This window comes from Perca fluviatilis, chromosome 17 (genome assembly GCF_010015445.1).
Source record: "Perca fluviatilis chromosome 17, GENO_Pfluv_1.0, whole genome shotgun sequence".
Taxonomy (NCBI): domain Eukaryota; kingdom Metazoa; phylum Chordata; class Actinopteri; order Perciformes; family Percidae; genus Perca; species Perca fluviatilis.
Genome location: NC_053128.1, coordinates 1,222,121 through 1,353,884, shown reverse-complemented (window position 1 = coordinate 1,353,884; position 131,764 = coordinate 1,222,121). Strand labels below are relative to the sequence as shown.

Here is a 131,764-nt window from a genome sequence, read left to right as displayed (position 1 = left end):
ACTGGATTGTAGATATCTGAAATTGGAGTTCCTCCTTGTAAGAATACAATTGCAGACATCTAGAATATTGATTCTGGATAGGAAGCATGCCATTGTGGATGTCTGAAATTGAAAGCCCAATACACATGAATGGCATAAGTTATGTCATTTGTCAATTTAATTCGTCATTTTTATTGATAGTGTCACATCACAGTCTTGTCCACTGATGGGCAGTAACGCATTAGAAGTGATGTGTTACTGTAATACAATTACTTTTTTCAAGTAATGAGTAAAGTAAGGGATTACAATTGCAAAAACAGTAATTAGATTACTGTTACTTCCCCGTAAGCAGGCTGTGTTACTGCGTTAACTTAACCGTGATTTTGTTTTGTGAAACTGTCTCGTGAGTGACAATGATGTATGAGTGCCGCAACGTCAGTGGTAAACACCGACATGTGTAGTGTTGAACAAGAGACAACATGGGGCGCGGGAGAGAGCAGGACCATGCAGCGTTTAATGCTTGGAAGTACCGACAGCACTTTGTGTACAGTAGTTTGAGTCGGTTAAAGGTGACAAAAACATCAGCGTCCGCTGTACACTCTGCGTGGGAAGAAAACTTTTATCTACAGCGAAAAATTCCACCTCAAATCTGAGCAAGCACCTAGCAAGCCGGCACAGGAATGTGAAACTCACTGAAAAAAACCTGAACCCCCAACTGACATGACCGCTGCGGCGAGGGCCCCTGTCCTGCTTAAAAAAGGTGAAAATAGACTTAAAAGTGACAGGACTTAGTGCCGCTGAACTGAAGAAGCTTGTCGCTGGCTATATTGTCGAGGACATGCTGCCAATTTCCACTGTTGACTCTGAATCGTTGCGACGCATGTTTTTGAAAAGTAACTTAGTAAAGTAACTGGATTACTTTCTTGGAGAAGTAATCAGTAACTAATTACTATTTCAATTCAATTCAATTCAATTTTATTTATAGTATCAAATCATAACAAAAGTTATCTCGAGACACTTTACAGATAGAGTAGGTCTAGACCACACTATAATTTCCAAAACCCCAACAATTACAGTAATTCCCTCAAGAGCAAGCATTAGCAGTGGCTATCGCGACAGTGGCAAGGAAAAACTCCCTTTTAGGAAGAAACCTCGGCAGACCCAGACTCTTGGTAGGCGGTGTCTGACGGGGCCGGTTGGGGGTGTGATGAACAGTGGCGATAATAGTCACATTAAAGGTCACAGTGACTTCGAAGGGTATCGTGGAAGTTCATGTCATAGCAGGGCACATCGTGTCATACTGAGTAGTGCAGTCCCCTATACCGGATCCAGACTACTCTGTGCATAGGAACATCACAGCAGGGCGTTGCGGGATGTAGCGTGGCGCTGCAGAGCATGGGTGGATGCGGCGGATGCAGCAGGACGCAGCAGGATGCGGCCGGGAATTGCAGAAGAAGAAACATAAGGACTCCGGGGAGTAAACTCCCCAGAGCTAGATTAGTAACAAGCAATTCTGGGACAGGATGCATACAGAAGTAACAAGTAGAGAAGAGAGAGCAGCTCAGTGTGTCATAGGAAGGAAACAGCCTCCCCTGCAGTCTAGAATTGTAATAGCATAACTAAGAGAGGCAGGTTAAAGAGAGGTGCCTGGTCGGGCTAGAACTCTCCCCAACCGGATCGGGCTGTACTGGCCTGCCTCCCTCTACTCTTGCTATATTATTAATTATACAGTATATAAAACTGATGACTACGAGGAGAAGCAAGTGGGCCGGGTTAGGTGGACGCTGCAACTCCTCACTCCCTAACTATAAGCTTTGTCAAAGAGGAGGGTTTTCAGTTTACTCTTAAATGTGGCGACGGTGTCTGCCCCTCGAACCCAGACTGGAAGCTGGTTCCACAGAAGCGGAGCCTGATAGCTGAAGGCCCTGGCCCCCAGTCTACTTTTAGAGACTCTAGGAACCACAAGTAGCCCCGCATTCCGGGAGCGCAGTGCCCTAGTGGGACAATAAGGTACTAAGAGCTCTTCTAGGTATGATGGTGCTTGACCATTTAGAGCTTTGTAAGTCAGGAGGAGGATTTTAAATTCGATCCTAGATTTCACAGGAAGCCAATGCAGAGAAGCTAATACAGGAGAAATATGATCTCTTCTCTTAGTTCTCATCAGAACACGTGCTGCAGCATTCTGGATCAGCTGGAGAGTCTTAAGGGACTTATTTGGGCAACCTGATAATAAGGAATTGCAGTAATCTAGTCTAGAAGTAACGAATGCATGGACTAGTTTTTCAGCATCGTTTTGAGACAGGATATTCCTAATTTTGGCAATGTTACGAAGATGGAAAAAGGCTATTCTTGAGGTTTGTTTTAAGTGGGCGTTGAAGGATATATCCTGATAAAAAATAACTCCCAAATTTCTGACAGCAGTGCTGGAGGCCAGGGCAATACCATCCAGAGTAGCTATATCTTTCGAAAACGAAGTTCGGCAGTGTGTTGGTCCTATCACAATAACTTCCGTTTTGTCTGAGTTTAACATCAGGAAGATGTGGGTCATCCAGGATTTTATATCCTCAATACACGTTTGAAGTCTTGCTAACTGACCACTTTCATCTGGCTTAATTGACAGATATAATTGGGTATCGTCTGCGTAACAGTGATAGTTAATTGAGTGTTTCCTAATAATATGACCTAGATGAAGCATATATAAGGAAAATAGAATTGGTCCAAGCACTGAGCCTTGAGGAACGCCATGGCTAACTTTGGCGTGCTTGGAGGGTTTATCGTTAATGTTAACAAATTGGGATCGCTCAGAGAAATAAGACTTAAACCAGCTTAGTGCAATTCCTTTAATTCCGACTAAGTGTTCTAATCTCTGTAACAGGATTGTATGGTCAATAGTGTCAAATGCAGCACTAAGATCTAGTAAAACAAGAATGGAGACAAGTCCTTTGTCTGTTAGAAGGTCGTTAGTAATTTTCACCAGTGCCGTCTCTGTGCTATGATTCTTTCTAAATCCTGATTGAAAATCATCAAATAAACTGTTGCTATGTAGAAAATCACATAACTGATTAGCAACCACCTTCTCAAGGATCTTGGATAGAAAGGGAAGGTTAGATATAGGTCTATAGTTTGCTAAGACCTCAGGATCTAGGGTGGGTTTTTTCAGAAGAGGTTTTATCACAGCTATTTTAAATGACTGCGGTACATAACCTGTTAATAAGGACATATTGATCATATCTAGTAGTGAAGTGATTACCACGGGTAACGCTTCTTTGAGTAGCCTCGTTGGGATGGGGTCCAAGAGACAGGTAGATGGCTTAGCTGAGGATATCTTTAACATTAATTGTTGAAGGTCTATAGGATAAAAGCAGTCTAAGTATATGTCGGGACTAGTCGTTCGTTCTAGCGGTCCTGTATTTAAAGATGAACTGTTAGAAGTTAAGGGCAAAAGGTGATTAATTTTGTCTCTAATTGTTATAATTTTATCATTAAAGAAGCTCATGAAGTCATCACTACTCAGTGCTAGAGGAATAGATGGCTCAGTAGAGCTGTGACTGTCTGTCAGCCTGGCTACAGTGCTGAAAAGAAACCTTGGGTTGTTCTTATTTTCTTCTATTAGTGATGAGTAATAGTCTGATCTGGCCTTTCTTAGGGCCTTCCTATAGGTTTTGAGACTTTCTTGCCAATCCAAACGGGATTCTTCCACTTTGGTGGAGCGCCACTTACTTTCGAGGTTTCGCGAGATTTGTTTTAATTTGCGAGTTATACCAAGGAGCTGTTTTCCTTTGCTTTATCGTCTTCTTTTTGAGAGGAGCGACAGAGTCTAAAGTTAGTCCGTTAGGCAAGTCGTAGCACCGTCTACAAATGTATCAATTTGAGAGGGACTGAGGTTAACATACAGGTCCTCTGTTATGTTAAGGCATGACATAGAGTCAAATGCTGTTGTAATATCTTCCTTAAATTTCGCTATAGCACTGTCAGATAGGCATCTAGTGTAGAAGCTATTATCTAGTTTAGTATGGTCAGGTAGCAAGAATTCAAAAGTAATTAAAAAATGATCTGATAATACCAAATTCTGCGGAAATATTATTAAATCCTCAATTTCAATACCATATGCCAGCACAAGGTCGAGGGTGTGGTTAAAACAGTGCGTCGCCTTGTGCACACTCTGACTGAAACCGATTGAATCCAGTAATGAGTTGAAAGCAGTAGTAAGGCTATTGCTGTCAACGTCCACATGGATATTAAAATCACCTACAATAAGTACTTTGTCTGATTTAAGGACTACACATGATAAAAACTCTGAGAATTCAGATAAAAATTCAGAATACGGACCTGGAGCTCGGTAGACAACAACAAATATAATTGGCTGTTCTGATTTCCGTGTTGGATGTTGAAGATTAAGAACAAGGCTTTCAAAAGAGGTATAATTTCGTTTATGTCTAGGATTAATTAACAGGCTTGAATCAAATATGGCTGCAACTCCCCCTCCTCGGCCGGAGCCTCTAGGAATTTGAGTATTAATATGACTGGGAGGAGTCGCTTCATTTAGACTAACATATTCTTCATGGACCAGCCAGGTTTCAGTAAGACAGAATAGATCAATTTGATTATCAGATATCAATTCATTTACTAGTACTGCTTTAGAAGACAGAGATCTAATTTTCCTATCCTTTTCTATCAATGCAGTGGTAGTTTTAATTCCAATTAGGTTGTTAAGTATTGCCCCTCTATTCACCACTTTGTGTGGTCTGTTGTTGATTATAATTGGAATAGTACTAGTACTACATGTTACTGGAATAGTACTAGTACTACACGTTACTGGAATAATACTAGTACTACATGTTATCCTGCAGAAAACATTTTCAGATTCATCCACTTGTATAGTGCTATCAGGATCAATACCTGGGGGACATGAATCTGTGATATTTTCAACATAATGTCAATACTTGCCTTTCAGTGTGGTCGTTATGTTGTCAGATAGCATCCTGGCTCCGTGTCGGTTTGGGTGGAGACCATCATGCTTCAGCAGGTTGGGCATCTCCCAGAACAGGTTGAAGTTGTCGACATAGGGAATGCTCAGGGAAGTGCAGAGTGGTTCCAGCCAGGTGTGGAGCCAGAACAGTCTGGACCATCTCTCCGCACCCTTCCTGTAGGTAGGTAGAGGCCCAGAGATGACAATCCGCTTACCTGTACCCATCAGGGTGGAGAGGAGAGTGGTGAAGTCTTCCTGGAGTGCTATCGACCGTCTCTCTCTGATGTCGTTTGTGCCCACATGCACGATGATGTTGTCGACCTTGGCGTGGCGGGCGAGGATGCCGGGAAGTTTGTGCTGGATATCACGGACCTTGGCACCGGGGAAGCAGTAGACCTTGGAGGGACCGCTAGGTAAAGGGGGAATGTGGAGGTCCCTTACCATGGAGCTTCCAATGACCAGCGTGGAGGTTGATGAGTCCGAGGGGGGAGAGTCTGCCCTCAGTGGGCGCGTCAACTGTGTGGATGGACCAGGATGAGCTGCGTGGGGACGTGGCAGAGAAGGGAACTCCTCGTCGTTCGTCAGAATGCTGTAGCGGTTTTCTAGTTGTAGGGGTTGGGCTGGGGCTGAGCGTTGTCCTGACCGCCTGCTCTGGTGCTTGCTTATACGCCATGGCTCAGGCTGGTGTGGAGTGGAGCTGGTCGGCAGAGCTGGGCTGGCGTCTCCGGCAAGCCGAGGAGAGACAACAGGGACAGAGGTTGTATTAGTGCGTGGTGGGGTGAGAGTATTGCAGGGCACAGTGGAATCAAGACATCCGACAGTGTGTGTGTGGGGGGAACTTCCAATGATAATGGAGTCGAGGAACTGTTCACTTGCCTTGATCTGGTGGAGAGTCGATATTCTGGCTTCAAGTTCCACTATCTTCTGGCTGAACAGGAGGCACGAGTTTTCCAAGTAACTTGACCAACACTGGTCTTGTCCTAGAAAGACTGACATTGTGGATATCTGAAATGTTCTTTTTGACTAGAGAGAATTGCATTAGAGATATCTGCAATAAATATCCAGTCTTGCTAATAAATGTTGTAAAACGGCTCTTGTATTTTATAACGGATTTGTTGTAAAATATATGAATAGCTTGAAAACGGTTGATGTTGCCACAAAAGTATTTAAAAAGTATTGCATATATTACATATACATATATATATATACATATACATATATATATATACATATACATATATACATATATATATATATATATACATATACATACATATATATATGTATATATATATATACATATATATATACATATATACATATATATATACATATATACATATATATACATATATATATATATATACATATATATATACATATATACATATATATATACATATATATATATATATATATATATATATATATATATATATATATATATATATATATATATATATATATATATATATATATATATATATATATATATATATATATATATATATATATATATATATATATATATATATATATATATGTATATATATATGTATATATATATATATTTATATATATATATATTTATATATATATAGATAGATAGATAGATAGATAGATGGGTGTGTGTTGGGCTTTGATCATACATCATAACATATCTTCAGCTTATCTTGACAACAAAGAATATGTAACTTATCTTAATATAACCATATGTTTGGGATATCAATGTCACCGTCAGTTCTGCAAATATACGGTATATAGTTATTGTTATTGTTTTGACTGAGGGACCTAGTGGCTGAAAATACACCTCCCACAGATGTTTTAAGTGACTGGGAAATAACTGAGCAGAACTTTAGACTTGGACTAACTAAAAATAACAACTTGGGACCCACAGTTGTCTGCTGTGAGAGCTCACTGTCTTGAGACTTGAATGTGTGACAAAATCAATATCAGCCAAAATACAATTAACAGATTTTTTTTTAACTCAAATAACAATATTAGTATCAGCCTCAAAACTGAAGTATCAGTCAGGTATACTGAGATTCAGATCATTTATAAAACAACAAAAGAAATACACAGAAAAGAATATACTTGATTCAGTGACAATACATTTATTATAAACAAAAACTCACCATTACAATAAATCTTGTATAAAGTGTTCAGATACATGTAGTTTGACTTCAGGATGCTGGGCAAATGGAGTTATCAATATCATCATCATCATCATCATCCAAACTATGACAACATATGCACACACCATTCTTCATCTAGGGTTGGCTGAAGTCAGCCGTTTGAAATTGATTACAGAGAATACCAGGAGGCATGATGTAATCCCCGCAAATGGGTATAAGAAATTAATAAATGCGCCATTTGATGAACCCCTGACAGATCTGGATTCCATAACCCCCTGTGGCCCCCCTAACTGTGGCAAATTCTTTCATACAGTTTTAACCCCACCTTTATCCCCAAAGAGAGGATATTATTCATGTGCAGTGATACAAAAAAATGTAGGTTAACACTGAATGAGTATTTTCGTGTTTATTGTTATATGTGTATCGTTAGTCTTTTTTAGTTAGTTGGTGGTATGTAATACTTGTGCTTTTATTTGGTACCCCTAAAATCACATGTGGCCCCAGCCTGGCCCCTCCATTTAAAATGGTCTAGAACTGCCACTGCCTTTTCTGGTTTAATACTGAGGTTACATTTACATCGCTACGTTTTGGTTTTTAAGTGGAGTTTGGAGCCCAAAGTGATCTCTGTGCTCCAAGTGTTTTTATCTCCAGTAGAAGAACTAATCTCTGTTTAAACTAACACGCCCAAATCTCATATCTCATCATTCTGGTATACTGGACATAAACAGGAGGCAGCATGGAGACTCCGCCCCCTGCTGGTAGTTGCCATGGTAACGTTAGTAGCTTAGTCTCCGAACGAGACGTGACCGATAAGACCCAATCAGGAGAAGAAATGTTGGCGTTGGTGTCAGTTAGGGGTGTGCAAAAAAAATCGATTCACATTCGTATCGCGATTCAAGCTCTACAGATTCAAAATCGATTCATAGAATTCCAAAAATCAATTCATATTTTCTTCTTTTTTTTTTTTTTTTTTTTTTTTTTTTAATAATGGCGTATATACTATGTCCTGAAATGAGTTTAGCTCGCCATTCCCATAGATGGTGCTATGATGCCATCAAATTCACACCGACGCTTGGGCACTTGTCATAATCAAAAGAAGAACCAACGCACTCTTTCAATGCTCTAAACTCCCACCGCACTCTGAATGAAAAGCTCTTTTTATTTAAGTTTTATTTTTTACTTGAATTAAATGTATTTGAAAGCTGGCTAAAGCTTGGCACTTTGCAGTTTTTAAGTTGCCAAAGTTTTTATTTTTGTATGAAGACATATAAAGTAATATCAAAATACATTTAATTTGTTGTTTCTTTTAAAAATTGTATGTCTACTGCAATCACATGGGAAAAGTAATTACATTTACATACTGTGAATCCTTTTTTTTTTGTTTTTTTGTTGTTGTTTTTTTAAATCGAAAATCAATTTTGAATCGAATCTTGAGCCTAAAAATCGATATTGAATTGTGCCATTTTCTGAATTGTGTACCCATAGTGTCGGTGTTGTCAAAGGTCTCCGTTTGCGGCCGTTGAGACTGAAACACAACCCCACAGATTCAGAACCAAAACGGGTCAGAAGTGTTTCCAAATATCTCCGCTTTAGGGGCTCGGAAACGCCAGAGCAGGGGGGAATGAGAGGGGGAACCCCAGAGCAGGGGGAATGAGGGGGAAACGCCAGAGCAGGGGAATGAGAGGGGAAACGCCAGGCAGCGGGGAATGAGAGGGGAAACGCCAGAGCAGGGGGAATGAGAGGGGAAACGCCAGAGCAGGGAGATGAAGAGGGGGAACCCCCAGGGGAAGGAGGGGGGGAAAGCAGAGCAGGGGGAATGAGAGGGCACGCGAGCAGGGGGAATGGAGAGGGGGAACCCCAGAGCAGGGGGAATGAGAGGGGGAAACGCCAGAGCAGGGGGAATGAGAGGGGAAACGCCAGAGCAGGGGGAATGAGAGGGGAAACACCAGAGCAGGGGGGAATGAGAAAACGCAGGGGGAATGAGAGGGGAAACGCCGGAGCAGGGGGAATGAGAGGGGAACCCCAGAGCAGGGGAAATGAGAGGCGGGGAGCAGGGAAATGAGGAGGAGAAACGAGAGCAGGGGAATGAGAGGGGAACACGCCAGAGCAGGGGGAATGAGAGGGGAAACACCAGAGCAGGGGGAATGAGAGGGGAAACGCAAGAGCAGGGGGAATGAGAGGGGAAACGCCAGAGCAGGGGGAATGAGAGGGGGAACCCCAGAGCAGGGGAATGAGAGGGGGAAACGCCAGAGCAGGGGGAATGAGAGGGGGAAACGTAGCAGAAGATATTCATTTTTTAAAACCAAAATGTAGCAATGGAAATGTAGCCTGAATGTCTGGAGACTCTTGATATACAAATGTTACTTTTCTAGAAGTTGCAAACACCTGAGGATAGAATGTATCTGAGCTTTATAAAACCATTCAGATCTAGTGGTGTCAGCTCCATCAGATGGTAATCACAATTCTCCAGTCAGTGTCACGCACAGTCTCAGTACAGTATAACCAGCAGACCGGAACGTTTGAATAATCAACAAAATTCCACCAAAAAAACAAAAAAGAAGCGATGGTTATTTGGCAAAGAGTGAACCCGTGCACCAGAGCCTATTTAAAAGTTATGCTGAACTTAGGTTAAAGCCAAAAATCTGGAACTTTCAGCATTTTAAAAAAGACAAAAGAGAACAGAAATGCTGTATTTTATGGTCCCGGTTCTTAGTTCCCTGAAAAGAACTATGTCATTAGATAATAATTATAGGGAAAATAGTGTGTCCTTAAAAAAATGCTCCATTTAAATTCAAGAAAAAGTTTGTTTGCCGTAGACAAATTCCATATTTGTACATGTTCAGCTGACCTGCTGTTCACTGACTAAAGTCTAGGTTCCATCAGCAGTTTAATTGAATTATAATTGGAAGAGTACCAATTAAACATCTTTATCCCCCCATAATAAGTACCAAATGACATCATTCCTTCCAGGAAATGTCTTCTTTAGAAATGACAAACCCATAAAATAAAGCACCACAGAACATTCCCTTTAAAGCAGACGTATGGACTGGAAACCTGTCACCACACCAACACACAAAATAGCATTACTACATCAGTTAAAAACAGATTTCAGCTTTAAAGCAAATAACGTCCAAACCTTTGGCAACATTTATCACACTGCCCCCAGCCGAAAACATGTGATGATGTTAATAACGGGGGCCTTTTCCTGCTCCACAAACACCAGAGCAACAGTGTTCAGTGAAAGTAGGTGGGACAGCAGTTATGAATCATTTGGTAAAATAAAAATAAAAGCTTCACACATATTAATATCCTACACATTAATGTCTATCACACATCATCAATTAACAATTTACTGTAAATTCTCCAACAGTGCCCAGAAATTCTTTGTTTAAATTCAGTATAATGTACAATTCATCACTTACCTAAGCAGAAAGAGAGTCCTGTCATACTCACCACTCTGCTGGTTTACTGTTTTCAATCACCAATTAATTCCAGTCGCTTTAGCTTTGAACTTTTGTTTTTCTATCCCTGAATAAGCTACTGTTAAAAGCACTTAGGCCTGCACAATTAATCACAATTTTATCAAAATCACAATATGGACTAGTGCAATATCCAGGGGTGTGCAAGATTTGTTTAAGGCAAAATATGTGTCAAAGCATTCTAAATTTAGTGACGTCCCAGCCTACAAATCCCTTCCTACAGAATGAAGAGAGAATCTGTTTGGTACAGATCCTCGCATCAATCACACTATGATCATTTTATATTTTGAAATTTTAATATTTTTCAATGAAAATGAGAATAAGGATACAAAAATGATCATTCCCTTCAATATCGTGAATCATAGCACAATCGCAATATCAGTCAAAATAATCGCAGGGAGTGTTAAGTTTCTCCTTACAGGGCCTAATCCTGACTTTTCCTGGTAGGCTTTCAATATAATATAGAACAGTAACGCACATCAAGGGTTGTGGTGAGGTGCAGAAGGTCGGAGGGCCGAAATGTCTTTTTTTCAAGGCTTTTAATATAAACAATTGCAGGAAGTGTTAAATTTCATTGCCCCTATGTTGAAAGTGGTTGAAGAAAAGCTGAAGTATGAGCCAATGGAATTAAACAGTGAATGAAAACAGTATTTGTGTTAGAGATGAGATACTCTAAGGAGCAGAGTGGTGAGAATGACACGTACTGATGGGATTACAGCTGTGGCTTTCGTGACATTGCTTAGAGCACCTTTAATGAATTTACCTTGTGAACTACACTACAGGTAATTCCACGCCTTCTCAATGTTTTTTAAATCAGCCTATACTAGCAAACAGCCTTTGCTCGTGCTCCAACAGCTATTATTTGAACACCTTCTATTTGAAAAGTTACGATAACTGAAACATTGTTTAACTCCAATATGAACCACACAATGCAACAGCAAATACAGTGGAAATGCAAAAAAACAAAACACAGAGGTCATGCAGAGGACCATCCTTGTGGTAATGACTCATGATGATGAGTGGGGCTTTTGGTTGACTCTATCACAGATTCTTGCTGTGCTGGGATCAGTCTTTTCAGAGAGGCCACTTTTGCAGATAGGCATGCAGGGCTTGGTCTTAGATACAAGTCCTCAGCATGCGAGTGCACATAGGAACGTTCTTTTACATCCACACCGCTTTTGTTTGAGACAGGGCTTGTGGTTAGTCTGCTACTCTGGCAGCCCTTCTGCGGGGTCTCTGTGCTGCTTTTATGACACTGCTCAGATGGCTGGCTCCAGTCCTGCATGTTGGTGACCTGTAATGACAAAGGGCACGGGGACAACTGGGTGCACTCTGAAGACTCCTGAGTGCTCCTGTAGCATCCCCCCTTGGAAATCCTGACGGGAGAGGAGGACCTTCCAGAAGACTCATATTCAGGGTCCATGGCCTCCACTTTAATCGGGATGGTTCTGGCTTTGATACGCAGTTTATGGGGCAATGCCGAAGAACTGGCATCTGGCACTTTGTGTGTTGAGACAATGACACTTCTTGGGTCAGCTGCAGACGGCATCAACCCTTTGGGGACCTGCTGCTCGTCCTCGCCATCTGAGGATTTGCTCACAGCGCCGTCGTCTGAGCTCCTGGGGGAGTCACTGGATGACCTGGTGAGCTGCAGGAAGGAGGCAGGCTGGGAGTAGACTCCAGACAAAGGGCTGGCCATGTAGTTTCTGTAGAGTTCGTAGGGACTACTACGCTCTTGTGCATAGCCGCCATTCTCGGCGGGTTCCTGCTTGACCTCTGCAGGCCTGCAGATATCAAAGCTGCCCTGAGCCGCAGTGCATGTCTCGAGCTTGTGGGGGGAATGCTTGATGACTGATATGCAGGTGCTGCGCAAGCGAAGAGGCTCCGAAACCCTGCCGGACGAACTTTGACTGGCGCTGGGTGGAACAAACTCCTGGTAGAGGTCGATGGCGGTAGAGCTGGATAAATTCTGCACTTCCTGGGTATATGCTGTCAAGCTCACCAGGCCAAACCTCAGCTTCAGCGACAGCAGCTCGGCCTTGAGGGAGGCGTTTTCCTCCCCGAGGGCCATCAGCTTGTTCTCGAGCACCATGTCGTTTATCCGCCGCTTCTCCCTGGAGCGCTTGGCCGCCTCGTTGTTTTTGCGACGCCTCTCCCAGTAAACCGTATCTTTTTTCTCCTCTGGGATAAACTCTCTTTTCCTGCGACAGGTACTTTTTGCTTTGAAAGGAATACCAGGGATTTTTTGGCCTATCACATCTCTGTTAGCCCCCTGTAAAGCCACAGCCAGGACCAGGGCATCCTCTCCACTGTAGGACTCACTGGAGTCCACCTCTTGCTTGATGGATTGCATATTATCACTGTTGGCTACTGTCAATAAGTTGACAGGTCTTTAACTGTGAACCATCATGCTTGAATGCAGCAATAGTAACTGCCACATTGGATTAATCCGCTTGAGTTGAGGAAATCTGTGGAATAACAGACAATGAGAGAGGTTCTAGATGTGAGTGTCAAGTTAACCATATTTTCTAAGTAATGCATTTCCATTAAGGTAGGTATGTCTCCCTCTCAGATGATACAATATGAATCTAGATGATGTGATTGATTGTAGATACATTTGTAGGGTTATGAGTTGATATTGATGTTTCATATTGATTCAGTTCAGGTTCAGTAAGATTTGATATTTGTGTTTAGGACTGCAACTAACGATTATTTTCATTATCGATTAATCTGCCGATTATTTTCTTGATTAATCGTGTGGTCTATAAAATGTCAGAAAATAGTGAAAAATGTCAATCCCAGTCCAAGTCCAAGATGATAGCTTGAAATGTCTTGTTTTGTCCAAAATCAAAAGATATTTAGTTTAAGATGATATAAAACAAAAAAGAGCAGGAAATCTCCGTATTTGAGAGGCTGAAAAAAAAAAGAGCATTTTCTGGCATTTTTGCATGAAAAATGACTTTAACGATTAACCAATTATTAATATAGTTGCAGATAATTTTTGTCGATCGACTAATCGATTAGTCGACTAATCGCTGCAGCCCTATTTGTGTTGCTTTTGAGCTACTAAATAAAAGAAACAATTCAATTTAAGAGTTTGAAATGCAACAACAACAAAAAAATGGCACACAAGTTTTGTATGCTTCTTGGATGCTATACACACACATCTCTCCGTTTCAGTGCCGCTGAGATTACAACTGGTAAAAAAAAAAAAAAAAAACATGACAGAATGAGTTCCATTTTTAAGCAAGCACATCCTTAAAAATCTTTTTTAGTCAAGGTTTTTATAATGTATCCTAAAAAAAAAAAATTTTAATTTTTGAAAGGGACACATTAACTTTGATCTGTTGCAGACAGAATGAGTGAATATTATTTTCTTAATTTTCATAACCCAGAACAATGACTAATTCCATTTTAAAAAGTGTATGTGTGTGTTTGTGTGTCTTTCTCCTCATCTGTCAGTCACTCCCTTTTAGGGACCGTTCGGTATTTATGGAATGGACCACCGGAGGAAAATAGGGGAGGGTCATGTCTTTTATTCTTTGTTGAGGGGAGGGTCACCCAAACATTTTTGTCTTGGGGGCGGTCTGACCCATGAGTTGCCCTCATGTATATATACGTCGGTGGCTGAAACAGGTAATTGCATTGTTTAAACAATTAGTGGAATAATTACGTCTGGCATGACCAGATATTTTATAAATATTTTAAATAACACAAAACAACTAAATGGTGGTAGGTAATACATCTGATTTCATATACTGCTTTAGTAAAAATCATATTACCTGGCTGATGATGGGAGCAGCAGGACGCAAAAAACAAAAATTACTGTTGCACTATGTCTGCAAATCTTGCCGTGCCAACGTTGCAATAAAGGTTTCCTAAATGCCATGTACAGTATATACATTTGATATCATCTTACTAATTGATTGCGGGTTTTGTGTAGATTTGGACTTTTATACGTTTATTCCACTTTGTTTAGGCCTAAACGGTGAAGTGGAGAGGTCTCGTTCAACTGTTTGGAGCTGGCTGGTGAATGTGAGGCGTATAGGCCTTGCTGGATACACCGTGAACCTTTTTGTGGATCTACTGATCGCTGTGGATTACTTTTTTTTCATGGCATTGGATTACAGCAAAATACGGATCTTTTTTTTTCTTAAAAAAGGAACACGCCGACTTATTGGGAATTTAGCTTATTCACCGTAACCCCCAGAGTTAGACAAGTCCATACATACCCTTCTCATCTCCGTGCGTGCTGTAAAGCTGTCTGACGGCTCCAGCGGCATCAGCCCATCACAGAACAGGCAGGTGAATGGTTCCAGTAATCCTACTGCTCCGAATAAGTGACAAAATAACGCCAACATGTTCCTATTTACATGTTGTGATTTGTAGAGTCACAGCGTGTACAAAAAACAACGTAACATGAGACACAGCCGTCTTCTAACCGTAAACAAACCGGGAACTATATTCTCAGGCGGAAGAATATAGTACTTGGGCGGAGTGATATGCTCGCAGCAAGCCTGTCTGAGAATATAGTTCCTGGTTTTTACGGTTAGAAGATGTCTTGTCTCATTGTTACGTTTCTGTGACTCTAGAAATCACAAAGAAATAGCGAAAAATGTTAGCGTTTATTCTGGTCACAAGGATAACTGGAACCAATCACCTGCAGGATCTGTGCTAGGCTAAGCTAATGCTGGAGCCGTCAGACAGCCTTTAGAGCGCGAAGGGTATCGACTAACTTTCGGGTTCGCGAATAAGCTCGCTAAATTCATGGCGTCGTTCTTTAACCGCTTTATGGTGTGACTGCGCTTGGTTCTGTGTTTGGAGAGGCATCTCAACAGACTGTAGGTCCATCACTGATTGGTCACTGTTACATTTTAGTTGAATTTAAGTGTCGGGGAATTCCGCCACCGTCTGTCTATTGCGTTCCAAGACAGCCGTGCTGCGATTGGATTTCATAAGGGCAAATTGTTAAATTGTCACAATGTAATTTAAAATCTGCTTTAAAAATAAACATGTATGTTTTAAATATAATGTTCAGCTTCGGCAGCTTTACCTATGTGCTAAAACATACAATTACTGAGGAAGCCTAGTGACGAGTCCATAGCAACCAGTTCATGTGTTGAGTGTTCATTGTTTGTTATTACCCAGTGTGCTTTGTTGGTCTCAATGTTTTATTTCATGTGAATACTAGTTTACTAGAGGAGTAACTTAGTATTTGAAGTAATGCAGTGGAGAAACAAGCTACAATGGAAGTTAATATGGCAATTATCCAGCCTGTATTTACCTTCACAAAAGTGCTTGTTTTGCCACTGACAGACTCAGATTAATATTCTGACAACATTATGGAAAGGATTTCTAAGGAGGTCGACCTTTCTGGTAAAGAGTAAGATTATTTATTTAAACATAAAAGGTCCGCGTAATTGCATTAGCTAAACCCACCAGACTCCATGTAAATAAACAGTACTTTTATCATAAAATACACTTCAGTCAAAGTTGACACAAACAAAACAAAACTATATAAATACGTTTTGGGTCGTCTTTCCACTTTTCCAACCATCACAACTCTAGTTTTGGTTAAAATAACACATAGTTTATAGATTTACATGTATAAATATGTTGGCTCTATACACGCTAAAAGTATTGTCTAAGTATAAGTCTGGTGGGTTTAGCATTAGCAACCTGTCAGAGCGGTTTCTGGTTAAACAGAAAGGTCTCAAAGAGGTTTTAAAAAGGTCTATCTCTGTAGGGATCCTTTCATAATGTTGTCAGAAACTTAATATTAATCGGAGTCTGTCAGCAGCAAAAACCGAACTTTAGTGGACGCAAATTAACAATTTACAAGTCATAATTCATTCTAGCCACTTATCACCTAAAGATGACATTTGCATACATACATTTTAAAGTGATCCCTACTCCTAGGTGCTGCTTAAAAAAAGGCAGTTTGGGCTTCCAAGCTCCCATACATCCAGAGGAGATAGAACAAAGGACTACAGACAGCTGGAATGGTAACACGTGGCCCTGCAGAATGTCACACACACACACACACACACACACACACACACACACATGCACACGCACACACAGTAACCTCAGGCCTACAGCACACACAGGCATCCTAACACACTGCCACACAACCAACTGGGACTGTTGCAGAAAGATGTTGGCTTATGGAAATAAAGTTAATAATAGAAATACAGGTTAGGGGTGTGGTTACATTTCCCCCAAAAAAATGTCTCTCCTAACTTTGTGTCCTCATTTGTCCTGTTGAGGGTCTACATTCAGGAATCATTAATTAAGGATTACACATTATTAATAAATGACAAGTAGACTAATGTATAGCCTGGTTCCTATAGAATGGACTTATTATGGTGTGGCCCTAATTACTTTTAATAACCAAACAAGCCCACTGTCGGTGCTTTGGAAGTCCACTAGACAACTTGCAATTCTGTGAAATAGTTTATGGCTGATGTTACCATATGCGACTGATACACTATTTGGATTGTTTTCTTCTTCTATTTTCTGAGATCAGAGGGGAAATATTACAGATGTGGCGATTTGATTTGGCACCGCACGGCTGGGCTTATTTATTTAGGGATGTGAGGATCTTTTCTAACGAGGCAATATGACATCAAGACTAAATTTGGATCACACGTGATAAAAATGGGTGGTTATATTACCGCAACGTGAGCTCGATTTGGGGGGCGCGGGAGTTCACCGTCGGTTCAGCCGCGACAGGCCGGCGGGTACATGCAGTGGGGGGTGGGGGGACAGGATCCGGGACGGGCCGGGCCGGGCCGCAGCGGACCGTCAACACATCCTATTGTCCCAGATTCCTTCATTGTGTCCATATGACACAATAAACTCTGCGCCCCCAGCCTCCGACTGCCAGCAGTTTCTATGGCTGCAGACATTATGCAATGTTTACCTGGGTGGCAGTATGCTGTTCTGCTCTGTATGTGTAAGTTAAAATAGGCCTATATCTTAATAAATACATACATAATGTGTCAGATATTTAACGCTGTATGTAACGCTGTAGGCTGTGCTGAGACAATGTGGGCATTCACTCTGTTGACATCATTGGGGTCTCTACGCCCAAAAAAAGTAAGCGGTTGTAATGTGCAGTAGTATAGGTTAATAAAGTTACAGAAGGGGTTGCTTTGTTAGCGTTACTTGGACCAATAACTCGCTGACTCCCAAGACAGCAGCCACAAGGCTTTGCCAACGTGTCTGACAGCCACCTCATATTCTGGGTTAGCCTGCAACACTGTCGCAATCCGTAAACTCCTGCTACTGTAACGGCAGGCCTACGTGCCCGAATACAACCCAGTACATGGCTCCGTTCTCCTGCTTCTAGCAGGCTACTAATACAGTAATGTTACAGTCAACTACTAACAGCCAAGATAATAACGTTACACGCTGCCTCGAACTTGAGCTTGGTTTCACCTTCAATGCGAATCTGAACATGGCTATTCAAATGTTAAAGTGGGCTGTACGCAAGAAAGCATGGAGGTTAGCGACATGACACAGTTCAAAGCTCTGCGCCGCCGGGATTCTGGGACGTTCTTCCGAACACGTAAACACAACACCATCCCGCACAAATCTCTAACACTACACTGGCTAAATGTTAACCTCAAATAAAAACGGTACCTTTTCTAGCACCTGGTTGGATGGTTGGTCTGGTTTTCCTCCGCGTATCAAGCACAGAGAAGAAGTTCGGGTTTGCCATCAGCTAATAAAGAAAGAGGTGTCGATGAAAATCCTACAAGTTGCGAAGTACCTGGCTCTCCTCCCTTGGCTTTTTCCTCTCAAGGTGGCTACTGACTCATGATCTGTGTTAGTAGGTCATGGGCTGGTTAAGTGTATTGGCAACGTGAGATGAAATGACAGCAACTGCAGCCAATAGGAACGCAGCATTTTCCAAAGTTTAGCCAATGTCTTTTGGCTTCAGCAGAGAGCTCAAATCTCATATAAAACGTATGTCGTCATGCACTGAGCGTGTGGTGCTTTTAGGTGCGTCAGTTCAAATTGAAAACAAATGCAGTTTTTGCAATGATGAACCAGAAGCTATAACATTTATTACAATTGTATACATTCAATTATTTTTGGGACTTGAATTATGCATTATAGGCCTATAAAGTATAAAACCAATCATAATATCAAAATTGAATGTAAAAATATCTTCTTCCTTTTTATTTTGAACATGAGAATTTGAAAGTTGAATTTATTGTCAATTTATTGGACTTTATCGGACACATTTTACAAAATGCAAAACAAATGTTACCCCCCAATTTCATTGCTTCTTAATGTGAATTCAAAGAATATATTAAGTCTCTCAAACTTATAGACACTATGGTTAACTTTTTGAAGAACAATGTTTATTATTTTTGTCTCTTATTGTAATAGTATGTTGTTTAATCATCTCCCTCTACATATTCTTTGTTATTGACACTGTTTTCTGTTTATTTAATATGTGTCTGAAATGTTGTATATTTGGATGTATTTTCTCAATAAAGTTGCGTTAGTTCAAAATACTGTATCAATAACAAGCTAAATGGTGCTTTACCAGCCAAAATGTTAAATAATAAGTAGTATTTGAGTAGTTAAAATGCAGTAGGAATAACAACACTCGGCAAGATACCATAACTAAACACCATTCACCAAGGCAAATTCCACATTAGTGTACTTACTGTTGCAATGAAAGCTTTTGTGTTTTGTGATTCTTGTACTGCCCGGCGCCTCTAGGGGTCCCTGTTGGATAGCCGGTGTGCACTGGTTCTGATTCTCCATCCATGGCTTGTACCTGGAGGTTCAGAGTTAAGATGGCTGCTCTGCTCAAATATGTGTTCCTGGATAGTTCACATGCCTGTTTGTAATGTGAGCACCGTCCATTGTATCACTGTATGGATTCAAGGCAATACCAAAGTTCTAACTTTGGTTTGAGAGTTTTTGAATCCCATTGCCTGCATTTCTACATACATTTAGGGAAATAATGAAGTTGATCATAATGATCAATTCTTCCAAAAGAGATTGTTACAGTACAATTTCTCTATTGTTCAAACAGGGGCTGATCACTGAGACTTATGAATAAAATAATAGCAAAGGAATTTGAAAGTGGGTGGACAGAAATGAGATTTGGGAAAGTGTGTGTGTGTGTGGGGGGGGGAGGGGCAGATCAAGTCATCATTACATGATGGATAATGAACAGTGGACACCCTCCTAACCATCATTTGCCCCACAAAGCTTTAAATGTGGCGAAACAAAGATGAAACACTGAATTACTGTATGACAAACACTGACCCGACACTTCACTGAGGCTCCAGGCCTCAAACATGAGATATCATATCATATAAATAAGGTTTACTGACCATGCATTCCAACAATAAGTCTAATACTAGTTGGAACAAATTGGTTAACGGTGGTAGTGGGGGAAAAAGTGTAAAAAAAGGGACAAAAACGTTATATACAGATATTACACACTTGTTTGTTAAACCTGGGATGTGAATCCAAGCTGATTCCTAAGTTCCTACGTTTCATGTCTAAACTAAAATATACATGAAATGAAGAAACCAGAGAGAAATGTGACCATGAGGACAGAGAGGAGTACAGAAAGACCTTGATGCATGCAGGAAATCCACGCACGCACACACACACACACAAAAGGTTTGGTTATAATAATAATAATAATAATAAATTGAATTTATATAGCGCTTTTCATGGACTCAAAGTCGCTTATGCATTACAAAAGTCCTCATTAGAAGAATGGCTCCTTTCAAAGTGTTATATTATTCTTTAAAGATTTTTTTTGGGGCAATTTTAGGCCTTTTTTGACAGGACAGCTGAAGACATGAAAGGAGAGAGAGAGGGGGGAATGACATGCAGCAAAGGGCCGCAGGTTGGAGTCAAACCCTGGCCCGCTGCGTCGAGAAGTAAACCTCTGCATATGGGCGCCTGTTCTACCAACTGAGCTAACCGGGCGCCCAAAAGTGTTATATTATTATAGAATATTATATTATGATGTTTCTTAGCCCTAACAGATGCACGTAGGAGTATTGTAACGTAGTTTAGTAATGTGGAGCCAATTTTAGATACTTTGCATACTACTGAGTATGTTAGTAGTATAGTACTGCATCATATCATTCACGTATGTAAAAAGTAACAATAAGTGTCAAAATGTACTGGAATAACAAGTACAATATTTTCTTCTGGCATTTCTTCTGAGGAGTAGAAGTAGGAAGTAGCAATGGCTGACTTAGAGCTGGGCGATATGGAGAAAATCAAATATCACAATATTGTTTAACCAAATACATCAATGTCGATGTTGTCGGGTTGACTTTTGTCAAATAATCATCGTCATGTGGATATAATGACTAAGTGGGTAAAGGCAAATAATAGAACATCTAGAACCGTCTGGTAGGTTCAGAAAATGATGTCACTTTACTGTAATGCAGCCTTTAAACCAGGAAAAGACAACACTTGTTTCATATCACGATATTACAATATCCAAAATCTAAGATGGTATCCAGTTTCATATATCAATGTCGATATAATATTGATACATTGCCCAGCCTTAGGCTGACTCCTCTGCGTTGAAAGGATCCAGCTGAGGTGGTTGGGACATCTGATAAGGAGGCCTCGGGGAAGACCCAGGACTAGGGGCAGAGATTATATCTCCACCCTGGCCTGGGAACGCCTATGAACCCCCAATCAGAGCTGGTTAATATGGCTCAGTAAAGGGAAGTTTGGGGTCCCCTGCTGGAGCTGCTGCGCCCAAGACCCCACCGCGGATAAGCGGGATTCTTTGCTGGGGAAGTCAACAAGCTGTGTGAAGTTTATCAGGGTGTTGGCGAGAGTCACGTAATTCAAATCTCCAGAGATCGCCACCAAGGCATTAAGGTGGTGTGTCTGGAGCTTGGCTGGGACAGAGTGGATGATGCAGTGTGCTTTAATACATGAAATAAAATGGAAGGGTATCTTTTCCGTGAGACGTCAAAAACCCTCTCTACGTGGATTGGCCGTAGCCTGCTTGTTTAAATGTTGTGGCTGTAAATAGAACTTCCGATTATATTAAAGCCAATATTCCCAAATAAGCACACAGCTATGTTTTCAGAAACGAAGACCTTCAATCAAAATGTTTATAATCACTTTAAAAGAATTATAGTACTTATTTGGTGCTATTTAATTCCATTAAAACTGTAAAAATCCTGTCCAGGGAAGAGTCCAGCTTGTTTGTGTCCACTCTTTAATTGGAGATATAATATTGATATATGTGGTCAGGACAGTTTAAATATGTTGGTCCCTAAAGTCTGTTTTTACACACTTGCAAATGTTCATACAGACTGCTTTGGCTGGTGGCAGATTGACCAGCTTTGATGGCTAGTTTCTCACTTGTTGGTGAGCTCCTGCGTTATTTTGCTTTTGGTAACGGACCTGTGATCTTTTGGGCCAAGGAGATCTCCTGTATCTTAATCCTTACTTCCCATTTACTGTGTAGCCTGACATACATCTGCAAAAAGGTGTCCATTAATGTGAGATGCAATTTTACAAACCGGTATATGACAAGTGGTCTGCTGTTTGAAGTAAAAATGATGAAACCATGGAGTAGTTCTGTCCTATCAGCTGAGCGTGCCCTGTTGTAGCTTAGCATTGTTGCTGACTAGGTGCTAAGTCACTTCATAGCCCGTCTTCTGGAGCATTAAAGTTCCTCCTTGACATCAGAAGTTTGACAAAATAATCTTAACTGATGGTCCAATTACTAGCTTGTTTCAGAGCTTTCAATCCCATCCAATGGCCTTCCTGAGTGAACTGGAATTGTATGTATGTATGTATTTATTTATTTATAGAGAGAGAGAATAAATGATTACAAACTGATTAAACTTTCACTACCTCTCCTGACATCTGGTACCAGTACACGGGCGATACTTTCACCAAACTGTACTGCTTAAGTATAGTGCAGGGTACTTAACTCAGTACTTTTTAGGCACCGACTGAGTTGCCTCTGAAGTATCGAGTATCGAAAAATGTCTTGTCATTCAAAACCCAATTTCAATACCTAATGAGTGAATCTCATCAGTGTCAGTGAGCCAATCAGAATGCAGCATGCTTCTACCAAGATCTAATAATGTCTGTGATTGGCTGTCTAACGTTACACGTCGTAGAGACACGCAGGAAAAACTCTGTTACACAGAGACGACTCACGTAGTCAGAGCTGATAAATCAATGAAAAGATTTGCACCGTATTGTGTAATGTGTAATTTATTTTGTTTAGGAATCAGTATCAAAGTCTTGGTATTTGTACCGGTATCAAAAAGATTTCAATGACACCCAGCCCTACTTCAGTATCATCCAACACATCATCAACCCGCACACCATTTTTCATGAGTGAACAGGAAGAGGATGGTATGCTGCTGTTTTTAGACACCAAGTCCATGTTTGAAGGGGGCAAAGTTACCATCTCTGCCTCCCGGGGTCAGAATGCCACGCTTTCATATGTAACAACTTAGCCAACCCTTTAAAGGACGAAGCCAACAACCACATTCGCGGATGACGACTATAATGTGTGGTTGAAAGGTCTGTTAAAAAGTAAGTGAACCTTGAGTTAAGTTTATTTTGTCAAACCCAGTGTTCTTGTTGTCAAATGGATACTTTCAGCAGGATGATGAGTCTCGTTTTTAGTCCCTTTTTACAGGGACCAACATTCATATGCTTGTTTAATTAAAGGGAAACATAATCCTAACAATATATAAAGTATTTGTAAATGAGAATGTGAACCCATACGGAAAAGGTACAGTATGTGATCTTTTAGATTATTTTATTAGTATCAGCGATACATGTTTTTTCTTCACTACAAAGCATATGTTTTGGCCTAATGTAACTTGACCGTGCAGTGTACCATATATTAGACGGTAATGACAGATGATAACAAAATATTATCAAGTGATAGAACATGACTTCCTTCTCTTACTGAGGGGAAAAACACCATTTTATTCATATGACTTTATTGGATACTCCATAGATGGATGTACACATTATATTGTAGGCAAAACACTTAAACACTTAAACTAAGCAAACATACGGTGGAAAGAATATTGTATTAACACCAGGTTATAGGAATCTTCACAAATAAAGAAAAACTATAAACAAATAAAATGTTGAAACCAAAGTACATACAAATGTGTGCAATTTGGTTACCAAAGTTGACGATGATTAAAGTATCAACCAAGGGGGAAATGAAGACGTGTGTTTGATGGAGGTAAGTTCCAAAATACATCTCAGTGAATATAATTATTAAGAAAGTTACCCCTATAGGATTTCCATTCATCATACATTCTATTAATCTATGATTATGGCTTTCACAAACCATAGAATAATAACGGCAAAAACAAAATATTGTCATATGGGGTGCACAAGTTACGTACAAGCAAAACGCCACCGCTACAAAAAACTCACAGGGAGCATCCTGGTAGCTCCCTGGAAGAGCGTGCGCTCCATATACAGAGGCTCAGTCCTTACTGCAGCGGCCAGGGTTCGAGTCTGAGCCGCGGCCCTTTGCTGCATGCCATCCCCCTTTCTCCCCCCTTTCCTGTCTTCAGCTGGCCTATCAAATAAAGGCCAAAAATGCCCCCAAAAAGTTCTGGGTTCTGGTAGCAATACCTCTGGCTTGGTTGTGTCCAATAAACACAACTGGCATAGTAAGTGGGTGGGAAGAGGGTGAGGGATCATCTGACTTTTTGCTGAGCTAGCAATTCCTTCTGGCAGTTCTGGTTGTGGGTAAGAAAAGGTTTTGTGTTGCACAGCAACAGCAACAGCATAAATTCCTCTGAATGGCAACATTATAAAAACAAGGTCTATAGAGGATTGCAGATTCCTTTTGCTTAATGACTTGCTTGACACAGGAGTTTGAGAGGTGCAAACATGAGACATACTTGACATTCAAAATGCGTCAGTACTATCTAAGAAACTCGTAAAAAACATTCAGTCACTGTTCCACAAAACTGTTCACGTCACTTTATGCTGCTTACTGAATTTTTGGCAAGCACAGCTCACAGAATATTTTGGTTCTACTGCAAACAGCTCGAATTTATTGAGATCCATCATCATTGGTCTTGGAGTCCTCGTTTAGTAAAGCTGCTCGCTCTGTGACAGAAGTGTTGGAGGGGGCAGTGGTGACATAGCCTGTAGATGTGGATCCACTGCCACTGTGGTGAGAACCAGCTTTGCTAACTATCTGTGGCGGGTGGTGCATCTGCTGGTGGGGCATGGGCATGGGTATCTGCATGGGGTAAAAGTTCTGTAGGTATTGGTAAGCCGGCATGGGGTGGTATCCATTGACAGGGATGTAGAGCTGCTGCGGCACCATCTGCCGGTGCATTTGACCCTTCATGGGCAGGAACTGGGGCTGATGGAATGGCAAGCTCTTTTTAGGGCTGGTGTAGCGCGACGCATTGGCTGTGCTCATGCTGATGTTGCTAACCGGGCTGGTGCTGAGAGAGCTGGTCTGGGTGGTGTTGCTGGTGCCAGATGTCTGAGCAGAGCTGTTATAGTTGGACAGGCTTTCCCAGGAGCGCAGGCGTGTGTGGATGTCCTTGAAGCGAGGCCTTCTTGCTTGGAACTCGCTCCAACACTCCAGCATGAGGGTGTAGATCCAGGATGGGCAGTCATCTGGACAAGGCAGGAGCTGGTGGCTGCGTACCATCTCGATCACGTCCTGGTTGGAGTAGCCACAGTATGGCTGCAGACCGTAGCTGAAAGTCTCCCACAGCAAGACCCCGTAAGACCAGATGTCCGAGTCGGTAGAGAACTTGCCATACATAATAGCTTCTGGGGACATCCAACGAATGGGGAAAGGGCTTGTGCCCATGAGGTTGTAGTAATCAGCAGAGTAGACGTCTCGGAACAGGCCCAGGTCCAGGATCTTGATGCTGAGTTTGTCAAAGACCAGAATGTTTCGGGCAGCAAGGTCTTTATGGACTACTTGCTGGCTGGAAAGGTACTCCATTCCGGCAGCAATCTGGGTGATAAGATGAAGGAAATCAGCCTGCTCCAGTGTGGATTTGACTGTCTTGCCATCATCTGAGCTGCCAACGTCTGAGTTAGGGGAGCGCATCACCAGATACTCGTGCAGGTCGCCAAGGCCGGAGTAGGTGAATATCATGCTCATTGGCTGCTCTTTAGTGACCGCACCCAGCAGACAGACAATATTTTGGTGTTGGATGTGAAAGCGGAGCATGGCTTCGTGGCGGAATTCCTCACAGAGAGTGGCATCCACTTTGTCCTTTAATGTTCTGATGGCCACCACTTGGGTCTGCTCGCCAGGTGCCGTGCCGTACATGTGGCCCTTGTAAACCTTGCCAAAGCGATCCTCGCCAAGCTCCTCCATAAAGCGTACTGCTGACATGTTAATCTCCCGCAGCTTGGCCTGTAGTCACAAAGCAATAAATACAATGACGTGTCATCAAAGTGTATGGCCAACAATAAAACCTAATGTATTGCTTTAGCACTGGAATGCAACAGTTTATAATCCAGTTGTACGGAGGTCACTTCCTCTTACATTTCTGGGTGTTCAGACCCTAAACCAACACTGCATTAAAAAAGAACTATAGCACTGCGTTGGTGGGGGTGTGCTGCTTCAGGTACAGATGAGATGATGAATAAGATCCTCAGATTAGAGTTTGAGTAATAGATCCATGGGTTTTAAGGTTTATCAGACACCAAAACACTGCACAGTAGTTTATAATACTATAAGAAAGGATTTTTACAACTCTGGTTCTCACACTAACAATCATTTTAAACTCTGCTCTCAGTAGAATCACCCCGTTGGTGTTACAAAGTAATACACCCAGAGTGACCACTAAAGTGCAAGGGTTCACCGTGTGCTTTGTAATAATGTAAACATTAGTTTGGTAACACTATGCACCACTTACAATGCAGAATAAACTGGTATTGAAGCCCCATCTTCTACCTTTACCCTTTATCACAGTGCAAAATCCTCAATGAATTTGGGCTTAATCATTTATTTTGCATTAAAATTAATAAGGGGGCTGTTGTCTAATGCAGTGCTCATGTTGGTGTGAACGCAGCCATACATCAGAAAGAATGTGATGAAGTAACCAATGAGACTGTCCTGTGTGTGTCTATGTGTGTGTGTCTATGTGTGTTGTGTGTGTGTGTGTGTGTGTGTGTGTGTGTGTGTGTGTGTGTGTGTGTGTGTGTGTGTGTGTGTGTGTGTGTGTGTGTGTATGTGTTACCTGCTGTTTCTGCTGACTGAGGAGAGACAGCTCCATGTCCGGGCTAGGTGAGCCGCTGAGCTGGCAGCGGAGTGGTGTGTCCGACGATTCCTTTTGCTTATTGCGACACATGCAAACCAGAAAGAAGAGGCAAGCAATGACCAACGGGATGGCGATCGCAGGGATTAGAATGAACAGGATCTCCTTCCTGGGGTTCTCTGGAGGCTCTGGACAGGGTAAGATAATAGATATAGTAGCGAGTTAAGTCCTCTTTGAATTTTATCTTTGAATACATAATGCGTGGTATTTAGACTACCCCGGTTCAAGAGCAATAGGAGTAAAAACTCCTTTGTTCCATGTTCAACAACTCAGCTTCATTTCCACATGTTATGTAGAACTTTAGACATTGCTCCTGTGGTGTTGTGTACAATTGTGTTGTATATATTGTACATACAGGAAACCTTTTTGTACTTTATGTCTTTGTATTGTTGTGTTTTTGTTTATTTGTACGTTGTTTGTATGTTTTTTTTATCTTGCACTCCTGACTGCAGATCAAGTTTGCCTTTTGGGTTAATAAAGTGACTGAACCGAACATACATACAACAATCCTACTGAAGGCTATGATGTGTCTAATAGACACCTGCTGTGCCTTTAACTGAGGTTTTAGTAATCTGCTCTAATCAGTCAACTGATAGTGACATCACTATGGATAATCCACGTTTAAAACTACATGCACCCTCACGGAGCAGGCACAGAATTCTCATCACCTGGTTTGGTCTTAGTGGAACAAATGGGTTCTGTCCCCTAAAAATGAAAGAATGAACAGAAAATCTACTGAGGGTCCAGTGAGACTTTAAGATCTCAGAACAAAAAGTAAAATAAAGGGACAAACTGAACTCATTACAGATGTACCATATAGCTGACACTGAGCTTAAAGGTCCCATATTGAAAAAAATGAGATTTCCATTTCTTGTTTGATTATAAAGCAGGTGGAGGTGCTAAAAGTATATATAAATACTATGAAAGTATGAAAATGCTCAATCCATAGAGAACTGCACACAGCCTGTATTCAGAAATTGTGCCTTTAAAGAGGCGTCAAGACTTCCTGTACGGTTGTGATGTCACAACTGTACTATACATAGGTAGAAAGTGGCGCTACAGTGCCGTTACAGTCATTCCCCAACTGCGATGACAGTGCAGAGACTCTGAAAGTGCAGATGCCGAAGACCCCGAAACGCTGACCGATCAGAGCAGACTGGGCTTTTTCAGGAGAGGGGCTTAAAGAGACAGGCACTAAAACAGAGCGTTTTAGACAGAGGGGAAATAGAATACAGGTATATTCAGACAGACAGTATGACAAATATGTTTTTTGAACATTAAAGCATGTAAACATGTTCTAGCAGAAACCCAAAACACAAGTATCAACCTGAAAATGAACATGCCATGGGACCTTTAAAGCATCTGGCTGACTGTTAAGATGAGAAGAAATCCCATGGCAATCAGTGGCAATATAGTGTACACAATAGCAGTGATGCCACGCCTGGTCCTCCAGAACCTGAGCCATGAATATTTTCTATCCCAAAAATATAAACTCTAGCAGCTTTCTAACTGAACTAGACCGATTATTACACCACCCGCAGCAACTGCACATGTGGGCCTCCTCTCACGCTTCTTTGAGCTTCTTTTTTGCCCGCCACTTTAAATAACTACACCATAGAAAGTTACAGTAATTAGAAATGGTGCACGGATAGACAGAAATAGTATGCCAGCAACATGCCAGTAACTGCCTTGAATAAAGAACTGTGCTTTTTTTTCCAAGTTGGAACTCCCACAGTTTGCAGGAAGAAATAAAACCACAGTTTATATGTTAGGTGGACCACTGTGTGACTTCATTAACTCAAAGCCACCTGCTTCCAACCAGTGGATCTAAGTAAGTACTTTGGCAGAGCAAAGGAGGGACTGGGATAAGACAGGCCAAGCGAGGGGAACGTTTTACGATTTCCAGAAGCTGAGTTCCTGTTGACCTTCAAAATGTCCCAGGACATTTTTCAGCAGTGGCTGGTAATAACCCTGTCTGCACTTTGATTGGGCCCTGTGGTCCACCTGACAGAGGAACTCTATATACACACACATCAACAACAGGGACATGTGAAGACTGTAGAGCCAATAGCATCTACAGCACATCATCATCCCCCAGGACTAATGGACAGCTAAAGATCTTGGCAAAACATGTAGAGCAAAGTGTAAAGCTTGTGGATGGCTTTCTTCATTACATTGCAGCATTCAGTTACAAATCAAGTGCTGACAGATCACTCACTGTGCTGTCTGGCACTGCAGACCGCATACAGCTACCAACAGTCCCTCAGATCAGTGGAAAGAATCTGGTAGACTAATCATGACAAAGATGATGTTTGAATTGTCTGTCACACATTCATTGAGAATGATAGAATACATTGCCTACAGTGTTCCAGGAGAGGCAGCACCATCTGTTGTTCACACAAGCAATGTACCAACCGGTAACACTAAACTGTTAGGGGCCGATCACACCGAGACAAACTTGGAAAGTTCCTTGTAACTAAACACAGCTAATATTAGTCTTATAGTCTCCAATCGCCATCTTTCCACCGTTAAAACATGAAGGAAGTGGTTCTACTTCTTCTTGAGTAAGAAAGTGGTAAAGTAGTAAAGCCCACCTCTTGCTTGATTTGATTGGCTCCCTGGGCCAGTGTGACATTGACGAGCGGTGTGGCTTTTATGCACGCCTAAAAACGGCTAGAAAAACACGACGCGCAGCGCAAGACAGAAGGGAGCGTTAAGCGTGCCGTTGTAATGGCGAAATTACATTTAAGCATAATTCCTTATATTTTTATGTTTTATTTCTACTTTAATTCTCTCACAAATGGGGAAAGGGAGTTTTTCTCATTTCCACATGTAGAAATCTGATTCACAAAGTCTGGAACATAATGTGAGCACTGTTTGTCTGAACAGATAGGGGCTACAAGGTCACCCTAAAACTATCTCTAGTTCTCCCATGCCAGTTAAGATGTAACTGGGGGAGTGAAAGTCGTACAGGGAGGAGGAGGTGAGGTGGCTCCGAGATGTCTCTTGTGTGTTTCCTGATTGTCTTCATGTGTATCAGATTGCCTGTAGAAATTGTAGCGTCATAATAAGCCAAGTGTGTGTGTGCTGTCACTCTGAAGATGCATATAAGCCTGGTGTTCTTGTTCATTCATTTGAGGGACTGACTCCACACTGGACTGCTGTGCCTTTTGTGAAATCATGTTGATCCTATATTTGCAAATATATATTTTTAATAAAATACAAAAACCTAACTTGGTTTAGTCTCTGACTCTCTGATCACTTTACTAAACTTTGAAAACTTTACCCCTGCTGCAAAGGAAATTTCCACTACACTGTCCAATTGTTAAACAATGGTTTTGCTGGCGACGCATTTCCAACGACCATTGTTGGTGTCCATGTCCATACATGTTGACAAAATATCATTCATGACAGCGTCCTGGGGTTGTGTGCGCCCACATTGGTAACGTGATACTTTGGCTCACACAACATGCCAGTTGAGGACTTAAAAGACCTTGTTCATTTGACCAATCAAAATGCACCACCTTTTAGATTTACCCTTCAGCTTTCTACATGATGCTGGGAAAATGCTGTTGAATTACCATCGATTGCCCGTGTGAAAACACTTCATCAGAATGACTGACCAAATTTTGAGGTACAAAGATTGTTGCAACCATACAGTTAGATATCCCTTGATGAATGCCTAAAATTAAGACTACATCTACACTGTTATGTTTTGGTTTAAAAAGGAATATCTTCTGCTACCTTCCCCCCTCTCATTCCCCCTGCTCTGGTGTTTCCCCTCTCATTCCTCCTGCTCTGTCGTTTCCCCCTCTCATTCCCCCTGCTCTGTTGTTCCCCCTCTCATTCCCCCTGCTCTGGTGTTTCCCCCTCTCATTCCTCCTGCTCTGTCGTTTCCCCCTCTCATTCCCCCTGCTCTGGTGTTTCCGAGCCCCTAAAGCGGAGACATTAGGAAACTCTTCTGACCGGGGTTGTGTTGACTTGTCACTGACGCCAATGTTTCTCCTCCTGAGTCTCGTTCTCTGAGACTAAAGCTACTAATGTTACCATGGTAACTACCAGCAGTGGGCGGAGTCTCCACACTGCCTCCTGTGTATTCAATTAAATTCAATTTTATTTATAGTATCAAATCAAAACAATAGTTATCTCAGGACATTTTACAGATATGTAAATGCCCAGTATACCAGAATGCTGATGAGATATGAGGTTTGGACGTGTTAGTTTTAAACAGAGATTAGTTCTTCTACTGGAGATAAAAACTCTTGGTGCACTGAGATCACTTTGGGCTCAAAACTCAAAAGTAAAAAAAAACAAATGTAGCAATGTAAATGTAGCCTAAGAAAAATGCCCCAAATTTCTAGCCACACTGGTCATGGATTAGAATACTATTTTAAAATCAAAGTACCATCAATGAATGTGTTACAGCACAAAAAGGTAACAGTGCCGAGACAGAAAAGTAGTATTGGTCTTGGTTCTTGGTCATATGCTGATTCTCCTTCCAGTGTAATGTCCCTGCTGTTCCACTGGCTTATGGCTGGTATTTAACAGCATGATACCACTCCCCACTGAAATACACTGATTCTTACTCACATATACCACTGCTGTTTATGATATGCCACCGCTGCCTTGTGCAACTTATAAATGAAATCTCACTCACTGGCAGATTCTACATTCCACCAACACGTTTGGTGGTGTATGCTGATTCTTAGTGGTTAACACTTTGACTACTGGTACGCCGCTGCTATTCTACTGGAGGAATGGCAAAATAGCTTGTCATCTGTATTCCACTGGCTGACAAACTGACTACCTACAGGCATATACCACTTGTTACTGGCAAAACATTTAAATAAAAAAATAAATGAATGAGACCCAAATTTGGGCTGAAATACCAATATTCAAGCCTTGGTTGTATTATATTCAAGTGGCAAGTTTCAAGTTTTATAGCAATGTCAGCATTTTGGTCGAATTTGACAAAAAGTCTATTGGATTAGAATCACAGAATCCACCTTTAAGCGAAACTAAGACATGCATTTCATCTCTCTGTGCACGTTTTACCCTGTGCTGCTGCTTGGGTTGCCTTTGGGCTAATGTGACAGCATTCAATATAGCCTTGAGCTGTGTTGTGTTGCAGAAACGTTTTAGGTCAGACTGCTGCTGTGACTTTTAGGTAAGAGGGACTCAGGTGCTTATTTAGACTGATTTATGAGACTGATTTGTAAAATTGCCATTACCTTTACATAAGAGGTTCATGTCTGAAAGGGGCTTTAATGCTACAACAAAAAGACGCTGTAGTGTCGGCATAATCCAGTGGAACACATGTGACATACATTGATGTGTTCTGGGCAAAAAAAAAAGAAGGTAAAACCGTTTAACACCACACCAACCTAGATTATTTTTAGATTTTTTGTCTTTTATTCACAGTGTTTCACCAAAAAATTCCTTTATCAAAACCTGTTATGTGTTAAGTGACTATATGTAACTTTTAGATGTTTGTGAAACTGTGTAATGTTCCATCTGATGATCATAAATGACCTGTAACAGCAAACGAGACTAACAGTGAGAAGATGGTAGTTTTATATAGTTTTTATTAATGCCTCTGCCCGGGTCTGATTTTTCTCGCGAAGTCACAAAATGATTTTTGGCAGGTAGACGGCGCTACAATCACACATTCTGTCGAGTCACAGATTTCAGTATAACAGGTAAAAGGTAGCAGGAGATGTATTTATATAGGCCTAATTGTATTTTAATGTTATTTTAGAAGTGATATGTTGTAGTTATGGATGATACTGTGGCAGGACCATCACAGGAAAGAATGAAATTAAAAGAAGAACTGAAAGCTAAAAGTGAGAGTGAAAGACGACCGGCGATAACGTGAGTCACACTCAGTCGGGCTTTCAACAGATGGGAGACAATTATGGGACTGTAAATGATTCAAAAATGTCCCCGAATGGCCCTCAGGTATGTAATATGTCTATTTCATTCATAAAAGAACTTTATGCTTGATGTGGTTGTATGTCAGTAGCAGACATTAAATCACGTCCCCCTTACATTTAGCACCTGTTTTTATTCCTTTTAGTCCGTGTTTGTGTTGGCCTACTATTTTCTTTTTGTCCCTCTGTAACGTTACTTGTGTAAAGCGTCCGTGGGTTTCATGAAATGTGCTATATGAATCTAAGTTATTATTATGTTGGTTGCTACAACAATCTCTTAATGCTCTGGCTCGTGACCCAGTGACAGTGATACCTGGTTTATCTCACTAGACATCCAAAGGAGGCTGAGTTACCGTAGCAACACTGGAAATGAAAGGATGCATCTGTAACATATTCTCTTATTGTAAATGAATGATTTTCTGTCTGAGCAAAACATTCATCACGACTATATGACCTCCTGGTAACACTAACTCAGTAATCTACAGTAGGTAATACAGCACCGTAAAGAAAAGAGCTTTAGGACAGCAGGTGGTAAAACACTACCGCTTTAGTCTAGGGCTGAAACGATTCCTCTAAGAACTCAAATAATTTGATTATAAAAAATCCTCGATGCAAAATGACTTGCCTCGAAGCTTCGTTCAATCAGTAGGCTCGTTCAAGATGAAGTGCGCCTCGCCTGTAAAGTAGACGAGAGCAGGCGGCAGCAGCAGGGGGCGGTGACAAAAGTCCGCTCTCAAATCAGACAGTTTTCCAGCTGATTCCAGCAGCTGACAGCAGCCTTCAGGCTCAACAGGAAGTGACACAAACACTGTGGTCCGAATTCCGATTTAATAAAATGTTACCAGACCCATATATCAGCTCCTACACAGTCTCCAGTTGATTTTATTATGACAGAGTAGCTGTCAGAATGCTCTACATGCGATCTGTTGCTGATTTTAATTAACAACAGACTGTAGATGATCCGTAACCTGAACAGATTTAGTCTCTCTGACTTCTAAACATCACTATCAGCCACACAACAGGTGTTCTGTACAGAATAAGCCTTTAAATCAGACAAATAGCAGTTAAAATCCCTCCGATTCAAAATCAATGAAAAGTTTATATAAAACGTCGTCATGTTGAGTCGATTCTGAACCAATCAGCTGTTTGATCAGCTGAGAGGCCGGCGTTTCCCAGCATGCACTGGGTCCACCTGCGTCCGCCTGGCTCTTGCAGTTGGTGAAAAGCAACTGCGCTACCTGCGTCTCAGAACTGCGGCCGCCTTGGTCTCGTGAGATTATCGTTGCCCACGTGTGCATGACGTCAGAGCAAGTCGGGATCAAGTCGGACACAAATCTAACCGGCATGCAACGGGCGGCGATCGCCGGTGATCGATTCTGCGCAGATCTGGCTCATCTTGAACGAGCCTAGTGTTACCAACGTTGTATCGCTGACGGACGGTGTTTCCGCACGGAGCATTATTACTGTCGCACACCAGACGCTGCTCAGTCTGCTGCTGGCGACACATGCTAGAGCGTAAATAGCGAGGGACTAAGGCCCCGTCCACACGTACCAAAACGATCTTTTTTTTACCCGTCTTCCCTGGATTCGTTTCAAGAAAAGTTGCGTCCAAACGAATCCACTTGTAAATGACTCAACACGCTACTTCATATTCCAGGCCTATAGGCGGCGCTGTTTCTGCTACAGAAATTCACCAAAAACGGAGAAGAAGAGCATAGTTAACTTCCACTTCCCATCATAACATGACTAGATTATAACGTTCTCTTAATACATCCGTGGACTATAATCACTTTCACCACTGCTCATTTTATAAAGGCTGCCGCAAGAAAACGTGTCTTTGTTTACATTGTATAATGTGCTGTTGGATTGCTTTTTATTTTGCATGATTGCAGCGCGCTAGTAGCGCGCTAACGTTAGCTAGCTCTAACATCGGCAGTCAAACAAACATCAATGATCCATGAATGTCTTTTTAATAATCTATACGTTTTTCTTGCAGTAGCCTTTCTACGATAAGCCGTGGTAAAAGTTACTATAATCCGTTCAAGGAGTTTATAAGCAGACAGATTAGCTAGCTAGTTGATAAATTGTCTACTTCCACTTTATAAACAGATAGCCATAGCAGCTAACGTTAACGTTACTTCGCTGCTGGAGCGGTCAGCTACTTTAGCGATGTTTAACGTTGGCTACATAACGTTAGCAATATGTCTTGTGTAGAATCCAGAGGGAAGGGTCAGGGAGCAGAGACACAGTATTTAGATGAAGTGAGCTGGTGTAACCATGGAGATGGGATGTGCTTGCTTAGCTTCAACGCAGTTGTGTGCGTCAGCGGCCGTGGGAGAGGGTGTAAAAGAGGGGTGAGGCGATGACATCATCAATACGGATTCGTATTCACCATCGATACGAAGCCAAACGAGAGCCGTTTTCGGATTTTTTCACCCTGAGACCAGGTTTCAAAAAAAGTGCGTTTTCAGGCAGTGCGTTTGCAGGATTCGTCTGGACGGTCGGCCCAAACGATGCAAAACATGTGCGTTTGCACAAAAAAACGTTTCCGTGTGCATGGCCCCTAACAGAAGAGACAGGCTGGAGAAAACAACAGAAAGTGTCCAACGTTTGGAATCAGTACAAACGTAATTAAAACTAAAACTGTGTGTCTACTGCAAAATCAAACTAGCTTAGCACGATAATAGCACGACGTCAGTGCTTCAGCATCTCAACAGAAAACATGGAGTCTAACTTAATCATCCATTCCACAAAGTGGACCCGACAAAAGTAAATCACAGAGTCGTATGGACGATGAAACTACACCAAACACAACAACTACCAAAATCAAAGACAAGAAAATACGTAGTGGTGACCACCTAAAGAGCTGACGCGTTGACTATCCCTTCGGAAAAACAGCTGATTGTTGCGCACCACTTTCTCTCTCCCTCTCCACGGAGAAACAGCTGATCAACGATCTACTAGCATAAGTGTAACAGAGTTGTGTAGCATTGCAATCAAATATATAAATGAAAATAGGTTTAGTATAACTAATATTTACATATAGGCCTATATACAGATCAGTCTCAGGTTGAAACTGAAAGTTAAGTTGCACAACTTAAAGGGGTGATAAAATAATTATATAGGGTATTTTACACTGTTCCTTAAGGTCTCCTAATGGGGTATGTAACATTGGTTGGGCTGAAAATTGCCCAAATGCTATTTTATTAGGCCCTTAACTACCCTGTTAATATGGCTCTATTTGGAACAAGAGCTTTTCTTCCAAATATGGTATGCTCATGAATATTTAGAATGAGCTGATTGGTTTGAGCAAACTACATAGAAACACATGGGAGATTCGACAGCAGGTCTCATATTTCAGACACTGCAAAGTTATACATTGTTTGTTGTGCTATTTCGTTATTAAATTCACTTCTGAGACTTTTTAAAGTGAGAAATCAACTATATAAAGCTCAAATATGGGCCGTTTTACGAAAATTGATGGCTAATTGCAAATTTGGTAAGACTGTGTGTCGGAGTTCAGCGGCCGGTGCTGCCTGTGTAGCTGCCTCGCTGCCCGGCCTGCCTTCCTTCACAGACCCCGGCCTGCTGTGAGGTACTTGGAGCTCCGTCACGGCTAGCAGCCCACAGCACTTCATACCCGCGCAAAGTCACCGCTGCCCTGACAGAGCCCCAGGGCCTGCAACTCCCCTCTCTTCCTGCTAGCTAAATGGCCCATGTGAGAGTGAGAGCGCGGTCAGCGTTGTTACACCAGCAATCTCTTACCACAGGTTTCAGTTAATCTTGGCTAGCTGCCAGCTGCTGGCATAACTAGAGTAGCTATATTTACAATTTGAATTTCATCACACCACTTATACAACATCTACCTAAATGTCTTATAAAGCTAACAACGGTGTCCGATTTCAAGTTAATGAATATTTGTGAACAGTGGGGGTTTCGTTAGCTGCGACTGTCCCGTCAATCCTAGCTATGTGTAGCTACAAATCACGGATTGTTAGCTTCATTTTCGGCGTAATTCGAGTATATTTACAGTTTGAATTTCGTCACGCCACTTACACAACATCTACCTAAATGTCTTATAAAGCTAACAACTGTGTCCGATTTCAAGTTAATGAATTTTTGTGAATTTCAGAGGAATTCTAAGAGGAGGCTAGTTAGCTCTCATTGATAGAGCTCCATCCAGCCGCAGGCTCTATCAATGAGACTCGCGGACAAGAGGCATTTATTTCCCCAATCGTTTGTTTAAATAACTCAACACATTATAATTACAAACATTTTAAGATTAACTGGAACTGTGGTAAGAGATTGCTGGCATAACAAGCTCGCTGACCACGCTCTCACTCACACACACGGGCCATTTAGCTAGCAGGAAGAGGGGAGTTGCAGGCCCTGGAGCCCTGTCAGAGCAGCAGCGTTTGGTTCACCCACAAAACGGTGACTTTGCGCGGGTATGGAGTGCTGTGGGCTGCCATGACATTTACCTCACAGCAGGCCGGGGTCTGTGAAGGAAGGCAGGCCAGGCGGCAAGGCAGCAACACAGGCAGCACCGGTCGCTGAACTCCTTGAGATCTGCGCGACTTATTCAGAAGACTAAGCTGACCTCAGATCAGTTGTGTAGCCTATGCAAATGTTGAGGCGTGACAAACATAGAGACTAGAGCCAAATGAGGAGGAGCTGCCGAGTTGACGTCAACTAGGTAGCTTGTTGAGATTTGCCTGTTTTCAGAGGCAGTTTCAAATTGTGAGATTTGCAGAGGAAAGGGTGTCATTGGGATTTAGAGGTTCTATGTATGTCCTAGTTACCCACTAAACTGTCATTATTCAACTATGACAAGGTAAAATCGGTTTTGCATTCTATCACCCCTTAAGGTAATGTTTATGTATGTTTAATGTATGCCTATGCCTTAGTTTGAGGTTGATATCATTTGAAAAAATGTTTTCTTTAAAAAAACAATGTAATATTGCACTTGAATGCACTTAATATGTTTAGTTTTTTGAGATGATATTGTAAGCAATGTAGGCAATAAAAATGTTTTTAACCCAACTATTGTTAATTATTGCTCTTCAATAAAACAAAAGTATTTCTTATCCGATTACTCGATTAATCGATGGAATAATCGGTAGAATACTCGATTACTAAAATAATTAATAGCTGCAGCCCTACTTTAGTCCAAAGGGGCCGCTAGAATCAACACAGACTGAAAGCTACATATAGACACTTTAAAGGTCCCATGACATGGTGCTCTTTGGATGCTTTTATATAGACCTTAGTGGTCCCCTAATACTGTATCTGAAGTATCTTTTATATAGACCTTAGTGGTCCCCTAATACTGTATCTGAAGTATCTTTTATATAGACCTTAGTGGTCCCCTAATACTGTATCTGAAGTATCTTTTATATAGACCTTAGTGGTCCCCTAATACTGTATCTGAAGTCTCTTTTATATAGACCTTAGTGGTCCCCTAATACTGTATCTGAAGTCTCTTTTATATAGACCTTAGTGGTCCCCTAATACTCTCTCCTCTCCCTTTCTATTACCATTTGTGTGCATCCCGTCCCAGAAATGCTTATACTAATCCTAGCTTCTGGGGAGTTTACTCCCCGGAGTCCTTATGTTTTTTCCCCCAGCGTATTTCCTTGGAGAACGTTGGCACCAAGATCTTGGTTGCAGCTGTCGTCGTGGTCCTGCTGCACTCCCTGCTGAGCTCTGCGGTGCCCTGCAATGTCATGCTGCTTCCTGCTGAACCCTGCTGCTTCCTACTACGTCCATCCATGCTCTGCTGGGCCACGCTACATCCTGTAACGCCCTGCAGAGCACTGATATGACATGAACTACTACGACTACCATTTGAAGTCACTGTTCCATTATTAATGTGACTACTATCACCACTGTTCATCACATCCCCAACCGGCACCGTCAGACACCACCTACCAAGAGCCTGGGTCTGTCCCAGGTTTCTTCCCAAGAGGGAGTTTTTCCTTGCCACTGTCGCACTGCTTGCTCTTGAGGGAATTACTGTAATTGTTGGGGCTTTGTAAATTATAGTGTGGTCTAGACCTACTCTATCTGTAAAGTGTCTCGAGATAACTTGTGTTATGATTTGATACTATAAATAAAATTGAATTAATACTGTATCTGAAGTCTCTTTTATATAGACCTTAGTGGTCCCCTAATACTGTATCTGAAGTCTCTTTTATATAGGCCTTAGTGGTCCCCTAATACGGTATCTGAAGTCTCTTTTATATAGACATTAGTGGTCCCCTAATACTGTATCAGAAGTCTCTTTTACATAGGCCTTAGTGGTCCCCTAATACTGTATCTGAAGTCTCTTTTACATAGGCCTTAGTGGTCCCCTAATACTGTATCTGAAGTCTCTTTTATATAGGCCTTAGTGGTCCCTAATATGTATGAGAAGGTTTTTTTTTAGAGCTAATACTGTATCTGAAGTTTTTTTTTATAACGCCTTGCTTGGTCCCCTAATACTGTATCTGAAGTCTCTTTTATATAGGCCTTAGTGGTCCCCTAATACTGTATCTGAAGTCTCAAGGCGGAAGGTGGGGGTGTGGCCAACTGCCACTTTGCTCGTTTGAAAGCCATGATGTCTCTCTCTCTCTCTCATGGGTGGGCCAAATTCTCTGGGCGGGCAAAGCAGAGAAAGGGGAGGTAACCTTGCTCCTTATGACCTCATAAGGAGAAGATTCCAGATCGGCCCATCTAAGCTTTCATTTTCTCAAAGGCAGAGCAGGATATCCAGGGCTCGGTTTACACCTATCACCATTTCTAGCCAGTGGGGGACCATAGGCTGGGGGAACTCATATTAATGTTAAAAAACCTCATAAAGTGACATTTTCATGCTATGGGACCATAACAATCCAAGTAACTATTGAAAGTATAATTATTGCATTGTGGTACTTACTGCAGGGGTGGATGTCACACAGCTCCACCCTGACCTGAGGGTCCAGGGTGAAACACCAGGGCGCCTCCATCTGGCCCCCCGGGTTACGGCAAAAGTTGTGACTTCCCCAGAGCTCGGGGTACTCCTGGGACAGGTGGTGGCTGTGAGGGTACTGAGCGCTCCACAGCTGGCAGTGATGGCCCGACACAGTGATGCTCAGTGTGCCCCTGTAGTCATCCCCGCTTCCATTGTAGCAGCTGTGGTCCGAGGGGGAATCTGGGGAGCACACAGGGACTCAGTGTGGACACTTGACGAGGGGTTTACAAAATGATTGCATATTTAGAACTTCAGTGAGTGACAGTCCTGTGGTGTGTAACATGATCACACATTTTAATTGGACTGTTGTTCAAATATTATTCATATTCTTTTTTTATAGTTCACATTATGGGGCTTAATATAGCAAAGCTAAATAGTACGTTACTACTTTGGATGGAATAGTTCAACGTTTTCTTTCTTTCTGAAAGTGAGAAGACTCATATCAATCTCATGTCTGTGTGTTCAGTATCAGGATGTGGTTAGCCTAGCTTAGCATAAAGCACGGTAAAGCGTGTGTGTGTGCGTGTGTGTGTGCGTGTGTGTGTGTGAAGCAGACAAAGAGGAATGATTTGGGGGAATTGGGACAGGCAAAGGGAAAAGTATAATAGATTAAGCAATAAAAAGTAGCAAAAAAAACCAAAACCTTTCAAAACTATATGTTAGTTTTTGATAGAAGGACTGGGTAAAGAATTTAATTAAATGGATAAATAACTTCAGTAAATTATTGGTTAACTGACCAGCCTAACTAAGTATCAAAGTGTTACACTGGCTGCAAGTTGTTGGAAAAAGATGTGTGTGTGCATGCCGTAGCATCCACCTACATGGACCCAGTTTTTCTGCTGGCACTCCTATCCTCATACAGGAAGCAGCTTCGGCAGTGCCCGGCCGCGGCAGCAGGGGGCAGCTGGGGAGTTCCAGCTGCATGAGGATCATGGGATTGGACCGGGCGATGGTGTACTCGGTGTGACACAGGTCGTTCTCCAGGGCCTCGCACTCATCACGACAGAGCTGGCGCTGCCGGGGGGCCCGAGAGCCCTCGTCACACAGCGGGAAGACGTAGTAGCAGAAGGACGGGATGGCAAACCTGGAGCACTGGTCCGATAGGTGGGTGGAGGTGCCAATCATAGTCAAGGCGGCTGGGAGGAAGGAAAGAGAGACTGTAACTGTAATCTCAGATATCTCTAGTAGTTACAGTTCTACCCAGCTGTGTGATGGTAGTTGGTCTTACCAGTAATGCGGTTCTCACTCTCCCCCTGCATCTGCAGGGACTCAACATAAATGCTCTGGTTGCCAATGAAACGAGCACAGGCAATGCCTCGGTATGGCTGGCAGAAACCTTTTTCACGCGACCTGAAAAGAAAAACAAATTATGCTTTAAACGCCATTTTTTTAAACAGAGAAAGAAAGCACAAAAAAAACAGAGAAAACTAAAAACTAAGTCACTTTATTGAACCCACTCCCACTAATAGCTATGTACTGTAAGCCTGACTGATATATTGACCAGAGCTAATATATTATATGTATATATGTATTTAAGCTTATTACAGATAAATTGGTGCATTGTTAGAGTGAGCAGTAGTGCTGGGTATCGTTAAAAAAATGTCAATACCGGTACCGATACCAATACTGGTTACCGGTTACTGAGACTTTTTTCAATACCAATTTTATAAAACAAAAAGTCTCTACGATGTGTAACGTTAGACAGCCAATCACAGACATTTTTAGATCTTGGTAGAAGCATGCTGCATGCTGATTGGCTCACTGATGCTGATGAGATTTACTCCTTAGGCATTGAAATTTGGTATTGAATGACGAGGCATCTTTCGATACTCAATACTAAGGAGGCAATTCGATCAGTGCCTAAAATGTACTGAATTTAGTACCCAGTCCTAGTGAGCAGTGTGCTTTTCAGCATTCATATAAGTAGTCACTTCTGATGTATGTATGTGTATGTTTAAAGTAACCCTCAAATAGTTTGCCCACCAAATGGACAGTGACCAACTTCACTCTGTTGGTAGTCCAGGCTCGGTCCACCAGAAAGCTCAAAATAATATTTTTAAAATGAAATGTCCTGCTCAGTACATATGTTGGTCTCAGCTTTAATAACAACATTTCAGGGATCCCTATCAAAAGTGTTTGTTAGAAAATGAATGAATTCATTATTGGATTCTGAAAAGACATTAATTGGCAAACAAAAATCCAGTATCTTTCAGACTCTGATTCCTATCTATCATAATACCTAGGAAATATGGGGTCAGAAAAATGAACAGAGATACAAAGTGCACAAAATAAAAACTACACATGCTATAGATCAGGCCTTAGTTGATGAGATAAGACTTGTATTTTATTTGCTCAGTACTAGGCATGGGCCGGTATGAGATTCTGACGGTATGATAACATTCAGCCAAAACATCACAGTTTCACGGCATTGCAGTAATTTAATTCAATTTTATTTATAGTGTCAAATCATAACAGGAGTTATCACAGGACACTTTACAGAAAGAGTAGGTCTAGTCCACCCACGAGCAAGCATTTGGTGCAACAGTGGCGAGGAAAAACTTCCTTTTCCTTTAAATGTATTATTTTGAAATGTCTGGGTAAAAAACAACAACTTTTTTCTCCATTAATGGTCCCATGACATGGTGTTCTTTGGATGCTTTTATATAGGCCTTAGTGGTCCCCTAATACTGTATCTGAAGTCTCTTTTATATAGACCTTAGTGGTCCCCTAATACTGTATCTGAAGTCTCTTTTATATAGACCTTAGTGGTCCCCTAATACTGTATCTGAAGTCTCTTTTATATAGACCTTAGTGGTCCCCTAATACTGTATCATATACTATACTTTCATTTTCTCAAAGGCAGAGCAGGATACCCAGGGCTCGGTTTACACCTATCACCATTTCTAGTCACTGGGGGATCATAGGCAGGCTGGGGGAACTCATATTAATGTTAAAAAACCTCATAAAGTGACATTTTCATCATTAAACACAATGTATTTCACTTTTAAACACACTGCACACAGGCAGGGAGAGGGATTTCTAAACTGCACTTTCTGTCCTTGAAGACTCATACAACAGGAACAGTATGACGGGAAGTGTTAGTGGTTTTGAAACTGTGTCTTTTTCAAACCGTGGTATACCTTCAAACTGGTAACCGGCCCATGACTAGTCAATTCTGTGAGACTAAAAAGGACATTTCCACAAGTATCCTATGTTGCACCAAAAGCTCTAAGGTCTATTAAACACTACCAAGAGTCATACTATTAGAATATTATTTTGCAGTCAGCCCTCAGCCCAAGCTCTCAGTGGAATCAACGTGCCACCATTTATATTTCTCATCCGCACGCACGCACGCGCGCACACACACACACACACACACACACACACACACACACACACACACACACACACACACACACACACACACACACACACACACACACACACACACACACACACACACCACAGCTGCCGGCCAACAGTTCACCACTTGTTGACTGCATATCACTGGGTGGATCACTCATTCCTGGAAATCTCTTACATCTATTATTCTATTCTTTTTCTTTTACTCCCCATATCTCATTATGAGTACTTTAAAACATTATGTCATGGAAAAGTCATTACCATACAGACCTCTGGCATTCCTCCTATGAAGAGAAGCAGGACTCTGGAAGCGTTAGCCAGCTCTGCATTTACTTCAGAAACTTAATAAAGGGACTGTTACTGGAAATGTTGAATGAGTGAAGAACCAATAGATAACTATTATATAATAAATAAATGTAAATTTTTGGCAAAGGCTGTCAGAACATCTAGCCAGAGTCTTTAAGTCACAAGGAGTCAGCATCTCGACAAACAAATCAACCCTTAAAGGAACACGGAGACTTACTGGGACTTTGTCTTATTCGTAGTATCCCCCAGAGTTAGATAAGTCCATACATACCCTTCTCATCTCCGGGCATGTCGTAACTCTGTCTGACGCCCCCACCACTAGCCTAGCTTAGCACAGATCCTGGAGGTAACTGGATCCATCTAGCCTAGCTTAGTACAGATCCTGGAGGTAACCGGCTCCATCTAGCCTAGCTTAGCACAGATCCTGGAGGTAACCGGCTCCATCTAGCCTAGCTTAGTACCATTTGAAGTCACTGTTCCATTATTAATGTGACTATTACTGCCACTGTTCATCACATCCCCAACCGGCCCGTCAGACACCGCCTGACGGGTCTGTGCCAGGTGTGCCGGGTCTGTGCCAGGTTTCTTCCCAAGAGGGAGTTTTTCCTCGCCACTGTCGCACTGCTTGCTCTTGAGGGACTTATTGTAATTGTTGGGGCTTTGTAAATTATAGAGTGTGGTCTAGACCTACTCTATCTGTAAAGTGTCTCGAGATAACCTGTGTTATGATTTGATACTATAAATAAAATTGAATTGAATTGAATTGAGTACAGATCCTGGAGGTAACCGGCTCCATCTAGCCTACTGCTCCCAATAAGTGACAAAATAACGCCAACATGTTCCTATTTACATGTTGTGATTTGTATAGTTACAGCAAGTAAAAATAACAAGGTCACATGAGACACAGCCATCTTCTAACCGTATACATACTGGGAACTATATTCTCAGAAGGCGAAGCACTGCTACTTCTGCTACTTGGGCGGAGTGATTTGCTCGCAGCACCTGAGAAGCCGCTTGGTGAAGAGCAGAGTTCTGCGAGCAAATCACTCCGCCCAAGTAGCAGAAGTAGCAGTGCTTCACCTTTGTTCACACAAAGTTCGTTTCTCTCACTATGACTATCTATCACTCTCTTATTCGCTCTACCACACACACACACACACACACACATGCCCTGCTGTTCTCTTAAAGAGATCAACGCACACACCAACACACAAGTAAAACCTTCAGACCACTAACATAGGCTACGGAGAAAGCTCTGCGTGGAGCCTTTGCAGAAACATAAATCATGCTTAAAATTAATAAACCAACACCAGCATGAGGATGAAACCCACTGAGCAATGTTGTTATCCTACTGCTAACAGAGCAGAGACTATGACATTTTCTGAACATATTTACAATATGAAAGTTTATAAAGTGATGAATACATGAATACAAGAGAAATACAAGCGCTGTATTCAGACTGGAAACAGCCGATCTGAGTGCGGTGCCTGAGTAGTAGACTCAGTTTGTTGGTACTTGTCAGCTGAGGACCTGAATCCACCAGTTGTCTGAGCAGACTACAACAGTCGGTCCACAAATGAATCAATGTTGGCCTGCTCAGAGACACAGAGGGTGGATTGTAAAGTCTGATGCTGGCTCGTAGAAAATTACTTCCTGTAGCCCAAACTTTCCCGAGGCTCTTTGCAGAATCTGACTCCCATCATATGCTCCTCTGCTGTACCAGTACAAAAACTATGCACTATGCACTCACAACGCAGTCCAAGTCACCTTTTCAAAAACTTAACAGCAATGTGTGAATGACTGCCATTGAATGTTGCTTGAAATTATTATAAAGCCTGTGACGCTAAAAGATAACACTAGAGAACTGGACAACACCATCATCCCTGAACTCCTACATCAGAAGCTCACCCAGTTTTCAGTGCCTGCCACCACCTGTCATTGGATCATCAGCTTCCTGATTGACAGGCAGCAGCATGTCAGACTGGGAAGCATCTCATCCAAGACCCGGTCCATCAGCACTGGCCCGCCACAGGGGTGTGTCCTCTCCCCGCTGTTCCTCTCTCTCTCCACACCAATGACTGCACCTCAAAGAACCCGTCTGTAAAACTCCTGAAGTTTGCAGATGACCCCACCGTCATTGGTTTGATCCAGGATGGTGATGAGTCTGCTTACAGACAGGAGGTGGAACAGCTGGTCCAATGGTGCAGTCAGAACCACCTGGAGTTAAACCCCAAGAAGACTGTGGAGATGACAGTGGACTCCTCCTCACCATCCAGAACGACACAGTGTCCACTGTGGATTCATTTAGGTTCCTGGGATCAACCATCTCACAGGACCTAAAATGGTCCCCCCACATTGACTCTGTCCAGAAAAAGACCCAGAAGAGGTTATACTTCCTGCGACAGCGGTTCTCTCTGGTAGGAGATACAGGGCTCTGTTCTTCTCTCTGGTAGGAGATACAGGGCACTGTCCTTCTCTCTGGTAGGAGATACAGGGCTCTGTCCTTCTCTCTGGTAGGAGATACAGGGCTCTGTTCTTCTCTCTAGTAGGAGATACAGGGCTCTGTTCTCTCTGGTAGGAGATACAGGGCACTGTCCTTCTCTCTGGTAGGAGATACAGGGCTCTGTCCTTCTCTCTGGTAGGAGATACAGGGCTCTGTTCTCTCTGGTAGGAGATACAGGGCTCTGTTCTTCTCTCTGGTAGGAGATACAGGACACTGTTCTTCTCTCTGGTAGGAGATACAGGGCTCTGTCCTCTCTGGTAGGAGATACAGGGCACTGTCCTTCTCTCTGGTAGGAGATACAGGGCTCTGTCCTTCTCTCTGGTAGGAGATACAGGGCTCTGTCCTTCTCTCTGGTAGGAGATACAGGGCACTGTCCTTCTCTCTGGTAGGAGATACAGGGCTCTGTCCTTCTCTCTGGTAGGAGATACAGGGCTCGGTTCTCTCTGGTAGGAGATACAGGGCACTGTCCTTCTCTCTGGTAGGAGATACAGGGCTCTGTCCTTCTCTCTGGTAGGAGATACAGGGCTCTGTTCTCTCTGGTAGGAGATACAGGGCTCTGTTCTTCTCTCTGGTAGGAGATACAGGACACTGTTCTTCTCTCTGGTAGGAGATACAGGGCTCTGTCCTTCTCTCTGGTAGGAGATACAGGGCACTGTCCTTCTCTCTGGTAGGAGATACAGGGCTCTGTCCTTCTCTCTGGTAGGAGATACAGGACACTGTCCTTCTCTCTGGTAGGAGATACAGGGCTCTGTCCTTCTCTCTGGTAGGAGATACAGGACACTGTCCTTCTCTCTGGTAGGAGTCACAGGGCTCTGTCCTTCTCTCTGGTAGGAGATACAGGGCACTGTCCTTCTCTCTGGTAGGAGATACAGGACACTGTCCTTCTCTCTGGTAGGAGATACAGGGCTCTGTTTTTCTCTCTGGTAGGAGATACAGGGCTCTGTTCTCTCTGGTAGGAGATACAGGGCACTGTCCTTCTCTCTGGTAGGAGATACAGGGCACTGTCCTTCTCTCTGGTAGGAGATACAGGGCACTGTCCTTCTCTCTGGTAGGAGATACAGGACACTGTCCTTCTCTCTGGTAGGAGATACAGGGCACTGTTCTTCTCTCTGGTAGGAGATACAGGGCTCTGTTCTTCTCTGGTAGGAGATACAGGGCACTGTTCTTCTCTCTGGTAGGAGATACAGGGCTCTGTTCTTCTGTCTGGTAGGAGATACAGGACACTGTTCTTCTCTCTGGTAGGAGATACAGGGCTCTGTCCTTCTCTCTGGTAGGAGATACAGGGCTCTGTCCTTCTCTCTGGTAGGAGATACAGGGCACTGTCCTTCTCTCTGGTAGGAGATACAGGGCTCTGTCCTTCTCTCTGGTAGGAGATACAGGGCTCTGTCCTTCTCTCTGGTAGGAGATACAGGACACTGTCCTTCTCTCTGGTAGGAGATACAGGGCTCTGTTGGCCAAAACCAGCCGACACAAAGACAGCTTCTTTCCCCAAGCAGTCACCCTGCTGAACACTCAGAAATAGCCCCCCCACCCTCACACTAAACAAAGTCAATAAACACTGTTCTGCTCATCTACCTCATGTATATTTCAATCTTACAATTACAATATTGTTATTAATATATGACCATTGCACCCAACTGCCTTGCACTATATTTATATTTATACCTTAATCTTAAATCTCGGACAATACTGATATTGCACCATTCCTTCCCTCTCTTCAATTGCTACTGTATATTTTTTGTAAATTTATAAATTCTAGTCCAGTGTTATACCGTATACTTAACAGTATTTTTTTTATATTTCTTACTGTCATTTCTGTTTTTTACTCTTATATATTAAGTGAGTGTTGTACTTGAGAGCAAGATTAGTCAGAGTCAAATTCCTTGTTTGTCTACGCAAACCTGGTCAATAAAGCTGATTGTGATGATGTGTACTGAAAATAAGACATCAGAATATAAGATCAACACTGGCCTTAAGGGGATTACATTTATCTTTATAATGTGAAAAAAAGAAAAATCTCCGAAAGACAGAAAATAATAGTATATGTTCATCACTGGAGATGGAGAGAGTACCCACTTAATTTCTAACTAACAAATAAAATAAATAATACTAATAAATAGGGCTGCACCATATGAGGAAAATATGCGATAATGTTGTTGAATATCGCGATATAAATTACTTGCCATGAATAAACAGATATTAAAGTGTACGCCGGTCTGCTGCCTTCAGTATTCTGCTAAAATACAACAAACTGCTTGTTGAATTTAAAACTAATGAAAGGAAATAATTTCCAATGTTCTATTAATGAACAAATTGAACATTGAATTGAATATAAAAGTGTGATGTCTTCTTATAAATAATACACATTAGACGGATTAGCACATAGCAGACAAGCGGCTTTACTTGTCAACAACGTGTTCGACATACAACAGGTATCCCAGGATGCCTAGCGTTCAGGTACTATGGCACAACTGAGTTCCCAAAATACTAATACAAATTAAATACATCACAAAAAGGCAGCACTAAAAAAAGAGAAACTGCATTTTAAAGTGCAGTTTTCTAAAGATATTTTCTTTCAACTAACACAAAGAATCTCTGAGTGTCGATTTGCGATATGTCGCAGCCTTTCGTGAATGTGTGTTATGTTGATATTGTGATGACGATTAAAAAAAAAAGATATATTGTGCAGCCCTGGTAATAAATATAATAATAAAAAGTATCTAGAGTCAGCGTGGCTGCAGGCCAGCATGTTGAGCTGCTGGCTCAGTGTCGGTGCTGTGCAGGAAGTTGTGTGGGTTAAACCAACTGATCTGAACTTGTTTTCAAATGTGGCTCTTCGCTGAGGTCATTCATATGTAATGTTTGTGCTGGGTTTAGTCTCCCAGGCCTGACTTGAGCCTTGATCCACAAAACAAACAGTCTGAGCCCAAAGCTACGGATACACACACAGTAAAGGCCTGCATGCTTACTGAAGATAGACACTGACTCAAAGCCAGCTGCTCTGTCCTTTTCTGTGAACACTCGACTCTGGGAGTCGTTATGCTTTTGATCACCTACAATCAGATTGACACGGCACAGGTAATTGAATCGAGCTGCTCATTGTGGGAAGAAATAGTGCCAATGACTCCTGTTGTCCACCTAATTCTTATCAGCACCTCTTCAATTTAGATGCTGCTGATCCAGAGCAAGCCTACTGGTGCCTTTGATTTTGACCCAGTAGCGAACTGTTCCATCTTATTGCATACCACCACCTACTAATGAAGGTACCCATGTTGTGTTTACTTCAAGCATCAGGCTATGATCCCTTCTCTTCCTGTCTGGAAAGAAGGTGGATGCATGTTCCTGTCACTTGAATAATTTTAAACCACACCCACCAATGTCATCATAGCAGGATAAATCACAGGTCAGCGCCATTCAGACTGAAAACAAAGCAAGGACTGGTTGGTGGGCCGTGTTGTTTCCGGAACATGAGTACAGTCCTATAAGTTTGAAGGTTTATCAGGCCAAAACACTGCACTTGCTGGTTCATAATCTGGCATTGCCAGACCTTTCTCCACAGCGCTGTGTCAGCGCTGCAGTAGTCTGGCGCATCAGAGGTGCATTTGCAGGATAAAGCTTTGGTTGTATCAGCGTGCGACACCGTGGCACGGGCCTCCGTAGATGCCACGCTGTATGAGCATGCACACATTGTTCGTTGCAGTATTCTCCGAAACCCCAGTGGGCATACAAACAAAATAATCGGTGAATAAGCACGAAGTAGAAGAGAAGAACAAGAGAGCAGAAGTAAAGGAAAGCAGATTGCCTGGCAACAGCAGTAAACACGTCTATGATTTACACCAACATACTGCCAAACATTACATTTATGTAATTATTAACATTACTGTTGCTTATTTCCAAGTGCAAATGACTGTCTGCCTCTCAATGTTACGAACGCTCCTTCTACAAGGGAGGATGTCCAACGGCGATACATTGCTAATTTAAATAGCTCACATTACTGTATTGTGTCAACAGTTAACTTCATTTAATATTTGTACATAAAGAGTTTTAGACCATGCATTAGGCTAACCAGATGGTACGTGACTCATATGCATACAACGTACCATTTCGAGTGAAAAAACGAACACAAAATCCAAAAAAAGTCAAAGGAACAAGGCTGTGTACATATCGTCATTTCAAAGCGAAGGAACTACTCATCCCATAAACCACCGCGCACCACTGAATAGGGAAGCTACGTTAGTTTAGCTAACAGCTAAATCAGCTAAACGCTAGCTGAGACAGCATGTAATAACTTTAACAGACCCTCAAAATAAAACCTGAAAATAACCGTAAAAATATATAACGGCTGTTAAATCAGCTGTAGCCTGCTTTCCCCAGTGTTTAGTTTGAGTTAACGTTATTTTAGACTGAATCAAGCTGTCAGCTAGCGGTTAGCCAAAATAGCTGTTAGCTAAACTAACGTTAGCTTCCCGGCGGAGGCTAACGGCAGAAGCGTGGAACAGATCGTGATTCGTGCAGTGTCGTAAATCCTCGTTACGGTTCGTGCAGGCAGCTCCCCCTCCTCCCCCTCCTCCCCAGCATGAGTTCCACCAATCAGAGGTGTCACTGTGGGATTGTGGGATTGTTCAGGATTGTGGGTAATGAAGTATTTATCCAAGACATCGCAAATAAAAGACGTTTATCTCAAAACAAGGTTGGTGCCCCATGATTTTTGGCGTCTTTATGATTATATAGAATCGCTTAGTCACGTCGGCATAATGGTTTTAAAGTCTACCATCGACGATTATCATTTTATGGCTTATACTCCAAATTGTCAATGGAGAAATTGCATTGTATTTTTACTTCCGGAACCCGCTGTGGGCGGGACTGTTGAGCTCTATATCCACGACATTCCAATTCTGGGATTGTTCCGTTGCCGCCGCAAATTCCGCTGGATGTCCCTCTTTTCATCCAGATGTCCGTCCCCTTCCTCTGTCTCTGTGTTGGCGTTCTAACCTCCGGTGGATTTGTGAGGACTATGGTTAACTGGTCCTCAGATCTCTGCAGGGTAAATCCAGACAGCTAGCTAGACTATCTGTCCAATCTGAGTTTTCTGTTGCATGACTAAAACTACTTTTGAATGTCCACATGGCACCGTGGTTCTGTCTGGAGCTTAGCACAAACAAATGTCAATAAATCAGAGCACGTTTTTCTCCTATCCCAGAATGCTGTGTGGACTAGTCAGACCCTCCTCTGCAGCACTGTGGAGGAAGGTGTGGACATGTGGGACTGCAGATCGAGTAATGTTGTCCTTTATGGGGTTATTCTTTAATGTACTTCTTATTCCAGTTTGTCAATCTGTAGCAGAGACAGTTCTCCCGGCTCAGGGAATGTCGGTTAAGGGAACTTCCCTCGCCAAAATTCATCCATTGGGAACACGCTGCTAAGTCACCAACGCAGATACCATTTTTGCTATGCGTTACCATGGTAACGTAAAGACATTGGATACATTGCTGCTACTGGGGATATTTAACACTAATGAACTAAAATATGACTATATATAGCCTACTATAATAACGTAAATAAATGTGATTTGATTAATTTACAAGATGTACGGTGTCATTCCAGTGAGGCGCAATGACTGATGAGTAATCTATCTTTTGATGAATCATTGTTCAGTTCTTCCCCACACACTAGGGCATGTTTGCTCCCTTCGGTTTGGAATCTTACTTAACATGGCTGAATACCCCGTGCAGTCCACGTCACAGGGAACTACCAGCTGATCTGAATGCACTCAGTAAGAAACTGCTTAAATGATAAATTATTGTCAAACATTTGCTGGTTCTAGCTTCTCAATTCTGGGCATTTGTTGCTTTTCTTTGTCATCCATGAAAGTAAACTGAATATCTGTAATTAAATTAATTAAAACAGGCATGTTTCACTATTTTCTGACATTCTACAGATAAAACAATTCCTAATCTAATTGAGAAAGGCATTGCTAAGTAAACAGCAAAGTAAACGTATACCAGCTATTGCTTTAATAGACAAAAAGGCATTGTAGTGCCGTCAAAATGAACACTCAGCCCGGGTTAAAAGACATAGATTGAGTTATATTGTTGGCTGATGAGATAAGCTCCCTGGAAGAGGCATTCAGAAACAGTTGGTCTGACTGAGGACATGAATCAACATTCTTTCCAGTTCAGAGAAGGCCTGTCCAAACCACCGGCTAGTGTCTGACTGCTGGTAGAGGAATCTATTCCAGCCCTGTAATGCTGAGTCAAACGACACAGAGAGAGAGAGAGAGAGAGAGAGAGAGAGAGAGAGAGATGTGCTGCTACCCTCATGGTTTGATTGCAGCACAATATCTTCACCATTTCTAATAGTCTGTCAATGCAGGGGAGGTATGAGTGTTAGCTGACGTGTCATAGCATGCCCATTTTAGCTCTGGGCAGGCACTTCTAACACCACAAACACATGCATCCGCACTTCTAAATGTCTAAGGATATTTATTGACTATAGTACAGCAATTTCCTGAATACCAATCTTCCAGTCCATCCTCACCACTACAATACAAACCTCTAGCTAGTCTCATCAGGGAAAGGGCTGCTAGCTGGTAGTTCTAAACCTAAAACCACAGGATAATTCTAAAACCTTAACATAATCCAAAACCAATTATGACCAAATAAAAGCAAATATAATGCACGAGTTGACTGTGCATTTTATGAATGAATGACTTTATTGTCATTGCATGCTCACATACAATGACGTGTTTCTGTCTCATAAAAGAAAACTGTTCCCATTCACTCTGCTCAGACACACACTCACATACTCGCACATTAGGATCAAAATAGCTGTTAAAAAGGTAAAACATGATAAGATAAAACAAAAATCTGTAAAAAGAATTTGATAGAGTGCATATGCAGTTATTATTATTATTTGACATCTTTTTCAGACTTTAAAGCATTGACAGGTAACTCAATAACCACCTGGTATTGTATATTATATTACTCACATCACATACTACATTATATCACCAGTTGTAAAATGCTCAACAATCAACAGCCTAAGAGGCTTTGCTGGGGGAGGAGTAAAACCCAGAACAGGGTTTTTGTAATCAGTAAAACCTTCCTAATCAACCAATCACAGGCTGGAGCTCCCCAGCAGGCAGCCAATCATACACTTTTGTTAAGTAATAAACAAATCAAGCAAGAATCAATCAGGAAATGTAACCACCATCACAGATTCTTCATGTTTTAAAAATAAATTATTTGGAAAAACTACTTAATTTTACCATATTAAAGCAAGTTACATACTATTATTTCAAGTATTGCTATTAGAATTTGCTTTCACATTGAAAGAAATACCCAATTACATTACAGCAATAATTTGGCTACATAATTAATTTCACAAAAGGTTTTACTGAAAATCTGAATTTGTCCTTTTATATCAGAGATCTTAAACAGGGGGGGGGGGGGCGGGTCCCCTAGGGGGTCCTCAGAGTCAATGCAGGGGGGCTTCCAAATTATTGTCACTTTTTGAAAGTGTTTTCCAAAATTAAAAAGTCTTAACATATTATTAGCAGATATAAAGCCCCACTGCTTACTGGCCTATAGGTAAGGTAGTCACTAAGGTAGCCAGGCACAGAGACAGCTCATCCTGAGGATTCACTGTGACACATGTATGTTTAACATTAAAACGTGATTATAAAATCATGCCAACAATTATTATTTTAATAGCTTAGTATTCTACGCACTAAAAAGGTATGTGTAAATGCTTTAGACAGCCCTACACATTATTGTAGGCCCACTTCAATATGCAACTTCATTTTATACAATATTAGTAGTGGGGGTCCCTGCTCTGTCTCAGTTAAGGGGTCCTTGGTTTTATATTATTAATAAACATAATGAAACTGGAAAAGAGGCATACAATAATAACCATCTTTGCTAGACCACAAACACTTGGTTGACAGTTATTGTTTGCATCGTTTGAAAGCACATATAAGAAGAATATGACTAAAGTAAACAGCAGAGAAGCGGGTGACGCTGCTGTAATGGTTTGAGAGGTTTCCTGCTGTGAAAACCTCATTAGATTTAAATGCATTGGAACTGCTGACAAGCTGATCTCTGTCAGGGGCATTACAAACACTACAAAGACACTACTAACTCTGTTTAGCCACATTCTGGGGTTACAGGGTGGGAGGGGTTAAAACTTAAAGTGATGGTTCGGAGTAATTTCCCCCTAGGGTCCTTTGCACCATGACCTCGAGCCAAACACCCCCCCAGAAGCTTTTTTCACCTGGGTCGAACATTGGGAGAGTTAGCGTAGAGTAGCGTTAGCCGCTGAATAGCTTAGCGCAGAGGCTAATGGATCCGAAGTGTCTCTTAACATTACCCCACTAATAATCCCCGAAATGATACCAAAGGTCTACACTAGTATATATAGGTTATGCACTCATAAAACGATGGATTGTAAAGTTTGTAAGTACACCAGAAGTTTATGTAAATAACACTTGCCTGCTGGCTTCTGCTCTCTGCTGTTGTTGTTGCTGCTGTAAGACGAGTGCTTAGGGACATCTACAAATTACAACACCGAAAAGAGATGCAACAAAAATATTTTTTAATTTAACTTATTTTTTAAAGTAAGTGCTGTATTTTAACTAGCAGGAGACAAGTAATAATTGAGGTAAGTTTGGAGACATTACCTTATTTAATCATTAAATTAATAAATATTTTTGTTGCATCTCTTTTCGGTGTTGTAATTTGTAGATGTCCCTAAGCACTCTTACTGCCCGGTAGTAACAGCAGCAGCAGCAGCAGAGAGCAGAAGCCAGCAGGCAAGTGTTATTTACATAAACTTCTGGTGTACTTACAAATTTTACAATCCATCGTTTTATGAGTGCATAACCTATTTGTACTACTGTAGACGTTTGGTATCATTTCGGGCATTATTAGTGGGGTAATTTTAAGAGACACTTCGGATCCATTAGCCTCTCCGCTAAGCTATTCAGCTGATAACGCTACGCTACGCTAACGCTCCCAATGTTCGACCCAGGTGAAAAAAGCTTCTGGGGGGGACCCTAGGGTGAAATTACTCCGAACCATCACTTTAAATTCTCTTATTTTCAAAGTGTTCCTTTCTGTTGCTGTAGGACATGTATTCACACACACACTCTGACAAACATGCTAATGTATAGAAGGTGTTCACTTACGGTTCATCTGGGCCATGTGTGGGCATCTGTCCTGTTAGTCCAAAAGAAAAATTGTTAACAGCACATAATTCATATTTATCTTTATGGCTCTGCATGCAAAAGACCACTACAGCTTCTTGGTTACTTAAAGCTTTTACAGTTTTTACAGTACAAGAAACATTTAAGCGTCATTATTGATATCAACAAGCTACTGATCTCGCTGTGACTTTGTGCAAACCATAGGTGGTGAAAATAATGGACGTAGCATCGATGACATCACCCATTGGTTTGTGGACAGCTGTTTTGAGGCCAGCTGTTTTCATTTTGGCCGTCGCCATCTTGGTATTTTGGAGTCAGAAGTGATTATATTTGGACAAAAGGGAGGAGCTGGGGAGGATGATACGGCTAAACCAGTGTTGTGTATGGTTTCAATGGCTAAACGCTAAAGAGGGAAAGTTGCAGATTTTTAACCCTTCTGAACCGGGGGGTAAACATGGACCTCCAGCTAGTGCCGTCATTCATCTGTATGTACACCGGTACACCGGACTGGTTGAAATCCGGAGACGTTTTCTTAAGATACCAGCTAGCGGTAGCGCCAGCCAGCTAGCTAGGTTGGCAGAACAACATTTCTTTTCAAAATGTTCTAAGTAACTTTGCTGAAGTGAAAACACAAAGTGAGAGGGTCAAACTTTAAGATGAAAACCATACAACAGCCAAAACAGGTGGAGGTCTATTTTAATATCCCCAGTGTTAGCATGGTTAGCATAGCTAAGCCTCTGTCCTGATTGACAGGTCCTAAAACATCCCCTGCTTTATCGTCTATGGGATCATAATTTACTAAATGAACATCATGCTGTGTTGAAGAAGAGTTGAAACTAGTTATTGAGACCATAAAGTCATTATGAAAATGTTTACTGAGGTAATAAATCAAGAGAGAAGTAGTCTCATTTTCTCAGACTTCTATAGAAACAGACTTCTTTCTGGAGCCGGTGGAGTCGCCCCCTGCTGGAAGTTAAAGACAATACAGCTTTAAGGAGTCCCCCCCCTGCTGGAAGTTAAAGAGAATACAGCTTTAAGGAGTCCCCCCCCCCTGCTGGAAGTTAAAGAGAATACAGCTTTAAGGAGTCCCCCCCCTGCTGGAAGTTAAAGACAATACAGCTTTAAGGAGTCCCCCTGCTGGAAGTTAAAGAGAATACAGCTTTAAGGAGTCCCCCTGCTGGAAGTTAAAGAGAATACAGCTTTAAGGAGTCCCCCCTGCTGGAAGTTAAAGAGAATACAGCTTTAAGGAGTCCCCCTGCTGGAAGTTAAAGAGAATACAGCTTTAAGGAGTCCCCCTGCTGGAAGTTAAAGAGAATACAGCTTTAAGGAGTCCCCCTGCTGGAAGTTAAAGAGAATACAGCTTTAAGGAGTCCCCCTGCTGGAAGTTAAAGAGAATACAGCTTTAAGGAGTCCCCCTGTTGGAAGTTAAAGAGAATACAGCTTTAAGGAGTCCCCCCCCCTGCTGGAAGTTAAAGAGAATACAGCTTTAAGGAGTCCCCTCCCCGTTGGAAGTTAGAGAGAATGCAGCTTTAAGGAGTCCCCCTGTTGGAAGTTAGAGAGAATACAGCTTTAAGGAGTCCCCCGTTGGAAGTTAGAGAGAATGCAGCTTTAAGGAGTCCCCCCCCCTCCCGAGTAATTGTGCCCCTCCCTGCTGGAAGTTAGAGAGAATGCAGCTTTAAGGAGTCCCCCCCCTCCCGAGTAATTGTGCCCCTCCCTGCTGGAAGTTAGAGAGAATACAGCTTTAAGGAGCTTCAGCTTTGGCTTCACTTTTTAGACCCGGAAGTTACCGCTTGGTGTAAACAGATATTAATCAAAAACAAAGGAGTGTTTCACTTAACTCTGAATAATAACTCAGTCAATGTATAAATATAAATGTGAACCTTACCAAGTTTGACGTACAGGACGCCTGTGGCAGAGATGACCTTGACTGAGTTGGAGGCGACGCACTGGTAATAGCCGGTGTCTGTCGTGTCCAGGTCCTGGATGCGGAGCTTGGATCCCGCATCGGTCTTGCGGATGGTTATGCGTCCCTGCTCCTGCACCACAGGGGCGTCGTTTTTCAGCCAGCGGATGGACGGTCGTGGGTTTCCTGTCACTTTGCAGTGCAGCGTGGCTGTCTGGCCCTGGAAGTGGGTGATGTTGTTGACCGGCTCCTGGAACTCCAGGAAATAACCTGAAACATAATGGGTTAAAGGAAGCATTAAAACTGAGAAAAAATGGGGTCTTCAGAAACCTGACCTTCTATAGAGCACATAAGTTAAGGCAGCGCATTAACATCAACTGTTTCATTCATGTTTCACAATCATTGGCTCATTCTTCAGCAACGTCCAATCATGTTCATGTAGGTGTATAGCGTCGTTATAACCTGGCATTTCTCACTATCACTTTACTGATGCGCTCATGCCAACAGATTGGGTTTACTGCTAAAACCTCCTCCTTAATAAGACAGCATTTAAACAAAATCAGGTGTTGCAGCGATCAGCGCAGGGTTGTGCGGCAGTGTAGGAGTGTCATTTAAATTGTGTCTCCATTGTGTTTTGTCTGATCGCCAGTAGGTCATGTGATTGGCCACCGCAGCATGACGTCAAGTTGTGTTTCTCCAAAAGTTGATTCTGTTTCAACTTTTCACCGCAGGGCAGCTGCGTTTTTTCGGCATCCCCTGCGGCTCACCACCGCTGCGGCCTAAACGCACGTCCCACATTAAATTGAATTGGAGAGCTTAATGAAAATGTAATGTTATTCATCACAAACTATTTGTGAGATGTTTTTAAAGATTACATTTTCTTCAGAGTGAACCAGTGAGTGTCACACACAGGGTTTCTTGATACTGGTAAACAAAATAGAATAATGACAACCTTATTCTTTATCCAAACCACCCAGGTAACAGCCTTTTCTCCCTGTTGAGGTCAGAAAGAAGGTACCGGATACACCAGGCAGCACAGAGAGGCTCGGGGGGAGCTGCTACCCTCAGGTGTCACTAAAAAATCTGATATGTTCCCATTCTTGAACTTATGACTTGTCCTGAAGAATCCAGAGTACAAAGTGCTCTCTGACGTTGTGTCTGTGGCCAAAATGAAACTGATTGATGTCTGATGATTGATATATATAACGTAGCCAGGTGTATCCCAGGCGACCAATGGCAACACCCGTCCTAGATGGATTTTAAATTAAACTAATATCTGTTTTCTGAACAAGTGCACTTCATACAATATTTGGCCAGTCCAATGGCAGAGTCTGAGACAAGTCTAGTCCAGATACAAACGAGTCCAAGACAAGTCCAAGACAATAGAAAAACGTCTTGAGTACGAGTCCGGACTCAAGTACTACAGCCCTGCTGTCAGTGAATACAATCTGTGCAGTCATAAATGATGTAGCCATGCGTAGACATCTGTGTTAACCTGAATGGACATGGGCAAAGGACAATTTAAAACATGCAGACCATTCCAGCTTTGTGGAGAGAGCTTAAAGTTGGCTCTTTCTGTAGCTAGCTGTAAAGTTTTTCTCAGGGATTGCAAGAGATAGGGAACTCAATGGAAATTTGTCTCCCCAATATTTAATATATACCAAATAATTGACCAGCCATGTCATCATCAGATCATCCTAAAGCTGAAAGAAAGCTCATTTGTTCTGCAACATTCATGGTTAAACCAACTCCAAAAAGCACTGTGTAGTATTCACTGTTGGTGTTCATGTAAACCAAAAAGCAGTGGACACAACAGCATGTGCACGCTCCTCAACATACACAGAACTATTACACACAAACTGATCACTCGCTGGTTTACACAAGTAAACCAGTTTAAATCACAGCATCACTGAGATTCCCTGAGATAGAGGCAGGCCCTCCAGGACAGCTGGGTGCACACTGTAGAGCATGATGGGAAGGGTTTGTGTCCTGAACTTTCAATGAAGCTTGCTTGTAAAGACTCAAGACCTGACCTTGAGAAATTGCTAAAAGAAAGACTTAAAGCAGCCCTGCAGTTAGCTTAGCTAAATATTAGAGTTTCCAGTGTTGACCTTTCAGAATGACATACTAGGATCAACCAAACATAATGTAATTCAGTGGCCTCAGATTCAGTCTGACTGTTTATTCAGTCAGGCTAACAGTGCTGATCAAAGGGTTGCGATAGGATCTCAGCACGGCCGAGCTGACGCAGGAATGTTTGGAGATATTTGGCCAGCCACATAAACACGCAAGTCTGTCCCTGAGTGGCTGAGAGACTGAGTGAGTGATGAAGATACACCACAGTCGAGTGTTGGAGTTTCTCCATTGGCAGTTGCTCTTTTAAAAAGGCTTTCAAATTGAATAGTGTTTCCGCTGGTTATAGATAGAGACTAAAGAAGACAGGAGACTCCAGTTAGGGACAGATGAGAAGAAAGGAGGAAAGGAGAGAAAAGTGTACAGGGGAGCAGGGGAGGAGAGGTGGGGAACGAGAGGAGAGAAAAAAGAGAGAAAGATAAGACAAGCTTCCAAAAAACTTCTAAACACAGGAAGACTTGATGGGGCCCAAATTGGCCTGAAATGCCAAGGGGCAAGCCTTAGTTGTACTATAAAAAAAATGTTGCCTCCATTGTCATTACTATATTCCTTTTAAAGGAACATTGCCCCGCAAAACAGACATCTAGTTCCACAGAACAGTCCTACTATTATACTATTATTATAATATAACTATTTGACTCAAACAAAGCTTAACTATGTACACTTTAAAAACAAATATTACTGGGAGCACACAAAATTGCAGATGAACATTTAATATCCAGGACTTCACATTCTAGTCTCTACTGCTGATGTGTAACAATTTGGCACATTGACCATGCATGGTTCAGCCATATTGTTGGTTTCCACCCTGTCTTGTTACAGTACTCTTGACTCTCTGCTAGGATATGTTATGCAGATTACTGTATAAGGAAATACAAAGGAGTGGTTGGGGTGCAGAGGCATTGATAAACACACTCAGAAGTAATACCATCTGCATTGGGAGCAGCAGCCAGGCTCTGGAGTTTACGCAATGGAAAAAACAGAGATTGGTGTCCAGCCGAGCTGTCCACAGAGCAGGCTACAGATGAGGGATGCCACCACGCAGCTCTTTAATTAGAACGTCTTCATCCTTCATTTAAAGATGTACTGCAGGAAAGGAAAGATGAAACAGCTGACGTACAGATCCCAAACAGCTGGAATGTTTTTAGCAGCAGTGATTAAAGGAACAACACTGAGGACTGAACTAACCATGTGTGATGATACCGTCTGTTTATGTGTACGTGAGTTAATAAAAACTTCAACGACAAGAAAAATGTTGCTTTGCATTCAGGATATGTCATGACAATATGACCATAAAAACATGGAAACCGAGGGTCTAAGTATTAAAGTGCGTCTATGGCTGTACAGATTGTAAAGCCCTTTGATGCAAATTTGAAATATAAATACAATTGACTTGACAGATAAGTTGCTATGTGATAAGAATGGCAGAGTTAGGGCCCTGCTCGGGCTTAAAATCAAGGCCCTGAGACCCCGGAATTCTCGGCCAAATCCCGACTGAAGCCTGTGTTTTTTTTCCCTCCTCCCCCATAACACAGCCCATAGGCTACTACTGCAGCCATTTTATAGATATAAAACACTTCAAGCATACCACAGTGTTAGTTTAAACGTATGTTATTTCCACCAGAGTAAAAAGGCTTTTTTGCAGAAAACCAAACGGGCAATACAATCTAAACTAATCCACGCCACAGCCAGAAGCGCCATCTCTTACAGAGCAGGCACATCAGAGGCTTTACTTTTTGCAGTGTCTTAAGAAATACGGTATGTCTCTTAACATTCTACTGAACTTCTACCGCTGTACAATTGAGAGTATACTGACAGGTAATATTGTAGTGTGGTTTGATAGGGCTACTTCACATGACCTTAATCTACTGACAAGGGTGGTCAGGACTGCATCTAAAATCATCGGGGTTCCACTTGAATCGCTCCAACAAATTTACTGGAAACGCAGCACTAAAAGGGCACAAGGTATTATACAGGATTCCAGTCATCCTGCACACAATCTTTTCTCCCATCTTCCATCAGGGAGACGTTTTCAGAGCATCCAAACACGCACAACACGTTTTAGGGATAGTTTTTACCCCCAGGTAATAAGGTTATTGAACGATAGCACAACAGGAAGGAGGGCTGTGGTCTGAACTTAGTCACTTATGTATATTATGTTGGATATTTTATAATGTTTTTAATGCTATTATGTTTTTAAAATTGTTATTATTGATAGGTGCTGAGAGAGTGCTAAGGCACATTGTATTTCATTGCTGTGGTACTTCGTACTAATATGCATATGACAAAAACTTGAAACTTGAACTTGAAACTTGAGCATCGTGGAGAAAAAGCACAGTATCCACAGTCAGCAGAACTTGATGACTGCCTTTCCATTACTCTGGATTAAGCCTTGCGGTTCATTGGCACCGGTTAGACGTCTTTCACGTTCTCTTCGCTCATTCATCATCATTTCAATGAACTAATTTCTATATATAGATGCTGTGGTCTATGTCAGTGAAGTGAGTCCTGTGTCAGTGGTGTTGGCACAACAACTGTGACATGTGACGATGTCTGTGTGCATGAGGAATTCAAAATCTGAAGCACACTGAACACTGCTGCAAAACACTGCAAGGCAATGGCAAAAAGATCTTCAACCAGGTGAAACATGAAGCCCAGTCCAGTTTAGAATCGTATGCCTACATTTGTCATGATAGCAATTACGGCTGTATTATCAACACTTCAAAATCTATTATCAATCACCATTCTCTGATAGAATGTAATGCAATCCTGCAGAGGTAAAGGCAGCATGCTGCATGCACGCTGGGCCCACTTTTAAATAACCCACAGGGAGACTCAGACATCATCATTCCTGGTCAAAAGCTACTTTGTGAGTAAATTAGGTACTTTTATGGAGGCATGACTGTCTCAAATATCAAGCCAAAGTGCTTGATTGATTAGTCTTATCCCCCAGAGATAGAGGCAACCAATGAAAAGCTGCTTTTTCTCAAAGCCAGCTCTCTGGCAACTTTCCAAAGCCTGCTCCACTTGGACAAGCAGCCCATTTGTCTAGGAAATGACTACTCAGGGCACCAAATGAAACTAAAAGTGGTGGTGCCACTGCATCACAGCATCATTGATGTAAACACAGAGTCCGCCTCCCCTCGTTATACCGGAGTCCTGCGCTCTGTCTGCACGGAACACGGTCCACCCGCCTGGGCACAACCGTCTCTGATCTCCCGTTGCTTGGCCGACCCGAGTCCTAGTTCCATCTCCGATGATTGCACGCAAATGTGCATAGAGTACTAAAATTCATCAGGCTATCGCAATAAATGAATGAATGTTGATGAGTCTCTGTCATTACACATGCACTCTTACACTTACCTATACTTCAGATTTGATATTATACACGTCTTTATACATACCACACCAAGACTAATACTTATCATTTAACCCGCTTTTATTTCATGATCCATAACCTGATTTTGGCATTGTATACAGTGTATATATTTTGGACCTTATTGTTATCTTAGACTTTTGCAGGTGCACTCTTCCCCCTTTGTATTGCAACTGCAGCACAGCTTTTTCCCTCAGGATAAATAAAGTTCTCATTTGACATCTGCTTGCCTTGAAAATTGTTCTGCTTACTGATGTTATCCTTCAGTTTAACAATTGGGGCTAATTGGGGTAAGGAACCTCAATACTTTGTTGGTACCTACTGAAGGCAAGGGCCAAGTCAAAAGGCACAGCAACGCCTCTTTCACCTCAGACGTCTTAAAAAGTTCAGCTGTGGGCCCAAGATGCTGTGGGCTCTCCACAGAGGCAGAACGGGACCAGCCTGACTGGATACATCACTGCATGGTACAGGACCAGCAGGCTCCGGGACAGGTTTTTTCATCAGGCAACCAGGCTTATGAACAATGAACGCTGTCTGTCTGTGACTCTCACACACTCACACACAGACGTAGCGGCACATACACAAACACAAAAAAAACTGCAAACGGCATACACATTAGGGCTGTTGAAACAAATTCTGAAAGTTGAATATAATTTGAATAGTAACAAAAAAAAAAATACTATTAGAATGCTGAAATTACTATTCAAATGTGATTTTTTTTATAAATATGTTGGCTACCGTTAGCTAATCTCCCTCTTCTCGCCTTGGCCTACCTGCATGTGAAAACGAAATGCTTTTGTCATGTCACGTCTGATGAACAATTAATTTTTCATTTTATGAAGTTAGCGGGAGTGAGAAACACAAGGCATTGTGAGGTCTTCACATCACAGAGCTAACGTTACGTACCGAGTAACATTAGTACAGGGGGGAGTGACAGGCTGCGGCTGGAAATCAGAACAAACAATATGCACATTATTTACATTATTATATATTATTGCATATGATTGTATTGCACTGCATTGGTATCTTTTTTTTATTGCTGCAATGTAAAGGAGCCAAAAGCAGAGTCTTTTACTCTTATAAAAGACTTTCTTATACTTGTTATAATTGAGATGTAACAATAAAGGAATCTTGACTCTTGAACATATATGAACGCTGTGCTTTAAAACGACAGTTAAAATAATGTTTATAACAAAAAAAAAGAAGAATTGCATAGAGAGCTTTGCAAATGTTTCTTTCCGTTCCGAAGAATGATTCCCAAATGTTCATGAAAACTATTACTGCTCAGTGCTCACTTTAGTCCCTGGAGTAGTGACGGTCAATGCAAACAGTCCTCACATTGTACCATTCCATTTCCCCACCCTGGTATTAAACAGACCCTGCTGCAGCAGGATTCAAGCCTCCCCTTAAATTCTAACATGATTGATGCTTGTAGGCCAGGGGGCCGCGCTGAACACCCACCATGCTGCATGACAGAGCTAAGCTGAGAGGACAGGGCTTAACCAGAAGGCATAAACATTAACAAACCTGTTTCAAACCATTAATGAACTCTTTAAAGCAGCTGATAGGCCTGGTTCTTGCCATGAATTCACTAACACTTGGCTTCTGGAGGAAAGACTGACTGAGGAAAGTTAGTTTGAAAAGTGACTGGGAATGTGAGCTTGAACAGTTGTCTGTCTCTACGTGTCAGAGCTCACTCAGACCAAAATATGTAATCCGGCCGCCGTAGTGTGACGTGGTGTTGCGTTTTTCCAAAAGCAGAGTCGGTCTCAACTTTTTGCTGCAGGCCCGCTGCCTTTTTTTGTGTACATCCACCGCAGCCTAAATGCACTAACCCCATTCAAGATGAATGGAAAGACCTGCATTTGTGCCGGATCATGTAACGGCTGACGCAGCCGGTCTGAACGCGGCTTCAGTCCTGTGTAAGCCTGACGTCCTGTCCAGGGTGGCCATGTCAACAGTTTGGTTGGGCTGGGGGTCACACTGTAGACCCCCTAAATCAGAACTAAAAATATTTTTTTTACTACAGCCTTCACCTTCACGTTTATTTAGTCTGCCCTAAATACTAAACAACAGTTATCCATGTTTACTCATGTCTGTGTGCATGGTCATGTACAGTATATGTACTGTCTGTCATGTATGTTTTTGTATATGTATTGTCTCACTTCGGTACGTTTTTGTATGTTTTGTTAATGATGCTCATCACTGTTTTTATTGTATGTGTCAAATATCCAGTTTGTAATGCTTTGTATGAAGTTTATCTTTCTTCTATAAGTTTGTGTGTGTACAGCCCTAGGAGGCATGCTTTGTGCTATTGGGCTATGATAAACTATGTAGAGGAATTTGCCACCCTTACTGGCAAAATAACGTTAACAATTTGTACAGTTAATGGAATAACATCATTTATTCAGATTAGCAGCAGAAACTAGACAGCAGCAGGCGCTGTAAACATGTCTGACAACTCACAGACACTTTGTATGATTTACATTGGCAACAATAGGGCATACGATCTGCACATCACATCTTAAACAAAGTGTAATTAATGAGGTGTCTTAAGATTACACCTTTAACAGCTTGATAAAACTGTGTCAAACAAAAAGCCAGGTTAAACACAAATGAAGAGCATCAGCGTTTTAACCTCTGGCTAACCTGAGCAGCAGCCACCATGGCTCAAAAGTCCCTATATACTGTATACTGACACCTACAGTACAGCAACTAGGCCTGTAACAATGATTACGTCATTGTCTAATTGCAATGTTTTTACATAATCGCCGTTTGGTTGTTTAACCGCAATTAATTGCTAACATCCTAAGGGGTATGACTGTTAATGGTTATTGTCAGTTTTATGTTCATTTAAGAAAAAAATACAATGTTTTATGTTAACAAAGAGACGTGGTTTACTTCATAGGCTGTGTATTTGTTATTACTTTATCTGGGTAACAGAGATATAACCAAATGATTTATTCTAGGAATTCTTCTATTCTATTTCTTTAATTTGTTTGCAAAAGTAATACATAAATATATATATTTTTAGAATTTGACTGAAAGAGACAATTATATTGTTAATAGCAATTATTTCTGAGACAATTAATTGTACAGCAAAATTTGGAATGGTTACAGCAACCTATATGTAATTACCAGAAAATCCAAAGGAATCCATTTGTCACACAACTGCCCACACTGTTTAGTGGTGGGGGCGATCCAAACATGGTCCGTGCAAGTGTCAACACTACAAATGTGCGACCCTGGTGAACATACTCAACATGCCCTCCAGGCGAGGAATTTCTGACCACACCATCTAAATGAAGGTTTATCATGTGCATGATGAAGCTGAAGCTCATCAAGAAGTGCCCCAACCATTAGTCCCACTCCCTGGGTTCCTCGACGCCTCCAGGCAGATCCTTAATGACCCCATTCAACCATCCATTAATCCCCTTGCACTCCCATAGCCAGTCATCCCCCCCAACCCCCATTTCCTCAGTACCCGGCCCCCATTCATCCCTAAAACCACTCCTCAATGCTCAAGGGGGCGATACAGAGCGTTTCACTAACCAACAAAACGAGAAATGTTTCCCTTACCTTCAGCTGTGGGTGCAGCTCCACTCTGAGCTTCAGCCAGACCATCTGTATCCACTGACAAACTTGAATCGGCTGCAGAATCAGATATAGAGAGAATTCAAGAGTTAAAACTAGAGCCCAAATAAAACAAGTCGACCTGGTGGTGGAGATCCATAGAGGCCCCAAAGATTATTATAAAAAATACAAAAGGACAAAAGGAACTACATAAGGAACAATTTAGGCTTCGTTGCAGTGAAGCTACAAATTAGAAGTCTGTCCTCAGGGTGGTGCTTGAAAAGGTCATTGGGCCATTAATATTAAGAGTTCATCTTCTTGGGAGCATAAACATTCTTGGCAATTGATCAGATTATATGCAGGGTTCTAAATTAGCACCGTTTACCAGCCAAATGCTGGTGAAATATGCAAGTGGCTGGTAGATTATTTCACTCACCAGCCAAAAAACCCAATGGTAATCTATTGAATGGCTGGTAATATTTGAACATTCATTAGCCATTTGGCTGGTAGACGAAAATGTTAATTTTGAAGCCTGATTATATGTAATATATATGTGATACATCTAACTACATATGTCTAACCCATGTGGACAGAGTGAACAAGTGACAGAAAACATCTTTAAGGCACCAGTATTACCACTCTTCAACCCAAAAACCCAGTTTGACCGAAGGTACTGGGGTCTTTTAAGTCCACAGAACTATTTTGAGGGAGCTAGAAGGTTCCTTCAGCCCATTGTTGTGTGTGTTTCCACATAAATCACTATGAGAGTACTTCCTTGTTTTATGAATAAAGCGATCGGCGACGGTCATGCCTGCAAACTCCATACCGAAGATTCCTGTACTTCCCCCCTTATCCCCAGAACTTAATTTAGACCGTGGTCCCTGCAGTCAAAATGCAACGAGTTCCTCCGAAGGTTTCTAGGTTCTAGGCTAAAGTTTCTGTACTCATCAGGTAGTTACTATAGGGCTGTGCAATTAATCACATTTTGATCGTGTTTAATAATCGTGATTTTGTTATTGACCAAAATAATCAAGCAGCCCTACTATTATTGATGATAGAAATAAAAAATAAAGAAATTGATTTGGTGATCGGGACGACACTATTTTAGCAATAGTTCTAATGTATTGTAAATGGTCAAATGTTTTTGTAATTAATGTTACAAAACAGTGTTTACACTGCAATATGTTTCAAGGATAAAACATGAGACGCTACTTTTGCTAAAAATAAAGTTGGAAAATCCCGAGCCCTGGTAACTAGACCTCTCCTTCATTAGAAAGCAAAATGGTCTGATGTGTGTAGAGGTCTGTATGGTTATACCACAAGTGCAAGACTTCTTCAGTGTTCATCGTTCAGGAGGTTTTCATCGGAAGCCGAATTATCCAAAAAGACTAACACTGAATCTCATCCAGACGTCCGATAACTAAAATCCGTCATCCGGTTCAAATAGAGAGTTAAAAACCACCAATATCTAAAAAGGGTAGCGTCTGACCGACACAAAGGGGATAGGACGCCAACAACAGGCGACCAAATGTAACAGACAGTTAAATTGAATAAAAAGACAGATATCTCTGGGTTTGAACACTGTTGGAAACATTTGGGATTATGTAAGTACACAACTCAATAAAATATATAACGTATCTAGTCGTTTTTAGTGTTCTCTTCTACTTCTCTCAGTTTGGCTGTGAGGCAAACTGGGTTTTTGCTCTGATTTACACAACACATATGTTTTTATGAGCAGCATGTGTAATGGATACTCTGGCTGCTCTGTTTGATTGGGCCTGGCTCTCTCTGCGAGCTAATCAGGATCAGGCGCATGCGAGCAGACACAACGTATAGCTCGGTTATTAACTCGACTTGACTTGGCATTGGCTCCTGCCGTCCCTGTGATACAGAGCATGTGCTTGACAGATGTGGGTGGTGGAGGAAATTGGTGGTGCTGAGGACTTCAGCGAACAAAACCATACAGCATTCCTTTCAGGAGCCACACTTCCCTTGGAGAGATTGGAGTTTAATCCAGCCATAGATGTAGGCAGATATGGAGACAGGTCTCCTTCAGTATGAGAAGGATGGATTATTTCACTAAATATTTCTGCATCAGATGCAGATGGTGGATTTGTATTCACCTAAACCATGTCAAGCATAGTCCTCTGAGATATTTAGCAAGTATGTCTGACCAGTCCTAACTTGTAGACATGTTTGCAATGTCTTCTAAACATCGTAACAGTTCTGATCCCACCGCAAGGATGAGGCATCAAAACAAAACCCTCGTCTTTGTTTGATCTGTCCCTGGGTCATTCTCAGCCGACTGCTCCCATCTGTTACACATTTATGGCAGAAGTAAAAAAAACAACAACAACCTCAAAACTTAATGGAAACAACAAAGAGTGATCTGTTCTTGAAAGAACATGGAATAACAGCGAGAACAGATAAACAGTCTCAATAAAGTCTGCAGGCAAACTGTCTGTTTGATTGATTGGGTGATTCAGTATGGCTTTTCTATAAAGGTGGGGGTTCAACAGAGACCAGCCAATAGCCTGTTCTGTTTTGGATCTGGTTCCAGGTTAATAAAATACTGAGATTTGCTATTTGTTTAGTAGCAATGTGCAAAACATTCGGGTGAGCCGGCTGCTCATTTTTAGACGCTGATAGTTTTAATTGTTCTACATCTTTTGCTTCAAATTTTGAGAGCCAAATTCAACGAGATTTAAAAATGTTTACATTAAATAAGTCATAATAACTACATTCAGATTCAATAAAATAGTATCAAACACCAGCCCAACTGGTACCATACTGACAACGCTCCTCCAGGGACTCAATACTCTTCATTACTAAACTGGCCTGTATGTGTAAAATCTATGGTAATCTGTAACAGAAATATTACAAAACAAATTCCATATGGGATAAAGTTATAAAATTGCACAGTACGTCTACTGTATACAGTGTATGTCTCTTCATCGCAAGTCTGTTCCTGTTCTGTGTCAGCTCAGCTGACAGATGTGGCATCTCTTCAGCCTAAGCCTTCTGGGTTTGGACAAACCAATAACTTTTAGAGCATCCATCAGCCTTTAGACTTGGAAGTCCTGGCAAAGCTTTTCTTTCCCCAGCCGTGGCTTCTACAGCGTAAGTCAGAAGTTTTTCCAGGAAGGTGCGGTGCTTGTGGGATGTTCTGGTTTCCCATGTTGGAAATTTGGCCAGTAATCTACTTTCACGTTCATAGCAGCAATGTATAGGCAGTTGAGGTAACTATAGGAGGTTCCCTCTTCAGCCCCAACTTCTCTCAGGGCTGTTGCTTGGGCTTGTGTCACATTCAGAGCTCATGTTGTCTGAGCTAGCTTCGTCATTCTCATGGTCCAGTTCTGCTTTAAAATGATCTGATTCATGAATGGCACAACAAAGTAATTCCTCATCATCAGTAGCCTCAGATGCATCTTCATGACCAGAGTTGTTGTTATTAAGACCCTCCAATATCACAGAAAATGCTACTCTGCAATTAGGGATGCTAATTCAGAGTTAGCTAGTCTGGATCAATGACAGTTCATTTCTGCCGAATGCCCCTCACCTTCCGCTCTCTTTGTGTTGCCATTCTTAAACTCTGTTTGCTACAGGAAACAACAACCAGAACCTCCGAGCTAGCAAGCTACACGCTGAAAATGGTTTTAAAGAAAATTTGGACAGTGCAACAAGTCAGGTCCGCTTGATTCTTTCAGGAATGATAGTAAATATTTATTTATTTATTTATGTTTAGGTCATTTCCTCTCTAACTGGGACGTTTTGGGACTGATTGGTGGGATTACTGTGGACAAAGTACACACAGAGATACAGTGGTAAGAGCTAATGAGGTTTAACCATGTATCAACTCACGTTGCTGTATTGTGTGATTTAATATTGTATGAGGTGTTTTCTTTTGCGGGGTGCAAATGTTCCACCAAAACTAGTTCCTTCCTGAGACTACTTAGCAGAGCCACCGTCTCTGAGTCCGGAGCTTAGTGCCGCCCAAGACCACTGGGATCAGAACTCTATCCATGGCAAGAAGGCCATGATTGACCAATCAGAATGGAATATTCAACAAAAATGTGTAATAAAATATATATATATTAGGGCTGTCAAAATTAACGCGTTAATTTTTGCGTTAATTTTTTAATATTTAACTCGTTAAAAAAAATTAACGAAATTAACGCAGCTGTGTTTGTTTACTTCATGTGGCGGCTGAGAAACGTAATACGTCTCCATAAGAGCAGGCGGCGCTACTCTAGGAGGGACTTACCTGATGGAAGTAGGCCTACGGGCCAGTCAAGAGTTGAAACATGGACCAGTAAGATCCCAAAAGAGAAAAAAGATGATGTGTTAGAATCCAGAAATGAATGAGCACGGGCTATAAACGGGACCGAGTACTAGTTCCGACATGTTGTCTCGTCAGGAGAGATGCGCCACCGGTATGCTGCTGTTTCGCTACACTGAGCTGCGGTTTAAGTTAGCTTGTCTGTTGCTCTACTGCTGTGCTGCCGATATGTACGTGCGCGATTTGTTTGCTTGATAACTGTTACGTTGGTCACGCTGATAAAACCTTATTCGCAGTCTGATGTTTAACGCTGTCGACTCGATAGTATCCGTGACTATATTCCAGTAAATGTTTGAAATTGGTGCGTCTCACTGTCACACAAGCTACTTCCTGGTTGCGGTGCTGGAAGGGAAATGTAGTCAATCGCTTTACATTGGTAATGGATTGCTGTGCACAGCGTCGCTATCTAAAACTACACTCAATGTTTTCACTTTAGGCCAACATACACCTTTGTGGTTTTGGGTTACTGGTTTAATGTGTAACATTGATATTGATGTGCATTTCTGTGTTTAGATATATGTGCTTTGCTTAGTCATTCAGATTAAACACTATGTATATTATAATATTTATGATATTAAGTACTGCCTAGATTGTAATTTATATTCTCTCTCTCTCTCTCTCTCTCTCTCTCTCTATATATATATATATATATATATATATATATATATATTAGGGCTGTCAATCGATTAAAAAAAATGAACTAATTAATCGCACAATTTGCTGTAGTTAATCGCGATTAATCGCGTTTTTAAATTGAGACTGAAGCTTGTAGTAATGGATATTTAAATGCTAAATCACTTAACTTTGCAAATATGAAGAGAAAACAAACAAGGAAAGGTTCTGCTAAGTTCAGAATGTTTAATATCTTTCAGAACAACAGCAGCAACAATTTGGCTTATTTAGTCCTGCTGAAGGCTGCTGGAACGGCTAGAAACTGTCCGACTTGAGAGCAGATTTTTGTCACCACCCCCAATATTAGCCACATACCTAATATACCATATTCTGAATAATATACACATATATATATATATATATATATATATATATAGAGAGAGAGAGAGAGAGAATATAAATTACAATCTAGGCAGTACTTAATATCATAAATATTATAATATACATAGTGTTTAATCTGAATGACTAAGCAAAGCACATATATCTAAACACAGAAATGCACATCAATATCAATGTTACACATTAAACCAGTAACCCAAAACCACAAAGTTGTATGTTGGCCTAAAGGGAAAACATTGAGTGTAGTTTTAGATAGCGACGCTGTGCACAGCAATCCATTACCAATGTAAAGCGATTGACTACATTTCCCTTCCAGCACCGCAACCAGGAAGTAGCTTGTGTGACAGTGAGACGCACCAATTTCAAACATTTACTGGAATATAGTCACGGATACTATCGAAGTCGACAGCGTTAAACATCAGACTGCAAATAAGGTTTTATCAGCGTGACCAACGTAACAGTTATCAAGCAAACAAATCGCGACGCATATTATCGGCAGCACAGCACGGGCGCATGTAGCGAAACAGCAGCTTACCGGGGCGCATCTCTCCTGACGTGACAACATGCCGGAACTAGTACTCGGTCCCGTTTATAGCCCGTGCTCATTCATTTCTGGATTCTAACACATCATCTTTTTTCTCTTTTGGGATCTTACTGGTCCATGTTTCAACCCTTGACTGGCCCGTAGGGCCTACTTCCATCAGGTAAGTCCCTCCTAGAGTACGCGCCGCCTGCTCTTATGGAGACGATATGCTTCTCCGCGCCACATGAAGTAAACAAACACAGCTGCGTTAATTTCGTTAATTTTTTTAACGAGTTAAATATTAAAAATTAACGCAAAAATTAACGTGTAATTTTGACAGCCCTAATATATATATATATATATATATATATATATATATATATATATATATATATATATATATATGTGTGTATATTATATGTGGCTAATATTGGGGGTGGTGACAAAAATCTGCTCTCAAGTCGGACAGTTTCTAGCCGTTCCAGCAGCCTTCAGCAGGACTAAATAAGCCAAATTGTTGCTGCTGTTGTTCTGAAAGATATTAAACATTCTGAACTTAGCAGAACCTTTCCTTGTTTGTTTTCTCTTCATATTTGCAAAGTTAAGTGATTTAGCATTTAAATATCCATTACTACAAGCTTCAGTCTCAATTTAAAAACGCGATTAACTACAGCAAATTGTGCGATTAATTAGTAAAAAAATTTTAATCGATTGACAGCCCTAATATATATATATATATATATATATATATATATATATATATAATGCAGATACGTAGATAACACTGACTTCTTAGAGAAAAACATTAGAAAAACAATGCTTCTTATCATTTTTGAAATGTTGGTACCAGGATAGTGTTATGGACAAATAGTTTGAGGGGTTTGGTTCCCTAGTAGCATTGGGCTTAAATTTGAAATATTGCCAAATAAGGTGCTTTTGCTTTTGGCTTTGACACCAAATCCTCGGCCATCGTCTTGCCGGTATTCCTGCTACTCTGTGCTTGTGGCTCCGAGGTCCGGTGGTGTCTGGCCGTCCAGTGTGGTCCCTGGAGGAGAAATGATGGCCCCTTGTGCCCATCAAGTTGTGCCTCTTGTTAAATCATCCACAGGGTTTCTCCTGGAGTCTACGTAATGCCAGTCACAAGGATCTGTGTGCTCTTGGACTTTGTCCACGCTTGTACGGACAAATACCATACAGGCCTTTGCAGAACCTCAGTTACAGTGCAGCGACTCTGCTGCTGTACGGAGCAGACACTTCATTTGGGCATCTGTCGTCCGACTAAGCCTTGACAGCAGGCTTAGTAGTTTAGAAGTTAAGAGTTTTATTATTTAATGAATGGGGGCGCTGATAAGCAAAAGTGAACTAAATGGGTTTTATGTGTATAAAAACTAACGGACGGTGGGTAAGTAATGTATTGGGTGTATGCCTGACCATTGTGGAACACCGGAAACACAGACTACTGTGACATGCCCATGACATTGAGCCCAACTGTATACCATGCACCCTGTAACATAGTAAAGTAGTATTTTGTAATATAATAAACTAATGTTTTGTCAGTAAACCAATAGAGAGAAGAAGTGAGCCGAGTTTCCTAAAGCTTGGTTACAGGCGTCACTTTAGACAGTGGCTGTGATTGATTACACGTATCCACAGCTTTGGAAAATGAGGGACTGGGGCAAAAGGATGCTTTTCCATCCAAGGCTGAATAAGACTGCTGGCTGCTGCATTCCAACAGCCTGCTGCCTCGGCCATGAAAGGGCCCTTTGAGAGCTGAGAGGCCAGGCCACGGCTCCATCTACTGGGGTTTGGATAGAGGGCCCTCTGGCACACCTCAACACTTTCCTTCCCTCTCTTGTTCAAACTGCTGTGTGTGTGTGTGTGTGTGTGTGTGTGTGTGTGTGTGTGTGTGTTGTGTGTGTGTGTGTGTGTTAACCTTTGTCTATGTTCTCCCCATCCTCCACCCCTCTACATTTGCTGCTCTCATTTCCAACCTTTCCCTGAGTTTCAGGCGATGGTTGATTTAACAGCTTGCAGAGAGCAGACCGGAGTTACACAAACATTTTTAGAAGGCAGAGCTACTTTAGAGGCTGACATGATGTTGCTGGTTGAGTTAAATCCCAGTGCATGGAAGCAAATAACCACAGAGTGTCAAAGGAGGAAAACATTACTGAAAACCCAACCACTGCTGTTCTTCTCTCCAAGAATGTGAGTGGTTAATGAAGTGATATAAAGCTGCAAGCAGCCATTATGTTTTTTGAAATCAATATAGCTGTATGGAGTCCGTGGCTAAGAATGGGAATGAAGCACATCCTGCTGAGCAACTGAATCGTTGAATAGCTTTTATGACAACGGTAACGAGGTGACGGTGTGTACGAAGAGCACCTTAGTGATATTGGACCCTTCTAGGGATGTCAATAAATATTCTAAATTTGAAAATATATCTGAATTGTAAAAAAAAATAAAATAAAAAGAATAAAGTGAAAAAAGCAGAACTACCGCGGCTCTTGGCCTTGCGCGTTCTAGTTTGGGCTTCCGCTACTGCTCCCTAAAATGACACTGTGTGTGTAATGTCAGATTGAGCCCATAAATATATATATATATATATATATATATATATATATATATATATATATACCAAAAGTTGGACCAGAAGATTCATCAGCGTCTGACAGAGGTGGGGATACAACCCAGCCACACAGCGCAGGGAAAAAAGTAAATGCATGCAGTGGATTGAAAAAAAATGTTGACAGGCCAAAACTCCGATAAAAAGCTGCATTTTCACATTTAACCACATTAAAGTGGCCACACTTTGAGACTGCCAAATTTAATTTGCTTTAAATGTTCAGCATTATAAACTTTTACATGGCTCTTATAATTATTAAGCCTCCACAACACTAGCTTGTGTTGTGTGAAAGGCTGTCTTCATTCAGTGTAAAGTGCTCTAAAAGTATCGACACAACCAACTGCATTCTATCTGTTAATCTGGCACTTGACCTGATGCTGCTCAGACTACGTATATATTGCTATGGTCTCAGTGTAGCTGGAGAGGGGGGGCACACACACATTATCTCCCCAGTCTAAATAAGTCAACTCCTGGTCAACCTCCCTCTAATAGATATCCAATTCAGAGCGCACTGTGCCTCCTCTGTCCCTCTCAGCCGTCAGCCTCTCAGTTTTCTATCATGGGAGTTATTCAGGGCCTCCTCAGTTACACCGATAAGTGCTTTCTTAGAAAGAAAGAACCACACTGCTGTTTTAAGGTTTATATTAACAGGATCATTACATATGGACATCCCTACATTGTTCTCAAAACAGTAATTTTTGGTTATTTTTAATACGGTTCGGATCTATGTGTTTTAATTACAGGATGTGATTTCCCCTAGGAATTAAGGGCATTGAAATGAATAATTGCATCGCAATGCGGACCTGGGTGATTCTGCATGGATGCAGTAACAGACCATAATCACTCATAGCCTACTGATGTTACCTGTTGATTTTCCAGTCGCTGTTTTTTTTAGTTTTTGTCTGTTGTCTGTTGAGAACCGCTTCCAACTTGGAATCGTTTCAAAAATTACCATTACAATGGAAATGTTTCTTTATCAGAATTGTTTTGTAATCATTTCGAATCCGATCATCGGTTTTAAATTTAACACGCACAAGTTTTGGTTTCCATAGCGACTACTGTACTCCCAGCAGCCGCTTGCTGCGTTGCAGTCGTGGAGCTCAGTAAGTGGCGCTCTAATGTTACTTAATTTTACGTTGAAAAAGCCCGGTAAAACTGTAAACCAATTTTGAATCAAAATCAAATGTTCCTCTTATCTGTGAAATAAGCATGTGACCTGTTTCAACTCCAGCCCTCAAAGAACCAGAATCGAGAATCGATAAGAATCAAAATCGGAAGGAAGAATCAGAATAGGAATTACAATTGTTCAAATCAAAACAATGGCCAACCCTAGTCCAGAATGTGCTCAGCAAGTTAAAGGCTGTATACTCATGAGGGTGGTGCTGACGGAAAGCTCATGGAAAACCCAAAATGGAAAGAGTTCATCTTCGGGGGAGTATGAATGTGCTCGGTACATTTGACATGTTCTGTCACTAGAGGAAAGGTAACCAACTTCACTAGGAATCATCCTCTGGTGATCATGAAAAGCTCATTTGACATCAAATCTGACCACTAGCAGTCCCTGTTCAGGGTGAACAAAGCAACCAACAAACTAGCAAAAATGTGGTGTTGCTACACAGGCAAAAAGGACTATAGCTCTCATCTGGAAGAAAACGGAGCACCTACAATTGGTGCTAGGATCAAGAATATGGTGCAATGTATGTCCATGGAGAGACTGACATATATATTTAGGCAAATTGGGGGTGTATGAGAAAATCTGGAGGTCATTTGACCCGTTTGTAAAAGAAGAAGCCATAGAGGAGCTGTTACTGTGATACAGTCATATAATTAGCTTTTTTTGGGATTGTTGTAGTACGGCAGAATGGCAAAACATTAGGCCTGCACGATTCTGGGAAAAATATGAATCATGATTTTTTTAGCTTAGAATTGATATCAGGATTCTCTGCCATGATTTTTTTCTCATGAAGTGTAATGTTTATTGCACACATGAACCATGACAAAACAAAACAAACTGGCAGTACCAAACATAGATATTTTTTTGGCACCTATAGCACATCACCACAAGCCTGTAAACACAGAGGCTTCAATGAATACAGAAAATAAAGTACATCCTGGCCATTTAAGTACAGTAGACTACCAGAATTAGTGACATATAACACATGAACTAAATATGGCCCTGATACAAGCTCTATCTCAACTCCTTCAACATGTCTTTACATCATTAAAACATGTTTATGCCAAATGCTTTCAATAAGTCATTTAAAAATTAAATCGCGAACAGGGGTGAATCGAGATCGCGATTTTATAATGATTTATCGTGCAGGTCTACAAAACACTGTAAAAAAAAGTGTTGTTGCTAAGAAACCAAATGTTTAAAAGATCTAGTCAATCTTTTCACTCTTCCCTGACAGAGTCAGTGGCTGAAGCACAACTGTTGATTAATGAGATAAGTGCGCGGTGTGGGCTGAGCACTCTGTTCCTGGTTGAAACAGGAATGGCTGACGTAGGACCAGCAGATAACAGAAGTGGGGAACTAGCCTTCCATGAACTTAATGACTGTTACTCACCACCACAAGCATGTATTATGAACCTGTGGAATGTGATGTGTGTGTAAAATTATTGATAGATGCATATAAATGGTGTATATTTCATTGACGTGATTATTTCCTGTAATATGCTACCTGGAGAAGACTTTTCAAGCCCATGGAAGGGTTTTAGGCAAGTGTCCTTCACATTCCCTTGCAAATTATATAATGTATTGTATCTATATTTTTATTTGTATGAGTGTGAAGAAACTTGTACAGTACAGGCCAAAAGTTTGGACACACCTCATTCAATGTGTTTCCTTTTTATTTTCATGACTATTTACATTGTAGATTCTCACTGAAGACATCAAAACTATGAATGAACACATATGGAATTATGTACTTAACAAAAAAAGTGTGAAATAACTGAAAACATGTCTTATATTTTAGATTCTTCAAAGTAGCCACCCTTTGCTTTTTTATTAATAAGGGAAAAAGTTCCACTAATTAACCCTGACAAAGCACACCAGTGAAGGTAAAACCATTTCAGGTGACTACCTCATGAAGCTCATTGAGAGAACACCAAGGGTTTGCAGAGTTATCAAAAAAAAAATTCCTGACTCATCCAGCAGACACAGAGCAACATTAACATTCATTTGAAGTCAAAGTCCAATATTCACTCTCCTTTTAGCTCTGGTTTGGTCTCCACCAACTCATGAGAGAAATATCTGTCTCTTTGTTGCTATGAGGGCTGCACAATATATTGCTTTTTATCCTCATCGCAATATCAACTGACGCAATCACCACATCGCAAAAGGCTGCAACACATTGCACAAGACACTTGTGATTTTTTGTGCAACTTGAAAGAACATATCAGTCGAAAACTGCACTTTGAAATATAACGGTCATGGTGCCTTTTATATTCAATTCAATGTTCAATGTCCTTTCACTGGTTTTAAATTCAACAAGCAGTTTGTTGTATTGAGCAGAATACTGAAAGCAGCAGAACTGAGTAGGCTACACATTAATATCTGTCTATTTAGTTTCTAAAAAATAAACAATGCTGCTCACATCACTACTACTACATTATACTACTACCTTAAGCCTCTCTAATATGTTATACTGCACTATGTTTCAGGTCTTTCTGGCTGCACTGACTGACTGCACTTCAGTATTTTTCCAGACTGGACCTCGATTCTGCAGAGCTCAGCTTGCATTGTCTTCACATACTACTTTGTAGCAACACTTGTGGCTGCTCATGTGTGTAACCAGACTTGTATGCAAAAATACCACTTGAATTTTCTGATGCACACTAACAGTAAAGTTCTCTCTCTAAAATCAGAGCTTGTTTTTCGTTGAGTGTTTGTCACTCTAATTAGATTGGAAACGGCCAGAGCTTTAGCCATATTGGATCAATTTGTTAAAAATGTAGCGGCTAAACCAGCTAACAATGCTGGCCTTCTGTGACCTTGTTAGGTCAGAAATGCCCCTAAATATCTAAAGGAGTCTTCCTGAATATTCCCAAATAAAAACACTACGCTGCAGGGTTGTATTGCGATGGGAGTGTCACTTAAACTGCCCATTTGTGTGATATCCTGTTGTGTTCTTTAACCACCCAATGTAGCACAAGTAGACTTTTATATTTCACAGTTATTGTTTTCTGTCAGATTGTTTGTAGATCTTGAAAGGCAGAAAAGAGACGGAGGGACTGAGGGAACAGGTCAGAGCTTGTGTTTGGTGTTTTAAAACGTTCTTGTGAGATAGAGGCAGTGATGTTTCCTGTTTCCTGTACGGGACTCTCACATGATTGGCCACCGCAGCGTGACGTCGGGTTGCGTACGCACTACCCCCATTGATAATGAATAGAAAGACCTGCACTTTTTCCAGACCCCCCTGAGTGTATGTGAATGCAGCCTAATGTGGCCTTTGTGTTTGTGGACAGTATGCTTCAAAGTAATTGTATCCCTTTTGTCTTAGTTGACTAAGAATTCTTTAGTTGAATATTTTTCATATTTTTTTGTGCTTTTTCATGCTGAATGATTTATTTCCAAGAGACTTGTGAGCACATCTCTGGTAAACACAAGATTTAAAGTGGTGCGTTTGCATGATTCTTTGTGGAGAAACTGTCGATTAAATCAACTAATTGATTAGTCGATGAAATTATATCAGTGTTAGAATGTCTTTATTCAAGGACAGCTCTAGTTTATAGATTGTTGAAACCTCCTTCCTGCCCACCTTCCCTCCGTTGGAAGCGGGCATGCCCACATTCGTTTGAAGCATAATCAACTCTTAAGGCACCTAACTTTCTAAGCACTCTGTTATTTTCTATGTCAAACCATGAACTCAAACTACTGTTATCTGAACTGTGAATCTATACCAATGTTGATGCACTATACAGAGTTGTGACGGTGGTGAAGTCCCTCTCAAACAAAAACCATGTCCAGATGTATCTACTTTCATCCCACAGGCTCTCGATCACTGCTATCATCTGGACATAAACACACAAGTTCTGTGTTAATGTATGATGGCCCTCTCTGAACTGTCAGATGGTATCACTTGCCTGCCATGGAATGTCCCCTTTACTGGCTCTGATGCTGTTTTCCCACCTTGGGAACCCTCATCACAGAGGCAGCTCACACAGGGGTAACTCCATCCCTGTGACAGAGTTACAACAACAATAGCTATCTAATAAAAAGGGAGGCACTTCCCCTCAAATATTTGGCCATTTGGTGTCTCAAAGACAAGACAATAAATGAGACTGAGAAGGTCGTGATGGGGGAAGAGCTGAGTCATTTGCATTTTATTGGCTCTCTGGTAAGCGTGTGCATACCAAGCTAGGTCTGGGGAAAACCAGGGTCAGCCGGGGAGAAAAAGAGAGCGTTTGGATGCATGTAAAACAAAGCTCTAGTGTCAATTGTTTATCTTTCTCCAAACCAGCTCTTAGTCATTCTTTCCTTCACCCAAACAGTGAGAGGGAAGAGCAAGGTCCCACTACAGCTGGGACAATTCCAGATGTTGCTGTACAATTCAATGTCTCAGAAAGAATTGCAATTAACAATGTAATTGTTTCTTTTAGTCAAAATATTTAGTTATTTATGCATTACTTTTTTAAACAAATTAAAGTTTTGAGTGAATCCCAGGATACATCTTTTAGTTATATATCACTGTCATGTGACCCAGATAATATAACACAAATACACAGCCTATGAAGTAAACCACGCCTCTTTATTATCATAAAACATGTTTTCTAACTGTACCCCCCTCTCGCCATTTTTGTTTCTATGAACATGTATAGGCTCAATTGCCAACAACTAATGATTGAAGTAATAATAAAAATATATAGTCCGACCATCACTAATATAATTACAATTTGGCATATCTAAATAAAATCGACATGACCAGTCATACGCCTTAAGACCTTAGCTCATGTTAGCAATTAGCCATTAGGCTGTTAAACAAAGAAACTGCGATTAGGAAAAAATAATTGACAATTAGACAATGGTGTAATAATTGTTACAGGCGTAGGTATCACGCAGCACAGTACTACAGAGATGTAGTTATGAACCAGCTAGAAAACTCAGCTCCCATTTTCTTCTGAGCTGGTCCTCTATGATTAAGAAAGCATCTGCTGAAGGAGGAGGGACAGGCCATTAGTTTGACAACCCTGCTGTTAACATATTTCCACAGAGCCATGGCACACTGTAAAGGCCAACAGCCTCTTACTGGGAGCTTTCAGCATGCTTCACTGTCCGTCTCAAACAGTCAATAGTTTCCCTATGGCCACATGTAAAACTCCAGTGGGCGGTATCATAAAATAATGGAGTATATCCAAACTGGTGCATTGAACAGACTGGTACTTCTGGTCCATACAACTAAATATACAGACTATAAAGCTCAATGTCAAGAAGATGTGTGGAGTCTAGAGCTGCAAAGATTCATCAATTAGTTGTCAACTATTTAATTAAATTAGCTCTACATCGATTAATTGGTATGAGTCATTTAAAAAACAGTCAAACTTCCCTGATGTCAGCTTGTTAGATGTGAATATGTTCTAGTGTCTTCTCTCCTCTGAGACAGGAAACTGAATGTCTTTGAGTTGGGGACAAAACAAGAAGTCATCTTGGGCTTTTTGGGAAACACTTGGTTTAAAGAAATGTCAATAAACCAGAGCACGTTTTTCTCCCATCCCAGAATGCTGTGTGGACTAGACAGACCCTCCTTTGCGCACACGTTTGGAAGTAACCCTGTTTCTATTAATTGAGTTAAGAAGGAATGTGAGAGGGATCCAGAATCAAATATAAGCTACATAAATACAAAACGCCCCTCTGAAGACAGTTACACAGGTAGAGAAGTATGCACGGTCAAACACCAGAACACATCCCAGGATACTTTAACAGGATAATTACCAACAGACTCAACAACAACGCCTGTGGCGCCAAATATCTTCAGATCCAAACAGATGATGGCCAGGCTCATGTTGGAATCCAACTGGGAAACGCAGATACAAAATAGACTATGTTGTCTACAGCATACATATTCTTGATTAATAACTGTTGTTAATGTCTTAAATATACAACCTGAGACACAAAGGCCTGGCAGCTTCAGCGGTGCTTTGGCTGACCTTTGACCTCTGAGTGTGTATGGAGGGGTTGAGAGGGTGGGGTTCTCCCTCACTTAACAGACTACACAATTTATGGAACACAGTTCGAGAGGTGATCCAGCCGACTTCCTGACCAAACAACTGATAAAACCTTCCAACACACTGAAGGGAGTGTGTTTCAGACCTGCTCTGCCTGCCTTTCTATGAAAACCCAGCAAGACTAATTCACAAAGACATGTTCCACCTCCTCAAGTCCCCACGCTCTATAAATTCACCTCATTTGCCAAAATGAATTTTTTTGTCATTAGGGACACAGGTGGAAAATCCACTCCACACAGGAAGTAACAAATTCTACTCCCATTATATATATCCTCCCTAAACAGCCCAGAGTGATAAGTCCATCCAGAGAGCACCAGTGACGGCTCACTACCTCCACTGTCCGTAACACTGCCTGTTACGGACACAGAACAGGACCACAAGGCCCTGCAGAGAGTGCTTTGTTTGGCTGAGTACACAATAGGTGGTGCCCTACTCTGCCTAATGGCTCTTATAAACTAGACGCAGCCCAGCTGGCGAGTGCAAATGTGACGTCATGGGAGCGCCGTAACTATTTATACCCGTGCTGGTGCTCACAACACTAGCTGCAGTCTTCTCCTGAACAGAGGTGGCGCTAATGAGCAAAGGCTACCGACGTTGCTCTTTCTACGGACTAGAAGAAGAGGAAAAAGGTAAACAACGGCAGAACTGGCAGCAGCATTGCCGTCAATGCTTCGATTTGATTGGATGAGCTACTTGGTGGGATCAAGCCTTTCATTCACCATAAAAGAGCTCATCTTAACCCAGGAAGTTTACCAGAGAGACCTGCAGTCACTCTGAGAGTTCTGGCATCACGTTGTTGGCGAACTCATTCAGGCCTCCTGTTTCCGCTTTGTCGCGCGCCGCTGAAAAAAAAGAGAGCCGTGTGCGACCTGTGCTCGTGCGCCATAAATGCGGGTGCGCGCCAGCAGGATATTACGTCATTTTGACGTCACGATGGCGCGCGCCACCTTGGATGCGGCTAGTATAACGTACGTTTTAAGCATATTTACACCAGGCGCTGCGAGAAAAAGGCTAGGAGAATCATTAAAGATCCAAAGCACCTGGGTAACAGCCTTTTCTCCCTGTTGATGTCAGGAAGAAGGTAGCAGATCCACCAGGCAGATCTGAGAGGATCAGGAGGAGCTGCTACCCTCAGGCCACTAGGATCCTAAATGAGAACACCCCTATCGCTATCTATTTTTGCAAGGGCTCCGCCGCTGCATCCAGGGCTTAGGGTCGCCCAGGACGATTGTGAAGAAATGCAAACAACCGAGAGCTTTTTCCCCTTATCCCAAGATAGATACGCGGTGCAGCCAGACAGGGGCGTCGGACTGGGGGGAAAAAGGGGACTGAGTACCCAGGGCCCTCATGTGAGGAGGGCCCAAAAATGAATAGGTATGGATGCAGGGAGGGGCCCATAGAAAATGCCTTTCTACAGGGCCCAGAATTTTGTGCTACGCCCCTGCAGCCAGACACAGCGCTGACACAGCGCTGTGGACATAGGTCTGGCAATGCAACACTAGCCCAAAACTGACAAATGCACGACCACATATGCTGCAGCAGTGATAATGTTGATCGTTGTAAGCCATTGACTAATTCCTGAGAAGACCCGTTTCTCACATCACCTACAAGTACAGGCATTCTAATAAAACCTTCCTGACCCATTTGATGTTTCTGTTCAGTATATGTCGCCCCTCAAACCTGGGGGGCTGGCCACATCTACATTAAAGCAGACACATTCAAAAATGCATCCATGTCTTTATCTCCTCCCTCTCCACCATCGCCGTGGCCTAAAAAAAACTTTTCACGAAGGAACGCTTTACAAAGCCTTGATATCTCAACTTCATAGTGTGAGTTCAGAAGTGCTGTGCTATTGTTGGTTCTCTTCCCTCTTTTCTTCAGCACTTGAGCGCTGCCTGGTACTCTGATGCAAACTGTCTGTCCTGTTTACACTCAACAATAAACACACATAAAACACACCATGAAGCGATAGAGGAACACAGGGATCTGGTCTGCCTTTCCTCCTACAAACACTTTGTGGGCCTCATCTTGTGTTTCTGCTCACCAGCTCCAGTAATCAGCAGCATATGTCAGCATTAATGCCTCTGGTTTCTCTTCAAAACGCAATCAAGATTAGGGCCATCTATGATATTAATGCATGCTGTTAGAAGCAGCAGCACTGGTACAGTTGTATTAAAGCCTAGCTCTATGATTATTTAAACAACTGATCACCAGTTAAGTTGTACAAAAAGCCAGCAAATGTCTCGAACGCACAACTTGTGTTCCAGCAGTATGCTAACAGTCCATCCTATCAACACAGAGCCCCGTCCATGGGAATGGCTTGCACTGCTCTAATTAGTCCCAGATCCAGGAATATAATTAGAACCAGAGCAGAGACACAGCAACACACAGCAGTATGCTTCCTGTTACAGGACAGAGTTAAAATCATCCTCAGTGGCACAGCTGAGCATTTCATTATTGCAATGTTTTTTTTCTAAATGTATTATGTCATTTATTTACTTTTATGCACAAATGAAAGGAAGCATGTGCAGTACAGCGCTATACATCAGTGGTTCCCAATCCCTGGGCCGTGGACTGGGACTGGACCACCAACCTTTTTCTACCAACAACAATATTTGATTCTGCAGAATACGCCTAAATGATAATTATATAATGGTATACAGCAGTGAACGTCAACTGGCGGCCCGCGGGCCACATCCGGCCCGCCAAAGCTTTTAGTCTGGCCCGCATATTAATCATGAATTCACAAAATGTAAAGAGGAAAAAATGCGTTCTGTTAGGCTATTTATCATTTCAAGCATTTAGAGCAAAAACCCAGCCCCCTGTATTTACATCTCTATTCACATGCCGTGATTCTGTACAGCGATGCCCGAGCTCCACACACAGGGCCTGATTTACTAACACTGGCGCAGTTTGCGCTGCGTCTGTTTATGCGAGTTCGGTAATAGCGCACGCTATGCTTTCACATTTTGCGTAGTATTTATCAACCCTGACACCCATCAGCCAATCAGCGTCTTTCTCTGCCCACTAGACCGTAGATTGCACTGTAGCAAAGCGGTACTGGTGCTATGATACGGCTGAGTGCAGACTGTTGCCATTTCACCAGCGGCATATAAAGGTCTACGAGGAAACTCGACTGCGGCTGGTTTAGACCTGCTTTTAAGAGGCGGAGAATTTCCCCCGCAGAATAGAGGCGTGCTCTTACTGACAGTCTTTATAAATACCACGGGATATATAATTAGGGGCATTTTGCGCTTATCCTCCCACCTTTTTGGGTGGAACTCCCACTTTCCCGACGACCCTCCCACGAACGCATATTGAAAGCGCAACTTGTCTCTTCTCGCTCATGTGGCAGACAATCTGCCATTTTACCCAAGTGCGCCCTGTTTGTAAATAGCCCGCATCGGTTACGTCCGTCTTTGCGACCAATTGGCGCCTGGAAACAGGCGCAAACGGCTTGATAAATCTAGGCCACACTGCTGAGCCGAGATGTGTGTGCGTTAAAACACACACACAGCTGAGTCGGGATGTGTGTGTGCACACCCGTCGCTATGGGCGGGCCATAGGGGGCTGGGCCCGCCCCCCAAAATGCTTGTGCCCCCCAACTTGAGGCACAGACCTCTTAAAAAAATTACTTTAATTTTATATTATCATAGTTGCTAATTTTGTGTTGCATTAATGTTGCATTCTTTATCATTAAAACATTAAAAATATAAATAAACAATGGTGTGATTTTTGTTTGATTGATGGGAATCTACACTGCAACAGCCTATCACGGCCTTACTAAAAAGAAAGATGGCTACGACGTGACGTAGCCTACGTCAGTGTAGCCGCTCAACAGTTACCGCACATTTTTGAAAGCTGGTTGAGTTTTCGCCGACTTACTCGCTTCAGTTCGTCATGGATATCCGTGAGTGGTTGAAAAGCCCACCAACATTCTCCTCTGCCAAACTGGATACGACACCGGCATTTGAACAGGGACTGGCTTGCGTAGGCTACTCGGTGGAAAAGGACTCCGCATTTTGTTATGCCTGCAGGAAATTCACATTTGTATCATCGGACGCGACCTTCTTCATTAAGGGGTTTAAGATTTACAGACAAGGGCTTAAATAAGCATGCAGCTTCAAATGACAGGAGGGACTGGAGAGAGGACATGCTGTCTCCACTCAAAGTACCGGTAGGTTCAAAGTCTCTGTGTGTGCGTGTGTGTGTGTGTGTGTGTGTGTGTGTGTGTGTGTGTGTGTGTGTGTGTGTGTCTCATGGCACATGCATAGCAATGCATATCCTTCTGTTGACTGCTTTAAAATGCAATGTTTGAGAGATGCTTCTGGTGTTACATCTAATATGTTGTATAGTCAAGTGTTTTATGGATATTCATAACATTGCTTCTATGTAATGTGTTGTAGGCTATATAGGCTACCTGGTCATATTGCTGTTGGTTATGTTTAACGTGATGATTACGTGCGAATAGTATAACAATAGTATATGATTATTATAAATATATACGTACTGTACCCTAATAATAATTGTGCCCTCCCATGTATTTCATATGCCCCCCTTAAGACTGAGGTCTGGCGACGGGTCTGTGTGTGTGTTAAAGGTTAAAACAGGCAGCACCTGACTGGGAACGATACGGCCGCTGGGGCAGATGAACTCGCGCTAGTCTCTTTTCTGTAAGTAGGCCACAATAAAACCGAAAAGTCAGTACTTATCAATGCTCTCACCTGTGTAGACCGGCATAAACATGTAGAAAGCGATATTTCAATCTGCTCAGTCCACTCTTGTCCACCGTGCTGTTTTACGCAAACACAGCTCTACTCTGCAATTTTTACAAACAAGCTAAAACAAAAGCTGTCGGTTTGTAGTCTAACTGTTTATCTTAGGTTGTCGGGAATCTGGAAATTTGGACAACTTCTTGTAAACCTCACTGCTGGCTGAACAAACCAAACTCTCCGCTAGAGCGGTAAATCTATGGAGGTATTATAAGACCAAAACAGATACATGTGGACAGATACTTAACAGATACTTAATATGCACGTGAATGACGCGATCGTTATGTTCGAGTTCTTCATTCTTGATGATGATGATGCTGGTTGTATTATTTTGCAACAGCATCTTTCATTGTAAATGAGGCATACATGACGAGTGCATAGCCTGCTTATCAGTCATTCATCATTAAAGCTGGGCTTTTGCACGTCTTTGACAGTGACATGTTTACCTGACAAGCACTGTTTCTTTCTGCAAGCATTTTCCACCAATCAGGATGCTGCATACTACAATAATGTTTCCATAATCACAGACTTTAACCATCACTCCTCAGTGAACTGCCTCCTAGTCTGAGATCATTTTCTAATTAAAGAGCCAGTTATCAGTATGTATGAGTTTGCTCACTAATACATGTAAAAAAAAAAATAGCATTAATTCAGTAAGAAAGTGGAAATTTCGAACAAGAATAGACGTATTAGGTATAAATTAATTTTATTTTCTTTATTTCAAAGTCCGGTCCCCAGAGCGTCTGCTTAGAAAAATTCTGGCCCTTGAAAAAATGTAGTTGACGACCCCTGGTATACAGTATTAAAAACTACTTGTGTTGTATTATACTAGGGCTGCACAATATATCGTTTTTTTAGATAAACATCGCGAAAGGCTGCGACATATCGTGATAGACACACAAAAGATTTTGTGTTATTTGAAAGAAAGTATCAGTAGAAAACTCATCATTACATTACTTTCTTTTAGTGCTGCCATTTATATTCAATATAATGTTACATTTGTTCAATAAAAGAATGTTGGAAATTATTTTGTTGTATTTGTTTTAAATTCAACAAGCAGTTTCTTGTATTTCAGCAGAATACTGAAAGCAGCAGAACTGAGTTCACTTTAATATCTGTTTATTTATCATGAATAATATCGTTATCACGATATTCAACAACAGTATCACATATCACATATTTTCCTCATATCGTGCAGCCCTATTTTACTTGGACTTGGTGCAGTCTGTCACAGCCCAACAACAATATACTGATTTATAGTGAAAGTAGGTCATCAGTTTGCTGTTAACCAGTCTGACACCACAGCTTTTTTGTTTGTCCACTGTGCATCTTGCCTGCTCTCACCATGACTCAATAGCATCTGTTTAGTGTGAGGGTAGTCTCGCATGTCCAGACCTTCCTCCACAGCGCTGTGGAGGAAGGTCTGGCTAGTCCACACAGCATTCCAGGATTGGGGGAAAACGTGCTCTGGTTTATTGGCATTTCTTTAAACCAATCACAATCGTCTTGGGCGGTGCTAAGCTCCGGACGGAGCCCCGGTGCCTCTGCTAAATAGTCTCAGGAAGGAACTTGTTTTGGTGGAACATGTGGACGTTCAAAAGTAGTTTTAGTCGTGCGACAGAAAACTCCGATTGGACAGATAGTCTAGCTAGCTGTCTGGATTTACCCTGCAGAGATCTGAGGACCAGTTAACCATAGTCCTCACAAATCCACCAGAGGTTAGAACACCAACACAGAGACAGAGGAAGGGGACGGACATCCGGCCGGAAAAGATAGACATCCAGCGGAATCCGGAGCAGTCCCGGAAATGAAACGTCGCGTTATAGACTAGGGTGCTATCGAACAAACTGACTGTCACTCATTCCCTGAGTATACTGCTGTTTGCTTTACCTTGCATGCCATTCTCGCAATATTACAAGATCACGTGAGGATCGTGGGATCATATATCACAAGAAAATCCATCTGGTCAGGCTTTAAGTAATGTGTATGTGTCTGAACTAACCGCTTGGTTCATCCAATCACCTGCCAGGTATTTTTTGAAAGTGCCTGCCCTTTCCCTCAGGTTACAGCTGCTGGCAGGAGGCTGAGAGCATGCAAAATGCAGCTTCATATGGAGTGACCTGCCTGCATTAAGGCCATAACATGTTTCAAACCACGTCTGACATCAAGGGTGTTTCTACCTGTTCTGAATGGCCACACGGGAGGGCAGAGTAAAAACATCCTCCTGTCACCGAGGGGCAAGAACATAACCAATCGTACAATGTCAGAGTCTCTCCTCAGAGGAATTCATCGTGTTGCACTTAGTTGAGAGAGATCTTAAAGGGTTCAGATCCTGCCTACATTAGCTGCTTTCCAACCAGGCAGTTACAGGAACATATTATAGGAAAAGTCCACTTCTAAGCAGTTCTACTAACTACTCTCCCCCAAAACCGTTTTTTCAATTTGCATTCGCACTGGCCAGGTGGCCATAGGGACTGGTAGGAGGGGTAAGGGAGTAGCCTAATGCAAGCACGGCAACGGTCTTTATAGTGTTAAAATCAGAAAACAAATACACCAAAAAAGTATGAACTAAATACTAAATCTAATGTATATAGCATATTTGTCATAATTTAAACAAGTCTCCCGAAGAGAAACGGGTATCTCTCTCTCCCGCCTCTGCCGGCTGCGTTGTGTGTGTGTGTGTGTGTGTGTGTGTGTGTGTGTGTGTGAGTGAGATGGCCGGGCAGCAAGGTTGTCAAGCCCGCAGGGCACGCTTGTGGAGTTTAACTCCAAAAAGACAGTTAACCACAGGTTCCCGTTGATCTTATGATGGACATGTGTTGTGATATTTAAACAAACAATCCATCAACGGCGAAATAAAAGCCTCTTATTTACGAGAGCGGTCTGAGAGACCTCCAGCTTACAGCGGGGTTTCTGAGTAGGACATGGCCGAGCGGCGAGCAGCGAGCTTGCGGCCGGGGAAGGCGCCTGCCGACTGTCACTTCACTTCATGGAGCTTCTCACCTCCGAAAACTTTGAAGCAAATTGTCAATTCGGCATAAATTTTCGCAAGACTGCCTATATTCTAAATGTTAACAGTTAATTTCTCACCTAAAACGTTGTCAGAAGTGAATTTAGTGATGAATTAGATGCCGAAAACTGTTAAAATTGTCCCGTTGTTGGTCTGTCTGTACCGGAAACCCGACCCTCGTTGACCTAAGTCCCTATGCTGAAAAGGGAACAGCGAGAAGACCCTGCCCTGAAGTAGGAGCTGAAAGAGTTACAGGAACCAGAGGAACTTAAAAATCCCCAAATTGGTCCAGTCAGAACACGAGAAAAAAAAAGAGTTGTAGGAATTTTATGTTCTAGGAACTGCAAAAATCCCTCCGAAAAGAAAGAAAGCGGCTTTTGTTACTGCCACACACCTGACTGATCACTGAGTAAAGTAGACAGGATTGTTGGATTGTCTATTTCAGAAACTTACAAAACTGACGCTGCTTTCAGACACCGTTGAATCCACCGATGATCCAACGTTTTTTCAAAGCATACTGAAGTCTTTTACCCTTCTCCCTCACAGACCATTATCATATAAACTGTGGACTCTCTCTCCACCTTTGCTCATTTAAAACATGTCACTCTTACCACTTTTCAGATTAAAACCCCTGTGTTTGACACTGGATAATGGCACACACAGTCTGTGTTTGACCCATTCATAGCAGATGGCTGCCACAAGAGACCTCAGTCTGCCACTGTAGCTCCATTCATGGTCAAATTTGCGCACCTCACGCAAACTTCTGAACAGCGTACACGCAGTTTTGAGATAGCTGCGGATTATTTGATATGATAAGGTGGACATGAAAGATGTTATTATTTTGCAGTCTACACAGCCTTATGTAAAATGTGGTTAACTTTAGGCACATTTATAAACTTAATTTTTAATATATTTATGAGTGATACATTTTATCATACTTTGTTTTTACGTTTGAGCCATCATCTTCAGCTGTCAGTATGCAAATGATGTTTTAGGGCGTTTCTACATCCATTTATAGCTACTTGTGGGAGTGGAAATGAGGCACGTGCTCCCAGTTGCACAATGATTGAGATTTTTATAAAACAGAATCAGGCATAAGTTTGGATTTATAAATCTGACAAAAAGACAGTTTTTCCCAGTGTATTGCAAGTCTGGTGGCCCACCGGGCCTAAGTTGCCCCCCACCAGGCCTACATGTCTGGGAATGATTTTTGAATGAATTTTTAAGACATTTTTAAACTACAGTTACAGTGCGTGGCTCGGTTGGAAACTTAGACAAAGTCCTATTTTCAAATCTCCAGTTAGCTTTTAGCACTGACTTAATGTAGAGCCCTATGGAATCTACCTTTACATTTAGCTTTTTTAAATTGTCAATTTCACGATTCTTATTATATTTCTGTTATGTTATCACTGGATCACGCCAGGCCCTCGTCAAAAAAGACACTTTCGGTGGCCAGGTTAGCCCAGTGGGTAGAGCAGGCGCACATATACTGAGAGGTTTATGCCTCGACGCAGAGGTCCAAGGTTTGAATCTGACCTGTGACAATCTTTCCTCTCTCTCCCTTTTCTCACCTAGTCAAATAAAGCGGAAAAGCCCAAAAAATAATCTTAAAAAAAAGGGGAGACACTGTGTACACACAGTTTTAGTTGTGAATCTATGAAGTGTTGTATGCATCTGGCCCAAAGAGTTGTAGTTTTGTCATCACTCAATTGCGTTTTAAATGTAAAAAAAAAAAAAACATAGGGTCTGGATATTTCTGTAAAATAGCACCCTGCAGCCTTCCTGGAGCTGCTTCACACTCCTTTGAGTGTGTGTCACCAGCCAGCAATTAGCTGCAGCTCAGAACAAAGCCAGCACTGTTGCTGTCATCATGACTCGGCACTAGCACTGATGGAAGAAGGGCTGCTATCAAACCCTGTGATGACGCAAATACAAAGGGAATGTTAAAAGTACTGCAGGTGAAATGTGGGAGAAAAAAACCCAAACTGTTACTAATGTAATTAATAACACCCCAATCCCAGCTGATGGGTAGGACTGTGCAATTAATTACATTTTGATCGTGATTACGATTTTGGCTCCTTATGATCACAAACACGATTATTTTGCGCGTTAACTTTTGTAAGTAAGCTTTTATTTTGTCTTGTGTTCTGAATGAAAACAAATGTGTTCAAATGGGAAAAGTACGAAGGCAAATGTCACAGTTCTAGCTGTTTTCACTGTGGATTTGTTTAACTTTGTCGCTGTTTTTTAAGTTCAATAATTACAACATCTTTCCAAAAGTCAATGAGTTATGGTGTTAAATAATTGTCATTTCAATATTGACCAAAATAATCAAGATTCAGATTTTTTCCATAATCAAGCAGCCCACCTGTTGGGTGGGAGGGGCGGTACACGTGATGGGACTTTTCACCAGTTAAGGCTTCTAAACCAAAAACTACACAACTGTCTATCTATCGATCTATCTATCTATTTAATTTTAACCTAGTATCACCATATTATGATAAGAATTCAGACTTTGAACAGACATTGCTGTGAATTGTGTGCTCCAGACGAGTTTGGGCTTGGGTAGTTGTTGCTATACTAGCTTAAGGCTGTTTGATGCTTCAGCGTCAACTCCACGCCGTAGCTACGGCATCGTGACCCTTTCAGAGTTCTGGGTCGGGGACGAACGGGTTTCTTTGCATCGCGGTGCATTTCGCCGCCAGAACGCTAGGGGGTGATAGTTTTTTTTGGTTCTGCTTTTTCATTTCCGACAATGGCGAGCCAGTTTATGTTATGTTAGCAAGCTAACTTTAGCACAACTGCCCACAGAGTTCTGCTTGATGGCGAAGTGCTAATTTCAAAACGTTCCTGACCTATAGGCCCTTTACAAACCGATAACCCCATCACTGGAACCAAAATATGTCTGAGTTTATTTGCAAAGCTGAACTAGCATGTTGCTACTCCCCACAGTAGGCTGCTGCAAACACCCACTATCAACACACAGGACCAGTTGACCAATCACAGTCCTTGTGGTCTGCGTCGCCTCGACGCAAAGTTACAAATTTTTGGAGGTGCACGTCGAGCTACAGTGGAGGGTTTGGAGGGGGGTTCACGGCGACACAGAGGGGTCTGCGGGGGTACCCCGTCATTTCGACAGACAGAGAAGCATGAATCAGCCTTTACAGGTGCTGGGAACGGTTCTTTTTAAAATGTAGATATCAACACTTCTGTTCTGCTTCCATTATTACTGGAAGGTCTTTCCTTTGCCCTGGGGCCTGTCTTTACAGCCATCTGAAGGCAGCAGGGATCTGTTCCCTCTGCATCTCTTACTGGAGTGATGATGTCACTGTCAAGCCAATTACGCACGGCAGATCTGATGGTTACACCCCCACACACACAGCTCCATGAAGAATTGGGAGTTACTGAAAAACTTCTGGCTCCCTCAGGACCATCCGTTCCTGCCAGTCTTTCCCCAGATGTCTCCATCCCAAACACCGGCTACAAAACTGGACATAGCTCACACCCAACAGTTGCTGTGCTGTTCCGTTGGACTGCCCTGTTGGCCAAATATGGAAGGCAATTTGCGGGAGAATTTTTACTTGACGAATGAAGGATATGGCAGATTCGCATTGGGATTTAGATGACAGACGACCTCCTCAATTATTACAAATTACTAGAGGGTCCCTAGGTAATACAAGTCCCGTGTGTATTGGGCTTTAATGTAGAAATAGGTTCCTTGCTCCAAAGATTGAGGGAAAACCCAGGGCCCCGAACACTTCCCTCACATTTCCACAAACTGTGGATTAATGGACTGACCTCTGGCTAACTCCTCTCTGGAGTGTCCAGGGCTGCTATGCACTGCTTCACTTCACAGCTAGACAGGGAAGTGGAAGCCCGGACAGGAGGTAAAACCAGGGTGTAATACAGTAGATGGTACGGCAATAAAAGTTTGGGAAAAGCTTGTACGGTGTGTGCCATGCAACAGTTAATCATCCCTCTTTGTGTGTGTGTGAGTTCCATCAGTGCCTGTCTGGAGCTAAATAACAAAGCCATTAGTTCATACAGGACATCAAACCACAGACAGGTTCTGCCCAGCAGTGGCACATGTAATGTTTTTATTAAGCTGCGTCCAGTTTGATTGGCGGGGCACCTGATTACAACAGAATGACTACGTTATTTCCCCTAACTAAGAATGAGAGCCTGCATTAATCACTCTCACCTGCTGTTTTATGTTTCAGGAAAGGAGCATATGAGCAACAGTCACAAAAATAACCTGCATAGAATGAAGCAACAAGTTGTGTTCAGGGCTCCCCCAGGAAAGTTGTTTACTCTGGCGGCAATCGCTTTTACTGACGAGGGCCCGACTGGGGCCAGTCCCAGACTGATGGCAGCATTAATGTAGAGCCCAACAGTTTCTGTTATAACAGAATCATGGACAGAATTGCTAAATAGAAAATTTTAAAAAGCCATAAGACAGCCTCCATAGGGCCCTACATTAAGTAAGTGCTCAAAACTGACTGGACATTTGAAAATATGACTAAAGTCTAAGTTTAGTTTTAAAAAAGGTCTAAAAATACATTACATAATAATTCCCAGTGGCTTAGGCGTGGTGGGGGGCAACTTAGGCCCGGTGGGCCACCAGGCTTGCAATACAGTGGGGGAAACCCTGGTATTATTAAACGGAAAGTACACTTGTTATAATACAATTGTAGGTAGTATCTCTGAATCACTTAAAATGCAGCTGGGCTGGTATTTCAGAATCCCCAACAGGCCTTTGTTAAACGTGATCACAGGGGTGATAATGCTCTTAAACCCCCCCCCCCACCCCACACACAGCAAAGGAAGGCCCTCAGGCCACATTCTCACCAGCAGCAGATCTGCCTTTCTACTCTGACCCCAACACGGTGAGTCATTCGGCTGGGAGTACTACTCATTAGTACACGTCCACGTCATTCACAGCTGCTGCTGCTGCTGTCTGGGCTTTCTCCATAACGCTCTCACATCATTCTAGTTGTTAACTTGTAATTCAAATCGCTCACACAGATGCTCTAAAAATACTCAACTTGCACGTTGAGTCGGTCTGTATCATTCTAGGAAGTCAGGGATTTCACCCAATGACAACAGCCGGTGCAAATCCAAAGATAACTTTCCATTTCCAGTGTGTATTCCTATACAGCGCTCCTGTTAACGCTTGTGTTGTCTTCCCGTCAACCATGAACTTGTTGTCCTTTCGGCTCAAAATTGAAAATGGAAAAAAACTAACATTTTTGTTGCTTTTTTCAATGCATTTGATGCTTTAAAAAAAGTTTCTGTCACTTTCCTCAATGCTTTTTTTTTTTTTTTTATTCATGGTCAATAAACATAATTTATGTGATATTATACCTACTTTTTGAGTTTAAAAAAAGCAGAAGTTATGAATTATTTTGACTAATAGTTAAGATCAGAGGATGTCAAGTGAAACACAGACTGGTTTATGTCAAAGTTTAGTCAGGAGATAGTTTCAATGCTATATTATTGAATAAAACACCCAGAATTGAATGAAAGTAATCATTAATTTTACCTGCATCCATGCATCCATGTTATTCTGGAAAATTTGGTTGAAAGAAAACCATATTTCTGATATAAAAAACTTTGAAAACAGCCCTTTTGTCTGGTAAAACTGGGAAAACTCTGCATCAACTTTACAAATGCTCATTTTCAAGACAGGCACAAGTGATAAATTAAGATGACATAATATGATTTTCAGGTAGTTTCTATGCTCATATGTTAAAACAAAACAAAAAAGTCAGATATAGGCTAATATCACACGGGAAACAGCATTTCACATTTGATCAGTGGTGGAAATAAGTAACTAAGTACATTTACTCCAGTACTGTACTTCAGTCAAAATGTTGAGGTACTTGTACTTTACTTGAGTCTTTTCTTTCCATGCCACTTTCTACTTCTACTCCGCTACATTTCAGAGAGAAATATTGGACTTTTTACTCCACTACATTCATCTGTTACAGCTTTAGTTACTAGTTACTTTAGATACTCCACTACATTCATCTGTTACAGCTTTAGTTACTAGTTACTTTACACATTCAGATTCCTGCACACAGAACACATGTAGTTTCTAAAATCTGATGTTTGATTCTAAAGTAAACTAGCCGACAATATAACGGCTACAAGTCACGCTGAGATGATCAGACCATTAAACACACAGCTGGTTGGATCCTTTACTCTTTACACAATGGGAGAATACTTTAACTACATTATCCTGATGATACTAACACACTTTTACTGAAGGAACATTTACAATGCAGGACTTCTACTGTAACAGAGTATTTTCACAGTGTGGTATTACAACTTTTACTTAAGTACAGGATCTGAATACTTCTTCCACCGCTGCATTTGATACATTCAAATATAGAGATGTAGATAGATAAATAGATAGATAGATAGATAGATAGATAGATAATCTATTCATCCCAAGGGAAATTTTAGGCATCCAGTAGAGAACCATAACACAACACACATACTGTATATCTCACATACATAAAAACCACTCACAGAAATTGAAAGACCTATAAAAAAGTTATAAAAATCACTTTAAAGAGTTAAAGGTGCTATGGTAGACTGTGTGCAGTGGTGGTAGTGCAAAAGACAACAGTGCCGAGATTAAACAGTGCAATAGCTTATTATTAAATATTGAGTATGAAAAGACAAGAATGGGTACATTAATGAACTTTAAAGATATAAAAGACAAAAGGAGATGCACAAAATGATGGGCACATTCACTGATGTATGAATATTAAATAAGTTACCATATAAGGACATGTGGTGCCTTTGTGTTCACCTTGGCTGGGTCTTTTAAAGCACACTGCTTCTTCACTCATCATATAAAGAAATGCTGGGGGCAAAGGTGCTAATCATTTAGCCCCCCCCTCCCACTTCATACCAAATGGTAAGTCCTCAAAGCCAGAGCTGAAAACAGGAAGTGTCCGCGGCTCTCGCCCCCCCGCAGGGGGAGTAAATGAATTAGCATGAGTGACAAAAGACGCGAGATCACCGCGAGCTATGCGTCCAATCAACATGACAAGGACCCGGCGGCGCTTTGAGTCCGACACAGGCAGCTTTCTCGGCGGGGACGACGACCCATGTCAACAAGCCCGGAGAGGACAAAGAGGGTTTAAGTGATCACATAAACCTATATGGGGGGAGGGGGGGGAAGACCCCCATCTCCCCCTCCCCCTGCCCTGAAAACTACCACAAACATCTGAAACATTACGGGGAAATGCGCGTGAACAAATGCTTAAAGGGCAAACAAGACAATGAACTAGCATGTTCTTAAATACCGCTCAGCCGGTCTAGAAACCGAATTAAGGGGGCTGCCTTTTCATCAACGTACGAGTACGAGTGTGTGTGTGTGTGTGTGTGTGTGTGTGTGTGTCTCAGTCATGAAAGTATTTGATGTAGTTGTAAAGGATGCAGTGTCTTCGTATTAAGCAATTAGCCCATATGAGCCTTTTCTGCAAATGGGACGGGAGTTCTCCGAACAGGACTGGGGATGGGATACGACTCTGTCAACTTTTTACCTCAACTACAGCAAGTAAAGAGTCGAGAGGAAAAAGGCTCCATCTATTGTGTAAGACCATCTGAGCGCACTGGACGCATAAAGAGCACCCAGGAATGGCCAGAGCTCTGCACAGCTGGATGTGTGAAGGAAGGTATCAGCGCTGTGCCTCTTGGCTGGACTATAGAGGCTACATGTTAAGTGCGTCACTGCCCTGTTTGATCCTCTAGGCTATCTTTAAAATGAAAGTTTAAAAGAGACTTACCGTCACATCTCAGACATGGAATCAAGGAAAGCATCCAGAGCAAACTCTTCAGGAACGTAGCCATAGCACCAGTTTCCACTCACTAACGTGCGCAGGGAAATATAAAAAATAAAAATAAAAATGAGACGGAAGGTAATTGCATCCAGTTTGTAGGAGCTGGGCTTCTTCTGCCGGACCTTTTCTTCTTCTTCTTCTTCTTCTTCTTGTTTCCAAAGTCAGCAGCCGGAGAGAAAGCGCCCGTTCCAGGTGGCGGAGGGGGCAGACATGGAGGAGCGGGGAAGATGCGGGTTCGGGGGGACAAACAGAGCCGCGTGCATCCCGTGTGCTGTCCGCCGGAGACGTCTTCAAAGCTGCTGCTCCCGAAGTGGCCTCTGTCCTCGCGCAGGAACCGAGCGAGCTTGGAAAACTGGAGCGGACACACGCGCGTGCTTCCACGCACACGCTTACGTACTGGTAGAGGGCCCCATCTAGAGGTAGAGGGCCCCATCTAGAGGTAGAGGGCCCTATCTAGAGGTAGAGGGCCCCATCTAGAGGTAGAGGGCCCTATCTAGAGCCAGAACGGAGCAGCTGAGTCCAGCTAGTGTTCAATGAAGCGCCAGGCTCGACATTAACATCAGTGGTGGAACAAGTATTCAGATCCTTTGCTTCAGTAAGAGTAGGCCTACTAATACCACACTGTAAAAATACTCTGTGAAAGTAAAGGCCTGCATAAAAAATTTTACTTAAGTAAAAGTATGTAAGTATCATAAGGAAAATGTAGCCTACTTAAAGTATTAAAAGTAAAAGTAGGCTACTGGATGTAGAAAAACCCTCCCATGTTAGAAAGTGTAAAGGATCCAACCAGTTGTGTGTTTAATTCTTACAATTGACCTTTGTAGAAAATCATACAGGCTAAATATTTGACCCAATGTCTGGACTTTACGTATTATATTTAGGTTAGGATTATACTTACTCATACCCACTACAATAGACATCCACTGAGATGGGGTAAAGTGTCTGAATATTCCCACTAATGGTGGTTTGAACCAGGCCTGATGATGTGGGGTGTTGCAATTAAATAGCACCTTAAACCACTATAGGATGAAGTAGCCTATACACGGTTTAAATCTCCTGTATACTGTTCATGTTCCTACATAACTTCTGTCCACATGATGTCCTCAGGGAGTGAAAACATGTGTATGTTGCTTCTTACCTACATGATATATTCACATTACATTTGACTTTGTACAGAATATAAAGTATATTATACTAGACAGTTTGTGCCTTTTAATTGTTCCGTATTCACTACATTTCCTAACTGAACTCTTGATATATGTTACCTCTCTAACCCCAAAGTCCTCACTCTCTGGTAGTTTCCTGTAATCAGGATTACAGCAGAAAGCCCTGGGGACGTCAGCAGCACATTTAGTGACCCAAGTCTAAAATTATTCAGATCTGCAAACAGGAAATCGGTCTGAACTCTATACTCCGGTCATGTTCCTGTTGTCGTTTTTTTTTTGATGGTGGTCCTGTCAAAATATGAAATGGTAGTAGAGTGAAAAACTTATCAAATTGGTCATTATCTGTTTCCAGCAAAACAGAGCAAAAGCAGAAAATCCATCTTATTTTCTTCTTTACAAAGTAAATAAATGTCAGACTGATTGACATGTGATGTCATTCTCCTTAGAAAACTATCAGTTGTTAGAAATGTGTCAGGATATAATCAGCACCCATGTATCGGGAAAGAACTGAATCGGGACTAACGCATATCGTCCCAGCTCTTATGGTAATTTTACAAAAATCACCATAACTCAATTTAAATCAAATGTATCTACAGTCCTAAAAGTAAAGCATGCAAACACCTCTAACAAAAGACTGAAAAACAAAGCTCCAGGTGTAAATCTCGGTGTGTATTTGTGGTAAAACAATCAGTGACATAGAAATCACAACCCTCACGTACAGTTCATGAACCAGTCGACTGCAAACGCCTCTCCTCTTTGGTCAGTGCATAGAAAGCAACAGGTCATTTGGTCTGTGGAGATTCTCACTGCAGTTGGTTCTTTATTAGTGACGGGGGATTATCGTTCACAGCAAGAAGTCGGCTGCAGACAGTCCCGCTGGAGGCTTGCTCTTACATTCATAACAATGTACAACATGTAGTGCGCACAGTATGATTATGACACATGATAAAGGCTGGGTACCCAATTCAGGACTTTTAAGGCACCGGACGAACTGCCTCTAAAGTATTGAGTATTGAAAAATGCCTCGTCATTCAATACCCAATTTCAACATCTAAGGAGTAAATCTCATCAGCATCAGTGAGCCAATCAGCATGCAGCATGCTTCTACCAAGATCTAATAATGTCTGTGATTGGCTGTCTAACGTTACACAGAGATGGGGCTCACGTAGTGGGAGCTGAGAAATAAATACAAAGATTTGTGCCGTAATGTGCAATGTTGTTATTTTATTTTTATAAAATTGGTATGGGACAAAGTATCATTTAGGACACAGTATCAAAGTCACGGTATGGAATATTTTAGAACGATACCCAGCCCTACACATGATGGATGAGAACAAAAGAGAGAGGCAGAGAATTAAAAGAGAAAAAACAAAGGCCAGGCTGGCAGATAGAACGTGGAATTGTCAGTAACAATAATGATGACACGTAGAGTCGGGAGTGTCCCCTCCCAGTGCTGTCCGACCCCGCCCCCTGAGTGGACGGCTGCTAACGCCCCAGGGATGTGTGCTCCGGGTGGCCAGTCATTTGAGGATGGCTGACGCTGCCTCCTGGATACAAGACACGGCCTTCTGGATGTCCTGGTCTGTCTGCTCGATGGTGACCACCACCCTGATACTGGGGACACACAGGCGGAGCGGTCAGTCACACACACACACACACACACACACACACACACACACACACACACACACACACACACACACACACACACACACACACACACACACACACACACACACACACAAAATCAGGGTTACCCCCGTGGATTCCATTTGATTTATAGTGTCATGTCCTTGCAGAAGTTATCTCAGGACACTTTACAGATAGAGTAGGGCTACTGGGCCCCAACCTCGCCCTCGTCCAAAAAAAGACACTTGCCACCGGGCTAAACAACTTTTCTGGGGGAAACCCTGACTCTATATAAAGGAAGAGAACATGGATATGAATTGCAGCAATATGTTTTTCTTTTAATAAGCGTGGAATGTGTGATCTGTCTCAGTTCAACAGCAGTATGTACATGTTACACCTCCTATAATCATGTTATATAAAGTTATACAAACTAAATGAAAGATCCACTGAAAATAGGACTTTTCTGTAAACAATCGGTTATATGTAACATTATTCCAGCATTTATCTTGTGAAAAAAACAGTAAATATAATAATTAAAAGAAGAATAACATTTTTTGAATATATAAAGACTTCATGATTAGCTAATCGCCTTCTTTCAAATCTCGATTTGAAGATGATTCATCGTTCAGCCCTAAATTTTAAATATTTGTATCTCATTTCCATAGATAGGTGAATAAGGTTCCCGTTGACTATTTAACTGGAGAACCAGCACCATCTCTTCCCATACTCATCATGTATACTCCTCTACGCTCTCTGCCCTCCATCTCCAGTAGCTGTAGGGCTGCAACTAACACTTATTTTCATAGTCCATTCTGGATGGATTAGTTGTTTGGTCTCTAAAATGTCAGAAAATGGTGAAAAATGTGGATCAGAGTTTCCCAAAGCCCAAGATGAAATGTCTTGTTTTGTCCCCAACTCAAAAGATATTCAGTTTCTTGTCACAGAGGAGAGAAGAAACTAGACCATATTCACATCTAACAAGCCGACTTCACACTAGCTTTTTCATTAAAAAAGGATTCAGCCTATTCATCGATTATCTAAATAGTTGGAGATTAATTTAACAGTTGACAACTAATCCATTAATCTATAATCTTTGCAGCTCTGAGTAGATGTAAATATGTGGCTCTCAGCTCCAAGCCCATTGGTTCCTACTGAAGATGTAAACCTTTAAAAACAGCTCACACATATGTGCTTTTATTTCTTTAAAAAGATAAAAAAAAAAAAAAGGTTCAGTGGTTTCCTAAAACAGCTTTTAACAAACGTAACTCAAACAGGAGTAAACAGTGAGTTTGTTTGGGACTATTTTCAGCAGCAGATTAATCCACATCGGGTGTTCTAGTGAGTATTTGTGGCAGCAAGAAGGTGTGTGAGAGTCAGAATAAAGTACAGTGTGTGTGTGTGTGAGTGAGAGAGACAGATTATAGTACAGTGTGTGTGTGAGTCAGAATAAAGTACTGTGTGTGTGTGTGAGTCAGAATAAAGTACAGTGTGTGTGTGTGTGTGTGTGAGACAGATTATAGTACAGTGTGTGTGTGAGTCAGAATAAAGTACTGTGTGTGTGTGTGTGTGAGAGACAGATTATAGTACAGTGTGTGTGTGAGTCAGAATAAAGTACTGTGTGTGTGTGTGTGTGTGTGTGAGTCAGAATAAAGTACTGTGTGTGTGTGTGTGTGTGTGAGTCAGAATAAAGTACTGTGTGTGTGTGTGTGTGTGTGTGTGTGTGTGTGTGTGTGTGTGTGTGTGTGTGTGTGTGTGTGTGTGTGTGTGTGTGAGTGTGTGTGAGTCAGAATAAAGTACTGTGTGTGTGTGTGTGTGTGTCAGAATAAAGTACAGTGTGTGTGTTGATGGTGATGAAAGGTAAAGTGTCTCTCATTAACGACAACAATGAATCATTACTGGTGCAGTCATACAGTACATTAGCAATGGTGGAAGAAGTATTCAGATCATTTACTTAAAAGGAGAATTCCTTTTACAGTCGACAGTCGATTAGAGTACAGTCGATAGAAAAAAAACAAGCCAAATCGGTGTGGTCAACATGGAGTAGCTGCAGCTACGTCTAAGAGCTTCCACTCAGCTAAAACAGCAGTTGTTGGGGCAGGTTTTAGAGTGCCTTTGTGCCTCTTAAAAAGACAGAAAATGCAATTAAAATGTCTACCACACAGATTGACAATGCCAAGCCTCCTACTCACCAAATACAGATCGATCAAACACAAAATGGATAAGCTACAAATACACATGGAACTGTTGCGTGATGATTATCACAGAATAAGCCTGCCTGAACACACTTATCATGGACGGCAGCTAGCAGCTAACAGCTAGCGAGCTAGCTACCGGCAGGATAGAGACAGGGTAGGTGAATTTAAACTATGTCTGAGTTGACAACGCATCTTGTTGTCACGTAAGGGCCCTGTTCATGTTGCACAGACATTTTAGGGCGTTTTCACACTGACCGCCTTTAGTTCGCTTGAATCGAACTACAGTTGGTTTGCCCCGCTGGTGCGGTTCGTTTGGGCAGGTGAGAACGCGGCAATCGAACTCTGGTGCGCACCAAAAGCGACCAAACAAGCATACCAATACCTGCTTGATGAGTTGGTCTCGGTACGCTTTTAATCCAACTCTGGAGCGGTTTGTTTGTGTTGAGAACGTGATCCGACCTCGAACAGACCCAACTGATATGTACTCCGTAAGTCTGAGCTAGTGTCTCCTGTAGTCAGGTGTGTTCAGCAGTCTGCGATGCAGCAGAGCAGCAGACTGTAGCAACTTGCAGTGTTTCTATCACAGAAATAGACTGCAGTCAAGCTTGCTGTCCATCACTCGTATCTCCGTGGTCAAACCACCTGCCGCTAAAATTGGAGACAGACGCCAGCAGAGCAGAGCGAAGTCTCGGTGACCAGAGCAGACGTAGTAACGTCTCTCGCCAAACAATGTCGGATCAGTTTAATGAAATTAGCTGGTTTGACCACTAGACCAGAACACAGGACCTTCTTCCTGTATTTACTTTCTTGCTCCCGCCCCCCCCCAGACATATCCGACCAATAAGCGGGCTGGACGTTCTTGTCTGATTTGTAATGACGCATTTTGGTACGCTTGGATTTTTCCAGGTGTGAACCCAAGCCAAACCAAACCGACCGAGGGCAAATCGCTCCAAGTTTACTAACTCACCAACTGATCCGGACCAAAGCAAACAAACTACAGGTGTGAAAACGCCCTTACTTGCATGTTGTGTCTGTTAAAGTGATGGTTCGGAGTAATTCACCCTAGGGTCCTTTGCACCATGACCTCGAGCCAAACACCCCCCCAGAAGCTTTTTTCACCTGGGTCGAACATTGGGAGAGTTAGCGTAGAGTAGCGTTATCAGCTGAATAGCTTAGCGCAGGGGCTAATGGACCCACGTTTGTATCTTGTAAGTTACCCCACTAATAATGCCCGAAATGATACCAAACGTCTACAAGTAGTACAAATAGGTTATGCTCTCATAAAACAATGGATTGGAAAGTTTGTAAGTACACCAGAAGTTTATGAACACTTGCCTGCTGGCTTCTGCTCTCTGTTGCTGCTGCTGCTGCTACCTGCAGTTAGACGAGTGCTTAGGGCCGTCTATAAATTACTACACCGAAAAGAGTTACAACAAAAATATTTATTAATTCAATGATTAAATAAGGTAATGTCTCCAAACTTACCTCAATTATTACTTGTCTCCTGCTAGTTATACTACAGCACTTACTTAAAAAAAAAAATTAAATTAATAAATATTTTTGTTGCATCTCTTTTTGGTGTTGTAATTTGTAGACGGCCCTAAGCACTCGTCTCACAGCAGCAACAACAACAGCAGAGAGCAGAAGCCAGCAGGCAAGTGTTATTTACATAAACTTCTGGTGTACTTACAAACTTTCCAATCCATCGTTTTTAGAAAAGAAAACCCATTTGGAACACTTTTAAAAAGTGGGAACTTTATGGGCATTATTAGTGGGGTAATTTTAATTTAGATATAAACGTAATTCATTAGCCGCCCCGCTAAGCTATTCAGCTGATAACGCTACTCTACGCTAACTCTCCCAATGTTAGACCCAGGTGAAAAAAGCTTCTGGGGGGGGTGTTTGGCTCGAGGTCATGGTGCAAAGGACCCTAGGGTGAATTACTCTAGGCACTCTAAAACCTGCCTGACAACTGCCGTTTTAGCTAAGTGGAAGCTCGTAGATGTAGACGATTCGGCTCGTTCTTTTTTCTATCGACTGTACTCGCATATTTATAGCGATCAAGATTAATGTTAAAATTGGCCGGAATTCTTGTGGCTATATGCAACTTTCAGTTTGATTTGATTCTAGCGGCCCCTTTGGACTAAAGCGGTAGTGTTTTTACCACACCTGCTGTCCTAAAGCTTACTTTACGGTGCTGTATTACCTACTGTAGATTACTGAGTTACCAGGAGGTCATAGTTGTGATGAATGCTTAGTTCAGACAGAAAATCATTCATTTACAATAAGAGAATATGTTACAGATGCATCCTTTCATTTCCAGTGTGGCTACGGTAACTTAGCCTCCTTTGGATGTCTTGAGAGCTAAACCAGTACTAAGTTACATTACAACACTGCATATTAGACTGAAAGGAGATCATGTGGGTGTAATACAGGGGTGAAAGTGAGACTCAGCACAATTACATTCTGTTGCACTGCATCCAATGCACAGTAGAGCCTCTTACCTGGGGGAGGGGAGGAAACGCTCCTCTTTCTCCAGGTACCGAGCCAGGGTCAGAGCCACTCCTCTCTCCATACACTGATATGGAACACATGGAAACCACTATGAGCCGCTGAATAACAAACACTGAATCATATGTCAACCATTTAAATCACAGCTGGTTCAGGGGAAGCATTTGACACACGGTTCAAAAATGATTAAGCAAATGTATATTTTGGAGCATAAAATAGTCAAGATTAAAAACTACTGAACACGTGAATAGTTATGTTGTGGTGACATGAATGGCATAAACGTGTGACAGAGCTGAACTTGGTATGAGGAGCCTCGTCAAAATCACAACAAGAGTTTCAAATTGATATTGTCATGCTTATTATTCCATACCAGTACCGATACCAACACTGTGACTTTGATACCGGTTCCTAAATGATAGTTTTATCAATACCAATTTTATAAAACAAAAATAAATTACAACATCACGGCTCAAATCTTTTTTTTATATTTGTCAGCTCCGACTACGTGAGGCGTCTCTGTGTAGAGTTTTTCCTGTGTGTCTCTACGATGTGTAACGTTAGACACCCAATCAGATATTATTAGATCTTGGTAGAAGCATGCTGTATGCTGATTGGCTCACTGACACTGATGAGATTTACTCCTTAGGTATTTAAATTTTGATACTCAATACTTTAGAGGCAATTCAGTTAGCATCTGGAAAGTATTGAATTGGGTACCCAGCCTTAATCATGTTAAATCTGGACTTTGTCATTATAGGAACCTCTGTGTATGTCCATAATAAATTAACTTTAAATATCATCTGGTGTGGGACTGTGGTAGGACTTACATATTCTACAATGGTGCGGAGCAGCTGCGTGTCAGAGTCTCGGGAGCCCGAACTTCTCTCCAGCTGTAAGTGTAGCGCCGGGGCAAACTGCACTCCTACTAACTTCAGACCCGGAGTTCTGTCATAAATGGGGGGGGGGGAGAATCATCAGAATCAGGATCAGAGGGTTTATTGCCACAATAAGTTACACTTCTGTGGAATTGACCTTGGTGAATGGTGCATACATAAACAATCAAACATATTAAAAATTAATATGAAATAAACAATAAATACAGAAACAAATAAGAGTTTCTGCAGGTTTAACTAAGTCAAATGTAAGCCTTTTTAAGACCATTATGATTGATATTTAAGACCTTTATCAAAACATCAACTGAGCCCTAAATTCAGTTTTTTTTCAAGCCAAGTATCGCTAAACTTGCACTTCCCTAAAGCTGAAGAATAGAATCAGTTTTATGTCTGTGGTACAATCTGAAAGAGACTCGCACCAATAACACGAAAGCTGATTGGCTGCAATATAAGTTACATGTTGGTCTCATTTGTAGTCGTAATACAGAGAAATTATATTTGGACTAGCGAAAGAAAGAACTACAACACCACAGAATTAAAAAGAAAAGAGCATTAGAGGTAGTGTTGCATGGACGCAGGAAAATTAAGACCCGTTTGAAATAATTTAAGACCTAGAAAACAATACTTGAGTGAATTTTAGACTTTTAAGGCCTATAATTTAGATTTGAAGTGTCAGTGGGGGGTCTTGTTGGGGACACTGGCTGTATGAAAAACAGAACACTGACATACAAGCAAAAGCAAGACTGAAACTTTGAATGTGACTTTGAGGCTGTTTCCAACTGATAGTGTACAACAAGTAGATCCGACCAGGCAATCTGATTGGTCAACATCATTTACAACATGGTCAAATCAGCTAATAGCACACCAGGCTCATCACTCCAAATATTACTCCGCCATTTCCAGGTCAACAACTCCCCCAACTGTGTTGGAAACATTTGTATTCATGAAAATGAATCACAAACCACATATTTATATATATAATGTTTAAATATTTAACCTTTATTTAAAATAGCCTTCATGTGAACTTTGCAGACATAGTAGTTTACAATATATCAATAGAAAAATTTAGTTTTTTCGGTAAACATTTCATTTACAACACGATTGAGCTAGCAAAGCAGTTTTGTGTTTCTGTGTGCGGTACTTATTAATCTTTACAAAGCTAACGCTAGCTGAAGTTAGCTGACTGACTGAACAGAGACCAGGCATCCTCTCAGTTGTTTTTTCATTAATTTTGTTTGTGAGCAAATTGCCCCACAATATGAATACAGCTTGATTATATCTTTGATTTTGTTGGTAACCATTGTGGTAAAGATCACTTTTTCAGGGCTTCCATGGTCTTTATTTGACAGGGTAGTTTGAAGACAGGTAAGAGGAGAGAGAGGGGGATGGCATGCAGCAAAGGGCCGCGGGTCGGATTCAAACCTACTGTAACGGTATTATTGGAGCAACGCTGATGTGGTTCGTAAGCATTAGAGCTGGGATCATATGCTTTAGTCCCGATCCAATTCTGTCCTGATACATGGGTGCTGATTGGATTTGTTTTGTGATTTTCATTTATTTTGATTCTAGGACTATTGTGATTCGATAGTGTTGAGTATTGGGATTTTCTTTTCCTTCTTTAACAAAAACAAAAGTTGAATAAAACACTTCTAGAGACAATATATCATGAGACATTTCTAAAAGCTGATAGTTTTCTAAGAAGAATGACATCACATGTAAGTCAGTCAGTCTGACATTTATTTACTTTGTAAAGAAGAACATAAGATGGATTTTCTGCTTTTTCTACTTTCCGATATGATGTAGTCAGCGGAAATATTTAGGTGAATCATTCGTTAAAAAAAAAATCAGTAAAAAAACATTGATTCTAGGGAAAAGAATTCATTTTAAAAATGGTCACCAAAAGAATTTTTCCCCCACCCATAGTAAGCATCACTAAGTATATTAAGCCATTGATATTGCTTAATTAAATGCCATCTGAGTGATCCGATCCCAAGTGGTCAGCCCTAGGTGTGTGTGTTTTCACCTGGCAGCAGAATGGGTCTCTAAACGCATCCTGAGTGACCACTTCTGATCGGATCTCACTTCCCCGCTCTATATGCAAATAAACACGTACATCATTTGCATCTAGGCTTGGTTGTGTGTGAGTTGTTACTCAATGGGGTGAGTAAATGGGGTGGGGAATAGGGGGAGGGGGGTTGTGTCTATATGTGTTTTAATGTGTATTGATTGTCCTGCTATGAATGCAGTTTTTATTAATGAGCACACTGCACCAAATTCCTAGCAACTTAGTTGCATGGCAATTAAAAATCGAATCTCTGGAATTAATCAAACATAAGAAACTGCCAACAGTCTTTCTGTGAGCCGAAGGATGCATCTTTTCCTTGAGCCACACCGTTATGTGTACATTTTATGAACCTAAAACTCAGGTTAAAACGATAACGGCAGGCGGCTGGACCTGTGCAGGAGAGAAAGAGGTTTTTAAAAGTCTCTGTGTGTTCAGCTCTCAGCACGTTCGGAGCTCCCAACAGAATCTCTGTGGTTTGAAGTAGAGTTTACATATTTTATCTGCTTTATTTTACTTCCATGTTCACTTATAGAAGTCGTGTTACTGCTGATGAAGATCCAACATTTACTGATTTTGGCGCTTCATAATAAAAAGGCATTTAAAAAACTAAACTTTTATTGTGAAGTATTTATAGGAAATGAAACCGTTTGACAATCGCTGCTTTGACCACTCAGGCTCGCCGGCTTCTAAATAGCAACAGCAGAACATTGAGACATAAGAGCAGGAATGTCTATGTAATATCTTACAGATGTCCGGGACATTTTATGAAACCAAAATTAAGGTTATTGTATACTGGTGGCTGCCTTTTCCAGGCAACCTGCGGGGCACAGAGCTCCAGACATAGCCATTGATATAAAGCTGCAGACACACCGACCAGACGGCCAGCCGTTGACAGAAAAGCCAGTCCGACTGATCAGTCTCCCCGAGATGGTCCAAAAAGTGCCTCAGAACACACTGAAGAGACAAGACGTAATGCGTCTCCGTAACAGCAGGCGGCGCTAATCTGTATTGTCGCCCAAAAATTAAAACCGGCAGCTGATTGGACGAACGCGTCACATGGGTCTGGTTTCTCCGGAAATTCAAAGCCAGACTGTCATGGGTGCTCGTTCAGAATACGATCTCATATTTTACTAAAATAGTTCACCGAAACATGTAAGCGAGAAATAGGCCGTGCCAGATGGGTCATTTGAGTTCGACTGCCGGCAGTGCTAATCATGAAAACGCGATTCATCCAATGTGAATATTTAGTTTATTTAGTTGAATGTTTGGTGTAACATTTGACAGAACATTTTTTAAATTCCTCTTTTAATTATTGGACTTACTGTTTTTGTCATAAGATAAATGCTGGAGTAATGTTAGATATCACAGATTGTTTTCAGAATTTTCCTATTGTCAGTGAATCTTTTTAGTTTTTAATACTTTATTGAATGTAGAAGGGGAAATATGTAGCAACATAAAGAAATCCCAAATCGAATTGTAATCACAATATCGGTCAGGAAAATCCCATTTAGATTTTTTCTCCCAAATCGTTAGGCCCTAATTCCTGTTCTCACTGCTATAAGAATGTGGCCTACAGGGTGTGTCCCAGACCACCTCCGAATATGGTCTGAGGGATTGGATCTCAATGTGTTTTCACCTGTACTTAGAGCTTCAGAGCCATTTTCTGCTGCTAAATTTGGACTACTGACTGAGGAGAAAGCCCTTTTGGAACTGGAATTGTGTGTTCGCCCCACGGAGGTAGCTTCAATGTGAAGAAATAGTTTCACCAGGAACAGATCATATTAAACGTTTAGATACATTCAAACATACATAGAGGTCTTTAGTCAAGCCACAGTGACTGTGAACTTACCCCTGTAACGCCGTGTAAACACGTTTGCACTTTTCCCTCAGGACCGTGAATATATCTGCGAAACAGATGAGGACAGATGGATGAGTGGGAAACAGCCTGAAAACAGAACTGCCTATTGTTCAAAATATACGTCTAATCAGCGGGAATCAGAAATGGAAAGCCCTCTCTCAAAGAAAGACTCAGCGTGTACCTGGATCCTCCTCCATGATGTTGAGGGCCTCGATGGCAGCAGCAGCCAGCATGGGAGGCAACGAGGCAGAGAAGCAGTAGCCCTGGCCCGACAGACGCTGCCAAACACAAGACATACTGACTCAACTGACTTTAGGGTTGGGATTTTGACACATCAACGGAAACCAAAAATTCTTATTTTCCATTTCAGGAAAAACCAACACTTACAAATGGAAAAGAAAATAGAAAAGAACACTGAGACAGTAAGGTCTGGACCAAGACGTCAACCTCGTTGTTTTGAAGACATTCCTGTGTAGCTCTGGCTTTACAAGCGGGGCTGTTGTCTGCTGGAAAACCTCATTAAATCTGTTTTTGGATACTTTTGAAAAGGCTTGAGATCACTCCCTCAATAAGTCTTGTTTACTGTTGGACCACATTAAAAAGTAATAGAACAAAAATCTAGATGCCATCCAGGGAAAATATGAGGAACCAACAATTACAGATGCAGACAAACAGTCCATGCAGCATTTTAGAAAAGCAGCTGTGGCTCAAACCATGAGGGTGAGGAGCAGAATCATTTATTGTAGAGACCCAACATTAACAGTTTTACTGTGAAGACACAGCAACACGCCATCAGATACACCTGCAACAGTTGGTCCCAAACACTCAACACTGCAGTAAACTTTCTTACTTGTCAAACACAGGTGGCATGGCTTACTCGCTCACTTTCATAAAAGGAGCCATCACTAATGTTATTAGTTACACGGGTGCTCAGAATGGACTTGTGGAGCAGTGATAGGGCTGCACCATATGAAGGAATTATGCAATAATGTTGTTGGATATGGTGTTATCCAGGGTGCGATTTTCAAGGGGGGGATGCGTGGGATTTCCCCCTTTCTGGTCAACATATCCCTGCCTCTGCCCCCGCCCCCTTTAAAAGGGGTCGATGCTACTTCCCCAATAGAACATATATTATATACCTAAAACAGAAGTATTTTAAACTAAGTAAAGCGCAGTCTGTAGTGCCATAGAAAGATAAAATCCGAGCAGCAGTTGCTGGTTGTATTTAGCTGCTACAGAGAGCTCCATTTGTTTAGCCGCCAACAGGTGCCTGTGAGCCAGCTACAGGCACTGCCAACGTTGTGTTATTTCATTTTGAGATTATTTTACATTGGATATTGAAGTTCATAAATAAGTGTTTATGACCTGCTTTTTTCACAAATTGCACCCTGGCGATAACAATATTACTTGCGATAAATAAACAGATATTAAGGTGTGCGCAGTTCTGCTGCTTTCAGTATTCTGCAAAAACTAACAACCAATTGCTTGTTGAATAAAAATAAAAAAAGCAGTGAAACAGTGCATTAGGTTGAATACCAATTTAATCAAACCCTAACGGTAGGGTTCCACACAACGAAATACCTCACGAATTTCAGCCAACGAAAGTTTGCCTCGGGGGCGTGGTTGCGAAAACAACACGCAAGTCCACAAATTTTTTTTAAATGTCCCGGGCTGTCAGAAGACAGGGCGGTAAAAATGCACAGCAGCAAATCATCGGTAAAATGTTAGCTCATAAATGCTCTGGTAACCTGGCTATATAGCCTAGCTGCCTTGCTATGCTTAAAATGAAATGCAATGTCCGAACATGCTAGCGGTTGACCTGTCGGCTAGCTGAATCATTTTGAGTGTTTAGACTATCTACAGTGGTCTATTTGGTGGTGTGTGTTTGCCCTGTTTAAGTTTGTGTGACATATAACAACAATCCGTATTGCTACAAGTGTCAATTTTCGTCAACAAAACATGTAATCAAACAAATGCACAAGTAGCCTAGCTAGCTAGCTGCCTGGCTAGGCTACAATGAAATCCAATGTCCGAACATGCTAGCGATTAGCCTGTCGGCTAGCTGAAAAGTTTGAGTGTTTAAACTAACATATACAGTGATCTATTTAGTGGTGTATGTGCCCTAACTAAGTTCGTGTGTCATAAAAAACACAATTTGTGTTGATAGAAGTACCGATGTTTGTGTAGAAACATTTTAAATCACATCAAAATTTTCATGATACGGCGCTGATAACATCCGGCATCTTTGTCAGACTTTTTTTGTAACTCCCGCTTCCAAACACAAACACACGGACCTGATTGGTTCTCGAGTGGTCCTCATTTGAATAAAGTTAAACTTTCGTCAACTTTATTTCGCTCCCCTCGGCGATTCGCTCTCATCTCGCTCAATCAGGGCGAATTTCGTCCCCATTCAACCTCAATGAGTGCAAAGCGAAATTTCGCTGTGTGGAAACCTACCGTAACCATAAGGGGCAGACATGTTGACAGTGGGTCTCTCTCAGCTCCCCATGTGTCCCTGAGCCTGGACTACAGAGCAGGGTTGGGGTTAGCGAGGTAACTCCAGGGACAAGCCTGGGCTTTCCGTCTTACGATGCGGGTTCACTTTTTACCAGGAATATCATAAATCACAGTGGTTTGTTTTCACTTTGTTTTGTCTCTTCCAGCATGCAACATCTTCATGCACTATTTTCCTCCACTCAGACATCACTGATGTCATAGAGTGTTCACACCACCACCCTTTTGTGTGTTCTCCCTCCTTTGTCTGAACCGTGAGCCAGTTCATGACTCAATATTTATTATGTTCTCTGTTTGGTTTGTCTATTTGTTTGTCTGTCTGTCTGCAGGATTACGGAAAAACTACTGGCCCGATTTTCCTGAAACTTGATGGAAGGGTAAAGCATAGCCCGAGGAAGAACCCATTACATTTTAGAGCAGATCCAAATTACGGGACGGATACACAAGTCATTTTTCACTTTCAATTACATTGCAAGATAGAGCATTTGTTCTGCATTCATGTGGTGTCGGAAATGGGAAAAATGAGGTCTCGACTGGGAAAATTCCCCCTGCATTAACGATGTGAGAGAGGGCATGGCTTGGGCGGAGGTTTGCGCTCGCCGGTTGTCCTTTCAGTTCAACTTGTATCAATAAGATGGTGTTGTATTTACCTGGTGGTCGATGACAAAGGAGCGTCCGCAGCAGAAGCCTCCGATGGACGCCACGGCGTTCTCCATGTTGGCACTGATCAGATCAATGTCATCTATCTGCGTACGGCAGAAATGGTACCATGTTATTATTACACACATGAGACACAAATATGCCCAAAATGTTTTCAGATGTGGAATATCGATGAAGCGTACCAGGATCCCAGGGTCACTTTTGTCATCTTTTTTTGTTTATTTAAAAGTTTACTAAATTAAATCTATATATATATATATATATATCTATTATAATAATAATAATAATAATAATAATAATAATAAATTCTTATAATCCACTATTATTGGAAACAATGAAACCAGAGAAATAAAACATTTTAAAGACAATTACACTGGGATAAAATATATTGTTTTATACAGATAGTCCTACACTTTTAACCCTCTGAGGTCTGAGGGCATTTTCACATTTCTTCTTAAATGTACCTTTTTTTGTTTGCATTTAACTGATCGCCATGTGTTTCATATCAAAATATTCAGAACAAACTCAGCTTTCCGTGTAGTGACGCCCTGATTTTCTCTAGAGCAATGTTCCTCAGATCTCTTTCACAAACTAACCTTAACTTATGATGTGTTGTACAAATGTTTTCAGTGCTTGAAATGAAATTTAAGCTTTTTGAGTAGGAGTTTTGTCAAACATGGTTTGTGTGTCTTTTGTCCTCAGAGGGTTATTCAGGTGCTAGCCTCTGACTGTGCCAATATTTAGTATTTCTGCATTTAAAGTTGAGTGTACTCACATTGACCCCGAAGTGTTCTGTGACTCCTCGGCCATGTTCTCCCAACACACCAAAAGACATGCTCTCCTCCAGGAAGATCCGCACCTTGTACTTGTACTTGAGCTTCAGCTGTAAGGTTACAGCAACACAATGAATGGGCAACAGAGCAGAGGCATGCAGAAATATCATCATCATGCCACTTCAAATACATTTGCAAGAAATGCAGCAGTAGTACAGCCAAGGACACTCAGGGATCTAGGTCATGCTGTACAGCTTTAAGTAGGGATGCTTCTTATTCTGTTGGCTTTTCTGATCGTTAACCGACGGCCGTTAACTGAGTGTTGATCGTTAGCTGACATGCGGGCTGCAAAATTTCACTTTTTTGTCCACCAGCCAAAAGGTTAGTGAATGTTCAAATCTTACCAGCCACTCAATAGATGACCATTGTTTTTTGGCTGGTGAGTGAAGCAAATCTACCAGCCTTTAGGCCTGTAACTAATATCATTTTATTTTTTATTTTTTTAAATAATCACAGTTTCTTTGTTTAACCGCAATGAATTGCTAACATTAGCTAAGGTCTTAAGGCGTATGACTGGTCATGTTGATTTTGTTTAGCTATGACAAATTGTAATTATATAAGTGATTATTGGTCAGTCTATATATTTTTATTATTATAATTGTTAGTTGTTGGCACTTGAGCCTATACACGTTCATAGCTACAAAAATGACAAGAGGGGATATAGTTCGAAAACGTTGTTTTATGATAATAAAGAGGCGTGGTTTACTTCATAGGCTATGTATTTGTGTTATTATATTATCTGGTTCACATGATAGTGCTATATAACCAAAATATGTATCCTGGGATTTATTCAAAATTTTAATTTGATTAAAAAAGTAATAAATGAATAAATAAATATTTGTAAATTTGACTGAAAGAGATAATTATATTGTTAATTGCAATTATTTCTGACAATCAATTGTACAGCAACATCTGAATTTGTTCCAGCTCTACCAGCCTCTTGCATATTTTACCAGCATACGGTAACAGGAGGGTTAACTGTAATGCAGCCTTTAAAACCAGGAAAAGAAAAAACTTGTGTCATATCACGATATCTAGACTCCTATATCGATTGGGATATAATATCCATATATTGCCCAGCCCTACTTTTACTGAACATCTCTCAAAATGTCATTGTATGTTACCATGTACAATGACAATCAAGGCTATCGTATGTACCAGTTCTGGGAGAGGACAGATGTCTGCAGTGTTGATGTACAGCCCCTCCACTACAATGAACTTGCGGGTCACTCGAGCTTTGCGAGGATTCTGCAGCAGAAACAAAGTGTGTGAGACTTGTGTAAGACATATGGCGTTCATGAAAGCAGGATTATAAAAATACCATTTGCTACATTTGTAAGCATGAAAGCACAAGTCACATAATCACATTATCACATTCGAGGGTGGCAGTAGCCCAGTCAGTAGGGAGTTGGGTTGGGTACCAGAGGGTCGCTGGTTCAAGTCCCCATACGGACCAAAGTATGGTGGTGGACTGGTAGCTGGAGAGGTGCCAGATCACCTCCTGGGCACTGCCAATGTGCTCTTGAGCAAGGCACCGAACCCCCAACTGCTCGGGGCACCTGTCCATTGACAGCTGCAGCCCCCTCACTCTGACATCTCTCCATTAGTGCATGTATAGGTACTGAGCATGTGTGTGTTTAAGGACTGTGTGTAATGTGTTTTCTACAAGCATAGAAATTTCCCTTGCAGGATAAATAGTATATATTATTTGGAATAACTCCGTCCTAACCTTGTGGTCCTCCAGCTCCTGTTCCTTGAGCAGCCTCTCCAGATCCTCCATGTCGTTGTGTTTGAAGTATTTGATGAAGCTGCGGGACGCCTGGAGACCCTTCTGGATGGAGAAGCAGGCGGCTTCGTCCCTGAACACACACAACACAAAAGTGAAAACACTCAACCATGGCACACTAAACCCAACGGACCAACAACATATAAACACATGCAGGCTTGAGATGCTGGATATGGTTTTCTGTGTGAACTGAACCTGACAATAACTGTAGTTTTAAGTCTTTATTCACCACAACAACGCAGTGACAAAACGTTTCAAAAGAAAAAGACTCGGGTATAGGGTGCTCACTGAATCCTGGCTTAATATTGCTCTGTACACGTTAGCAGCAGGGCTGTAGTCAAGACCATTTTTGTCGAGTCCAAGACAAGTCCAAGAACAGGACCAGTCGAGACCGAGTCCAAATGAGAGACAGTCAAAACCGAGACAGAAAAAAAGAATCCCCTTCAAGACCACTTACTTACCTGTTCATAATTTATGTGACGTGAAAGACAGTATATCTTCTATATTAAGATGACCTTTTTGCATTATTATTATTATTATTATTATTTGTAAAGATCAAAAAGTAACAACACTCTACGATCAAATTAGGCCATATTATTTACTTTAAGTAGAGCAATTTAATACTTCATCAATGGATCATTTTTTTTGAAGGAGAAAGTTACTTTATATAGTGCTGGACTCGGTCGAGACCAACTAGAATATTTGGCCAGTCCAATGGCCGAGCCAGAGACAAGTCTAGTCCAGATACCAACAGGTCCAAGACAAGGCTGACACAATAGAACAACGTCTTGAGTCCAGACTCGATGACTACAGCCCTGGTTAGAAGAGACATTACATACACAAAGATGATGTCGCCCCTCTTGGAGTAGGCAGGGATTGCACTGGCGATGGTTGCGAAGCCATAGGAATAGATGATGGCCTCTTCTGTCTTCATGAAGTTGGCCAGACGACTCTCCAGCTCCAGGTGAACATCTGGGGGAGAGACGCTAACAAGTTAGACCACAGTTTACAGCTGTTACAATTCCAAATTTTGCTGCACAATTAATTATCTCAGAAATGATTGGGATTTAACAATATAATTTCAATTCAATTAATTTTAGAGTTTTTATACAAATTAAAGATTTTAATGAATCCCAGGATACATCTTTTGGTTATACATAAAGGAAATACACACCTCTTTATTATCATAAAACATGTTTTCTAACAGTCCCCTCCCCCCTTTGTCATATTTGTTGCTATGAACGTGTTTAGGCTCAAGTGCCAACAACTAATAATTGTTATAATAATAAATATAAACATTCTTATAAATTTAAATTCATACACCATTAACCTGAGCTCATGTTATCAGTTTATTGCTGTTAAACAAAGAAACTGCCATCATTCCACCTGCTCTGGTGTTTCCCCCTCTCATTCCACCTGCTCTGGTGTTTTCCCCCCTCATTCCCCCCTGCTCTGGTGTTTCCCCTCTCATTCCCCCCTGCTCTGGTGTTTCCCCTCTCATTCCCCTGCTCTGGTGTTTCCCCCTCTCATTCCCCCCTGCTCTGGTGTTTTCCCCCCTCATTCCCCTGCTCTGGCGTTTTCCCCTCTCATTCCCCGCTCTGCTCTGGGCTGAGTTTCCCCCCTCATTCCCCCTGCTCTGGCGTTTCCCCTCTCATCATCCCCCCTGCTCTGGCGTTTCCCCCTCATTCCCTACCATTTCCCCTCTCCATTCCATTTCCCATTCCCCACTCTGACTTTCATTCCCCCTCCTTCATTTCCCCCATTCCCCCTCTGGCGTTTCCACTCCATTCCCCATGCCTTCCATTAACCATTTCCATTACTCATTCCCTTTTTCAAATAATAAAAAAAAAAAAAAAAAAAAAATAAATTTTATTTAGAATCTGCGGGGTTGGGTTTCAGTCTCAACGGCCTCAAACGGAGACCTTTGACAACACTGACGCCAACGTTTCTCCTCCTGATTGGGTCTTATCAGTCACGACGTCTCGTTATCTGAGACTAAAGCTACTAATGTTACCATGGCAACTACCAGCAGGGGGCGGAGTCTCCACACTGCCTCCTGTTTATGTCGAGTATACCAGAATGTTGATGAGATATGAGATTTGGGCGTGTTAGTTTAAACAGAGATTAGTTCTTCACTTGGTGCACAGAGATCCAAAACATAGCAATGTAAATGTATCCTGAAAATAGATTTTCACTCACCAAAGGTTCCATAGAAGCCCCTTGGACCACATGTGCCCACTCCATATTTCTTCAGCGATGCCAAAGCTTTTTGCTGTAATGACGAGAAGAAAATTATTTATTCAGAGATCCAATCACACACTGATGCTCGCTGGCAGCATGTCGAAAGGAAGGAAACACGTAAAAGAAGTACAACTACAGGTACTGACGGCTTCAAGAATAAATACTTACCTTAACCCGCTCGTTGTCGAGGAGACCCAGGAAGTTAAATGATGCAAAGTTAATGCACTCTTTCCCATTGATTATGATGTTGTGGCTGGGAGGTCTGTAACGGAAAACAGTGTCTTTTAATGCTCATCTTACTGTAACGCTCAGAGCACCAAACAGCATCTAGTGACTGTATAAAACTTCACATGGTATGTTGTGAATTGGCTACACACGCAGGGACATTGGTACGGTTGATGTTGGAAAGAAAAGAAAGTGGCAAACAGACACCAAGCGTGACTGTACATATCGGAGTATTTGGTTAATTTGGCCCGATGAGAACTGGAATATTTAATGGAAGAAGTATTCAGATCCTTTACTTAAGTAAAAGTACTAATACCACAGTGTAAAAATACTCTCCTCCCATTGTAGAAAGAGTAAAGGATCCAACCAGCTGTGTGTTTAATGGTCTGATCATCTCAGCGTGACTTGTAGCCGTTATATTGTCGGCTAGTTTACTTTAGAATCAAACATCAGATTTTATAAACTACATGTGTTCTGTGTGCAGGAATCTGAATGTGTAAAGTAACTAGTAACTAAAGCTGGAACAGATGAATGTAGTGGAGTAACTAAAGTAACTAGTAACTAAAGCTGTAACAGATGAATGTAGTGGAGTAACTAAAGTAACTAGTAACTAAAGCTGTAACAGATGAATGTAGTGGAGTAACTAAAGTAACTAGTAACTAAAGCTGTAACAGATGAATGTAGTGGAGTAACTAAAGTAACTAGTAACTAAAGCTGTAACAGATGAATGTAGTGGAGTATCTAAAGTAACTAGTAACTAAAGCTGTAACAGATGAATGTAGTGGAGTAACTAAAGTAACTAGTAACTAAAGCTGTAACAGATGAATGTAGTGGAGTAACTAAAGTAACTAGTAACTAAAGCTGTAACAGATGAATGTAGTGGAGTAACTAAAGTAACTAGTAACTAAAGCTGTAACAGATGAATGTAGTGGAGTATCTAAAGTAACTAGTAACTAAAGCTGGAACAGATGAATGTAGTGGAGTAACTAAAGTAACTAGTAACTAAAGCTGTAACAGATGAATGTAGTGGAGTAACTAAAGTAACTAGTAACTAAAGCTGTAACAGATGAATGTAGTGGAGTAAAAAGTCCAATATTTCTCTCTGAAATGTAGCGGAGTAGAAGTAGAAAGTGGCATGGAAAGAAAAGACTCAAGTAAAGTACAAGTACCTGTTTTATTTTGCGAAGAATTAGCCTCCCCTCGTGCAAATGTTCTACCAAAAACAACTTCCTTCCATCAGGAGCGTAGCAACTATTCTGATTGGTTTAAAGAAATGCTAGCAAGCCAGTGTTTTTTTTTCTCCAATCCTAGAATGTATGTGTGGTGTAGCAAGACCTTCCAGCGCTGACCCAGCACTCTGGCAATGTGAGACTAGGAGGAGCCCCGCGCCGGATGTCTGGTTTTAAGCTGGCAATGTACTTCTGTTGCACCAGACTAATAATACACTCAGACCGGATTTTACTAACTGGAAAAACTATGTCGTATTCCCAGGAATGTGCGCTTAAATGTATTTGACGTTGCATTGCAGCAAAAGCTGAGCCTGGTTCAACTTGTGTGACGGCCCTGTGTTTTTAGCTGGAGCCCATGCTGGCAGCCCTGAGTTAAAGAATATCATCATGACCCCAGTTCATAAAGTGGCTCTCTGGTAGCTGACCAGCGCTCAGCAGTGTGCTCCTCCTCATACTGTGTGACCTTTTCACGTTTCATTCTACTGAAGTTTAACTGTAAAAAGCACAGCCCTCCTAAACAATGAGTGGGGGGAGTGATGGCTGCCAACCGCTGCCTCTTTTCCTTTCTTAAGGAACAAGGTGTGGGTTGAAGAAACTGAGGCACAGGTTGAGTAGTCTATAGAGCTCAACAGTCACGCCCCTCCTCTGAGAGACCTTGGGTTCCGGAAGTAAATTTCCCATCATTTGGACTCAAGTACAGTACTGGAGTAAATGTACTTAGTTACATTCCAGCACTGGTTTAAACTATATTTAGCTGATAAATGTCAGCCCTGTCAAAAACGTGTGGGGCTGTAGTTGAACAGCCGGGCAAAAAAAGTGACAATACCACTTCACTAAATGTTACTGTAAAGCTATAGTGCGTAGTTTCTGTCTCCCCCATGAGGAATTCTAAGTAATGACAACAACACTGTCGGCACGTCCACATGATACAAGCCTTATGTGATCACGCACCCCCCCACCACATAGTTGCTAGTAACCAAGGAGGACACGGAGGATTAAAAAAAAACATGACTGACTCTTCAGAAGAGGTCATTATCTTCACTCGAGCTTCTGCATGTGAAAGTCACCGGACGCCCCAATCTTCTGAACATAGTCACAGAAATGAAGAGAGAAATCCAGAGAGAGTTGTGTGAAGCTGATAGTCTGAATTAGCTTTGTAGCAATTTGGTAATGGCTTGAATGGAACGGACGTTCATTAATATCAAAAAGTTGCGACTAAAGCTTTAAATGTTAGAAAATCTAACATCTGCATCCAAATACACATAGTGATAGACTGTCTGTACTGACTGCTGGCACCACCCCTAGAGCTGGAACAATTCCAAATTTTACTGTACAATCAATTGTCTCAGGTATAAATACGATTAACAATATAATTGTCTCTTTCAGTCAAATTTATAATCTCTATAGTCTATAATTTATATAGTCTGACCAATAATCACTTTCATAATTACAATTTATCATATCTAAACAAAATCAACATGACCAGTCATACTCCTTAAGACCTTAGCTCATGTTAGGAATTCATTGCGGTTAAACAAAGAAACTGTGATTATTTAAAAAAAAAGAAAAAGACAATTAGACAGTAGTTATATGTAATAATAGTAACAGGCCTAGCCACCACTGCTTTTTGGAGAAGATCTTGTTAATAAATGTGTTTGTGGTTGGGGGGAGTGTCTGAGTGTTTTACCCTGTGACAACATCATAACTGAGGGAGGGATGGTCTTTGGATACAGGAGGAACGAGAGGCTCTGGCTGCCACTCCTCAATCAGGTCCTCCTTTTCCTGGAACAGGGAGCCATGGGACAGACATGATGACAATGACACACACACACACACACACACACACACACACACACACACACACACACACACACACACACACACACACACACACACACACACACACACACACACACACACACACACACACACACACACACAAACAAAACAAACAATTTATTTATGTCCACATATAGAAAAATAGTACAAGGACATAAATACTACAGATGCAGTACAATAAAAGACACAAACTCATGGACCAGTGGCACGCAGCATATTTTCACAATATCACTTACAAGCACGAAACTCACTTCTTAAGAGGATAAGTAGCACAATACTCACTTCCCGAGGGTATAGGTAGCACAATACTTGGTTCTTAAGGGTATAAGTAGCAGCGTCTTCGCCATATGTGGCGGCTGCCGATAATAGCAGATATGGCACAGTATTTTGCAAGCCGTTTAGCCCTCTTTTTGGCCATTCCAAGTTGTTGCAGCCCTCTTACTACGAACCTGTGTGTGTTTCCTAGGCTACCAAATATGAAAACCAGTAGTGTGCACCTATAGCCTAGCTCTGAGATGGTGTTTAGGAGTGGTTGGTATTTAACTACCTTGGTGTAGAAAGACTCCTCCATGCTGGAATCAAAGCTGCAGCCTACCTCCAAAATATGCACCTCACTAGACTCCTCATTAATAATAACTACATCTGGTGTATTAGCAACCAGGGGTCCATTCTTCGTACGTTGCTTAAAACATCCGAGATCAAATGACACATCCTAGATGATATCATCGTGCTAATCATGATCTGGCTAATTAGGTTCTTCGAACACACCTGCTGTTGATGATTAGTATAGCTGGATTGAGTTAGTGAGATAATTGCGCGTTCATGCGCTTGTTTAAAAGGGGAGATGTATCGATAGCAGAAACTTTGATCAGCAACGCTGCTATTGGCTGCTCACCGTGGCCAAAGAGCGCACTCAGTTTTTCCACGCAGCAGAGCAAGAACTATTACTGGAAGGGTATGCTGAGTTTGAAACAATAATTAAAACGCCAGGGAACACCTCAAAGTCTGCAAAAGCCAGGAGAGAGGGCTGGCAAAAAGAAGCAGACAAATTAAATCCGTAAGTGTTCCATGTTATGGTTATATCACTTATTACAGTATATATGCTTGTATTTTAATTATTTCATAATTGCTTAATGTCAGAGCCAGCTCAGGACCCACTAGAACATGGGAACAAGTAAAAGTGAAGTACAAGAATATTCTTCAAACTGGTAAGATTTTCTACTTCTACTGTTTGGTCTCTTTTACCCAAAAACATTTTAAATGATGTTTGTCTGTTTATAACAGCAACCAAGAAAAAGGCGGAGCATAAAAAAACAGGTGGTGGTCCTGCACCCCACATTATACCCCGGCAGAAGAGCTGGCCCTTGGGCTAAATGCGAACCGACCCATTGTGGAGGGCATCCCTGGGGGCAGCTCTTCCTTAGACCTACAGCCAGGGACCAGTAACAGCAACACCTTCATTACAGGGAAATGAGTTTGAAATCATCTTGCTACAGTGTAAATAATTTGTTGCTGCATTAAATTAAGTATGTCTATAATCCAAATGGCTGGTACAGTCATTCCAAAAGATAAATATTGAGTCAATTGCTTTGACTTGTGAAGGTGAAAACTGCATAACTTAATGTAGTAATGTTTTGCAATATGTTATTGATCATATTTTTTCCTAGTGTAGTTCATTGTAATGCCATTGTGTTCTCTTTTCCGACGAGTCAAACTTTTAACGTGTGGCTCCAACAAGTTGATAATGTAGATGAGACCCTCCCGAGAAAAACGATATCTCTCAATCAGTAGATTATCTAAAGGATCCTGTCGATCTCGCAAAACGCGATTGCTTCGAAAAGCTCTTTGAATTATTCTGGCACCTTCAGCAACAGGTTCCTGACGTAAAAACGGACCAGACATGGCTGCGACAGACTTCCCAAATCACCTCCGTTTATATAGCCGGGATCTAATCCTGTTGACATGAAATAAGCCTGCTCGCGAGCAGGTTTAAGATTGCGCACCTGTTGCTATGACAGCAAGTCCAGGATGAGCGTCGAAGAACTAAACAATCCAAGATCATGCCAAATCGCCAACAATCAAATCCAGCTAAGTGAGTTAGCGACGTACGAAGAATGGGCCCCAGATGTAAGAAAGTACTAAGATTACTACTGCAATGCTGAAACATGGATGGTTTTACCTGAGAATGTTTGTATATTCAAGGTCAAGGTAAACTTTATTATCCCACAAGGGGAAATTCATGTGGTCATTCATTATGCACTCTTGTCACAACATATTCTCTAAACATATAAACAGTCAACAATAACAATACAAAGAATAAACAATACTACAGAAATGACAAAGACAATCCGACATCTGATGTTTACGAAACATTAAGGTAGCTAAAGTAAAAAAAAAAATATATATAAAAATAACTAGGAATGGTTGTCAAAAAACAAAATCTGGATCTACCATCCAGTTAAAGTGCCAGTGCGGGATCAAAGTACTTGCGATTTGCTTGGTGATTATACAGTCTGATCGCTGTAGGCACAAATGATTTATTGTACCTTTCCGTTTTAATTCTCCGTTGTAAAATTCTACCAATTGACCTATTGCTTCTCATAAATTTATGATGAAGAGGGTGAGTGGGGTCATTAAGGATTTGGTCAGTCTTTTTTAAGATAAGCTCATTGTACAGCTGAGCTGCCGACACCTGGTCAAGTCCTATGATCTTACTGGCCATCTTGATCATACGCTGCAGTCTCTTTTGGTCCTTAACATGCATGTTACCAAACACGCAGATAAGGCCAAAAGACAGAACACTCTGGAGAATACTTTTATAAAACATTACAAGGATGTGTCTGTCTAGTCTAAAAGTGTTTAGTTTTCTAAGGAAAAACATCCGTTTGTGCATTTTCTTAGTTTTATTCAATGCACAGTCATTAAAAATTAATTTAGAGTCAATTTCAACTCCCAAATATTTGTAGGTTGAGACTCTCTCTACTAGTTCACCATTGATCTTAGAAGGGGGGACTATAATTCTGTTTTTGCTAAAATCTATGACCATCTCTTTTGTTTTCTTCACACTTATTTCAAGAAAATTATCAGAACACCACTGAGTGAAACACTGGAGTTCCCTCTGGAATTCATTCACAGAAGAAATGTCAGATTTAAAACAAAAACAAAAAACAATGCTGTGTCATCAGCATATTTAAAATAAGTGTGAGCTGAAGAGGAGGCTTGGCAATTATTGGTGTACAATGTATATAAAATAGGCGACAGAATGCACCCTTGTGGTGCCCCTGTGTTTATAGTTTTTAAAGGATGATATACTTGAATTAAATCTGACTTGCTGACTGCGATCCGTCAAGAAGTTATAGATCCAAATAATCAATTGGGGATTTACTCCCAAATGCACCAATTTTTCCACCAGCAGGTGGGGTTGGATTCTATTAAAAGCACTGCTGAAGTCAATGAACACAATCTTGACCAGGCTCTTAGCATGCTCAAGGTGCTCATGAATGCTGTTAATCAAAAATAGCAGTGCATCCTCAACACCTCTCTATACACGATAAGCAAATTGATTTTGGGAGCTTATGGAGAAGTTCCTTTAAAATTATTTTTTTCAAAACATTTCATAACTGTGGATGTAAGGGCAACAGGGCGCAGATCATTGAGTTCCTTAGGTCTATTGTTTTTAGGCACCGGCACTATTAAGGATTTTTTCCATAAACTGGGAACAACACCAGTGTCTAGTGACAGCTGAAACAGCCTGTGGAAGGGCTGTGCCAGCTGATCAGCACACACCTTTAGTGTTCTACAGCTTATACCATCAGGTCCACAAGCTTTGTGGGGATTTACACGTCTAAATTCTTACTGAAAGAGGGAAATGGTTTGATATGTCTTTCACTATGAGGTCTACTATTCTGTCATGACGTGCCATGTACATTCCTTTGTAGGCATGGCAACCATTTAGGATGTGAGACAGAGTTTCAGTGATATGTTCTGAACTATCACACACACACACACACACACACACACACACACACACACACACACACACACACACACACACACACACACACACACACACACACGGAGCTCAGCTTACCTTCTCTGTCAGTCTGTAGGTCTCATGAAGCTTGTAGGTCTTGGAGAAGAGAAGTCTGATGATCCACAGGATGAGGATGCCCTCCAGGATCAGGTGATAGGCAGGAGCCTGAGGGAGACAGGGACACCAGGATCATTTGGGTGTCAGACTTAGGCCTGGGCCGCTGAGAGTTACTGACTGTATGATAACCTTCAGCAAAAACATCACGGTTTCATGGCATTGCAATTACTAGGCCTGCCCTGTCGCGATAGTCAATAAATCGAGTTATCGCACGATAAAAAAAAATGAGCTCGATAATTTTTCCGGCCGCGATAATTTCCATTAGCATGCTTGTTTGTTTTCCTCGTCTCTCTCTACCAAAGAGACTGGAGGACCACTCTCGGTTCCTTAGCGTAACGAGGGTGAACCCTCTTGTCAGTCGCATGGTCTTTGTGGGGCCGGGACTGCGGACAGAGAGACAGAGACAGACAAACGCTAGTTGAGAGTTGGAGCAGGGTTTCCGCAGCACTTTGCAGTTAAAGGCCATCAAAAAAGTAGGCCTATATGAGGCGATATCCACCGTGTTACTTGGCGTCCCGTTTCTCCCTTTCAATCCAAACCACACAGCTGACAACCTGCAGGTGGAGACTGTGGAGCCGGCCTCGGACCTACGCCCGCTGGTGATCTCGCGCGCGGTTTCAGGAAAGTGGCTCCATGTTTCCGACAATGCACGAACATTAACGGTACAAGCCTACAGCTGTCCACGCGGACGGAGTGTGGAAAGTATGTCAGAGTTGCACCTGTGTGTGTGTGTGTGTGTGTGTGTGTGTTTGTGTGTGTGTGTGTGTGTGTGTGTGTGTGTGTGTGTGTGGGTGTGTGTGTGTGTGTGTGTCCGGCCCGCCCACGAAGCTCCGACCTGAAGAGGAGCAGAAGCCGCACCTTCGCCAAAATGAAGACTGAAAAACAGAACTATTTTGGTACATTTACTCGCCATGTGGCAGATAGCCATACAGATAGATTTAATTTATTAATTATATATTATTTAAATTTAATATTTAGAGTTAAATAATTGTAAAATGTAGTACAGAGTCTGTAGTCTGAGAACTTACGTGTCACAAACGGCAATTCCACAACTGTACATCAGCGTGAAAGACGACATACCAAAGGAGATCAAAGACATATTGTGGATATTTAAAATGTCTTCCAGTTCCAGTGTTAAATATTATTCAGAAATAAAAGTGTATTGATCTTTGAAAAGGTGTACCTGTATTATTATGCCATTATCATTATATTAGATGCAAATGGTCTCTCGATGACAATATTATCGTTTATCGCAATAATTTCTGGGACAATTTATCGTCCAGCAAAATTTTTTATCGTGACAGGCCTAGCAATAAAGCTTTAAAATGTATTATTTTGGGCACCTGGGTAGTTCAACTGGTAGAGTGCACGCCCATATATAGAGGCTCAGTCCTTGCCGCAGCAGCCGAGGGTTCGCTCCCGACCTGCTACCCTTTGCTGCATGTCATTCCCCTTCTCTCTCCCCCTTCAAGTCTAAGCTGTCCTGTCAATAATAATGGCCTAAAATGCCACAAAATAATCTTTCAAAAAAGAAAATGTATTATTTTGAAATGTCTGGTAGACATTTCGGTTGATCCCTAATTTCAAGTGGAACACGACTAAAACCAACTGTCGTTCTTTCTTTGAATTCTCCTCTCCCACAATGCACTAGATTAGGGTCATCTGGGAGCAGTAAGATAATTTGATTCTGATGACACATCCAGCCAACAACAACAATGAATAGTGCATTCACCTTCGCAGTAATTCCTTCAGTTATATTGTCCAGCCGTTCCATAATAACGCCCTATAGAATGTGGACATATTACTTATCTTTAAAAGGTCCCATGGCATGAAAATTTCACTTTATGAGGTTTTTTAACATTAATATGCGTTCCCCCAGCCTGCCTATGGTCCCCAATTTGCTTGATATGGTGATAGGTGTAAACCGAGCCCTGGGTATCCTGCTCTGCCTTTGAGAAAATGAAAGCTCAGATGAGCCGATCTGGAATCTTGCTTGTTATGAGGTCATAAGGAGCAAGGTTACCTCCCCTTTCTCTGCTTTGCCCGTCCAGAGAATTTGGCCCACCCATGAGAGAGAGAGAGAGACATCATGGCTTTCAAACGAGCAACGTGGCAGTTGGTCAAGGCCAAATCCCCACTCTCCACCTTGCCCCTCCCTCTCTCCTCCTCAATAGCTACAGGCACAGAAATGGCACATCCTAAGGAAAGCTCATTGTGGGACTGGCTCTAGTTGCTGGAATTCTGCACCAAGGCTGAATTTCGGGAAAGAGACTTCAGATACAGTATTAGGGGACCACTAAGGTCTATATAAAAGAGACTTCAGATACAGTATTAGGGGACCACTAAGGTCTATATAAAAGAGACTTCAGATACAGTATTAGGGGACCACTAAGGCCTATATAAAAGAGACTTCAGATACAGTATTAGGGGACCACTAAGGTCTATATAAAAGAGACTTCAGATACAGTATTAGGGGACCACTAAGGCCTATATAAAAGAGACTTCAGATACAGTATTAGGGGACCACTAAGGCCTATATAAAAGAGACTTCTGATACAGTATTAGGGGACCACTAAGGCCTATAGAAAAGCATTCAAAGAGCACCATGTCATGGTCATTTAACTGTTAAACTATAATGTCATATAACTTGTCTTCTATAATGCGGTGTCTGATCTGGTTCCTGAAGTTTTTTTTTTGTTTGTTTTATCCGATTACTCAATTTTGTAATTTTTTTCTAATATTTCTTAATGTGGGATATTAAATGCCTGACTCCATCTTAATATAACAACAGATAAATGTTAGACTGAGAGAGAGCACCAAGTCATCCCTGACAGTCTAATATGTTGTATTTTATGAATATAGTAGAATATTGTCACTAAACCAAACTCGGTACAATACATAACTCCCACACTACTTAAATATTGAATGAAATTATGGCTGCTAAATAGGCAAACCTCCATGGATATACACAAGGCTGACACTTAGTGGATGTGTAGCTCGTTACCTACTGCAGTCCTGAAGCATCCCAGCTTCAGCTGAGCCTGTTTACCGTTACATCTCCACACAACTGACACTAAGTATTATGGAAGAGGATGGAATTTATGCTATGTTTTGTAAATCGCTCTGGATAACAGTAGGCTAAAAACCTGAATGAAATGAAGCAGTCAGGTGACATGATAGCTCAAATGCTGTAATGTTATGGTCTAAAACTAGAAAAGTGTTACTATACAACAGTGCACACTGCACAGACACAGAATATGCTTAAATGTATTTCTGTACAGTAACAAAAGTAAATATAGAACTTTACTATTGATCTTGGCTTCAACCTTATAACTCGGACCAGTTTTCACTTATATGCTCTACTTTTGTGGCTAGCTAGCTATGTTTCAGCCATCTTCCATGCCTCTCCTGACTGGTCGGCTTCCAGCCACGGCCACGCCTTCCCCGAGCCACGGCCACTTCCTGACTGGGAACTTCTCAATAACCAGCCTCTCGGACTAGAGTGAAAACATCCCCGAGGAGCTAAACACACGACCAATCTGCGTGTAAACGCCAAGTTCTACCCGACAGAGCTGTAGAGAGGAGAAACTTACCTCATAAAACGCTTGCACCATTTCCACCAACACCCACTGCTGTCCGGACGCCATGTTTATCTTCCTTCTATAACGTCATCAGTGATGCTGCGTTTAAGTTCCACCAGAAGAATTGTAGACCCGAGCGTCCGTCCATAAAATACAATACATCACCAGCCACGAACATTACCTTCCTGACTGCACTGTTTTAAACTTGCAATAAAAACTAAATACTAATAGTAAATACAAATATGACTTAAAAATCAAAGCGAGGAGGAAGAGTATGGATGATCTACTCAATTTGGCAAATTATAATACAAACCAATCAAATTATATTTAAGTGTGCATTAAAACAAAAATATTTACAAATAGATGCATATATAACCAATGACTATATCAATTTTAATTATAATCATAAATAACTACACAGAACAACTAATAGCTAGACAAAATATATTTTTAAAAGAAAAATCAATTTTCACTTTTTTTCATTTTAAGATAAGATTTTTCTTAACTTGGTGCATTGATTGGGTTCCCATTTATTTTTAGTTAGCCAGTCTCCTATTGTTTTCAACTTTTCAACATGGCACATGGTTGCCTTGTTATGGCAAAACTTGCCAGCGGTGAATGGCTTGCGCTGGTTGGAGCAGTTTCCAGGCAGGAGTGTGAAGCTGTTGCTGAGAAAAAGCATTCCTACTCAGAAAGCCCACATTAAGCAAAAAGTCCTTCTGACTGAATGAACGGCTGTAGTAAAATAGTTTCTGTGTGCAGGAAATCAAGGACAATATTGTGGAGCAAAGGCGTAATTTACAGGGGAGATGGGGGTTACAACCCCCCCCCCCACAATCACCCCAAATATCTAATAATAATTTCCTTTATTTAATTAAAGACATTTGTACCATAAATTGATGCAGAAAAATTCACCAGAATACAGAAAATGAAGCGTTTGATATGCTTAAAATTAAAATGTTGCTCAAAAGTGATCTCAACCCCCCCAATGTTGAACCCAAAGTTACGCCCTTTAAAAATAGTGAGCTTCCAAGTTCCTCCAACTCAATGAACCCACCAAGCCACAAAGAAGTATTTAAAATGCCTTCCCTATTTGGATTCACTTCTCTATTATAATTATGCTTTCAGCTAATTTTATATTCTATTCTTGTAGTAAATATGATAACATTTAATTTGGCCTAAAAGTCTAAATATATTAGAATACACATAACATACTCACCATACATATGTTTTAAACTGTATAGAAAGTAAACCACAAAGCACAGGATAATAGGGACAAATATGGAAATATTGTCCAAATTCTATATACTGCGATCAGAAATCTCCGCAATGCAAATACAAATACAATTTTAAATTGCAAAGCGTCATATTTGATCGATATATGTGACAATTACAGCCGTGCCACCCGACACACCTGTCAGTGATACCCAGGGCCACACGTAGTCAGCAGACACAGAACTCTGCACATTTTCAACAAACACATCCCCACCCCCAACAGAAAAACAGTCCGCCACATTCTGCAGATTTTTTATATTTTTTAATGTGTGCATTGCTCTTTCATAAAGGTGCTCACTGAGTATCTTGAAGCTGCTTTCACTGCACTAGCTATCACTCTGTGTCTCTAATCACAGCTGTGAACAAAGCACGCACAGATTAATCTAACAATATATGTAACACCAGAAATGAAAACAAAGACAGCTTATGAAAGCACTGAGCATATATGTCTTTAAACATTTATTATAAATAATCAGCTGTTACTATAGCAGTTGTTAGTGCTAGCAGTATTTAAAGCTATTATGCTTGGGTAACAAAACCATTAACTCTCGACAGAACCTATGCAGATGATCCTCCGCAGTGAACTTTACAGAAGTGCATTACATTCACCTGACCTTAGATCTCATAATGACGAGAACACTATCTTAATATTACAATAGCTGGAGATGGTTTTCTCGTTATTATGAGATACAGATATACGAGATGCAGCTCCACATTTTCTGCAATTAGCTTCCATAGTAACACAGAAAATGTTTATGGATGCTAGCGTGAATCTGTTCCACTCCCTGTAACATACAATCTGCTACTTTATAGGTAAATGTGCTGATTACATGATTACCAGTATATTTAGTTATACATGTATATCTGAGCTTTATTCACCAACTATCACGTGACGTAAAGGTAGCCTGATGACCACACTCAACTGCCATTTTTACTTGAATATTTATATTTCTGTTTTGCTGAAAAAATAGAAGTGTACTGTACAGTGACCCAGAAGTCTGAACTGCTGCTGCACTCCTGAGAAAAAAAAACGTCTGGTCACTTTCTCATTAGGATAAATGTTACAACAAGAACAGTTCTACTTCTTTGGTGTGTGGTCATTCAAGGACATGTTTTGTCATGGTGGCAGCAATAGCCTTCCATAAGAACAAGGCTAACTCAAACTATTAGTTGCCAGATTATTCATTCTCGCTTAATAGCCAATGGGCCGTGGGCACCAGACCAGTGAAAGCAAACGGCTGCGATGCGCAGCGTGGTAACATGTGGTCCTGAGTAAGAGAAAGCTAACATCATTAATTACATTAACTACATCTACACTACTACGTTTTGGTTTTCAAGCGGCGTTTTGAGACAAAACAACTCTCTGCTCTCTATTGACTTGTATTGCGTGAAGGTGTCCTCCTCTTTACTCCGTCGGTCAGCAAACAACAGAACCATGCCCAAAGGCTGCTGTGTGGTGATATTCACTACCAACAGGGGAAAGAACCCAGAACTGAAGTTTTTATAAGCTGCCGACCTGAAAAACGGAGCTTTATGAAAACAGACGTGAGGAATCAGCAGAGAGAATGGAGAGACACTAAGCTAGCGATATG

At 41.5% G+C, this 131,764-nt stretch overlaps 3 protein-coding genes and 1 long non-coding RNA gene across 5 annotated transcripts; 1 reads left to right on the top strand and 3 right to left on the bottom strand.

Moving 5' to 3' along the window:
* Window positions 1–9,298: 9,298 nt before the first annotated feature.
* Window positions 9,299–18,444, bottom strand: nfil3 (nuclear factor, interleukin 3 regulated). 2 transcript variants are annotated; one of them, XM_039780213.1, is made up of 3 exons: window positions 18,210–18,444; window positions 16,457–16,580; window positions 9,299–13,030 (listed from the first exon to the last, which is right to left on the bottom strand). In XM_039780213.1, the coding sequence occupies exon 3, from the start codon at window positions 12,913–12,915 to the stop codon at window positions 11,539–11,541; it is 1,377 nt and encodes a 458-aa protein (XP_039636147.1). In that variant the 5' UTR covers window positions 12,916–13,030; window positions 16,457–16,580; window positions 18,210–18,444; the 3' UTR covers window positions 9,299–11,538. The 2 variants fall into 2 exon arrangements, with proteins under 2 accessions (XP_039636147.1, XP_039636146.1); XM_039780212.1 differs by lacking the exon at window positions 16,457–16,580.
* A 6,195-nt stretch (window positions 18,445–24,639) lies between these two features.
* ror2 (receptor tyrosine kinase-like orphan receptor 2) lies at window positions 24,640–97,860 on the bottom strand. The gene is made up of 9 exons (XM_039779925.1): window positions 97,469–97,860; window positions 66,171–66,242; window positions 57,065–57,352; window positions 55,162–55,192; window positions 41,034–41,155; window positions 40,627–40,941; window positions 39,731–39,985; window positions 26,807–27,012; window positions 24,640–25,977 (listed from the first exon to the last, which is right to left on the bottom strand). The coding sequence occupies exons 1-9, from the start codon at window positions 97,530–97,532 to the stop codon at window positions 24,640–24,642; spliced, it is 2,691 nt and encodes an 896-aa protein (XP_039635859.1). The 5' UTR covers window positions 97,533–97,860.
* Window positions 97,861–97,874: 14 nt separating this feature from the next.
* Window positions 97,875–98,721, top strand: LOC120545526. The gene is made up of 2 exons (XR_005636707.1): window positions 97,875–97,941; window positions 97,982–98,721. It is a non-coding gene; the product is annotated as an uncharacterized LOC120545526 (long non-coding RNA).
* Window positions 98,722–99,336: 615 nt separating this feature from the next.
* Window positions 99,337–129,019, bottom strand: sptlc1 (serine palmitoyltransferase, long chain base subunit 1). The gene is made up of 15 exons (XM_039779926.1): window positions 128,910–129,019; window positions 125,257–125,364; window positions 121,015–121,109; window positions 118,042–118,135; window positions 117,832–117,904; window positions 116,472–116,604; window positions 115,576–115,705; window positions 115,005–115,094; window positions 113,789–113,896; window positions 113,004–113,099; window positions 110,021–110,117; window positions 109,831–109,885; window positions 105,851–105,968; window positions 105,017–105,090; window positions 99,337–100,302 (listed from the first exon to the last, which is right to left on the bottom strand). The coding sequence occupies exons 1-15, from the start codon at window positions 128,961–128,963 to the stop codon at window positions 100,209–100,211; spliced, it is 1,419 nt and encodes a 472-aa protein (XP_039635860.1). The 5' UTR covers window positions 128,964–129,019; the 3' UTR covers window positions 99,337–100,208.
* Between the last annotated feature and the right edge of the window lie 2,745 nt (window positions 129,020–131,764).

Excerpts from the sequence above, each read along its gene's own strand:
- nfil3 (XM_039780213.1), bottom strand. The coding sequence starts at position 12,915 with ATGCAATCCATCAAGCAAGAGGTGGACTCCAGTGAGTCCTACAGTGGA.
- ror2 (XM_039779925.1), bottom strand. The coding sequence starts at position 97,532 with ATGGCTACGTTCCTGAAGAGTTTGCTCTGGATGCTTTCCTTGATTCCA. Across the intron at positions 40,942-41,033 it reads GAGTGAGAACCGCATTACTG|CCGCCTTGACTATGATTGGC; the intron begins GTAAGACCAACT and ends CCTTCCTCCCAG. Across the intron at positions 25,978-26,806 it reads TCAGTCAGCAGAAACAGCAG|GCCAAGCTGCGGGAGATTAA; the intron begins GTAACACATACA and ends TTGTGACTACAG.
- sptlc1 (XM_039779926.1), bottom strand. The coding sequence starts at position 128,963 with ATGGCGTCCGGACAGCAGTGGGTGTTGGTGGAAATGGTGCAAGCGTTT. Across the intron at positions 113,897-115,004 it reads TCTGTCCTCTCCCAGAACTG|CTGAAGCTCAAGTACAAGTA; the intron begins GTACATACGATA and ends GTAACCTTACAG. Across the intron at positions 100,303-105,016 it reads CGTTTCCTCCCCTCCCCCAG|TATCAGGGTGGTGGTCACCA; the intron begins GTAAGAGGCTCT and ends GTGTGTCCCCAG.